The 115,969-nt window shown below is 39.9% G+C and overlaps 7 protein-coding genes across 11 annotated transcripts; 4 read left to right on the top strand and 3 right to left on the bottom strand.

Moving 5' to 3' along the window:
* Positions 1–3,147: 3,147 nt before the first annotated feature.
* Positions 3,148–8,140, bottom strand: LOC128734741 (neuronal membrane glycoprotein M6-a). Of its 2 annotated transcripts, none has more exons than XM_053829075.1 (5): positions 7,885–8,140; positions 6,657–6,969; positions 5,732–5,891; positions 5,353–5,663; positions 3,148–5,292 (listed from the first exon to the last, which is right to left on the bottom strand). In XM_053829075.1, the coding sequence occupies exons 2-5, from the start codon at positions 6,910–6,912 to the stop codon at positions 5,015–5,017; spliced, it is 1,005 nt and encodes a 334-aa protein (XP_053685050.1). In that variant the 5' UTR covers positions 6,913–6,969; positions 7,885–8,140; the 3' UTR covers positions 3,148–5,014. The 2 variants fall into 2 exon arrangements, with proteins under 2 accessions (XP_053685050.1, XP_053685051.1); XM_053829076.1 differs by lacking the exon at positions 7,885–8,140 and adding an exon at positions 7,626–7,860.
* Positions 8,141–14,906: 6,766 nt separating this feature from the next.
* Positions 14,907–16,892, top strand: LOC128734740 (lipoyl synthase, mitochondrial). Its single transcript, XM_053829074.1, has 5 exons — positions 14,907–15,044; positions 15,151–15,492; positions 15,684–16,173; positions 16,296–16,583; positions 16,640–16,892. Exons 1-4 carry the CDS (start codon positions 14,979–14,981, stop codon positions 16,574–16,576), a joined length of 1,179 nt encoding a protein of 392 aa, XP_053685049.1. The 5' UTR covers positions 14,907–14,978; the 3' UTR covers positions 16,577–16,583; positions 16,640–16,892.
* Positions 16,893–18,954: 2,062 nt separating this feature from the next.
* Positions 18,955–23,853, bottom strand: LOC128735163 (uncharacterized). The gene is made up of 2 exons (XM_053829658.1): positions 19,928–23,853; positions 18,955–19,681 (listed from the first exon to the last, which is right to left on the bottom strand). Exons 1-2 carry the CDS (start codon positions 23,851–23,853, stop codon positions 18,955–18,957), a joined length of 4,653 nt encoding a protein of 1,550 aa, XP_053685633.1.
* Positions 23,854–27,066: 3,213 nt separating this feature from the next.
* LOC128737989 (cationic amino acid transporter 4) lies at positions 27,067–30,224 on the top strand. Its single transcript, XM_053832782.1, has 3 exons — positions 27,067–27,208; positions 28,317–29,771; positions 29,830–30,224. Exons 1-3 carry the CDS (start codon positions 27,067–27,069, stop codon positions 30,222–30,224), a joined length of 1,992 nt encoding a protein of 663 aa, XP_053688757.1.
* A 12,928-nt stretch (positions 30,225–43,152) lies between these two features.
* On the top strand, positions 43,153–44,435 carry LOC128737339 (ORM1-like protein). Its single transcript, XM_053831957.1, has 3 exons — positions 43,153–43,412; positions 43,477–43,628; positions 43,692–44,435. The coding sequence occupies exons 1-3, from the start codon at positions 43,242–43,244 to the stop codon at positions 43,825–43,827; spliced, it is 459 nt and encodes a 152-aa protein (XP_053687932.1). The 5' UTR covers positions 43,153–43,241; the 3' UTR covers positions 43,828–44,435.
* A 5,236-nt stretch (positions 44,436–49,671) lies between these two features.
* LOC128738646 (transcriptional activator protein Pur-beta) lies at positions 49,672–70,698 on the top strand. Of its 4 annotated transcripts, none has more exons than XM_053833946.1 (5): positions 49,674–49,879; positions 49,948–49,998; positions 56,462–56,723; positions 57,217–57,538; positions 61,493–70,698. In XM_053833946.1, the coding sequence occupies exon 5, from the start codon at positions 61,695–61,697 to the stop codon at positions 62,517–62,519; it is 825 nt and encodes a 274-aa protein (XP_053689921.1). In that variant the 5' UTR covers positions 49,674–49,879; positions 49,948–49,998; positions 56,462–56,723; positions 57,217–57,538; positions 61,493–61,694; the 3' UTR covers positions 62,520–70,698. The 4 variants fall into 4 exon arrangements, with proteins under 4 accessions (XP_053689923.1, XP_053689921.1, XP_053689922.1 ...); XM_053833947.1 differs by having other exon boundaries at positions 49,948–50,026; XM_053833948.1 differs by lacking the exon at positions 49,948–49,998 and having other exon boundaries at positions 49,672–49,773.
* A 16,834-nt stretch (positions 70,699–87,532) lies between these two features.
* Positions 87,533–114,389, bottom strand: LOC128738876 (cationic amino acid transporter 2-like). Its single transcript, XM_053834333.1, has 8 exons — positions 113,803–114,389; positions 113,627–113,733; positions 92,179–92,552; positions 91,836–92,120; positions 91,043–91,769; positions 90,778–90,968; positions 90,440–90,715; positions 87,533–90,305 (listed from the first exon to the last, which is right to left on the bottom strand). Exons 3-8 carry the CDS (start codon positions 92,420–92,422, stop codon positions 88,519–88,521), a joined length of 3,510 nt encoding a protein of 1,169 aa, XP_053690308.1. The 5' UTR covers positions 92,423–92,552; positions 113,627–113,733; positions 113,803–114,389; the 3' UTR covers positions 87,533–88,518.
* Positions 114,390–115,969: the final 1,580 nt, after the last annotated feature.

Here is a 115,969-nt window from a genome sequence, read left to right as displayed (position 1 = left end):
GTACATCGGGGCAAGTGGGACCTAAAAAATGCATAGTTTGGGTTTATTCCACTGTGTTTTCTATACCATAGCAAAGAAGCAATCAAAAACAATATGTGTACGAAGGGTTCATTCAAAAATAGCGTAACAAAATCAGATCGCAACGGGCAACGTTATAATTTATATAAAACACAGATCGTGAGCAATTACGCAGTAAAGCATTATTGTAATGAAATGTAGTTGAATATGTCGTTGTATCCAATTCTTGCGAGACGTAATTTAGGATTAATCATTGTTTAATAGCTCGAAAATACGATTATGATCTGTTTGTTCTACCATGCCCAATTCGGTAGAGCTACTCATAAGAGATAGTTACGTTTTACCAACCACAACACATTATTGTTTCAATTCCAGTTGCAGATTTGCTTAATTATATCAAATTTGACTTTCCAAATTCAATTAACATCGTTTAGGTGTAACCAAAATGTGACCAAACTGTTTGTTCCCTCACAAGCTGTGCATGTGGGCTTCTTTTTTGGGGCCCCTTAGTTTAGTCTTTTTCGGTTTTATTATAAAGCTTTACTTTTATAAATATTATGTAATTGAACTGAAAATGTTCGATAGTTCATCTAAAAAATGTATTAAGACAGGAAGTTTTGCGCTGAAACACTTTATTTTTAATAGGTCCCACTTGCCCCGGGTGCTTTAAAGTGCCGACCTTATTTCGACCCATTTTTTTAAATGCCGTTTGTCAAATTAAACAACTAGTTTTCGGGTGTAATTTGTTAATACACTCATTATGTTTACCTACTGTCAGAAAAACATGTACTTTTACGTAAAGCCTGTGGCCAAAATATCATTTATAAAAAGGTACGTCAAACTTACAACGCAAATTGAAAATAACGCTCAAATTGAAAGTCCAATTTTGATGTTTGGAATGCCTGTTATAAATAATATATAATTTCAATACATGCGTTTGAGTTGCATCTTTCATTTCTAGAAAGGTTCGGTTGGTGAAAATGAGGTTGAGGAGAGTTATGAGCTCCGTTCCCACTTACCCCGTATTCCCACTTGCCCCGGGGTATCTTATAGCGATTATAGCAAAAAGAAATGCACTCTGCGCAGAAATGACTTCCCTTATAAATACACCTGGCTATCTTCAAGAACCCCATAGGCACCAGTGCTAGTTTGGAATCTAGACCAGTTTGAAGCTAAGTTGCGAATATAGAGTTCACTCAACGAACTGGCACCGAGCAGCCCAAAACCGCATACTATGGAGCAAAGAACCACCCTGGCTGTTACAGATTGGAAAACTCACATTTGGATCTCCAATTCGGAGTTTCGTCGTTTATATCACGATCACCATTGGTGATTCACCAGCCTCAAGTTTACAGCCTAATCGCCCTGGCCTTTATTATCCGATGAATATTCTTTCACCATATCTGAATGAAATTGGGGTTGCCATCAAGGGTATGAAATGCAATACAGTTCCAGGGATAGACTGTATTTCAACCGATATGCTCAAAGGGCTCAAAGCTGACCGATCATTGCCAGTCCAGATCAAGCAGCTTTTCAGCAGTACATGGAGTATATATGAATAGGAGACCTAACTGAATGCAATAACTGGCGTGGCATCACGTTGCTCTGTATTATTCTCAAAGTATTCTTTAAGGTGATCAATCCTCAACCGGATCCAGAAGAAGATCGTCGCTACTCTCCGACGGCAGCAAGCTGGATTCCGTGCTGGTCGTTGATGTGTAGACCATATCACAATGCCAACGCATTATATTGGAACAGATCAATGAATTTCATGACTCTCCTGCAGCTGCTGTTCGTTAACTTCGACAAGGGGTTCGACGGACTCAACTACGAAAATAGCTCGAGCGCATCTAGTCCATCTCCTCAAGACGTTCTCGTGTATGGTTTTGCACAATGGCGTCTTGTTCGACCCTATAAGGGTTACTGCTGGAGTGAGACAGGCCTGCATGCCTTTTCATCATAATGGATGAGATAATAGTTGGAGCAATTGACAGTAGACCAAATCGAGAATTGCCTTGGAAATCTCTAACGATCGAGCAGCTAAATGAGCTCAACCTAAAGCAAAGCCTGGGTGCTGATTCCGTTATCGAAATTTGACCTTCTGTTTTTATACGACAGACTTTGCAACCAGCTGTTAGAATACAGGACAGTGCGGGGTCAGTGCTACGATCCTATTGACTGTAATAGCCTCTCCCTGACCTCAACCTAGCCGGCGTATTCCGTTTTTAGTCTGGCGTAGATTGCCGTCCCAAGGTTTCTAGTAATGATGTCGAGGTGTTCTGCGAAGGCTTGGAGTAGGCTACTCTTGCTGAAGATCGTTCCTCTCGTCTCGATGCCCGCTCGCCGAACTCGCCGGAACACACCTTCAATAGCGATATTGAATAACATACAGGACAATCCATCTCTTTGCCGCAACCCTCTGCACGAATCGAAGAGCACCGAGAGTATCCCCGAAACGTGCACGTAGCACATAACTCGCTTCAGAGTAGCTTTGATCAGCCGCGTCAGTTTGTCCGGAAACCCGTTCTAGTGCATTATCTGCCATAGCTGCTCTCGTTTAACTGTATCGTATGCTACGCTGAAATCCACGAAAATATGATGCATGGGCACGTTGTACTCTCGACATTTCTGGACGATTTGTCAGAGAGTAAACATTTGATCCGTAGTAGCACGGGCCCCCATAAAGCCCACCTGATACTGCCCTATGATTTCTTTTGCTATTGGGGATAGACGACGTAACAAAATCTGGGAGAGCACCTTGTAGGCGGCGTTGAGCAACGTGATGCCTCAGCGGAGACAACGCAAAAAATGCTGGTAAATATTTATTAATCGGTGCCTACGATATACCATCCGTGCCTGATGGCCTGACTGAATATCCAATGAGGAACTCCATCATAGATCTCATCATCATGGCGACGCAGCTTAGCCAACGACATCCGAACCGTAGACGAGAACCTGTTCTGGCGAGAGGTAAAAGCCATGGCGGGATAACCGTCGGCAGTGGAGATCCCTGATTTCAGCAATTTGTTCTGCCGGAACGGCGGACATGGACCAATAAGTAAGTAATGATATTCTTTCTAACTGAACAAAAATCAATTCCATTAATTTGAACAAAAAAGTTCAATTCCTGAATTGTTTATTTCGTTTTTCGTAAGATTTCGATATAAAAACTAAATGCTATCCCCTAGAATACGAACATCGCGTTGGGAACATTTTACAACAAATTATTGTTTTTTGTGTCTTCTTCTTAACACCTACTCCTATACCGAAGGTGTTCGGTTCAACAGAGTGAGAGTGAAATGCAAAAATATGAATGATAATAAAACGTGATGTAAATAAACTTCTAAAGTATGGAACAAATTGTGAAGATGTAAATGAGGCGGTACAGTGATAGAACTTGTAGTTCCGAATGTTTACCACATTGGCATTTGCGAGATAGAGAAAGCATTACTATATCTAAGAATACGTTGGAATAGAATCATTACAAACGGAGTTAGGTGATAGATTTGTTATTAAGATTATAAAGCAGCTTCTTACTAGGTATGGAATATAACAAATACTGATTAAATACTTGAATTTACGAAAGGTAGTTATGATCGTAGTGAAATGTTGTTGAAAATGATTACGGTAATGCGATTATAGACAATTAGGTTAATGATTGTTTGAATAATTATGTGTGCTGCATTGGATTGTACATCTTTCTAAATTTATATATTTTTTTGAGGTTACAATAAGCATTCATATTGGTGTTCCTATCAAAACTGTAAATATACATTCAATCTCCTTAGTACGGTCTATGAACCATCCCTTTTTAATGAGCTTGGTTGATTCACATCTACATCGATTTTTATGAATGGGTAAAAAATTTCGCCTTGCTACGGATGAAGACTGTCTTGGAAACCTTACTGGGATTTATCCGTATTAGAGCCAATTCTTTATTTTTCCGGCATGTCCGCGGGAATCTTAATTTATAACGGTTGTCGGTCTAAGCAATGTTCGGGCGCTATCTTCCTTGCTACTTTTCACTACTGAACATGAACATCTGTTCGGCAATTTCTACGATATCACACGGTGTTGTTTAGGTTGGTCAACTTATCAGTTTCATCTTCTATGCTATTTTGTGTATGGGAAAGGAGCACTTATATTTTGGATTCCGGATATGTTTAATTGTTCAACTGTTTGGGAATTTTGTTTAATGATGACTTTATGCTAAAATCATTCTACAGATCATTCATGTATGTGTAATAACGATCAACAATAGTTATTTTAATTAATCAAAGAGACCCGACTTTAATCGGTTATTCACTTATGTAGCTATCTAAAGCAAAAACATATTTGCATAAAAAATGTATGGTTTATAATTTTGACTACAAGGTTGAATAGTACCTATGTAGTGCCATAGCATGTGACAATAGAAAACCAACTTTGACATTAATGCCAACTAACGTTCAGTATGTCTTTGTTTTATATGTTCTTTTCTCTTCTCGGCTTTTGTTAATCTGTTTGTAGATGCAATAAACTGCCGTTAAATGTGTAAATGGTTGCACAAAAAGATTATTGCTAGATTGTCAGCCTTGTTTCTTCTCTTATGGAATTAGCGATTCTTTGTGCTTTCATGTTGTGTCGTTTTCGATTGTTCGTTTCTGTTGATTTTTGGGCAATAATCGCCTACAAAAGTACCTACTAACTGGATCCAGGAGCACTCACATTGAGCAATTAAAAAGAATGGAATGATAACGAGAACGTTAAAAAAATGGACGGACAAATTCATGCTAGCTACTTGGTCAATAACTAGAACTTGAAATTTTAACTGAAATGAATGGGACTTATTGGAAAACTTACTCTCTACATCAGAAAGAAAACTCAGCCTAGAAGAAAATACCGCAATCTCACTAAGCTGTGTAACTAAGAGAACTTAAACGTAAGCTGCTCGTAAAGCACCGTAAGCTGTCGATCATCAGGTGCTGTGCTCAATATAAATCTCCTGGACGGTATCCTAGAACCGATCCTTCGACGCAGCCGTGAACTCCATTTCGGTTAAGTTTTGTATCTCCTGCAGCTCTTGGAACTTTTCATGGTCCCGAATGTGGGCGTAGTTGGCAGCCAGGCACATTAAATAGTGAACCAAGCTCAGGATGATTAACAAGCAGCTCACCGTTGCCAGAATAAACATAATTTCACACTTCTCTACACCGTCCTTGCAAAAGGCCTTCACTTTGCTTTGTTCACAAATATTCATGTCCTCTTGTTTCACACCCGCCGGAAACATGAAGTCTGCAATAGAAATTAATTTTTAGAAATAGATTCTCTTTCGGTGCATTGGTAAATACTTACAAAACTGAGTCAAATCAATACAGTTTCGGTGGGATTGGACATTCGGATTTTCGCACATTTTCCAGAATACCGTAAACATGAAGGTAACTATGCCCAGAAAACAAAAGATCACAATCCAAATAATCTTCAGCAAGTATGTAATGCCCATAAATACAGCACAGGTGATACGGCCGCCAACTCGTGAGCCCCACGCTCGGTAAACCTTATATCGGGTGGCTCCAGTGGCGAGGAAACCCACAAATAGAATCATTAGCCCGAGTGCGGCCATCGAAGCGCCAATTATGACGAAGACCAACTGGACTGCCTCAATCCTATTATTATATGGTAGAACAGTAAATTAAATGATGACTTCTAGAATTGTAACCACTAAACAACTTACCACACCAATCGAAGATGGAAAACCTGATCGAGCATGATAATCGCCAGCGATGTGCCGCGATACATGGTGCCGCAGAAGATACCCACGCCGATAAGGCACATGACCGTCGCTATCAACGTAGCGTACGGAACACGGGTCATACATGATCGGCAGCAGTCCCCTGAAAGGATGATGGTAACAATATAAGAAACTTGCTTCGGAAACTGAACAGAAAAAGATAAGCAAATGGTAATATGCGGACAAGTTATTAATGACATGTAGGTACAGTGAATTTAATGCTTTTGTTTGAAGAAAATAGGAATCGTAGATTTAAATTTCACGACTTCTATTTATTATTTCTGCCATTAGTAGTAGAAACTGAGAGTTGTAAATTAAAAACAGGTATTTTGAACTTAGATCGAAGCAGTCCTATTAGAAAACAATGCCATGGTCAAGTATTAGTAACTTGTGAACCCTTTATTCAAAGTTCTATAGTGAATATCCTCTGAATTAGCTACAAAATTTTTACAAAATTGTGTCCGCTGATTTTAATGTGCCAAACAAAATTGAGAGCAATAAACACAACAAAAAATTATATGTGGCATACGATAGATTTGGCTGGCACTGCTAAAGCACGTGAAATTTTGTATTTTAAAACTAAAGCATAAGTTCTACTGCGCTGTACTTCCATTTGGAAGTTGAACCGAAAAATATATGACGTAGGTATGAATTTCGAACGATGATTTAGCATGAAAAAACGCAAAGATGAACCACTTTTGAACAGGGTGAGCAATCGTATAGCATATAGTTCACAGGAAGAGAATGTGTTTTTATCGATTGAAAACATATAGAATGTGATGCTACCAAATTAATGACTAATGTGCTCGACGATTCACATTTACACACGTAGGATAGCTAGTTGTGCATCAAACAGTGGGTATCAAACCTTTAGACCGCCGGTCGTGTATCGTATTATCGGAGTACCGATCTACTGATAAGTTGGACCGATAAGCGAGGCTCCGCCGACTAAGGCTTCTCTGCTGTGGCTGCGGATATGGTCCGGACTCGCGGTTTCCCTGTCCATTTTGCGCATTATTTAAAGTATTATAAGCTCTGGTTAGTGTTCCATCGTCGTCAAAGTTTGTTTCCAGCAGAAAGTCGTCCCGAATCTGTTGCGAGGGTACACGATTCCTAGATCCCATTGTAGTATTGTAGTAGTATTTGTTGCTGCTAGTACCGGACGTTGCAGCCTGTTGCTTCTGCGATAAATATTCACTTACTGTTCGTACTGAACTCAAGTTTTTGTTGTGTTAGGTATCCAGATTCAAGTCGAATAGAGCACACAAAGCCACGTTGCACACGACGATGAGACAACATTAACAGTAGTCGTTATAAATAATCCAGCAAAACACACGACACATAGAAAACATGAATTCGTAGAAAACCCGTTTACGAGAAAGCGTATCAATGAACGCTCATGTAGTATAGAGCATAGATTTAACCTAGATTAGGCAGTTCAAAGGCACAATATGTAATAGTATTTATTATGCTTTAATTGCTATACAACAACCAAAACTTTCTTTTGCTTATTATTGCTTCAGTATTCGATAGAGGTCATTCCAATTTATAAAAAATATCGAATTCACCACTGAACAAACGATGGTGTTTTCCATAGTATCACTTCTCACATTTATTGCAGCGAGCTTGAAGGGACTGCGGTCAAGCAAAATATAACACACATTACACACAAATAAACGACCAACACATGAATATAAAAACAAATACTATTTCAATGCTTTTGCTGGAAGCGTAGTCCACTCAGTCAACAATTAATTAATCTGGTTTCATTTTTGAACCCGTTTAGATGAAGAGTCTGCGACAATGTGACTATCTGCATCTCAGTTAATTTACTCACACTCTTGATTCGCTTTACTTGATTACAACTTTCAACTTTAGCTTCATTACAGGTTTAAGGCTTATACGGGCTTTTAACTGTGCTGGTATGTGTCCATTCATGAAGAGTTTAGTATTCTTTCCACTTAGCTTTAGACAATTACCACTGGCCCCACCTTATTCAATAGAACGTTCGATTATAACTAACGCAAACGGAACTTTTCTTCCACTGATATGTTATCAGTATCTTTTATCGCAATTTTTTTTCAACTTATACGTACCCATATTGTTGTCACGGTTTAGAAATCGGTTTTATCGCCAGCAGTGCCTTGTTTCACGCCGTCGAATTTGCAGTCTGCGCCAGACTTCCTGAGGAAACCCTTCGCACTGTAATCTTCAATTCGTAATTGCAGGAAAACCGGAATTTAGAACCAATTATTTTCTTTACGACAGCGCAAAACACAACTAAAATTAAAAAATGATGCACTTTTTCGCTGTAAATGCTTCTGAAATTAGCATTAAAATCAACGTTTTCCACTATAAACAAACGACATTTACCAAACTCCGACATAAACTTTCTTGCATATTTCAGCAAAAAAAAAGTCTGACAATTACCCTGACGCAAGTGTATTGGTTTTAGTACACCAGGAGGAGGATTTCGATACACAGCCAGTAGGTGTCATTCACAAAGCACGTCCGGTATTTTTCGGCGTTTAAGAACCCTCTCCCCCGCCCCACATCGGCTAAACCCCTCCACCCCCACTAGGGCGGACGTCCAGTACAAAATATGTCGACTAACATTTGAAAGGGGCGGATAAGCCAACTGTCAAACAGAACGAGTGAGAGTTCATTTTCCTATGCTGCTCCAGCAAAAAATAACTCTCACTCGTTCTGTTTGACAGTTGGCTTATCCGCCCCTTTCAAATGTTGGTCGACATATATCCAGCTTTTTACGAACCATAATGGCGGACGTGTTCGTAATATTTAAACAGTATTTTTGACATTTCCTTAATACATCGCACGTTTTTTTCCGCACGTTCACGGTAAAATTAAAGGCATGTACGGAAAGCAAACGTGTGATGTATTAGGGAAATGTCAGAAATGCTGTTCAAATATTACGAACACGTCCACCATTATGGCTTGTAAAAAGCTGGATTGTGTATCCAGCTGTGAACTATTTCGCGAAATTTTTAACTTTTTAGCAAAAATTTGACAGTTTGATGGTTATTTCTCCTCGAGTTGTTAAAACCTGTTCAGAATGCGAACCATTTCATATTTGATAGATTGATACTTGTTTTACTCAATGAGAGCATATATAAGTTGAGGACACGGGTGAGGATGAAGATATGTTTCTGTAACAGCGCATTGATTTATTTAGTCTAGGTTGGAATTGGGTATTTTAATTTTCCCAAAAAAGTGGATTTTTCTATCTCATTTGATAGCCCGTCGTTTCCTGAATCTAGCAGTTCTTTTTATATTTCAATTAAGTCAATATTCGATTAAAAAATTAATAAAAATCAAAACTAGAATGATTTGCTGTTTGACAGATATCAACCAAGCCGATTGATTGACTTGATGTCAGAAGTTCTCTCCCTCTCTTCTATCTCTCTGATAGAGCTCTTTATTTTAACCGAGCTTTTAAAGCTCTCATATGAAACCTGTATCGTTCGATGACCATAGTGTATCTATTCACTGTGTTGTCTAAGACGAGCTAAAAAGAAAAGTGGTTTACTTGTAAGCTATCGTCTTATTCCAAAATTTTTTTTCAAATATAAAAAAAATGTTTTTTCATTACTTCCATTAGTCAAATTCGGAAAAGTCTTCATGTAGCGATTGAATGGCATCATATCGTGTCAGAATATGCGGAAATGTATATACCACTAAAATACCCAATTGGATGAATTTTTGTTGTTCATTTGCTCCTATACGACAGATAAAATTTATCTCATTTAATTTAGGGTTGAATAAAAAATTTTGTTATCCAGCTTTTTACGCGCTATAATGGCGGACGCTATAAATTGTGTTCTTGATATGCGAACAATCTTTTTGACAACTTTGCTTCCATCAAAACTGGGCACTCTTCTCCTGTACGGCAGTGTTGCTCTTTCATTCGTTTATGCAAAAGAAAGAGAGCAATGTTTTGTTTACATTTCTCACATTTTTGCTTCATTGGCGTAAACGAAAGAAAGACCACGGTAGTGCTGCAAGAGAAGAGCGCCAGATTTGATGGATGCAGAGTTGTCAAAAAGATTGTTCGCATATTACGAACACAATTTACAGTGTCCGCCATTATAGCGCATAAAAAGCTAAATATGTTAAATATCCATACATTGGTGAAAAAAAATTAAAGAAAAAATTAGTGAAACACATCCAGCTCTTTCCACGCCTGTAGCATATCTCATTGGCTATCCGAACCATCGAACTGTCAAACATAACCATGCTTCATCAGAGCAGGACAAGAAATATTTATTAGAAAGGTATTATCGACTCGACCCTGCATTAGTATTGGTGTCCATTGTGACGTATGAAAGTTCAAGGTTCCTGATACCGTGGACCCCCGTTCGTTTGACCGTTTTTAATCAGTAGAATCAATATATATAGAATGCCAGTGTCGCTGTTTTTCTACAGGACTCATTGTGGTAAACATGATGCAAACAATCTGTATCAAGTAGCATCGGGAACTTCATTGTCAAAGTTGCTCATTGTTATTTATCTGTTCTTTATCTGTGCGCTGGTTGGTGCTGTCATCAGTGCGCTCTCCGCTGTGTTTTTATGGCAATGAAATGGTTTTAAACGTTCTTTTTCTTTTCGTCCGGATGAATAGAATCCCAAAACTGCGCCCTTTTGCACCGGTTTTTTCAGAAATTTGAAGCAAGCGAAGATTCCAATCACATAACTTGGCAGCCATAGTTGAAATTTTAAACTGGTTGTCAAAGTTTGACAATGAGATTCCCCTTTTGATGAATCTCAGGCACACACACATTTGCATATATAATGTAAATACATTATATGAACATGTATGATGTTTACCACGCGCACTGCAGCGACACTGGCATTCTATATATATTGATTATACTTTTTAATCTGAACACTTTTTAATTTGAACCCCGTTGGTTTGCACTACGTGCAAATTAAAGATGGTTCAAATGTCATTCTCAATATGACATCATTAGCTTATGCAGACAATGCACATAAACACGATTTGTTTGTACTGATCTAGGTGTTCAATCTGTTTCACAATGCGTTTTCCCAACGATTATGGTAGAAATCTGATCGGAGAATGAAATATTCGCTGCTTGCAACTGCCAACTGAATCAAACCACCAAAACAATAACAAAGAACAGGTCAGCCAGTTCACACAAGCTCCAGCATAATTCGGGTTACCAGTTGTTCAAATTAAAATCTAACCCCGTTAGTTTGCATGAGGAATCGTTCAAACGAACGGGGGTCCACTGTATACACAAACTCTTATGCGGTAGTTCAACGTTAACTCGGTAGATAGCATTGCTGTTACTGTCTCTCGACTTTTCGCAGAGTTGCCAGTCTTATTGATGGAATGTTTTTGATTAAAGGATATAGAGCTTGCTAATTTGCGGTTGTGTTGGTGGTTTGTTTTCCCCCAGTTTGAAAAACGACATGGAAAAACCAACAGCAGCAGCAACAAATCGCGTGTACGTATACGCGGCCTAGTGTGCGTACGGAAGCTGTCAGCAATCTCAATAAATAGCTTTTGTTTTCTGAATTTTTTACCCAAAATTTGAGTTTGTACACTTTAAGGGCATTTTGAAAAGCTTCAACCTAGCTTTAGCTAAATCCGACCTATTTACGGGTTGAATCATTTAATCAAATCAATATAATAGCGAATTCATAAATTAACCTGCCGAGATTGCATTTCGGTTAAACTGACAGCATTCAGTTTGAAGCGCAGGTTAAAACTGTCTAGCATTACGGTTTACGGGTCGATCTGTCAAACTGCCCGTATCGTTCATAAATTTCGGGTTCGAGTTAGCACGAACCCAGGTTAATTTATGAATTCGCTATAAGCTTCAACTTTTGTCGGGAGGGGTGCGCTGTTGCTTGTCATAGGGCTTTCTGACTGACAGCTCAAGCACCCACACTAGTGCCTTATTTTGGGGCAGAGCTGATGCCTGTTTGCCTCATTTTCAAGCACCAACACACACATAAATCGAAAGGTCTATTTGTATGGGCGCGAGAAAGAGATGCCAGTCTTTTTGATGGAATTTTTTTCCTTTGAGTCAAGCTTCCGATGTCAGCCTCCTGATTGTTTCACGTCGTTTTTTATGGGTGTGTACTAAATCTTCTGACAGTAGTTCAGTTATCATCAAAACTCAAGGGCTGCGCACAATTAATACTTTATGGTAGCGTTGGAGTTTACGGCTGGTTATCCGTTTGATCCGTTTTGTACTAAATTTAAAAACGGACGCAAAACGGAAAGTGAACACACAATCAATCCGTTCGATGACACCAGAAAAGCAGCATTGCCATATCAGCAGATTTCGCTTAGATTTATCAAAGTTTATTAATGAATTATTCCTACAGGTCAAACATGAAACCCTTTAAATGTATATACTATATTATACTAACCTCGTAATTGCCCTGTACGCTAATAACTTGCTGTGAAGTCTGTCGGTAAACAAGGGTCCAGTCTCAAAGGAATTTATATCCAAGGCTTTGCTTTGTTTATCGATTGATACCATCTAAATTCTAGATGTTTTCCTCAAAAACGAAGTGAGTTTTTGTTATTTAACTTGATAACTTTATCTCTATACCTCTACCTTTAGTCAAACAGCGTGCATCGAATTATTTATTTCTGACTGCCTGATTGCTCGATCTTACTCGGGGCCCCTTTGTCTCTCAGTTACTTGTACATCTGTAATTGTAACCACTGACGAACTGACAGGACACATAGAAGAAAATTCTTTAAAAACCATCGTCCTACACATTTTGCTTGCACACTAGCACCCTCTGTTATGCATGCTGCGAAGTAGCTTGCATTTGCAGGGTTTTATGCTGTAGGGTTTTTACATTTGTATGGTTTTATACTGAAAACTCGAAGCAACACTCGCGCGCCGCGGTGTGGCCATGTTGCTAAACATGCTTTTTTGAAAAATGAGTGATTTTTGATTGGTCGAAGGAATTAACGCGAGTGTCTCGTCTGTTTGTCTGTGATGTAACGAAAATTGTCATAATGCAAGAAACAAAACGCTTTTCTTGTCTACTTCCTTTGTCAGTTTCCTTCATGTTGTCCCCCAGCCACTTCCCAGTAAACCATTTGGTTTGTATATCTCGATTGCAACTGAGATATACGAAATCATATCTGAACGAAAAAGTTATATTTCACGCCATATAAGAACATATGTACCAAAGTGGAGGCGATATACGTGCGAAAGCTTTGACAATTATTTGTAATTCTTCTTTGCGTAGTTTTTATAACACGCAACTAAATACTCCTGAATATATGATTAAGATATAATCAAATATTGCAATCGTCTATACTGCTTTATAATTCACAGTCATGAATTGTATATGAAGGCACGCACGACTGCAAAACAACTTATTATTCACTTCGATTTGACATACTCTAATTATTATACAATTCCAATGTGAAATTGACATGAAAACGATTTATTATGAACTTTCTATTACGATTTTGTGTTATCTGGGTTGTAAATCTGTCTTCTTCTCGGAAATCCGTAAAAATCGACAAATAGTCTTTTTTATGTTTTTGAACCTTCCCCTTGTTAATGGCCACCGTATTCCATCTTTCAGAAATCCAGCCACTTGCCATAACTGCTTTCTCCCCCTGTTAGGGATCCCCCTTATTGCAAACCCCCAGTGCTGGTTCCCTTCTGTCAAGAAACATATGTGCCAAGTTTGATTAAGAACCGTCCAGGCGTTTCGGAGTTAGGGCTTCCCCCCTTGTTAAGACCCCCTCTCTTGTCAACCCCTTCAGTTTTGATTCACTTATGTCAAGGAACATGTGTGCCAAGTTTGATGAAGAACCGTCCAAGCATTTCGGAGCTAGGGGCTCCCCCTGTTATGAACCCCCCCCCCCTTTTGTCAACTCCTTCAATTCTGACTCCCTTTTGTCAAGGAACATGTGTGCCAAGTTTGAGGAAGAGCCGTCCTGGCGCTTCGGAGTTTGGGCCTTCCCCCTGTTATGAACCCCTCTCCCTTTCGTCAATCCCTTCGGTTATGATTTTCTTAGGTCAACGAATATGTGTGCCAAGTTTGATGAAGAACCATCCAGGCGTTTTGGAGTTAGGGCCTCTCCCTGTTAAGAACTCCTCCCCCTCTCTTGTCGACCACTTCAGTTTTGATTCCCTTATGTCAAGGTATATGTGTGCCAAGTTTGATGAAGTACCGTCCAGGCGTTTTGAAGTTATGGGCTCCCCTTTGTTATGACCTCCCCCCCTCTTTTGTCAATCCCTTCAGTTCTGCTTCTCTCATGTCAACGAACAATGGTTGCCAAGTATGATGATGAACCATCCAGGTGTTTCGGAGTTAGGGCCTCCCCCTGTTAAGAACCCCCCTCTCTTGTCATCCCCTTCAGTTCTGATTCCCTTATGTCAAGGTATATGTGTGCCGAATTTGGTGGGGAACGGTCAAGGCATTCTGGAGTTATGGTGGAACATACAAACATACAAACAAATATACAGTATTCTCATGCTCAATTTTATATATGTAGATAAAAACAGTTTTATCCAACAACCACCGTGATATATTTAGATAAATCTATCATTTTGTATTATTTTGATAAAAAACATGATTTTCATCATTTAGTTTTTTTCGTTTCGTTAATCACCACGAACAGCAAAAGAAACGGCAGCACTTTTGCCGCAATGTTACACGCAATATTTGAGACGTTTCAAATCTTGCGGGTGACTTTGCGGTAAATGTTGCGTTAGTACAGTTTAGTACTCAGCCGCAAAGTCAATCCGGATACATTGTGGGTTGTTCCATATGATTCCATGCATTTAAAGTAGCTGTCAAAATGCCGCTAACGCAAACGTACGTATTCTGCGCCGGCCTTCAGCGGGGTGCTATCCGTATCTTAACGAACGGTGTTTGACAGTCCACTTAACGAAGGGCGCTATTTCAAAAAATGCAAGAAATAGCGCCCGTCTGACAGGTAGATTTGCTGCCAACCTTTGTCGAGATATGCTGAGATGTTGGCAACAAAAACATGGCACCCATCGCAAGCCCCTGTCAAAACTGTCAAAACATGAATGTTTTGCAATTTCTATTGTTGGCCTGATTCGCCTGATTCTGATATCTGATTGTGATTGATCTTGCATTGCATTGCGTTGCATTGCAGGTTCGGCAGCTTATTACTTTGTTTAATTTGTGCAGAATGTCACAAATAACTACAAACATGTTGAAGAATACATTTCAAACTAGCAAATTTGGCAGTCTAAAGGTAATTTAGTGTTAAAGTGTATTGTTTGTTTAGCAGCTTATGTTCATAAAAACCTGCTTTCCAATATGATTACGAAACAGTTAGTAGATACGTACTCTTCTCTTAGGTTCAAGTCCAGTGCAAACATACGGCTGTTACGCCGTTGCAAAACATCCGCGAGCGGCTGGAGAGTGGTCCAAGTTTTCAAGACTTTGTTCAAAACCCAACCTACAATCGGGATGACTGGAGTGAATATGAGGGAAAATTAAAACGCGAAAAAGGCGAAAATGAGCGGCTTAGGTTGCCACCCTGGCTGAAGACGAAAATACCGATGGGAAAGAACTACAGCCGCATTAAGGAGCAGCTGCGGGAATTGAAGTTGGCCACGGTGTGTGAGGAAGCTAAGTGTCCCAACATTGGCGAATGCTGGGGAGGTGGAGAGCATGGTACGCAAACGGCAACCATAATGGTAAGTGAGATTTTGTTGCTATTTGAAACGAGATAAGGGGACGCAGTTTCACTTTTATTTTCGTTTGGGTTATCAGCATGGGTGGATTCCATAGCATACGTATCTGTTTAGTCTATAGCAGTATGGTTGAATGAATCGTCGAACTACAGTTTAGAACAAACCAGAATTAACAAATATTTTTAATCTTTCAGCTTATGGGCGATACTTGTACTCGAGGTTGTCGGTTTTGCAGCGTGAAAACAGCACGTGCTCCGCCTCCGTTAGATCCAGCTGAACCGTTGAATACCGCATCTGCAATCGCTTCTTGGGGCTTGGACTATATAGTGCTTACTTCTGTTGACCGTGATGACCTAGCGGACGGAGGATCCAATCACATTGCTGCAACAATTAGAGAGATCAAAAAGCAGAATCCTCGCATTTTTGTTGAGTGCCTCGCGCCGGATTTCCGAGGTGACAAGAATTGCGTCGAAACGGTAGCCCTTTCCGGTTTGGATGTGTACGCCCATAATATCGAGACGGTGGAAGCTTTGACACCATTTGTCAGAGATCGCCGAGCTCAGTATAGGCAAAGCTTAAAATGTCTGGAAAGTGTAAAGGACATAAACCATAATTTAATAACAAAAACTTCGATAATGCTTGGACTTGGCGAAACAGATGAACAAATTGAACAGACTTTGAAAGGTAGGCCTTAATAGATAAACTTTTTAGTGTGAGTCACTACATTATTATAAAAACAGTATTTTTTAGTTGTTGGCAAATTTTTTGAATGAATTTTTAACGTATTTTTTTAAATTTTTTGAAAGACCTTCGTACGGTGGGTGTAGATTGCCTCACACTCGGTCAATATATGCAGCCCACCCAGCGGCATCTGAAAGTCATTGAATACGTCACGCCGGAGAAATTTAAACACTGGGAAACACGCGGCAACGAGCTAGGTTTCCTGTACACCGCCAGTGGTCCACTGGTGCGCAGTTCGTACAAAGCAGGAGAATTCTTCATCACCAGTATATTGAGAAATCGTGCGCAAAAGACAAACATAAGTAAAGAACAAGCTAATCGAACTAAGGAAGAGGATTCGCAATAAAATGAATGTGAGTTATACGTTAGATGATACCAAAGATATATTAATAATGAATTCTATATTCAGAAACGAATTGTTCTTCATTGGTGCAAGCAAAGCTATAGATATTTAGAATAAATTATACTAAAGAAGACAGTGTTTGCAATTAATATTGTCTGCTTACTGTTGAATACGTGTGATCGCAGTTTCGTCAGAAATTTCTAAAACGTAGCTGGATACGGAATCGCACCCATTCAAGGTTTGTTAACTGCAGAACTAAAAATTTTATTAGTGTTGTAATCGGAATGTACAGGATTATGAACTGGAATTAATAAATCAATTGACACTAATATCTGATGTTTGACTTAGTATTAATTTTGAATAAATTTAGTTTCGTTTAGTTCGGTTTTTGTTTATTTAGTTGATTTTGGTTATTCGTAAATTATCTTACTACGCATCGAAGTCGTGCTATTGAAAATTTGTTTTTTTTTGTTGAATCTATTCAGAATAATCTAAAAATACTTCCACATTTTGTGTACTTTGTGGCCAACAATCTATACCGCAATTTTGGGAAAACAGATACATCGATATAATTTAACTGGCACGATTTTCTCAAATCTTGTGTATGATGTTTTTGTTGCAGATGCAACAAGGAAACAGTTTTCCGTAAATTTAATCCGTATATTTAGCTTTACGCGATTAAAAATTTCCTGCAATAATGCCTTAGTTACACTTTGTATAATTTGAAATTAATATTAGCTTACGTTTGTGGGTTTCCTTTCGCTTACAGGATTTCTTTTCGTTTTCGTAGATGCTGAACTTATGTTCGTGGATGCTTAAGGTTAGATACATATAAATGCGATAGTTAGAATCCACTTTTCAATAGTTTGAATGTAATTACTTACAAGTAAAAGAACTAATTCGGCAGGCTTTTATCTTTTCGCGAGTAGACACTTCCTCACTCTAACCTATAGATTTTAATTCTTAGATTTAAATTTAACGTAATTTCTAGTTTAGTCTTTCAATAAACTTACTTTACTTTAAGCACTGTAAATATGTTTTAACTTCTAGTGTATAAGGCCTTTTTAATTTAAGAACGACCTTTTAAATATAATCTATAATCAGATAAACACGATTTTATTAACTTCTGACCAACTCGTAGGAACTTTACGCAATCTTCTCCTTGATGACTCGACGTTTTTTCCTGGCGATTTGTTTTCTTCCGTAACAAACTGACACTGACAGATGGACCGTCTCTGCCAGCATGGTGAAGCGCCGCGTTCTCAACGTAATTTATGCGTAGGTACGGCGTTGCACGGAGGGCGTGCGCAACAGTCCCCCCCAGTAGTTGGACCCTGGTCCGGCTCACTCCCATTCGTACCTACGTCCAACACGGCAAGCTTAGTTGCGGGTCTCTCATACAATCCCGTAGCAGTCTGGACTACCGCTGAGCGCACTTGTCCATCGACAGATGTCTTCACCGACACCACCCGACCTTTGGGCCAGCAATTCTTCGGTAAACTCGGATCGACGATGATGACGATTTCTCCTACGGCAATCGGGCGCACTGGGTAGAACCATTTGGTTCGACGGGTAAGCGTGGGTAGGTATTCCGTTATCCACCGCTTCCAAAACAAGTTGGCAAGAGCCTGTGATGCCTGCCACGAGCGCTGCAATGCCAATGGGCACTCGTTGTACTGAACTAGCGGTTTTGATCCATCTGAAGAGCCTAACAAAATATCGTTTGGGGTAAGCGCGGGTGAAGAACAATCATCCACGGGCACATGTGTTAACGGACGACTGTTAATGATGTTTTCTACCTCAATCAGGTAGCTTCTCAGCATTTCTTCCGTAGGCACCCGCTGCGGTTTGACTTTGGCTAGAATTTTCTTCACGGATTGGATTAGCCGCTCCCAACAGCCACCCATATGCGGCGCTGCGGGAGGGTTGAAGCGCCAAGATGTTCTTGGCGTGGTAAATTCTTTCATGAGTTTATCCTGGTCAAGTGTCACTACCGCTTCTTTCAACTCCTTGTCAGCGCCCACAAAGTTTGTCCCTCTATCACTTACAATTTCTATTGGCGTGCCCCGTCGAGCAAAGCAATTACGCAGGGCAAAAATACACGAACTAGTATTTAACGAAGCGGCCAGCTCAAGATGTATCGCTCTTGTCGTAAGACATGTTATAATTACGCCCCAACGTTTCTCGTGATGACGACCAACGACAACAAGCATGGGTCCAAAAAAATCAACGCCCACATACGAAAACGGACGTATAAATGCCGCTAACCTGTACTTCGGTAGAGAAGCCATCACCGGTGGAACCGGAGCGACACGTTGCAATTTACAGACCTGACATTCTCGACGAACTCGATCGTAAACTCTGCGAACTCGTGGGATATGCTAGTCCTTGCGAACTTCGTTCACGCCGGTCTCGTGACATTGATGATGAAAGCGCAGATGAACGTCGCGTACGACAAGTATCGTGACAGGATGATCTCGGGGGAGTACTATAGGGTACTTGTTGTTTTCGTGTAGGAAGTCGCATTCGCTTAAACGACTATTGATCCGCAATACACCTTGGACATCGATGAATGGACTGAGCTTGAACAGACTGTTCTTCTTATGGAGACGACGAACGCCTGCTGCGAGGATTGCTAGCTCTTCCGCATAGACTTCCTCCTGGGCTCGCTTGATCTGGAACAACTCAGCCTCGAGTAGCTCCTGCCTAGAGAGTGGTCCGATGAACGGGTGTTGACCGTGTTTCCTCAGGCGGATGTTATTTACAAAACGTAGAACGAAAGCCGTGGCGCGTCGCAAACGGTACCATGAGGAGAAGTTCTGCGGCAACAGAATGGTTCGAATTGTCCCTTCGGTATGGTGTAACATACTCGGGCGAATTTCTTCGACGGTTTCAGTAACATTCAGCAGTGACTCTGGCCATTCTTCCTTTGACTTCCACAGGAACGGAGGTCCTTGGAACCATCGACTCGTTGACGAAAGATCCGGCTTGTTCTTCCATTTAGTACCATCGTCGGCCACGTTCACCTTCGAGCTTAACCATCTCCATTCCGTAACCTCCGTCGCTTCCAATATTTCTCCCACCCGGAAGGCTACGAACTGAGAGAACCTACGGTGGTCTGAATGAAGCCAACACATAACGTTCCGCGCGTCTGTCCAGAAATATCGACGATTCACTGTGATTGAATGACCTGCCGCAATGCTTTTAGCCAAACGCGTACCAATAACAGCTGCTTCTAACTCCAGGCGAGGAATAGAGACGAATTTAAGAGGGGCTATACGAGTCTTGCTCCCAATTAGCGCGCAATGAACGAGTCCGTTATACTCGAAACGGAAATAGGAAACAGCCGCGTACCCTAGCTCACTAGCATCTACGAATGTATGTAGCTCAATGTTTGTTTCAGCAATGCTCAACTCTGGTCGACAATAGCACCGAGGAATTTCCACTGACTCAAGCTCAGGCAGAATATGCAGCCATGTATGCCATTTATCCAACTCTCGCTCTTCGACCTTTTCATCCCATCCAGTTTTTGTTCTCCACACCTCCTGGATAAGTACCTTCAGATACATTAAATAATGAGCTATAAGACCTAACGGATCGTAGATAGCCATTAACGTTCGAAGTATATCACGCTTGGTTGGATGCTTCCCGCCGGAGAGTAGATCCTTGTTCCGGTCTGTGCAAAGCTTGTATCGAAAGACGTCTTCCGTAGTGCTCCACCATATACCAAGAACTTTGGCCATAGCCAAATCGGAGTTCATGTCCATCGACTTTTCGTGTTTCGGATTTTCGTCCAGACTCTTCAGCACAACTGACGAGTTCGACACCCAATTCCTCATATAGAATCCACCCTGCTGGTGAATGTAGCGGACTTCGTTAGCCAATGTTATTGCCTCCTCTTCCGTATCTACGCTAGTCAACATATCGTCGACGTAGTGTCTATGATGGATAGCGTCGACGGCGGTAGGATACTCCTTCGCAAACCGGCTGGCGTTTTCGTTCAAGACGAAGATGGCTGTACTGGGTGAACACGTTGCCCCAAATGTCACCACCTGCATCACGTAGTCACACGGTTCCATTGTTTCTTCGTTAGCACACCACACGATCCGTTGGCTGTCTTCATCTTTGGGCTTCATCCGTATCTGATGAAACATCTCCGCTACGTCACCCCCCAGACCAACTAACCGTTCCCGAAATTTGTACAATACTGGTAGCAGATCGTTCAGTTGATCGGGGCCTTTCATCAATACCGAGTTAAGCGAGACACCACCGAAAGAAGCAGCTGCATCGAAGACGATCCTAACCTTGCCTGGTTTGTTGGGATTAAATACCGGGAATATCGGCAAATACCAGGTTCGGTCCCCAGTTTTCCGTGTTTCTTCGGGAGTAAGCTTCCGAATATATCCTTTGTGCTCGTAGTCCGCCATCTTCGAACGTACTATTTTGGATAATTCGGGGTCGCGTTCTAACCTTTTAGTTAAGCAGTGATGACGCCTCAGTGCCATGGACCGGTTGTTAGGCAAGCGCATATCGTCATATTTCCAGAGCAGCCCCACCTGATATCTACCGTTGAGGAACATTGTCGTACTACGCAGTTTTATCAATGCTTGTTCAGCCTCCTTGGATAACAGCTGGTTTTGTCGAGCGCCGATCCCTAAACTATCGAGCGTGAAGTATTGCTTGACTGTCTCATGCAAGAGCTCCTCCGGATCTCCATAGTGGAAGCAGATGTGATAGCTGCACGATGCTGCATGGGTGCTCTCCGGTGCGCACGTCCCGTAAATCGTCCATCCCAAGCGTGTCTTCACTGCAACTGGTTCGTTCTGCCTTCCTTCGCGGCTGTCAAGAGCGTGGACCAGATGCACGTTGTTCATACCAATTAACAGCTTAGGCTGTACGTCACCATAGGAATGTATTGGCAAACCATTGAGGTAGCCATATTTGTCTGCAAGCTTGCGCATGGACAAAGATTGCAATGGGAGCTTGAGTTCTTTGACCGTGTAGACATCAGTCAAGCTATTCTTAGGGCATCCATGATATGTGCCGGAGATGTCAAGGGAAACACGTGTGGCATCTTTTTCGTATCGGCAAGTATCAGCCGTCCAGCGAAGACATAGCGGGTGCTTTTCACCTCGCAAGTTTAACTCCTTCGCCAAGTCTTCCTCCATCAGGGTCAGGGATGATCCGCTGTCTAAAAACGCGTAAGTGTTTACCTTGGCCCCGTTGCTATACAGCGTAACCGGGACGTATTGGAACAGCACGGGTTTGCTGCCCCCACGATGAGTGTTGCAAGGTTTGGCTTCTCGGGAACTGTCGGCGATGGTGTGTTGCAGAGTTCCAGTTTGCTGTTTCGGCCCTTGCGAAGACGTTTCAAACTTGTCCTTGGCATCGTTGTGCATGAGCCGATGATGTTTATATTGACAGCCGTTTTGTCCGCAAAGTTTTCCGGACTGGCACGGACCGCGATGATTACTAAGGCAACTGCGGCATAGCTTGTATTTCCGGAGTATATCCCAGCGATCTGAAAGGCCGGACGAGAGAAACTTCTTGCACTTTTCGACTGCGACACAATCTCTATGGCAAATAAAGCAACTACTAACTTCATGATGCTCAAACGCCTGCTCTGTTTCAGCGTGGGCATTCAGGAAACCATCATCTTTCCGCCCACGACGAGACTTACTATCGTAAGAGCAGGAGAAGTCTGGCAGTGTAACGGCACTCGCTGCTTCCGCCAGCTTGTATAACCAACCGCTAAAGTCTGACACGGTTACGGATCGAAGAGACTGTCGATGGGTCGCCCAGTTCAGACGGACCATTGGAGGAAGTCGCTTAGTTAAATCGTGCAGGAGAGTAAGGTTGCATAAGTGCTCCTCCAACTCACAGGCTTTAATAGTAGCCACCATGTTACGCACAGCCAAGGCAAAGTCAACCAGAGAACCAAGGTGTTCCTCCCTTGGTGAAGGGAGAGCATTTATCTTTTGTAGTAGCGAATGCACAATAATTTCTGGGCGACCAAAGAGCATCTTAAGAGTGGAGAGAACCTGTTCTAGATTGGTTGGATGCAACAGTTGACATTTAACCGCTTCCAACGCTCTTCCTCGCAAACACTTCTGCAGGCGAGCTAGGTTTTCTTCAGGTGAATATCCACAAAGATTTGTGGAATTCTCATACGTAGCAAAAAACAATGGCCACTCTTCTGGGTCGCCACTGAAGATTGGCAACTCTTTGGCAATTGCCTGTCGCGCGGCGATCTGGCTACTGTTTAGTAACGTGGTCCCTCCAAAGGTGGGAGGAACGTCATAGGACTCATACGGATAATGTTCTTGAGCCATATGACGAGGGCGGCCAGCAAGCGGGGCGAACGCGGAGGTATGTGGATGCTGATGGCGATTTGGCAAGGATGATGACGGAATATGCTCAAACTGCTGGGACCGACAGGGAGCAAACGATGTGGCGCAAGCTCGCTGCCCAGTTGAAGGTGGGTAACGTGTCGGAATACATGACCGATGGTTTGTCAGAACTGGATCAAACGCTGAAGAATTACAATGGTTTCTGAGCGACTGTGGAACGTTAGCAGGAACACGAATTTGTTGTTCCCTCGTACCTACGACGGGGCCTGACACGTTTCTATTTTGATAACTAGCATGCGGAGCAAATAACGGAGGATTAAAACGGTGATCATTCATTGGTGACGAATGAAAAACAGGAGGATCCCTAACGCTATTACTTTCTCGTATATTAGCACTGCTATTGCATTGACTTGCATGGTTATTGTTCTCTGATGACTCGAACAAGAGCTGATATTTACGCCGTAAAAACTTACGCTCGATGGCTGCTTCCTCTTCCAGCATCTGGATACGTAGTTGAACGGGGAGCTTGCTTACTAAGTCGGGGTCCACATCAACCTCTTGAGAAACTGCATTAGGTTGCGTAACGGGTGGCCGTGGAGAGCGCAGTTGCGGTGCGGATACCGGCATCATGGGGGTGGGCGAAGGTAAACGTTGGACCGGTCGGAGGGGCTCCGAGTGAGGTACTAGCTCACCTGTAGGAGTTATCGGATGTGGCGATGGTGGCGCAGGAACTTTAGCGGCGACGCATTCCGGGCAGCTCCAATCATAATTGGCCACATCTTCATTCACACCGACGCATTCGAAGTGATACCACCGTTCACAATCGTCGCAACAAACCATTTCGTCACAGTCAGGAAGTTGGCAGAGCGGGCAGGATTGTTGCAGGGTAACGTCTGCGACAGCATCTTGGCTACGGGTCTTTCGTGGCATCTCCGATTGAATGCAAACGAAATTTTTAAACTGTTGCAGATGCAACAAGGAAACAGTTTTCCGTAAATTTAATCCGTATATTTAGCTTTACGCGATTAAAAATTTCCTGCAATAATGCCTTAGTTACACTTTGTATAATTTGAAATTAATATTAGCTTACGTTTGTGGGTTTCCTTTCGCTTACAGGATTTCTTTTCGTTTTCGTAGATGCTGAACTTATGTTCGTGGATGCTTAAGGTTAGATACATATAAATGCGATAGTTAGAATCCACTTTTCAATAGTTTGAATGTAATTACTTACAAGTAAAAGAACTAATTCGGCAGGCTTTTATCTTTTCGCGAGTAGACACTTCCTCACTCTAACCTATAGGTTTTAATTCTTAGATTTAAATTTAACGTAATTTCTAGTTTAGTCTTTCAATAAACTTACTTTACTTTAAGCACTGTAAATATGTTTTAACTTCTAGTGTATAAGGCCTTTTTAATTTAAGAACGACCTTTTAAATATAATCTATAATCAGATAAACACGATTTTATTAACTTCTGACCAACTCGTAGGAACTTTACGCAATCTTCTCCTTGATGACTCGACGTTTTTTCCTGGCGATTTGTTTTCTTCCGTAACAAACTGACACTGACAGATGGACCGTCTCTGCCAGCATGGTGAAGCGCCGCGTTCTCAACGTAATTTATGCGTAGGTACGGCGTTGCACGGAGGGCGTGCGCAACAGTTTTTTTTCGAAAAGTTAAAGATCAATATTTTTTCATTCGATGCTTAAGGTGCCTCTTCTGAGCTGGGGTAGTCGCAAAAATTATTTTTGCCTTGGGACCTTTCTATAAAAATTCACAACGTTTGAACCGCTGATCTGATTCTAATGGCTTAAGTTCCGAATGAAAGGTATTTTTACTCAACAAGAAGCAGAGACACAAACATATTTCGGACGATAACATGAATTTCATAAGAGCTAGAATCAGTTGAAATCTCCATTCGACTCGCTACGCAGTGAGAACCATCAAGAAGGCGTAACGATAGAACGAGCTCACGAAGGAATTAAGTGGTATTTTAATCCACCGAACGCTATACATTTCGGAGGACTATGGGAAGTAGCAGTTGAAAAAATCATTAGGGATGAAAAAATCATACTTTTAAATACAAAGTAATACTCTTTTAAACACGAAGTGAATAAAACCTGAAAAATAAAACAGGCTACCACAAACTGGCTGCTGCGAAATGTTGTACCCCGTCCTCAACCAGACGTCATCTACCACTAAGCCGGTTAGTTTCAGCTTGACCAAAGCTGCGCTATTTAATAGCCAGCTTGAGACCAGGCGGGTAAAGGCATTCGAGCAGACTGCAGTAGCCGCCAAGGAAAAGATTCGAATGTTTGAAGAATACAATGAGGCGATATCAGAGGCAAACATCTTGAAAATAATCACAGTCCTTAGAGGAATTAAACGCGGCATCCCTCAAACTGCTGGATTTGGAAAAAGGGCAGCTCCTGGCAAAAATGCAAGCAGAATAACGAGAGAATATAGGAAATGCTGAAGATGAAGAAATAAAATTACTCTTCGAAGATAATGATGAAATGTCGCAACATATATCGTAGGATAGGAACATTGACCCAAAGTCCCAAACTATTTATGGTTTCGGGAGAACTATATTTGAGGGAGCGCTGTGAGAGTGAGAGATGCAGTCAAACGCATTATAAGGTCTGTGAGTTTGAAAAAATATATCAGTTTGTTTATCGTTGGGGAATTTTTGGAATAGGCATGCATAACCTAGGACATAAAAATTCACATTCATTCCAAGTCGAACAAATGAACGGGGAAGATTTAGTTTGTTGTGTGCTAAGTGATATCGCTGATATAAGCAGAATAAGTGAACGAAGGTTATAGCACAGACAAACAGACGAGACACTCGCGATAATTCCATCGTCCAATCAAAAACCACTCATTTTTCAAAAAAGCATGTTTCGCAGCATGGCCACACCGCGGCGCGTAAGTGTTGCTTTGAGTTTTCAGTATAAAACCATCCAAATGCACAAAACCCTACAGCATAAAACCCTGAAAATGCAAGCTACTCCGCAACATGCATAACAGAGGGTGCTAGTGTACAAGCAAACTGTGCAGGACGATGGTTTTTAAAGGATTTTCTTCTAAGTGTCATGTCAGTTCGTCAGTGGTTATGGTCAAGTCGATTGAGGCTCGACCAAGTAGCCCAAGGAACAAAACGGCAGCACCTAAACAAGCAGGTGTGGAATAAGAGTTGTGTGGTAGCATTCGGGGCTGAATAAGCGAATTTGCTGAATTGTCTGTTGTTTAAACGTTATATCCTATATTTTTTCTAGCTTCTAATCAACATCTATACGTTGTTATATAAGTGCGGAATAAGAGTCAAACAAACGTTATGCAAGCGTATCGGCTCGACCAAGTAGATGTCTTGACAGAAAACAATTTCGTAAAAGTGTAAAACTTCATTTTTCAAATTAGGCATTCGGCTAGCAGTTTTCTATCCTATAACAGTATCCTATAACACAAGTAGTGTATTATGTTATCGAAAAACCATAATTAATCAATCTAAGAACTCACGTGCAGTACTTATAGTTTTTCGGCAAAACGTCAAATCGGCCAAAGCGCACAATTTGGACCCTATTTTATTCGGTCATAAGTTATTCGTCCAAATGTCACATAACTCTACCATGAAGTGTAAAGCTATCGCTTGCGAACGCACCCTTTGTTGCTGTTTTGCCACCGAACAGTTTTCATTCATTATTGCAGCAAGCGCGGGTGGCGCGTAAGTCCACCGCCATGCTTGATGCGCATGATCGCAGCATGCTGTCGTCAGGAATTGATTTCCCAGAGACAAGATAAAATCGAACAAGTTGTTTCCTTGGCTAGACGTCTTCGACAAAAGCACAAGTTCGTATCTACTGTTATCAGCTGTGCAGGCGGTGACCGACATTCTGTGAAAACTTGAAAAATTAATTTTCCACCGTCAGGTAACGGGCGTTTCTCGGTTTTAGAGCTTCATTCGTATGGTTAAAGTTTTACTTGTACGGAAAAGTATAATTTTTAGCTCGGAAACGCGTAATTTTGTGTTTTTCGCAACAAATCTAAATTTTTGATAACATCTTATCATTTTTTCATGCTACCATATGGACACGGTTTTGTGCTGATTTAAAATTTTAGCAAAGCTTACCACTGTATCCTGCGATGCCCAGCGCTAGGCGGATGATCCTGGGCCACGTAATGTCCGGTTTATGTAGCAAAATGAACCGGACTAAGCAGCTGCCTGCAGATTTAATGGAAACGCCTCTGAATCGATGCCTGAATACGTTCGACATTACCTTGCTAGGTAAGTTGGAGTACCTGATGATTCAGCGCTGGGAAAAGGTGAAGTGAAAAATGTCGGAAAAGAATTTACGCATTAATTGATTTGAGGTGCGAATGTGCTCACGTCGGTACCATGGTAATAGTAGGTACATATTGCGTGGGTTCTCTTTTCCTATGCAAAATTCGAAAAATCAATTAACTGTGATGTTCAGGTGGGTGTGAAAAAAATGTTCGCATTGTTGTTATACAATTGCGTGTCTGGGTGGGACGTGTTTTTTGTGTCGAATTAGATGGTTATTCAGCGAATCTATCCGGAAAGCGGATTTGAGTTAACAACATTTCAGACATTCTCAAATTGGCATGAAACAATATCTCAAAAAGAAAAAAACTCGAGTACAATTTTTATCTGCATCGGTTTAATGTGGGAAAATGTCGGGCGCTATAGCCCCTCATAGAAATAAGCGTTAGTTCCGCCAATGAAAAAAAAAACTTAACACTAGACAATGTCGCGAAGCTAAACTTTATATTTGTAAATGTAAACAAACTGCCGGTGTATTTGCTTATGTTTATAATAATTTTTCATTAAAGTTAAGTGACCTGTAAACTTTCGTATTTGAACGAAAAGTGTTGCGCACTATTTTGGCGGAGTACAAACGCAAAGCGGAAAGTGACGTAGACGTATGAGAACCACGAGTTGCTGGCACTACTTGAAGAGATTCCCATCGTATAACTGGCGACAGTTGGGAGATTACGGTAGGCCAGCCCCGTCACAAGGATGCCGGAACCCTACCGGCCCCAGGAGTAAAGAGGCGCAACATGCTAGATGGATAGATGGTTGAAGCAGAATTGCGTGTGTCAAGACACTCAACGAATTGGTGACGAGTAGCCCAGAACTGAGAACAGTGGAGTGGAGGAATTTTGGATATGGCAAGAGCCACCTCGGCTCTCTGCTGGTATGCGAAGTAAGAAGTACCGGCTAATAATTGGGTCAATTAGTATAACCAACTTTTGAGCTAACTATTTCCCTAGGCTGATAACTATTTCCGTTTACCAACACGAGAGGTTTTCAGAATCAGTACCCTAAATGCTCTTAATTGAAAAATATTGCAACCTTTTTTTTCTGTTCACAGGCATCGGTCATATGGTCGGTGCTGGCGTATATGTGCTAACGGGAACGGTGGCTCACGAGATGGCAGGACCGGGGATAGTGCTTTCGTTCATCCTAGCCGGGATAGTATCGCTGTTGGCTGCCCTCTGTTATGCCGAGTTCGGGACCAGAGTGCCGAAAGCTGGTTCAGCGTACGTCTATACGTACGTTTCGATCGGGGAGTTTTGGGCTTTTGTCATCGGATGGAATATCATACTGGAGCACATGTTGGGAGCAGCGTCTGTAGCACGTGCCTGGAGCGGATACGTTGATTCAATGTTGGGTAACATTGTAGCCAATACAACGATGGAGATTACCGGAGAGATGCACGAGCAACTGCTGGCAAAGTATCCGGACTTCTTGGCGTTCGCTGTTTGTTTGAGTTACGCCATCGCACTGGCCACTGGAGTGAAAGCTACCGCAATGATTAACAGTATATTAACAACAGTTAATGTGGCAGTCATGTTGTTGGTGATTGTACTTGGCTTTTGGTACGCAACTCCAACGAATTGGTCCTTGCCAGATCAGGGATTTCTTCCGTACGGGTTTGGTGGCGTGTTGGCAGGGGCTGCTACATGTTTCTATGCCTTTGTGGGCTTCGATAGTATTGCCACTTCGGGAGAAGAAGCCAAGAATCCAAGCGTCTCCATACCCTTGGCCACAATTCTGTCGCTATGTGTTGTCACCATTGGGTATGTGCTGGTAAGTGCTGCATTGACATTAATGATACCGTACAACGAGATCAATCCGGCTGCAGCGCTTCCGGATGCTTTCGGAATTCGTGGAATCTCTTGGGCTAAGTACGCGATTTCTACTGGTGCTATATGTGGAATGACAACTACACTGCTGGGATCGCTTTTTGCGCTACCGAGATGCCTCTATGCAATGGCCAGTGATGGATTGCTGTTTTCCTGTTTCGGAAAGGTTAATACTAAAACCCAGGTGCCACTTCTAAACTTGGCAGTTTCTGGAGTTTGCTCGGCTCTTTTGGCACTGTTGTTTGATTTGGAGAAACTTGTGGAGTTCATGTCCATTGGGACCCTTCTAGCATACACAATCGTCAGTGCTAGCGTAATTGTGCTACGATACCGACCAATATCCGTTGAAGAGACCGTACATTTAGCTCCAGATACACCTGGAACTGACGAAGAGGAGGGAGCTTCATCGTCATCCCATTCTAGTGCTGTAGATCCATCGTCACCGACTAGTGAAATGATTGAAATAGCCCTGGCGGGTAGGCTGCGTCCTCAGTTCCGTTGGTTGGAACCTCTTTTAGGTCGCTGTGAGCCAGGAGTCGCTTGCTCCGGCGCCGTATTACTATTTTGTGTTCTCAGTGCAGCAGTTTGCTTCCAACTACAGGCATCGTGGGATGAACTGTACAACGGAACCTGGTGGGCCCTGGCCTTGTATGGTTTTCTCCTATTCTGTTTAGTAGCATGTGAGTATTATCATTCATTTTACGATTCGTAATTTATTTAAGGATTAATTTATTTAAGGTATCGTGGTTATTAGTGCTCATCATCAGAACACCCGAGGACTTCAGTTCAAAGTTCCCCTGGTACCATATATTCCAGCGCTAAGCATACTCTGCAACATCGAACTAATGGTACACTTGAGCTTCCTCACGTGGCTTCGCTTTTTCATATGGCTGTCGATTGGAATGTTGGTTTACTTTTTGTACGGTATTCACAACAGCAAGGAGGGTGAACTGGGAACGTCCTACTCGATGCTGATGTCGACGCAGGAAGCGATTCGCGGTTGGGGCGCTACTCATTCTGCTAGTTTATCTGGAGGCGCAAGGGTAACGGTGACCAAGATCGTCAAAGGCAGGGTAAGTCGAAAGAGCGTCGACAAGCAAGCTATAATCGATGACGATGACGATGATTCCTAAGCTACGAGTAGTGTAGTGAAAGCAATCGATAGTGAAATCCTGTGCTTACGCTTAACAATGGCACAATTCGTCTTTATACTAGTATTATTTAGTATTTTATTAGGATATATAGAAGCGAAAGCGCACTTTCATCTTATAGATAATATATTTTTGGCACAATGTTTTGAAACTTCTTAGCTCTGAATTTTAAATAAATGTTACTGTTATGTAAACTATTTTAAAATCATATTAGTATATTACAGATTACCTTTAATATTCTTCTTATATAATTTTTGAATATATTATTTCACACTGTTTCCATAATATGTGGTGTGTAGGCTCAGCCTGTGAAGTCCAGTATTATATTTATTATAATATACATTTTATTTTTATTTATACGGCAATCGGCAAATATATTTTCGTTCTTGAAAAAAGCGGTATAGTTAAAACAAAAATATGTTTGTATTCAAGTTTCTTTGGTTTCATTTTCAAAACATTACAGTATCCTTAAAATTTTATACTGCAACGCTGAATGATTTTTTAAAATAATATAAATTAGCGGTAGTTTAAACTTCGTCAAAAAATAAATTATATTTTGCTGAAAGAAAGTTGTACTATCTGCGCTTCAGATCAGTGGAAATGTATCAAAGATAAATAGGTAGTTCCATCCATTTAAAAAAATCAAACCAGATTTTGTGTAAAGGAAAAATTAAAATAAAAAAAAGTATACTTTCCATCAACATTGTCAAACAAAAACCATGTAATTTGACGACATTGATCATATTATTTTTTCAGAATGTTTTACTAAAACTGCGGAGTTTTTACTACATTTTAAGAATCTTTTAGACTCTCCCGTCTCATGTAGTTTCCCAATGGGATCAAATCCGCACAAAGAGTAGTTGGTTTTATCAACGAAATTTTCCGCCGACTGCTGGTTCATTTCGGGCCACAGCAATAAGTGTTTTAATATTCGTTATTATGAGATAAAATGACCCTAAAGCAAATATAGTTCGCTAGTGATTTACAACGTTTTATAGACTTTACCACAACAAACATTTTTGTTTAAGAGTAGCTTACTCGGATATTATACTTTTGCAAAGCTTCATCGTGATTCTAACATTCCATTGGGTTGCTTCTCATCCTGACAAGTTCTGTCTTATCAAATGGTATAATTAGGAGGTTAGTAAATGACTTCCTTATCATACAAATTATCAACTTCTTTTAGATACAATTGCTACTTACAACACAATACAATAATCGATAGGGCACTATAGTATTTTAAGAAAAATAAAAGGGCATACTCACAAAATATTAAAAAAAACAATAACTGTAGTTAGTAGCTTTCTATGGGTATGTTATCTGTCAGAGTCTGAATTCTATAGAGCAAATATATATATATATATATATTTAACGGATAGAGAGTACGATATTTATATTCCTATTATAACAATATACACAGTCATTGACACTGATGGATTCACTATGTAATAACATGATGATCGTCTAAGGCAAATAAATACCGTACACACAAAAAGTAATGTTAAACTCTACATTAACACAAGCTTGGTACAATAGAAGTAGTGAATAAACTAATCATGCCGTGATTACATTATTATATGCCATACATGAATGAAGACGTGGATGAACTTTAAGCAACACATTTACAGAATGGGACATCTACCAAGGGTAAACAGTATCAATTAGTAGAGTTTATAGAGGCAGTTGAAAAAGTGGAAGTCATTGCTGAATACTATCATCTGCACGACATGATGTGACTAAACCAATGATTCAGTGTAAATAAATATGAATAAAAGTCCTTTCCGTAAAAACTATATTCATTCACCCGATAAAACATTTATGTTCAAAACAAGAAAGTGTAAGCTGTGCTTTCACCTATCCCGGGCTATCCGTTTTGCCAAAGGGGTTAGGGTCTGTGGTCTCATTCATCAGTTTTTTTATTTTTAAATGTTTAATTGTTTGCTACGATTGGATTAGTTATGGTGGTTATTACTATTATCACAGACAAACAGACGAGACACTCGAGTTAATTCCATCGTCCAATAAAAAACCACTCATTTTTCAAAAAATCATGTTTCGCAACATGGCCACACCGCGGCGCGCGGGTGTTGCTTCGAGTTTTTAGTATGAAACCATTCAAATGTATAAACCCTACAGCATAAAACCCTGCAAATGCAAACTACTCCGCAACATGCATAACAGAGGGTGCTAGTGTGCAAGCAAATTGTGTAGGACGATGGTTTTTAAAGCATTTTCTTCTATGTGTCTTGTCAGTTCGTCAGTGCTATTATTATAAAGTTTTTTTTTTGTTACGTCTGCTCCAGCTGTATTTAATTGTGGTGATTCAGGAACCTCCTCGTTTTATTACAGGTTCCAAGAACCATCGATTATTGGATATTGTCCAAATTTCTATTATAGACTACAGGGCACTACTAGTGGCTGAGATGACCACCGGAACTATACGTACGCCCTCAAGGTGCCACATCTACTTTAACTCCTCAGCCAAGTCGTGGTACTTCGTTATTTTGGCCGAGATTTGTTATTATTTTATTATAATTATTATTATAGTATTATATTATTATTATTATTACTATCTATAATTATTATTTACTAGTTGACCCGGCAAACTTTATACTGCCACCAGTTGAATTAAATGACGTAAATTGTAAATTTTGGATGTACTCAAAGTATAGGCACAGAGAACAGACATCCATTCAGGAACAAATTTTCGGGAATTCTTGGATAAAATTTCAAATTAAAATCACCTAATATGCTAGCGTCACCACCACTACCCAAGCAACCAAAAGTTCGAATATTACTTGACACGCGAACTCGAAAGTTCATAATTAGTTCAGATTCAGTTCCGTGGAACTTTCACGCTGATTAGTAGTGTATATCAAGTATATGTGGAACTAAATGCTTTAAGAAGTGCTGCGAGTACTTCATACACACTTAATTTTGATTTTTGCTCTCGGTAAAATTTCATGCCGAATTCAACGGTAAAAATTATTTTTAACGATATCTCGTTAAAAAATAACATTTTACATCATCTCGGCAATTTGGTTTCACGTACTTCAGTAATTATTTTCGAAATGCCGATAATCGTTAAAAAAATGTGACGAATATTCCGGTTTTCATCATTTTACCGGAATCAGCAATAACAAATACCATTTCTCGGTGAAACCGCAACTTGCTTTGCCATAAATCGGTAAATGCACGGGAGCTTTTTTTGTTGCAGTTTTTTGGCGGCAAGCGGCAACACGACAGCGAGAAATGTCAAACATTTTTTCGTTCGTCACTTCGTCAGCCAGCACAGCCAGCGTATTTCAATATTTTTGTTTCGCATTTCGCTAGCGATTTCGTTTTCGTTGTGTGAAAGTGCTTTTAATGATAAACCTGTATTCTGAATCGTTACAACTGTTTCAAAAATATCGTCTTCATTTTAAGAAAAAAATAGTAAGTAGAAAAAAATTGTTTTATAGAAAAGTTATTTCAAATTTGGTTATTTGTTGATAGGCGGCAAAAAAACAACTATCAAGGTGTTCCCAAGGGCAGCGCCTCTATCAAGTCGTGGAAATTCTGGCAACAAATTGCCAAGCAATACTCAATACAGTTCACGTCTACTGTCGAGCTTGTCCATTACCGTGCGAATCCGATCTTTGCTGTCTGCGGGTGGCCGCTCACAATATGGATGTCTTAACACCGCCCGAAATTATAATCTATACCTATAAAAAAGGATTTCTGTCTGTCTGTCCTGTGTTCCTTATAGAATCAAAAACTACTGAACCAATCGGCGTGAAAATTTGCATGTAGAGGTTTTTGGGGTCAGGAAAGGTTTTAGTGATGGTTAGAGACCCCTCCCCCCACTAAAAGGGGGGGCTCCCATACAAATGAAACACAAATTTCTGCATAACTCGAGAACTAATCAAGCAAATAGAACCAAATTTGACATGTGGGTGTTTTCGGTGACAAGAATTTATTCTAGGGTAATTTGAGACCCCTCCCCTCTTTATAAGGGGAATTATAACTCCTCTCCCCTTTAAGAGGGGGGTTTCCATACAAATTTCCTCATAACTCGAGAACTAATCAAGCAAATGGAACCAAATTTGGCATGTGAAGGTTTTCGAGGGCAAGAAAATTTTCTATGTTGAATTAGGACCCCTCCTCACTTTAAGAGGGGGGGCTCCTGTACAAATGAAATACCAATTTCCTCATAACTCGAGAACTAATCAAGCAAATGGAACCAAATTTGGCATGTGTGTGTTTTTGGAGACAAAATTTTTTTCTATGATGAATTGGGACCCCTATCCACTTTAAAAGGGGGGGGGGGGGCTCCTATACAAACGAAATACAAATTTCCTTATAACTCGAGAGCTAATCCAGCAAATGGAACCAAATTTGGCATGTAGGTGTTTTTGGAGGCAAGAATTTTTTCTACGATGAATAAGAACCTCTCCCCACTTTAGGAGGGGGGCTCCTATACAAATGAAATACATATTTCCTCATAACTCGAGAAATAATCAAGCAAATAGAACCAAATTTGGCATGTGGGTGTTTTCGGTGACAAGAATTTATTCTATGGTAAATTGAGACCCCTCCCTCTTTATAAGGGGAATTGTAGCTCCTCTCCCCTTTAAGAGGGGGGGCTTCCATACAAATTTCCTCATAACTCGAGAACTAATCAAGCCAATGGAACCAAATTTGGCATGTGAAGGTTTTCGAGGGCAAGAAAATTTTTTACGGTGAATTAGGACCCCTCCCCACTCTAAGAGGGGGGGCTCCTGTACAAATGAAATACAAATTTCCTCCTAACTCGAGAACTAATCAAGCAAATAGAACAACATTTGGCATGTGGGTGTTTTTTTTGGTGACAAGAATTTATTCTATGGTGAATTGAGACCCCTCCCCTCTTTATAAGAGGAATTATAACTCCTCTCCCCTTTAAGAGGGGGGGCTTCTATACAAATTTCCTCATAACTCGAGAACTAATCAAGCAAATGGAACCAAATTTGGCATGTGAAGGTTTTCGAGAGCAAGAAAATTTTCTATGGTGAATTAGGACCCCTCCCCACTTTAAGAGGAGGGGCTCCTGTACAAATGAAATACAAATTTCCTCATAACTCGAGAACTAATCAAGCGAATTGAACCAAATTTGGCATGTATGTGTTTTTGGAGACAATTTTTTTTTCAATGATGAATTGGGACCCCTCCCCACTTTAGGAGGGGGGGTCCTATACAAACGAAATACAAATTTCCTCATAACTCGAGAACTAATCCAGCAAATGGAACCAAATTTGGCGTGTAGGTGTTTTTGGAGACAAGAATTTTTTCTGTGATTAATTAGGACCTCTTCCCACATTAGGAGGGGGGGCTCCAATACAAATGAATTACAAATTTCCCCATAACTCGAGAACTAATCAAGCAAATAGAACCAAATTCGGCATGTGGAGGTTTTTGGAGGCAAAAATATTTTCTACGGTGAATTAGGATCCTTCCACACTTCAAGAGGGGGGGCTTCTACACAAATGAAATACAAATTTCCTCATAATTCGAGAACTAATCAAGCAAATTGAACCATATTTGGCATGTGGGTGTTTTTGGAGGCAACCATTTTTCCCATGATGAATTAGGACTTCTTACCTTTTTAGGAGGGGGGGGGGCTCCCATTCAAACGAAATACAAATTTGCTCATAACTTTAGAACTAATCAAGCAAATGGAACCAAATTTGGCATGTGAGAGTTTTAGATGGTAGAATTTTTTTTCTGTGGTGTATTACGACCCCTTTCCCTTTTAAGAGGGTGAGCTCCCATACAAATGAAATACAAATTTCCTTATAATTTGAGTACTAATCTAGCAAATGGAACCAAATTTAGCATGTAGGAGATTTTTGAGTCTTGAATTTATTTTATGATAGTTAGAGACCTCTCACCCCTGTGGTAGGGGGATATGGACTCTCATACAAATAAAACAGAAATTTTTGCGAAACTCAAAAACTAATCCAACTCGAGAAATTCGAGACTCTTCCATAAAACATTAATCAATAACAAGACCACAAAAACTATCTATAGTAACACTAGATCATTCAGGACGAGCCGGTCGCGAGTGTTGCCGGTGACCCGCCGTCGGAGGCGCCGCCCACTGGGGGGCTTGCAAAACTCGAGATAGTGACAAAGATCACCCGAGATTCATGATTTATGTACAACACAGGTTAATTTGTGGCAATACGAAGTTTGTCGGGTCAGCTAGTCAACTATAAGATTTCAAACCCAAAGGAAACCTAATACCTATTCCGGCACGCATTCGAATCGGGTGCACCGCAGCACAAACTGTGCTCGACGGTGGCTCAACCGTTGATTGAAGCGCTGATCCGTATGAAGAATGGGCTGTTCTTTACCTATGGAGTAACAGGCAATGGGAAAACGTATACCATGACCGGGGATGTTCAGTACCGCGGCATAATGCCGCGCTGTTTCGATACCCTATTTCGTACCATCTTGGATTACCGGGCGAAGAAGTTCGTTTTCAAACCGGACCGGTTGAACGCGTTCGACATCCTGCCGGAAACGGATGCCATGCACTCCGGATGAATCGAATGAAGCGAAAGGACACCGATCCGAAGCTGGCGTCGAAGGCATCGGCGGAACCGTCCGAGGTTAGCGGCTGAGCGATAATATTTACTCCGTTATTATTACATGTGTTGAGGTTTATAACAGTTGCGTGTACCATCTGCTCGAGGAAACGACATTTCAGAAGTGAGGCTTTGGAATCAAATCCTTCTTTATAGGTATAGATTTTGTTCTGATGAAAACATATATCGCTCAGACTCACTCCGAAGACAGTCATATCAAAATAGTTTTTCATCCGTAAAATAAATAAACAGTGGGAATGAAAGCAAAGTTTTGTTTTTTCCCTGTATGGTAATTTTTGGTATTTTCGAAAAAGTAGTTTTAGTTTTTTCCGAATATCGGCAGTAAATAATACTGATCATTCAGCAAAATTAACTGACAAAATCGGCAAACTTAATTTAAAAATACAGCGGATCTCGGTTAAAAGCTACCGAGTGTGTCGGCATGTTTTACCAGATCTCGTCAAAAAACTACCGAGCGCGTAGGTAAAATTTGCCAGATCCTCTTTAAAAAACTGCCGAATGAGTCAGTATATTTTGCCGAAGTTCTCAGTATATTTTGACAGTTCGATATCATTTGCGCTTACCGAGTGATCAGTAAACGTAACTTTTGCCGAGAAGGTTACCGAGAGCTCAGCTGTCCAATTCTCGGCATTTTTTTTGCCGATTTCGGCGAAAAAAATTAAGTGTGTAGATACTTCAAAGCTATTAGGATGCTACATGAAGTTCTGAAGTAACTTTAGTTGCTAACAAGTTCTGCGTGTTGCTTTTTTGTTTATATTTCTGGTGATCAAACCAGCAGAACCTGAAACTATTGGAGATTAATTTTTATTTCACTTGAATAAATTTAATCCTCGCACATTTCTAATTACACATATAAATTAGAATGTAATGCTCTTCATTATTGTGTTGTGTCGTGTAGCATATGCTGTCGGTATCTCACTACTATAATTAATTGCCTGGTTCCAAACTTTATGTTCTATAATTAACTCGCGCTGTACAAAGCTGCTGCAAGTTCTAAAACGAACTTTTACTTAACAACTCATTGGCAAAATTCACATCGCTTGTATACGGCAAAGGTGACGCAGTGGATCGGGATAGGTTTACAACGCGGAACACCCGGGTTCAGACCCAACAGCAGGCAAATGCAACGAATATAGAAGTTAGGTAGAAGTATAAAAATAGAACATAGAAGTGCTGCTAAATTTGTTTTTTCTTAGTTTTTGACAGTTTATTTCGAAGCTGCTTAGCGTTCTATGCAGTGAACCCAAGACAGCTTGAAAGTTCGGTTAATTACTTAAAAGTGACGCTGCTTAGCAAGTTATAGATTGATATACATAAAGCTGTTTAACCCTTGTTAGACACCATTATTCGAACTCTTGGTTACTTGGGTATAGTTTCCCAACTAAATGATTCTTTTGATTTGCACACTGATAACCTTTGGCTCCTCTGGCGCTAGCATATATGGACTATAAGCGTTATGCTAGCGCCAGAAGCTAGCTGTTGTGAGTTTAGTGTAGAATTTTATGCGCCGTTAGCGACATCATCACTATAGTTTCCCAACTAATTTGACATAAGTTATCCAAGTGGGGACCTTTCGCTTGGATGTCTGTTCTCTGTGGTATAGGTTAGTGTAGGTTAAGTTTTGTATACGTTTTTTAAGAAGTTTATCTTTTGAGGGAATAGATTTTCATAGAACGTCTGTTTCTTACAACTGTGCTAAACCATTAGTTAGAAATGACAATCTTTCCGAAATCATAAAATTTATTCTAAATAAACGTTAAAAACATGTGGAAAATCTTGATTTTTCAATTCCCAGAACCCAACAGTTATGCTGGGTGTCAATATATTTTTTTGTAAAAGTATACACAATGTATTGAAACAATTTTTTTTTTGAAGCTGAGATGGACGAAAAAGGGTGATGGGGGGTGGCGGGAGGGGGGTTCTGATACGCTTAAAAATACCGGACGTCTTTTATTTGTTTATTTGTTTATTTGTCTTCATGATTCATCTGACACTTAAAGTCTTAATGAATATACTGGTATAATATAGTAACTCATATCATGGAAGATCTAGAAATCTTATTTTTAAAACAGTAACTGGGTTCGTTAAAAATATACAATTCTTCCACCAACGAGAAGGCGCGAATGCATGCCGTGACTGGTTCATTATATCCGAAAGATGATCTATGGAAATTAGGCAAAAGTAGTGTATCGTTACGTAGCGTCCTTTGCGGGGCTCGCAAATTCAAAGCGGAAAGCAGCCAGGGGGAGTCGATTTCACTATTTAGAAGCTTTCCAATCAGTATTGCTTGTTGAATGGTTCGTCGTCGTTGTAATGTATCTAATCCCAGAAGTCGACATCGGTCAGGGTACGGAGGAAGGTCAGATGGGTTGCGCCATGGTAAATGCTTTAAAGCTAACCGGATGAAACGTTTCTGGATGCGCTCGATTCGAATACTCCAAGATGCTTGATGTGGACACCAAACTACAGCAGCGGTTTCCAAAAGAGGGCGTACAAGCGCACAATATAGCGCCTTTAGGCAGTGCGGATCAGTAAAATCTTTTGCAATTTTCGAGATAAAACCCAACTGGCGGCTCGCTTTAGAGATGACAGCTGAGCGGTGTGAGTCAAATGAAAGTTTCGTGTCTAGCAGGATGCCCAGATCGTTTATCTGATTTACTCTCGAGAGTGTGACACCATCAATTTGGTATGCAAACGTGATAGGCGTTAAGATGCGATGAAAAGTGATCACTACACATTTGTCGGTGCTAAGCGATAACTTATTTTTTCTACACCAACCGGCGAATACATTAAGCAATGATTGAAGATGCTCACAATCTTCTATGGCCTGCACAGCGGAGTAAAGTTTCAGATCATCTGCATAAATGAGCTTGCAGTCATGATCGAGCAACAGGGCGGCGTCATTGAAGAACAGAATGAAAAGCAATGGACCCAGGTTGCTTCCTTGTGGAATTCCAGATATGTTGGAAAATGGTCTCGATGTACAGGAATCAATTTTAACTTGCAATGCTCTATCAGAGAGGTACGATTTCAGCCATAAAACAAGTTCCTCAGAAGCGCCCAGTCGAGAGAGTTTACAAAGCAGTATTCGATGATCAATTTTGTCAAAAGCAGCTTTTAAGTCGGTATATATCACATCCATCTGGGCTTTCAATTCCAGGTTCGTAATACACGTAGAAATAAATTGCATCAAATTAGTTGTCACTGAACGGCCGGGCATAAAACCATGCTGGTCAAAGCAGATATAATTTTTTAATCGCTCTAAAAGAGCACCACTCACAATGATCTCAAACAGCTTCGATGCAGCGGAGAGACTTGTTATACCACGATAGTTTTTCACGTTTCTACGGTCACCGGATTTGAAAACTGGAAACATATAAGAGTGCTTCCACACGAAAGGAAATTGTCCTTCCAGGAACGAGCGATTGAAAATACAGCATAGAGGATCCGCAAGTACTGCTATACAACGAGATAAAACCACTGCAGGAACTCCATCTGGGCCAGGCGAAAATGTACATTTCAATTTCTTTGCAGCTGCCACAACAATTTCTTTTGTAACTACAAAAGTACGTACATCGACTAAATCGATTGGGACATCGGAGGCAGCATACTCGGCTTCCTGTTGGGTAGAACAGGCGGGATTGAAGACAGAAGCGAAATGTTTAGCAAATAGGTCACAGGCGGCTGCAGTTGACGTGGCAGTCACTTCGTCAAGAAAAACATTTGATGGTACCGACGAAGTTTTCCGTTTGGAATTTACAAAGCTCCAAAAACTCTTTGGGTTCCTCCGAAGACTTGATTGAATGCGTAATACATACGACTTATACAATGCAGCATTAACCCGACGGTAAACATTGCTAGCTTGTCGAAAACTGCGTTTGTGTTCAGCTGTTCGACTGCGACGAAGTCTACGTTGGCAAGCGTTACACGCACGTTTTAGTGCACGAGACCGTGGGGTGCTCCAAGCAGGTGAGGCAGCCATGCGGTTCCTTGGCACATTTGTCATAAGCCACGAGCGAATTTCATTGCAAAACGTTTCAGCCATACCATCGACGTCACATGAAGCAAAAAGAATTTCCCAATTCACTATTGATAGGTGCTCAAGTAAAGCAGTAAAATTGATCTTGCGGTAATTTGGCATTCGCTCAACATTCGAATTAACTGTTTCAGTACAATCAGCAACGGCAGGAAGTAAAATCTCTAACGGTGGGTGATGACAATCGATTGGCAGCAGCGGGACGGAGCATTCGGTAACATCCACCTTTTGTTCAAACGAACAGAAAACCAGATCAAGTGTACGGTTGAGATGGTTGCGTATGAGGCTTGCTTGTCCTATATTCAAAAAATCCATGCCGTCCAATAAAGTACAACTTGACGGTGGGAGCTGGTTTGCATTACAACAGTAAATCCCGTCAAGGTCACTGGCCCACTGAATATGTGGCTGATTATAGTCACCGCAAACAAGTATAGTGTCTTCTGATGAGAATTTCGCTCTCAACTCATCGATAGAAGCTATGTGGCCGTTTAATGTGCCGATGTCACCGCTCCTGTCGGGTGGAATATACACTGCACATATCAGCAGCCTTTTACCGTTTATGACAGAAGAAACGCAAATCTGCTCCAAATTTAGTCCGTTGTTTATACATACTGCATTACTGGTATGGTGTCGAGCAACAGCAACAAGCACACCACCAAAACGAGATTTGCAGCTGTTTTGCAAGCTGCGATCGCACCTGAACACATTATAAGCAGTGCCAAAAAGCTGGATGTCGTTGATACTATCGTTCAAGCCAGTTTCGGTCAGGATGATGACGTCGTATGTACTGTCGCTGGCAGCCAGGAAAAAGTCGTCAATCTTAGTGCGAAGACCGCGGACATTCTGGTAGAAGATCCAAATTCCACCGATATCGTAAGAGCTCCGCTGCAACGTGCCACAGTTGGGTATTGAGTCGTTGTTAATATTATAAAAATACTCGCCTTTGGCGGGAACCTGAGGGTTCCCACCGTCCGAATCAGATCGCATTAAAATATAATTATCAGTATTATGTTGTTTCGAGCAGGTAGCACCATTGTCATAGATCCAATTTACTAGTTTTTTGGCTTATATATGAATTCCCTGAATTTTACTCCAACCGGCCAGCTAGCTGCATCTAAAGATTTTTCCTTTAATGCTGGATCCAACCCAATTTTGAAAGAGACAAAAGTCATATTCGAGACGTCTATTCCTTTTGGCACCAGACGAACGATTTCTGCAGGTTCAGTCGTTTCTAAACACCGTTCTATTATCTTTTGCACATCGTCATTCGTTATCAGTGGTTGAAATCCGGATAAATAAAGCCAAAACTTAGGAGACGGTGCAGCAGCGGTGATGAAATTAACAGAAAGATCACTAAGGTCGATCGATTTCGTACCACGATCGCTAGTGGGGAGCAGTATTTGCTCTTGCTCGTTGCGGCGACGTTTAGCTCCAATTTTAGGCCATTGAGGAGTTTTTGGTTCACGTACCACTGGAAGGCAATCAGTACTGCTCACAAAATCGACTTTCTTATTCAATGCCTCTACCAAACCAGAAAGCTGATGCATTTGAGCCGCCAAGCCGTCCGAGCTTGGAGATGGCAAAGGGCAATTTTTCTGCATGTCAGCAATATACGTACGGATACTTCTGCCGTTCAATTCAGTACGGCACTCGGTACAAATAAACAAAGCTTTTCCCTGAGCAAAAATATCTTTGCACGGGCGTTGATTGAAACCGCAGCATTGTTGACTAATGTGATAAAATGTTCCTCAGAAGCCGCAACAGACTGGCTCCAAATCGTGGATATCCATTTTACATTCACCGCATACTTTATTGTTATCCATATTTGCCTCAATTTTCGTTCTTCACTGGCTTGGAGAATTAACAATATGGGTGCTGAGTGTTTCGTAGCTATGCACTAAACTTTGTGATAGAAAGTAAGCGAGTATATCACAGCTGATGAAACTAATTTGTATTCCAGCAAGCGCAGATGGTCCGGAGAATAAAATCACACAACTAATAGAACGTAAAGTAAGGTTTTACACCAAAAATAATCAAAAATATGATACAAAACTCAAAGCGCAAACGTAAACGTAAACACGACAGTGATGCCGAATGACTTTTGTGAACGACGCCTTGGTTTTCATAGCTGACACGGCTGACACTGACAAAATTGCAGATAATTTTCGAAAAAACTGGCACCTCTGGTCTGGTACTAATCATTCAATTCAAAACAAAAATACGTCAACTCAACCAGAACATTTTCATACTGCTGCATTCATCAGACATAAAATATTTCCGTGATTTTAGTGATTTTCTCTCGTTTCTGCATTTTATTTGTTGAAAAAAAAAGCAATGATTGCCGGTGGTCACGGTGATCCCAACCCAAATAGCTCGTGGATGGATTCCCGAGGTCTGTGGCTGGCTTACGTTCTTGGTATTATTATTTTTCATATAGTGATCCTGGCAGTGCCGTTTATTGACATTCCCTTTGCTTGGACAATCACAAACATCACCCATAATTTGGTAAGTACATACTCATTAGTTGTTTAGTTAATATTTCATCCTTAATAAAGTGACCATCTTCCAGGCCCATCTATATTTCTTACATTCGATAAAAGGTGCCCCGTGGATGAGTATAGATACCGGAGATTCCCGCAAATATACACACTGGGAGCAAATTAATCATGGAGAACAGTTCACGACGACGAGAAAGTTTCTAACTGCAGCTCCTATAATACTGTAATAGATAATTTTTGTTCTTTTAATTTTATATCGCTAACGAAACCTTACTTGTTACTTTAGGTTTTTGCTAACATGCCTATACACACGGAATGATATCGATCACTTTATTGCGAACATAATTTCGCTCATCGTGGTTCTAATACCAAAGCTACCACAGTTTCATGGAGTTCGACTGTTTGGAATTAACAAGTACTGAATCAACACCTGACTGTTTACTACCTTGCATGTTTACCGTTTAGACAGCAGCTTTTGCTGCTTAGAATGTACGCAGAACGCTGCTATGATATGCATCGTACGGGAATCGTGATTTTGGTTAAAATATCGATTGTTTTAAAATATATTTTGATAGCTTAAAGCAATTTGTGAAATGGAACATACACTGGGAATGTTGGTACTGAAACTTATTGCATTCTAATTAAAAAAATCTCAAAAGATGATCAACAGCATCATAACAAACTTTCGGAGGTGGAACTCTATTGCCTATACGTGTTGAAAGTCACGTAATTCACTGGTAAAATCATAAAATAGCTCAGAATCTAAAAATTACTCATTGGTTTTGTACTTTTAACGAAAAATAAACATAATTATGTAGATTAACCTATAGATGAACTGAAAATTAATCTCGGTGATTTAGTCACAAAATACCCACATCGATATATTGGAAATATGTGAAAAATTCCATTGATAATTATCATAATTCATTCGGAAATAAATTAACTATGGATAAATAAATTGTTTACAGTGATAGTTTAATGATTAATAAACATTGTTAATTTTCCTTGAATAAGTCAAAGGCAACTTTGGAATAACATTTATATTCAACGCTAATATTGGTTTTTCTTTATTTGACCTGAAACATGCGATGACCGGCTGTAACATTATTAAAACTAGTTTTTTTTTGTATGCTTAGATCATAAATAGTTTAGCTTTCATAATAGCTTTCATAATACTATATTGTAAAAAGTATGATTATATTAAAGATCTTGAAAAGCTATATAAAATCGTTATAAATTGTGTCTACGTAAATATCAATAATTACAAATATTTTGTTACTATACCCTACATGTTTTTTTTTCAAGTTCTTTGTTTCCGCTGCTGCGTACTGCCGCTAGCGTGGAAGGGGCGTCTTTTCTTGTGTAACATAAATAACAGCACACTTTTTACCGTACGCACGGCTAACAGGATAAGGATACGCGCGTGAGTGGCAGCGTATGCTTTGTTAGCGCGATTGGTGAGTGAATCCATCCCAATGTTTCGGTGGGGGATGAGAATACGCCGTACACCAACGGCCGTGTCTTGGGTGCCACTCTCCAAAAATAGAGCATATACATAGTGACGACTGTGTCCACGCATACAGCATACTGGCATTGAGACGGGGCTATTAGGTCAATGACCCTGTGTTGCTTTTTAGTACGCACAATCGACTATTCTATTGACACATCATATGATTCGTGTATGATGTTCATGTTATAGATACAATTTTGCTTATCATAGGCCTGGAATAATTTGTTATCAAATTTCAGCGACATTTACATTAAGCTTCCAATGTCACAGTCGAATACAAAAAATCGCTGTACCTAATGGTGATGTTTAACGAATTATGTTCTTGTACGTTGTAAAAAGTAAAAATGGGACTAATTCCCAATTGTACCGTGTTGATCGATTTCGATGTGACCCATTTACTCTTGTAAATAAGTCTGTCAAATCAAAATTTACGAGGTAACGAAAAGTTGCTATTATGTTACATAGATGTAACACAGTAATATACGACGGGCATTTTTGTTCGTTATTTTGCGCACCGATATTTTGATTATTAATTGAAACATCAAATAACAACTACTTGTACACATGTTTTATTGTTAATTGCAAGGAAAATTGTACCATCCAAAGTGCGATATCGCTGATAAAAGTGCTATTTTACATTAAATCGTTTCGGTATCTTCGGCGCACTTATTGCTTGGAAGATAACGAAAAAGTGCGCCGAAGATACCGAAACGATTTAAGCTAAAATAGCACTTTTATGAGCGATATCGCACTTTGGATGGTACAATTTTCCTTGCAATTGACAATACTATGTGTTAATTAGCATAACAATTTGGGAGAATTTCGAAATTATGAGTGAAATGTGGGATGCACAGAATTAAGAACCCTGCGCAGCATTTGGCGCGCTTACGATAATGCAATGTAATAATTAAATCACGTTCGGGTAACGTGAAATATAACAAAGTAGGGAATAGAGACACTGTAAATAAATATAATAACTGCAATAATGACAGTGTTGAACAGTTGATGATGTAACTATTGGCACCGCTTGCATTTTTTGAATAAGGATCCCTTACCGCATGAGGTGGTCCTACGTCAAAAACGAAAAAGTTCCTATACTAGCGCCTCCGCGCGGCCATATTCGGTAATGCCTTATCCTTAAGAATGAGTAGCTGAGCTAGGAGGTGGGATGCTGCGTGGTACCCGGCTGTTTAATCTTACAACTGTAGTTTTGAACAGATGGTTGATCCCCTCGGCCTTGTTGACAGGTAAGCCTCAATTATTGTTTCAATTAAGGTACCCCGGAGCAGGTGGGACCTAAAAAATGCATAGTTATTGTTTATTACACTGTGTTATCTATACCTATGATTATTTCAAAATTCTTTCAGCACAGAAATTCTTCAGTGGTATCAATTCGAACCAGGCTTGTTATTTCCTCACTCATTGTGCAAAAAGTGCAACTTTTTTTGTTCAACACAATGAGCAGAACTGTTGTCAGAAATGAGAAATAAATCCACACAATGAGAAACAGACTAAACATAATGAGAAAAACTGACGCGCAGAAAAACTTCTTAATGCGCTCTTTAAATGAGCAACTTTCGGTTTTGCTCCCGGTCCTCTCGGTAGCTACAGCAGTAAACGTGAAAACAAAACAACCGGTGCGCGTACAGCAACTATAGACTCAGAGGCGTCAAGACAATCAAAAGTCGTTAAATTTTGAATCTTAGTGGAGAATTACCTTTAATGGGACTTTCCTGTAGGTGCGCGTCAAGAAGCAAGTGCATGGGAATTCCAATGTTGTCATTTCTAAATAACATAACGCCCTGTTGCCGTTGTGACATGCCTAACCATATGATGGAGTTGCGTTCACGGGCAGCCAAACTCAACTGAATATACTAAATGTAAAGCCCCAAACACAATGCATACGGATTTTACTACGTTGCGGCAATTTGACAGTTTTTCCATGGGTTTTCTGTCAAATTTCCGCAACGTAGTAAAATCCGTATGCATTGTGTTTGGGGCTTAAGAATCATGATTCAACTGCATTAATGGATTAATATTTTGCTGATGGCAATTGGCAATGACCGCTACTTACAATCGTCATTTTTTTCTCAACGCACTACCCATGTTAAAACTACCCGTGGTTGTCATATGTCAGTGCATCGCATCAACGTATTCTGTTGCTCCTCAATGAGTAGCACAGTGTGCGGTTGCTCATACAACTGCGTTCAGCAAGAAAGAGAAAAGGTAAAATGAAAAGGAGCAGAATAAATCGCGTTGAAGACTGAGCACAGTTTGAATTTTTCTCTTCTCTTTTTTTCTTCTGAGGAGGAACCATCCCTGCTTCGAAGGTTTAATTACGAAAAAGGCATATCAATTTACATGAAATGAATTTGAAGGAGAATTTTCAAAACTATGGCGGTAGGTCCTACTTGCCCCATTTACCGGGGCAAGTGGGACCTATATTCAAATTTGATTAAAAAGCATAAAATAACAGAAAATTGTGTAAGTTAATATACAGTAATGTTAAAGCATTGCAAGAAGCAATCAAAGACAATATTTGTACGAATGGTTCATCCATCGGGACACTTTATAATTTATATAAAACACAGATCGTGATCAATTACGCTGTAATGCATTATTGTAATGTAATGTAGTTAAATATGTCGCTGTATCCAATTCTAGCGAGACGTAATTTAGGATTAACCATTGTTTAATAGCTCGAAAATACGATTATGATCTGTTCGTTCTACCATGCCCAATTCGGTAGAGATAAGAGATAAGAGATAGTTACGCTATAATAACCACAACACTTTATTGTTTCAATTCCAGTGGCAGATTTGCTTAATTATATCAAATTTGCCTTTCCAGATTCAATTAACATCGTTTAGGTGTTACCAAAATGTGACCAAACTGTTTGTTTCCTCATAAACTGTGCTAATGGACTTCTTTTTTAGGTCCCCTTGGTTCAGTCCTTTTCGGTTTTATTTTAAAGCTTATATTATGTAATTGAACTGAAAATTATTTTAAAGCCTAGTATCGACCTGAAAAGAAATGGGCAAAAAGATAGGCCAAGAAATGCTGAAGAAAAGATTTTCCGTTTGCGATTTCTTTACCAGTATGCACCTCACAAGAAATATTGTTTTACTTTCAGATGGCGCAGTTTTACATGCCAGTGAATTGAAACGTCACTTTTCCGTACGGAATAATATCCGGCGCAAATATTACCACAAGAAAAAATGACAGATAATTGCTTGCCTTGCAGTTGTCAAAATTTCTTCGGTAAATACCAGGATTTTTTCTTGAGCTATTTTCTTTTCAGCTGGATACTAGGCTTAAAGCTTAACTGATATAAATATTATGTAATTGAACTGAAAATGTTCGGTACTACATCTAAAAATTGTTTAACACAGGAAGTTCTGTGCCCCGGGTACTTTGAAGTGCCGACCTTATTTCGACCCATTTTTTTAATGCTGTTTGTTAAATTAAACAACTAGTTTTCGAGTGTAACTTGTTAATACGCTCATTATGTTTATCTACGACCAGAAAAACATGTACTTTTGCGAAAGCTTGTGGCCAAAATATCATTTATAGAAAGGTGTGTCAAACTTACGACGCAAATTGAAAATAACGCTTAAATTTAAAGTCCAATTTTGGTGTTTGGAATGCCAGTTATAAATAATCTATAATTTTAATGAATGCGTTTGAGTTGTATCTTTCATTTCTAGAAAGGTTCGGTTGAAGAAAATGAGATTGAAGAGAGTTATGAGCTTCGTTCCCACTTACCCCGTATTCCCACTTGCCCCAGGGTACCTTAGTTTTGTTCGAGCTCAACATTCGCGCGCGATTTGTTATTGCTGTTGAAAAATTTGCTCGTTTATTGTTTTCCTCCGGTAATAAAACATACGGCCCAGTAGAAAACGATACATCTTTTATAGCTTTTCACGCTGGGGTAGCAATCGCAATAGTGGAAACATTGGCCAAACATTTTTAAAATAATTAATTATTACATGGGAGGAAACTAATGCTCAAAGGAGATTCTTATAATCCTGGAATGCGCACAAGTGTTTCTGCTTCTGGGTCCATTCAACTACATTTAAAGTTTCTGCAACAGCTTTAGTATGAAATTCATTTGATAATCAAATTTTGATCTACTGTAAGTCTACCCAAATACATTGGAAGGACCTTAAACTGATGAAGGCTTAGCCTTCTAGTTGAATATTGTCAATTGCAAGGAAAATTGTACCATCCAAAGTGCGATATCGCTCATAAAAGTGCTATTTTAGCTTAAATCGTTTCGGTCTCTTCGGCGCACTTATTGCTTGGAAGATAACGAAAAAGTGCGCCGAAGATACCGAAACGATTTAAGCTAAAATAGCACTTTTATGAGCGATATCGCACTTTGGATGGTACAATTTTCCTTGCAATTGACAATAATAAAACAAATTCATGCTTTGTTTTTCACAAGGTTAGTCAATTTTAACTCACCTTGGTTTTTCGTAAATTTCTTCAGCAATGTTGCGAGTAACTATAATGGAGCATAGTTGCTGGATGTGGTGGACTGAAGTTTCCGGTTTAGTTCGACAGTTGCCAGCATAACGGTGTGACACTGTAAATTTGATGACAGCTATCGCTGCTTGAATATATGCGTGTGCTGTACCGACTTTATTGAGCGCCATATCAACATTATCGTATTTTGGACAAAAGACACTCAGTTTTTGCCACTGCCGCCTGCTGGTTGCTGCTCGCTGCTCACTCTCGTCGATGGTGTCAAGTTCGGAAGAAGGTTGAAGCTTGGTGTTCGTTCGTTTTTGACTGAATCGTAGCAGTGGAAAAAGCTGCGTTGTGCTCCCATAGTGGTTAAAATTTACAATTTCTTGTGAGTACGGTTTTGGAAGTCGTTGAAATGTTGTGAGTAGAAGTGAAGTATGTGATTTACGGCATAGACAATTGGTGGAATATTGGAATGTGTGGTTTGAAAGCTGGTAAGTGTCAAGCTGTGAAAGTTATGAAATTGGATGAAAAAAGTTTTTTTTCGCTTTCTGGCTCTCAGTTGGCTGATTGGTTGCTTAGTGGATGTAGTCTACAGTGTCAACTGGATGAGGTGAGGTGTCAGGCAGGAAAGGAAACAGGTGATGAAGAACGTACGGTGTTTGTAGTATTCGAGAGGCGAGAGTGTGCGAGAGATCGGAGATTGAGTGCTTGTCGTTTTTGTAGTTGTGGAAGACGATTCATAAAGTTCAAAAGTTGCCAGTTTTTAGAAGTAAGACCAGTTTTTTAAATTATGATCATTGCTCTTTGTAACCTTTCGTCACTTAATCTTTTGATAATAATTTAAGCATACTCTAGAGTCACTTCAGTTTTATATGAGGGGATATCTCGTTTTTTTGGATAATGTTTGAAAATCGCGTTTTTACAGGAGCGCCGTTTTATTATGACGACTATGTTTAGTGCAACACTGGAATACCTATGTGTATGATCGTTTTTTATCCACTTCCCGTGGTCGGATCATTACAAAATTATCAAAAAGAAAAGACTGAAATGTACACATAGTATTTCACTGTTATAAAACTTCGAAAAACCATATTGAAACAGTGAAAAGTGTTGTAAAGTTTACATTGAAGTTGCCGTAAATGTTGCTTTTTTCACAATAATTTTTAATGTAAACTGCCGATTTTACAGCAAATAAGAAGGCGATTAAGCGCTGTTAATTTATTGACAGGTTTTTTTTAAAGTGGTTTTAATTTTTTAAAGTGGTAAGAGGGTCATTCACCACGTAGACTTCTTGTCTTCCCACCAAACATAAATAAACAAAAACAGTGAGCTTTGTGGGTATATCGATAAAATTTTACATTGCTTCTCGTAGAAGTTAATTAATTAAAATTAATTCTAATTAAATTCTGCAAATAAAATCGTAAACATAAAATAGGACAAAATAAAACGAGATGAAACCGATGAAATGAAAGATATAGTCATAATGAATTCGGTCAGACTTCACCGACGTTTTCGACGGGTTCGGATATCCATAAAAAATACTCGAGTACGAATCGAATTCATTATTCACATTTTCATACCTGACCAGATATGCCAACAATTTTCAGAACTTCAGGATGCAAAATCAGGATAATTCAAGATTTTTGTTTCAATTTTTTTAGGAAAGCAATATGTACAAATTTTCATGCTAAAAATTCTCTCACATTGCTGCTTATGCATTAACTGTCTACCACAGTCGCAATTAACCGAAATTTGGAATGGAAAACGGACGGCCTTAACCTTTCGTTATTCGCGCCAGGGGGGATCTATACCTGTCAAATTCCTTACATGTGTGCGTTACCGCAGATGGTGTTTGGTCCATGACGTTTGTACTGTCATGGACCAAACGGTTTATGATTGATTTCGAGCCAGGGGACTCGCAACTCTATTTTTGTCTGCTACAGTTGACAGAAACTCAAACCCAAACACGCAGCGCAATTGTCGTTTGTATTGTTTTGATCCCGATAATGCATTTATCTGCTTTTTAGCGTAAATAAAAAACTAAGAAACTTTTCGGAAGCTACATATACAGGCAAGAGCAGCAAATGGATAAGAAAAAAAATAGCAAGAGTGGCATTGAAAATTATGGTTACCTGCCTTCCCCTTCACATGTGAGTTTCACAATTCCTTACCGATAGATCCCCTCTGATTCGCGCCAACTTCGATTTATAGGCAAGGTAAAACGAAACGAAATTCACTCAAGTACTAACGCCAGTTGGCAAAACTTATGAAACTTTGTCTACTGATTGAAAGATCTTGGTTTGCAGATCAACCTGGCTGAAAACAGTGATTTTCTTTATTGCCAGAGTCGCGAGATATACCGAGTTAAAGTTAACGTTCCACAGGTGTTAAACAAAATACAACAGCGCGAGTAATCGTGGATTAAGATGGTATTGACGTTTCTGGTTTCATCTTCGCAAGGTTCAATTTCGGCAGCTAAACGAATGTGGCCACAAAATAAAGAGTCATATAAAATAGCAAGCTGGAGAGTAGAGAAATGAGGGTTGAGTTTCTACAGGTTTGTACCCAGGTAACCAATAAGCATTAGTAAAGCAGTAAATCAATCGTTTATTAGTATCCCTGCCGTTTTATACTGCAGGTTGCTGTTTATCAGCCTTTTGACTGCATAACTGTAGTAAATTGGCATTCACAATAAGCATTGTCAGCACTATAAAAGGGCTAGCAGTAAAGTAGCCGCATATTTTGCCAAAATAGCATTTAGGTAGCATTTAAGGCAATTTAACTGCTTATTGGCTTGCATTTAAATTGCATGGCATGCAGAAAAATCAGGATTTTTTTTCTTCAAAATAAGGATAAAGGAGCGACTTGAGGATATCAGGAAATACATAAAAAAATCTGGATAATCCTGAAAAATCAGGAACATTGGCATTTTTGTACCTGACTATTTAGTGATTGTCATCGTGTCTGGTTAGGGGAAGATGGTATAACGTGCCCCCTTATGAATAAATAGATATATTTCTATTGCAATTGCAACTATTTATACCAGATGGTATTGTAGAATAAAAATGCTAGGAATTTAATAACGCCGTCTAAATTTTGGGTTTCTCATCTGCGTTAGGTATTATATATTATCTGCAGCTTAATACACTGAAGTTTTTGGAGCGTCTTAGTAGAATACAAAACCTGGAAATTAAATAAAAAAACAGACAGTGAGGAAGCCTGCAAATCGTAGGCAAAATACGTATCTGTCAAGAATAAAATATACATAGTAGAATTAAATTGGATAAGTTTTCTTTTTATTTAATTTCCAGCATAATACATCCTATGCGATGTTTTGGATATGTATGTATTGATACGCCTACTCTATTTTAAAGTAAGCAAAAAAATTTCAGTTTTCAAAAAAAATCTAAAAATCTGTTCAGCTATACGGTTTGTAGTAGGTATATGCCGCAATCAATTCATCGAATATTAATTCACGGTGTAGAAATACACTGAAGTCGCTTTTTACGCGGTTTTTTACGCGACTATTTTTATGCGGTTTTCGGAATTTACGCGGCTTTCGGAATTTATGCGGTTTTTGGAATTTACGCGGTTTTTTTGCGCGGGTTTCGGAATTTATGCGGTTTTTTACGCGGTTTTTTTACGCGATTTTTTTACGCGATTTTCGGAATTTACGCGGATGTGCTCAAAACGTCTATTTTTTCGCGTAGTGTTGAAATCCACAAAGCGAACGCGGTTTTCGGAATTTACGCGGGATGTATCCTTCGCGTAAAAAGCGACTTGACTGTAATGGATCCAGCTGTTCTATACGATTCGACCGTCTTTCAGAAGAACCTCATAATTGTCGAAATAAGGATCTAAAACGTTTTAAAGAAGTGTTCAAGGTATGTCGACAGTAATGAACGAAATTTAAGAGGATCAACACTAAAAGAATCAACGGAATTATTTTCTTCATTACTTTTCCCTACCGTCCCTCCATCAATTGTAGAACCACCGTTTGAAAAAAATATTAAGAATCCCAGGAGGAAATTTCTAAACAGCGAAAGAGGCTTAAACGAAGTCTTATGAAATCATTACAAACATATTCGAATAGAAAACCTTAATAAAATAGACTAAAACCAGCAAATATATATGTAATTCATAATTGAAATAACCAAAATGATTGGTGGAAAATCCAGTGCGCCCGAGCAGACCCAGCCGTGGTTTTTGGTACATTTCTACTCCATTCTGTGCCGGTTTAAGCCGTGCTAATCATACCTGCCAGTAGGCGTAAAAATTACTTGTAAAAATGGTGAAATTTTTGCTTGAAATCTATATGACGTAAATAAAGCAACACGATATTTATATCTTCTAGAAAGCTATATCTAGAAAGTTAGCTAATGTTTTGTATATAAAAAGGTTATTAAAATGATTTTAAGGGTTCACGACAAAAAAACTAATTATATTTCGGAAACCATATGATGTAGAAGCTTAATATCTTCAGCAAAATTTAATGAAATTTATGAAATAGTTCTACAATTTTGGTGAACACATGAACCTGCCATCTGGTTCCCATAAAACGTTAATTTTTCAAAAGTGATATTCCATTAATATCTAATTGTATGAAAAAATCAAAAGATGCAAAATAGTATTTTAAGAAACTTTTCCGAATACAACTAAGCTCAAAAACATCAGGAAAGACGAGAAAAGACGTTTCCAGCACCTTGCACAATTTGATAGAGGTTTCCGCAGAAAAGGTTAACTCGCTAAATAAATTTCCACCAAACAGTGCTCAGTGAAGTGCGTAATCGGTCATAAAAGTGCTATTTTACATTAAACCGTTTCGGTATCTTCGGCGCACTTTTTCGTTACATTCCAAGCAATAAGTGCACCGAAGGGACCGAAGCGATTTGAGCTAGAATAGCACTTATGAACGATAGCGCCCTCATTGGTTGGACAATTTTAATTTGAAATATTTTGCAATTGCAAAACCTGCCGCGAAAGAGTTTTCGGCGTTGTAGTACTTATCCCCGAATTAGTATTTTGCAAAACAATTCGCCGCGACATGGTCTTCGCGAAATGTTATAGGTACAACCTTATTAAAAATACCGAAGAAAATACGGAAACATGACATTTGTGAATATAGATGGCAAATAGTTTTGGGTGCTATTTGCTTCGAGTCACTGTTGTATGTTTGTAGAAAGATAATTTCTGCAGAAATTGAAAAGGTTTTCTTGAGTTTCAGCTTAGTTTACTAAGGAAGTAGATACGGCAGTCTTTGACTGCCTCATACAAGAGTATGCCATCCGCATTATCTACTGATGGCAGGCAGATCAATTTATCTTTGTATTACTTCATTTTAAACAAGTGTTAGTGACAGATGATATAATCAAACGTGTGCCTATGAGAACGCTTTAGGAACACTATGACAGATTAGTAACCCTGGATAAGTTTTCTTTTTTATTTAATTCCAGGCAATAATCTGCTAAATCAGCAGTTTAAAAAGTTAACCGATACATGTTTCACAATAACAACGCGTTTTATCAACAGTGATGGTGTTTGTTTTGACGGTTTTGACAAATTTAGGCGGGCGTGAGGTTTAGGGGAAACCTGCGGATGCGGGTTTAGAAGTGTTCACAAGATGCTTCAGTCGTCGTCGTCTCAACTTCTCTCCTTTATTATACTTTGCAACAATGATGATCTTGGTGTACGTCAACTGTGAAATCATGGGTAGTTAAGATTGTTCCTATTTTGTTTGATGTTTGGAAGAGATAAAAATATATTATTCAACAACCTGCTATTATAGTCTTGATCTTAATTCAAGGCTAGCTGGCACGCAGTTTCTTGTAGCTTGTACCTAGATTTAAATTGCGCGCTTTTGAAGCTTAATGCATAAAGAAAGATATTTAAACTAAACCACGTGATAGCATCACAATTGCTTTGGCGAATATGTGCATTTGGAAACAATTTAACAAAATTAAGAACAAAACAATTGCTGTCCTGCTACCTAACAGAAATCAAAAATTGCTTTTATTACCAACCCTTCCATCCAGTATATCCTTGTCACAACACAATACACTCTTTACTACTCTTTTAATGAAATGGCAAACGTGCGCATACATAGAGAATCATATAACAACCGCACATTGCAGCTGTAGCGCACTTCCTACACTGATATTAAATTGGACTAGGTTTAGCCTTCGTAAAGAATCTTCAACTTGTTGTACAAGGAAGTTTTTCTGACGTACTTCCCTTACACAGACATCAAATTGGTCTAGGTTTAATCGTGGTCATAAAAAACTTTGTTAGGATGAGGGGATTTTGTTATTTTTTCAGGCGCACTTCTCTAACACAGACACAAACATTTATTCATTGTGTTCTGAATACTGATAGATGGAAAAATCTCAGAAATAAATGTTTCGTGCTTGAAGTATATGCATCATATGAAATGATACGAACATGTAAAATTAACAAGCCTGATACATAATTTACATGGATGGCAACACTTGGTATGTATCTTAATGTTTATACACATAGCCTGTATAGTAAAGAGTGATTGTAGCGGTCATACATTCCGCCCGACTCTTTTGTATGTGTGTTTGTGAACAACAGATACGGTTTTGGGAGATCTCGAGTTTTAAAAGAAATACACTAAAGTCGCTTTTTATGCGGCTATTTTTGCGAATTTTAAAATTTTTGCAGTTTTTTGCACGATTTTCAAAATTTGCGTGGTGTTGATATGTAAAACACATGATTTGCAGTTTTTTTAAAATAAATTTCAAAATCTGCAATTCCATTCCGCGAATTTACGAAAGTTTATGAGAATCTTATTGCGTGAATTTCGAATATTTGATTTGCATGCTACGATCCCTTCGCGTAAAAGGTGACTTTAGTGTATTAGCATCAGCAGCAGCCACAGCCATTCGCAGCCAGTATATGTATGTACTTCTATCGTGAGTGCTTAAGTGAGTATGAATTGGAGAAAGAGTGATTTTTGAGTGTACGCGACTGAAGGAATGAGGCAGGAATAAAGAAAATGTTGGAAAAATGATTGAACTTTGCCAACTTCTGAAAAAATCTTTTCTCGTTTCCAGACGTTCCGATCAAGAATATTTTGTGCATCGATAGAAGCTCGGTAGTGACCCACTGGATGGAATCCCATTGAATTAGATTGTACGAAAATCACGAAACGGTTTCTGTGGAACTTGAAACCAGACAACTCGTTGTTTTTTCGCCTATTGGGTGAAAAAATTACATGGCACATCAGGAAGGTGAATCGATTTGGATGTGCAGCTGCTGGAACCCGGAGGATTATTTTTCGGCCACTTGAGAACAGCGTTACAGTGAATACCAAGAGTGAGCAAAATGGGTTTAGTTTATTAATAAAACATGAATCAAGCTGGAACAGTGTATTAGATTGTCATGAAAAAGTAATCTGATAGAAAGGAACAGTGCAATGTGTAGAATCTTGATACAGACTCAAAGAAGCGTAGTTTTAGTGGATGTGATAGCCTTACTCAATTATTGCTAGTTTTTACAATTTTCATTTGCTAAAATCAAGTTTTCTGTTTATTTTTTTCTATTCCTTCTTGACGACTGGATCATCGTGTCATCGTATGCTATATGCTTATGACTGTTGTTGGTGTCTTGATGAAAAATTTGCCATTTTAAATTGTATATCTACGTGGTGTACATATATAAATTATCGAAAATTTGCATTTCTCGTGATCGTGTACACATTACTACGGTTAACTTACACTAAACGAAACAATAACGTTAACTGTGAAATACCATACGCCAATCTCGCATACACAAATTGCCTGTTACTGTGTAATAAAAACACTGGCAGAAAGACACTTTGACCTGTAGTAGAGGTGCAGGTGATTGATTTAAAAAAAAATCCAAAAAATAGAAAGAATTCCAATTGATCCAAATCGCGAAAACAGCAGTAGAATGGTTCGCGAATGACCGGACGAAAGGAAAAGCAATAAAGTAAGCCGAAAGACGCAGCGTGGAGTAATGAGGAGACATTGAGCGGTGGAGCTATCGATTTTCCTCATGATCCAGCAAAGAGGCCGACGGAAAGAGAGAGTGTGAAATAACAGCTGAGACGAGGACGAAAAAGGAGCAAAAGCAGTGTTCAATCTGCTTGATGGTGCCAACAACGTGTGGTGAGTAGAAAATTAATGATATAAGATGTGCGGCATGTTTTTGATCAACTGCAACATTAGGGCTAAAGTTGTGCAACAAAGTTAAGGCTATAGGAGTATACGGGCCCTTTGGTTTTGCATTGAAAAATGCTAGTGTGGCAATTTGGACAGAAGAAGGTTGAAAATTCACGCACTCACGCACGCGAGTGAAACATCTGTTCGAATTATTGTGAGCGAGAGAAATTACCACACCAGCAAGAGCGACCGAGTCACAGCAGGTTAACGACAGCGTTGCCAGGTAAATGCACCGAAAAGTAATCCGAATCTTCACTGGGCATGGTATAGCAGCCAGTTGATTAGTTAAGAAAAGTTTAGAGAAGTACTACTCATGCAAATTAACGGAGTGTTATCATTGGTTGAAAATGTCATTAGACCTATGTGATTCTGCTTGAATGTGTGGTGGAAAATGTTATTCGGAAGTTTGACCTGAAAAAGTGTAATTATGAGTGGTGCATTTCGTTCGTATCTCAAAACATACAAAATCGATGCAAAGTTCAACGATTTAGTTACGTCTTTTGTAAGGTTAATAACGGTCAATCATGCTTGGGTTGAAGGGTGAGAGAGCAAATAGACCTAGACGGGTACATATTTCGAATTTATATAAGTTGAACCTGATTAGAAAAGCAGTGGTATTTTTAAAGACAGTTTACTATTTTCAATCCACCAAAATTTATTATTTATAGCGCCGTTGTACAAAGAGCCTTTCACAATAGAAATTCGGGTCAGTGTCATAAGAAAGAACGACATGTTTTGTACGTTGATAAAATTGACGCTTTATACCTTATGAGAGGAAGAATTGTGAAATTTCAACTTCACTTACATCATAATGGCTGAACTAAAGCTTATCCCTAAATTTCGCTTTAACATCTTTAAAAATAATACGTTTTTCAATCCCAAAAGACTGATATTGTTTACGTAAGACTAGCCCTTTGTTTACTATGTCGGAGGGTACACATTTTGCTTCCCGGTCCAGACGAAAGTTTTGTACGTCAACAGTTTCGTTTATTTCTTCCAGGAAACAATTGACAGTATCCTCGTCCCCAACACAAGTCGAGAAAAACCTGAACCTTTATGAATTTGATGTCTTGAAGGTAAAACATCCTGTAAAAGTACTTGCTAATTCGTTTTGAGCAGTTGTATCTATATCCTGCTGAAAATTATTTAAAACTGAAGTTTTATACGTCCTACAGAGTAGGGACCAAATTATACTTATTTTTTCGCATTTTAAATCGGCAGGCTGAGAAATTACACGCAATCGCTAATGGGGAGTGACGAACGAGTCCGGCTCCTCACTTATTATTTTAACGCTTGCTGTGAAACCATCAAGGATGCCACGATCAACACACAGTTTTGATGAAAGCATGATTCGTTCCAACTCATTTTGCTGAATAGTACTGAATAGTGCATCGCCTAAAATCTATGAATAGGTAGTGGGTCTCTAAGTTGCCTGCAAGTGAATTCTAGAAAGTTACCGAAGGCCTGTTGCAAGGTGAGCATTTTTTAATTGAAATTTTCCTGTAACGGCTTCAGTCTATGAAATGGATGCACCAGGGATTTTTGAATGTACGTTTGAGGAAAGTTCTACCCCTATAATTACTGCATTGGGTTTGATGGACTTTTTTGTAGATAGGGAATCTTCCTACTAGTCAGTCTATACTTTTAGTATGAACTTATGGATAGCCGTACAGTACAGTTGTACGTTCCCAACTTTCAAAAGTATAACGAAGGTGCCATCCTTTCCCAGTTACTTTGCTGTTTCACTTCGCCCAAAGAACCCATACCTTGTCCATCATTCTCAATCATTATCCTGTTTCTGTTGACTATCTTACTCACCATTCAACAGCATATCGCAATGTCAACTTTCGCTCTCTCGGCAATCAAGTTACCCTTTTCACTGCACCTAAAAGAATTTGACACTGTTCGGTTCTAATTCCGTTGATCATTTTAGAGAAGCTTCTCGAATATTTTCTGCCAAAGCAATTGGCCACTCACTGGATGTGGCTGCAACGGTAGGATAGTACCCAATATTTCCCCCGGCAGCCCCCCCGCAGAAACCACCCCTATTTAGGTGCATGCATTTTCCTACGTTCACTGACTGGTAGGCGTTGTTCCTTAGTTGAGTCCGAACAAGGACAGTATATACCCGATATTTGAGCAGGTCGAAGGCCGCATATATTTTTTTATGACATTGGACTTCTTGCGAGCTAACTGCTCATAGCTGACGAAACACCGCATTTCAACCATCCACTCTGGATCAATTACAGCCAGCTAAGAAGTGCAGAAGAGTAGCATGCACCTGTTTTGATTTTAACGTCGTTCGGCGTTCTCACAATATATGTGATGCGCGTACCCTTACAACTTTAGCGTCTTTCTGAACACTGGGTCCGCTGAAGATTTGCGTCTACCTCGAACTCGCCCGCGTCGAATGCAACACTATTGCGTATGCTAGTTCTATGGCGCTCGGTTTTTCCTGCTAGCTAACAGATATTTAGTTTTTGATGTATTCGCTACCAATCCAACCTACTTTGCTTTACGTTTCAGGTTGGCAAACTGGTCAGCAACCGGTTGTAATGTACCTCCGCCTTATCGAAGTCCCTTGCGTGTTTCCATCGTGAATCAGTCTTATCAGCTTCCCGGAAAAGCCATTTTCGTCTATTATTTTCCAGAGTTCTCGCGATCGACATTATCATAAAAATGCAAAGCAAAGTATAGCACATTCCGTTTTCAAAAATCAATAAAAACGAGGTACGTAGTGATTTGACATTCGTGACATTTTTGAAGAATCTGACGCAACACAAAGATTTGATAACTTTTCATAAATCTTCGCAAGCGGCGATTAAGGGTAAAAGAGGACCTAAGAAAGCACTTTATGGGAAGCTTTAAGAATACTACTCGCTCGATAGTTCTTACATCCACCATCATATATCACAACTCCATCATCCGCCGTACTGGTGTCCCCCTGCTGTCTTGGTATTCTCACTCTGCGCTATTCAGGTGCTCATTGTAGTGCTGCTTTCATCTTTCAATCACGTTCATTTTTCTCGTCTATCATCGTCCGGCTGCTTTGACGTACTCGAGAGGGCCTTCTGTTAGTAGAGCTGTCTCAAGGTTTTGCGCGTATTCAGTAGCGCTAGCGAGTGGAATTCCGGTAGCTTGAGCCGTTCCAGATTGTAGCATGGCTGGCGAGGGTATTGAATATTGGTAACAACGTTAAGGCTTTGGTATACTGTAAACATCAATAGGTAGTGGCCAGAACAGACGTTTGCGCCCCGATTAGTTCTAACGTTGATGATAGCCGATAAGGGCCTGCCATTAACAAAAAGGTTCTGCGATTCGGTCTGTTTTAGTGATCTCTTGCTATACTTATCTCGTGTGTTTTGCAGCTGGTTTGATAGATAGTGCTCCCATTCCTATATGAGTGTATCATAGACCTATTCCAGCGTTTCGACTTTCGTGGTCCCTTATGAACTCTCAATAAGTCTTAAGGATCACGGGTACTTCTCAGAAAATTGAGAAACCTACAGACTTCGACCTCATATTTTGGGTAGTTCAACCCGATCTCGCGCTTCTGCGTATCTCCTAGCAAAATGTGTACCGAGATCGTGTGTACTGTTTACTGCAGCTGGTCTGATAGATGGTGAACCCATTCTTATGTGAAAGTACCGTAGAGCTCTTCTACCGTTTCTTCTTCAGCGAGGACCCTTGCGAACCCTCAATAAATTGAAAAGAAAGGACGTACTTCCCGGAAAACTGAGAAACGGAAAACTGGCCATCAAGCAACCCCATGACCAACCAAAGTGCGTTTGATCTCAAACTTAAACAAATAATTTTGTTAAAACTTTTAAGCCTGATGTGTCTTTGCTGCAATTATATTTTCATTATACCAAAATCCAACTGTTTCTCATTCACTTTCAGATCAACCGGTTGACTAACAACTCTGTTGTTGTGCATCGTAACGACTCCGACTCGGTAGGATAGTCCGGCGGGAGTGCATACGGGCAGCGGTAGCACTCTTGGTAACCCTAGAATAAGAACATTTTTTTTGGCACCCGGTTATAAAGCGGCTTAGAAAATAAATTTTAATCTGACGCTCGGTTGGTTCGGCGGTGCTTCTGAAATGTCCGACGCCGGCAGTGGACACGACGGAGCCCAAAAGGACTACTCGCAAAAGATGGACGGCGGCGGTGGCGGTGACTTCGACTCTGGACAGCAAAGCCAACAAACCGAACAGGAGCTGGCCACTAAAATGTTGCAGATCCAGTCAAAAAGATTCTATCTGGACGTGAAACAGAACCGTCGTGGTCGTTTTATAAAAGTCGCAGAAATCGGTGCGGATGGCAGGCGCAGTCAAATTTTTCTAGCCTTGTCTACTGCGGCCGAATTCCGAGATCATCTCTCGACGTTCAGTGATTACTACGCGTCACTTGGACCACCGAACCCTGACAATGTGCCCGAAGATGGGAAACTTAAGTCAGAGATGATGATCAAGGACAACCGGCGGTACTACCTTGATTTGAAGGAGAACGTGCGGGGCCGGTTTCTGCGCGTTTCGCAGACCATAACCCGCGGAGGTCCACGATCGCAGATCGCCATCCCAGCGCAAGGGATGATCGAGTTTCGCGATGCGCTAACCGATCTGCTCGAGGAGTTCGGCACCAATGATGGTGGTTTCAAGGGCGAACTGCCGGAGGGACGCCACATGCGTGTCGATAACAAAAACTTCTACTTCGACATCGGACAAAACAGTCGGGGCATATACATGCGGGTGTCGGAGGTGAAAAGCAACTTCCGAACCGCGATCACTGTTCCGGAAAAGTGCTGGTCACGGTTCCGTGACATTCTCAGCGACTACTGCGAAAAGATGAAGAAAACGTCCGAGTCAACCACATCGTCGATCACTGCCGATAACACATTGCAGAAGCAAACATCAAATAACATGTAAATTAGTAACGAGAGAGACAGAATTTATATCCTTATTGGCTACGTTTCCGCTTGTTCTGATTGTCTGTTTCCAGTTTTTATTATCTAAACCATACGACGAATTTCCAGTTTAGTTGATTATGTTTTTCGTTGTTTTCTCATTTGTGTTTCCTTCAGAAAGATTGGATAATATGCTAAATTATAAAGAAAAAGAAAGAAGAGTATAAATATATTATACATATAGAGTTGTAGAAAGAGAAAGAGAAGATCAGATTTAATCTGAATATAAAACACAGTTATAAGATTTAAATAAGAAAGGAAATCTTACAAATTAAATTTAAAACGGTCAAACAGAGAAAAAAACAGTACACGCAGCCAACTTTAGAGCAGCTCTTAAAACGAAACAATCGGTTCAGTACCCAATCGATCCTTTCGTGGATAAGACCGTGTGTAGAAAGATGTTACTTTTCCAATGTACTTTATAAATTGTAAATTTGACTACTAACCTTCTATTTCGATAGAGACATAACAATTATTAGCAAGTTAAAATATATTCTTATTTAGTTGACAAAAAACAAACAAAAAAAGATTTTTCTCGTGATTCTAATGCATTTGGGTGATTGTTCGAGGTTAGCATAATTTTCGTACTCTCTTAATCCGTTAATTCTCTAATATTTGCGTTCAGTTAAACTTTAAACTTTGCGTTATGGGGCTAAGGTCGTTCTTCTAAGTGAGTCGTTGACTAGTGAAGGCAATTTTCTACACATGCAGTAAGCGGAATTTCGGTTATTCGAGCCACGAAAGGAATGATTTCGCCAAACATCATAATACAGCAGACAATTAGCGGGAATAAGTTGATATGAATGCAGCAAAATTCTCAGCTGGAAATGGCTGAAAATGTTGAAATCAGAACAAAGCAAAAACAATTCCCAAAACAAAGTGATTTAAATTCAGTGAACTAGAAACACTCAGTATGTAACAGAATGATGATTACAATTAAAACAAAATCCAATACAACAGCTGACAGAGGGAAGCATGCGAAGTAGAATTGGTTTAATTTCTGTTTGTTCTGCTACCGTACACTTCCGCAGGATAAGAATGGCGGATATGCTTACAAAAAAATAACAAAATCCTGTAAAACATTTCCCTCTTTGAGCCAAGATTAAAAATTATCCTCTTGCATTAGCGAAAATGGCAACAGGCAAACACAAACACACATACGGAGCAGATAGGTAACAAAATACGCGGAATAGTGTAAAAGAAGGCGTAATGATGAAATCAATATATATTACTGTTAAATGTTACATTAAAGCAGACTTCAGAGAGGGAAAGTGAAATGGAACGACCATGTGAAAAAAATAGTATTTAATTTCCAATTAAATCCAGATGCATCAGAATATTGATTAGCAGCAAACTGAACTTGATTTACCCTATTTATAGTTTTTTTTAGTACGACGATAAAAATAAAAACAATTGCGTTTCGAGGATCATGCTTGGCATTGATTAAGAGAGCAGGAAAACAAACTATAATAGTCTGGTCATCCGACCGGGGGATGAGCCTCCTAGAGGTGCCCTAATCAAATGGCGTGCTCGGATCGGGACCAACAGCTGTGATCTATTATGAAATGAAATCAAGAAAAATTCATAAGCGAAAAAATAATGTATTAAGAAAGAGGGAGAGAGAGAGAGCGTGCGCGATCCGAGTAGAACCAAGCTCGGTTTGCATACGCGCGTCGGGCGATCGAATCTTCTATTAGACTACAATTTATAGACCCTGAACGTTTCAGTTATTTGTTTAGTTTTTATTTGTTGTTCGGAAACGCCGTGATCGGTTTGGTCACATTTTTTTTGGAAACTTTTCACAACTCGCTGGGTGAGGGGGTGGTTGTGTCGCAGATGTGTGCCGCCGGTTGCGTTTGTTCCCCGTTGTTTATTGTTACGATTTGTTCGGTTAACAAACCATGTTACATCAGTTCTAGCAAGGTGAGCCGCAGTTGTTCTCAAAATTCCTGTTATGTACTAGCTTAACTTCTCCTGAACGTTTCATCGAAAATCTGTATTGAGAAAATTTGAAAGCTCTTTTTTGTTTTGATTCCTCACTGTTGAATTCGATTTCGATTAGTCTCAGGTGCGAATACTTAAAACATCGAACTGTTGTGTATTGTGCTGAATAGTCGATGAGTTATATAGTGTGTATTCAGTTGATAGATTTTTAATTGAAAAGAAAATATTTTGGTTAAATTTCGTCAAATTAATTGCTATGATTTTTCATAATCGATGCTGCCTGCCCAGTGACAAATGATATCGAAGCTCATTAGTTTAGAAGTTATGAAAGTAAATATTACAACTCAGATTAACTATTAGTATTCTTACACACATGCGGAGCATTTTTAGAATAGTGCCATGACACAATCGTTTTTTGTTCTAAAGTTTGAACACGAACAAATTCGGACGTAATTGTTTCGGCTGTTACTGGGTTTTATGTATGTTTAAGACCACGAACTTTTCCTCGAACGTTGCCTAATTGTTTGCCTACCAAAATCCATTATCACTTGGAATCCTCGTTGCTTGCGCTACAACCTTTCTTCTTCGTTGGGAACTACGGTAACGCCATTGTCATTGTACCATTGTTTGGTGGAATTTGTCAGCTGGCGAGAAAAGGCTATTAATCTCAAGCTGCTCCAGAAATGGCAGTAACCTCATCTAAAGGCACTCCTGCGCGATTTGCGCGCTTGTTTTGATGACATCAAATTTTAACCGTATGAAATGGGTTTTCACGCGTTTAACAGAGAAACCGTCTGTTTTCAGTATTTCTGCATTCTCCCAATCGTTTTCATTCTGTCAATTTCCGATTGCTAAAAATATGCGTTTTTTCGAAATAATTAAATAAGCTTGTGTCCAAATTTCCATTCAACACTATAGAAATCAGTAGTTGCCGAAGGCACATTGTAGAACACTCTTGACGGCTGAAACACTGTTTCTTAGCACCAAATGTTACGTTACGAGCCGGGGTGGATCTTACTGTCACCCTTATTCTGCGAGTCACATGACTCAATACGACAATTGTCACTTGGGTGACTCGCCACGGCGAGTCGAGTCACCTAAGTGACACTCGTGTCACCTAGGTAAGAAACCCTTGTCACCTAAGTGACAAGGCGAGTCACCTAGGTGACAATTGTCACCTGATTCGCGGTGACTGCAACATAGTCACGTCACTCGCCTCGCAGAATAAGGGTATGTATCAAGAATTTCTCTCCACTTTATTTTGTCCTGGGCTACTACTCGTCGCCAATTCGTTGAACGTCTCGACACACGCAAGTCGGTTTCAACCTGGTCGAGCCATCTAGCACGTTGGTTCGCTATATTCCTGGTGCCGATGGGGTACTTGATGAGCACAGATTTCACTGCCCAGTCGTCCGGCATTCTTGCGACGTGGCCAGTCCATCGCAGTCTCCCAACTTTTGCCAGGCGTACGATGGGAATCTCTTTATGTAGTGCCTGCAGCTCGTGGTTCATACACCTGCGCCACTTTCCGCTTAGGTAGGTAAAGTAATAGCCTCAAGTTCGTAGAGGACTACCGGTCTGACTGGCGCTTTGTTCATCGTCAGTTTTACGCGCCGGCGTATGCCTCCGCTGTCCCAAGATTGCTAGCAATCTAGTCGTCTGCGAAGACTAGGAGTTGGCGAACCTCATTCTTCTTTTTTCAATGCCCGCTCGCCGGATCACATCTCCAATAATAATGGTGAATAATATACATACTCTGCACGATTCGAAGGGACTCGAGCGGGCCTGCTTCCGAAACACGCACGTAGTACATAACTCGCTCCAGCGTAGCTCTGATCAGTCGCGTCAGTTTGTTGCGGGAAACCGTACTCGTGCATCGCCTGCCATAGCTATTTGCTCACGACTGTATCGTATGCTGCCCTGAAATCCATGAAAATATGATGCCTGACTAACAGACGTAACACTTCGAACAAATTTTCTAACAAAACATTTCAATGACATCCCTAAAACATGGAAAAAACACTAGCATCACCTGGTATAGTCGCAGAGTAGGTTGCTATAAATTTAGCAATGCTATAAATTTACTTGTATACTATCTGACAACAGCGCCAGCGCAGGCGAGCGGCGTTCTCGCGCAGTGACTGTTGTTTGAGTCTTAAGTGAAAATCTGAAATGATCGTTTTTATTGACGATGGAATCAGGCTTCAGTGATACGTCTGTTAGTCCATGCTTGTACTCTCGATATTTCTGGAGAATTTGTCGGAGAGTAAAAATTTGATTCGTAGTAGCACGGGCCCCCACAAGGTCCGCCTGATACTGCCCTGCGAATTCTCTTCTATTGGCGATAGACGACGTAACCAAATCTAAGAAAGCTTGTAGGCGGGGTTGACCTGCTTAATGCTGCGGTTATTACAGCAATCGATCCGATCGATTTTTATAAATGTGACAAATCATACCTTCAGGTACTTTCTTCTTCTTTCAAATCTTTGAAATTATCCAGTAAAGTGCCGTTGCTAGTGTTTACTATCTCTAAGCATAGGGGTGAGCATTCTTAAGTTTTCCTTTTCTATATTTACACTCTTCATCACTCTACTGATAACAAACGCCTACTGCAGTAGGCTATACATTTTTAACGCAATACATTGAAATTTTTCATTCAAAATAAGTAGTTGGCAACACGTTTCGTGTGTTTGGATTTTTTCGTGTTCAACCTTTACAATTGCAACTACCATTGGCAGCATCGTTCCTATATAGTGATATGGCAGCACAAAAAACGGATATTACACCACTTTCTTTCTTAGGTCGTTGGCAAGCATCACACTTGATGTGATTCCTGAATTCGCGTCACGAGTATGTGAATTTTTGGCGGAAATTTTTAAATGGTTTTTGAAAATACGAAAATTGAATTATTTCATTGCGTTGGTTTTGGCAGTTTGAATAGTTTTAATTTTATTAAAATCTCTGTAGCCTCCTAAACATGAAGATATCAATCTTACGATAGCATAGGTGCTCTGTACTATGCAATGACCACACTGTTATTCCCCTACCATCTCTTACATAGTAGAGAATATCTTTTTAAATGTGATAATGTGACAAGTACTAGAAATACAGCGTAACGAAGTCGCGCCTACTTAGTTTGGGCTGCGTTGTTTGAAGTATAATGCAATAGACGATACATAGTGAAACACATGTGAACAGCAGAGCAAAGAGTCTTTAGTAAGAAGAAACTCCGCCTAGCGGATCTGTAGGCATACACTAACGGAGGCTGCTAAATAACGTCGGATTAAATCCACCTGGCTGGAGGGGGCGCCTTGATAAGAGAAGCAAAATAATATCTATAGTAAAACGAAGACAAACCGAAAGCATGATTGTCGTGTAAGACTTGTTTTGCGAATATTGGCACACCTCTCTTTCAAAACAATCAGTCCATACAACTAGGATTCTGTTCGTTGAATTTCACTTTATAGAACGAAGGAACAAACACTTCAACGGAAGAGCAATGAACAGCTGAGTGATGTTTTACAGCCCGATAGAGGATGATGCTTTCAGCAAAAAAGCGAGATTCTTAGAAGCACCAAACTCAAACAGGTGAAGCAAATAAGATAAGGTCGTATTAATTGGAAAACACTACGAGGAAATTTGTTTTTGTTTTGGGACTCACGGTATGAAGTATTTTATGAATCTGGAACCTGAAGAAAACAATAACAGAGAAAAAAAACGCTGCAAGAAAATTGGTGGTTCTTTTTTAAAATAAACGACAAACAAAAATCGCAAAATCAGATTATTATCTATTATTATTAAAAATGAATTATTATCACTGCTACCATTACAACAGCAACAACAAAACTATATTATGAATATTGTGAAGAATTTTAACTTATGTTGTCTTTTCTCAAGTCTATTATAGCGATAAAGAAAATAATAAATATAGTAATGAACAAAAAAACGACAGATAGGAGGACAAATAATAAAAAAAACTGAAAAAATACAAAAAATATGAAAGAGAAACATATAGTAGGTATATAATAATGATAGAAATGTTCCCGAAAATCGAAATGATGTTCAGTTAAGTCTCAAAACAGAAAACTATAAAACGTTTGTGTTATAAAATAAAGAAAATGCTGCGAATCTATCGCCTGGCGATGTGTTATTTTTCACTCCTAAAAAACGTAAAACCAATGGCGTTCAAAACGCTCGATTTTAAACGACAGGACTCTAGCAATTGATTTTTAAATGTTTTTGTTACTCAATTTAACTTTGTACAATGAAGTGATTGAATGTTTTTATTTTGTTTTCTATCATTCCTTCTAGGTCACCCTGTGTTGTGATCGAAAGAGTTTATACGATAGCAGCTGGTAAAAAAAAGTATATATTTTCGCATCCGCAAGTCGCAACCATAGAATATATAGTTATAAATAATAGGCATGCAGTTTTAACACACTCAAAACGGAGAGTGTCTCGATAAGTCTTGTGTTTCTCTTTCACGTTTTCTACAGGGTGATCGGTTTCCACTCTGTTTCAGTTTTCGTAGTAGCGCTATACGTAATAAGGAAAAAAACATAGAAAAGCAACAAATAAAAAACGAAAGTTATTCACCATTCAAAAGAATAAAAAACGACAAATATATAGATGAGAAGTTTATCGAAGAGAAACAAAAAAAAAGAATAAACCATAAACTAGTTTTCCTTATAACCACCTCCATCGCCGCCATCAGTCGCAATCACCACGCAAAATACGATAGCTAATCGGAAGACGGAAGACTTCTGTGCGCGAAGTGTTCTATGACTAGTGATTCCGCGTTCATAAAAGTTTCGTTTTTCTATTAAGTACTTTTTTACCTTGTTAAGATAACTTATTAATGGTTTGCTATTGGTTGAAAAACTCTCTTAAGTGCGTCGCGTTTTCTCCTGGCTAGCCCGGAGTGACCTTCTTAATCACGGGCGAATTTTACAACTTTCAATGAATTCATCATAAAAATGGCCCTACAACCATTGTGGAACTGCATCGGGAAACCACAATCTTCTGTTGATATTTTTTAGTTATATTGTTAAACTCCCGTAGTACGTATTTTATTTACGCCCTTTTGTTTATAGGTATTCAAATTGGAAAAATGAAAGCTATGACACTACCTTTATCGACGATACAAAAAAAAAGAAAAATATAATGAAGCATATTTTTAGGTGAGATGAAGTTTTTCAGTTTGATTTTTTATATAGGAATCTAAATTATTTAATCCGTTTATAAGCGCTTTTCCTGAGAATAAATAATAAAAACAAAAACTAGATGAGAAATCATTAAGATTAAAATGAGTAAATTACAAAAAAAAAACAAAAAAGAGGAAAGAATGTAAACCATAAAAACGTTGCTGCTAACACACACAACACACAAAAAAAGGATAACGCTGTAGAGTTCGCGAATCAAATGATCAATCTAGATAAAAACGGTTTTATTCTTTGATTAAGGTACTGGCGCGACGAGCATAGGCCGAAAACAAATGAGTAAGAACAACTAGAACACGTGCGCTGTAGTGATGGGTGGGTTTTAGAATACGGGAATTAGAGGGAACTGTAAATTGTGGTAAGCAACACGGAGAAATAAATACTAAAAACAAGGCGAAGATACGATATGTGTAGGCTGAAATTATTGGCGATCTAGATTACCCTGGTAAATGGTTAAAAAAAACCAACAAAAATTCTGATACGTCCAATTCACTTTCGTCACATGTCTTCACGGAAATTTTTTCTCCAAAAGTCGAAAATATAAGCAACACGTTTTACCGAATAGACAATGAATTAAACATTACCACATTTTAAACCTAATTGTTAAAATGGTGCATAGTTACACTGCCCACGTTCGCCTGTCAGCCAGTCGGGTGCTGCCTAAGTCAAGTGCAAACGGTGGCACTCGCGAGAGTCTCCCAAACGGAAAGAAATCAGTATAGTAAATACCATGATACACTACTGGGGCGAAATAGCAAATCAATCGTAAAATGTGGTAATGGGCAGAAAGGTACAAACCCGGAAGCTGCGAAGAAAAATAAGCGAAAGGAGTAAAAGCAAAACAAAAAAACATGCACTAGTGTTGTAATGGATTAAGGAATAAACAAGTCGACAGCTTAAATAAAAGGTGTTTTGATTATTTGATTCAGGTGTTAAAATGTTAGTAGGAAATATACTAATAAATGTGATTACAAACAACAAAACCAAGATTGCGGAACCCTTTTCCTTTGGATTGATAGAATTCTTCGAAACTTGTGGATAATTTTGTTTGAATAGTTGCTTAGGGGACATGATCAATGAACAGCAGGCAATAACGGTAGTATAGCGGGCGATGAAACTGGCCACAGAAAAAGAAAACGCATTTCTTCTTATAACAAAATAGAACAAATATGATGGAGACGGCTGTTATTGAAGAGCAAAACGGGGAAAGGGCCTATGTCCAAAGTGTAAACAAAATGTGTTCGTTCGAGAGCTCGTTTCTTACACTAGCCCAGATAATAATATCTCTCACAAGGGTTGATTACGTTTTGGACATAGATTGTACCTAGCATTTAATTTTCCTATCAAGGAAAATATAGTGATTTTATTCGAATACGTTGAAAAATAGGAAATTTTAGGAGTTATGAAAATTATCTATTCACCTATTTGTATTTAGTGTGTGCAAATACAAAGAATGTACAATTGATTAATTCCAAATATCTGAGACCCGCAGTATTTTGTACATGTGGTGTTGTAGATTTCAATGCGAGCAGTTTGCAATTTAAGGCGAGGAACCTTTTTTTACCTTCATTCGTTCCTATTGGAACTCTCCTGCTCTTGGGACAGGATCGTAATGCATTAAGCATGATTGCGGCAATACGTTTTTCCACTATCTCTAATATGTATTTAAGACCTATTTGGTTTTAAATTTATAAAAATTGACTGTAGTATAACTATATAACTATATAATCTTCCAAAAGTTCTCGTCTGCTGGTGAAAGTTTATAATGTCAATAGACCATTGTAGCAGTATTTTAAATGATGTGAAAGCTTCAAAACTACTGACTTAGACCTCAAGGATGTTGGGCACCTCATCCTTCAATGTCAAGAGCCAATGTTTGAAGTTGACGAATTTGACACCCCCTTACTGAAGCTGCTATACGAGTTAATGAAACAACTAGCCTACTATAATGTGGTAAGCAATTTGGGAGCTATGGATATCAAATCCGTTAGGGAACTACAGTCTTCTAGCAATTGAACCTCTACCTCAACGTATTGCCAACCAGGATGCGAACAGCTAGCGGAAAGGAGGATCCAATCCCGGTTGGTAAACGGCTGGATAAGGCGTAAAACAAATCCCATAGTTGTTCTCAGTCTCTTATCCAGCAAATCCTTTCCCTACCCCGTCAAGGTACCAGCCGAGATACGAGCAACCTTAGTGAAGATCGGGTAACCAACCGCAGTGGAAACTAACTACGTATGCTGACAGGGAAGGGGGAATCATCGTCCTCGTGTCAGTCTGGGATGCTAAACAGTACTGCCACGATGGTCGTCCGGCGACACACAGGGAATTGGTGCAGGCATTACAAGTCGGTTTTGTAGACGGGCAATAGACATCGAACCAAATCTTTGTGCTGCGACAAATCTTCCAAAAGCGTCGCGAATACCAAATCCACCTATTAATAGACTTCAAGACCGCCTACGATACTACCGACCGCAAAGAGCTATGGAAAATTATGGACGAAAACGGCTTTCCCTGGAAGCTGACAAGACTGAATAAGGTCATGATGGATGGTGTTTGGTGTTGTGTGAGGATTTCGGCCACGTTATCAAGCCCGTTTGCAACCTGCAGGAGACTTCGACAAGGCGATGGTATTTCCTGTCTCCTGTTCATCATTGCACTGGAAGGTGTTATGAAACGTGCGGGTTTTAATATGCAGGGCACGATCTTCAACAAATCTAGTCAATTTCTCTGTTTCGCTGACGACGTGGACATTGTCGGAAGGACGTTCCAGGTGGTTGCTGAGCAGTATACCAAACTGAAACATGAAGCAGTAAAGACACATTCCAGCGTTACGGGACACTATTCCTACTATGCAGATCGGTTCCTGTTTCATTAAATCCCTGGCATACTAGTGAAAAATGAAGTACACTTTTAACAATTATTTTACAAGGTATTTGCCAAAAAATTGGTGAAAAAGGAGGCGGTTCACAGGGTCCTTTATACACATATAATGGGCGGGACATGTTGTGAGAATGCCGGACAACAATCCCGCAAAAATGGGTTTCGCCTCGAATCCGTTTGGTACCCGACGCAGAAGTACGTAGCGTGCTCGATGGTTAGACCAAGTGGAGCATGACCTGGAAAGTGTGAGATTGTTGAGACGCAGAGTCATGGACCAAGTGAGCTGGTGGAACAGTATATCCTAGTAGGTCAAAACCTGAGGGACAGCGAGCCAGCATAAGTTAGTAGGTTCCAACCCCGAGGGCATGCTGGTCGCGTGCTAACAGGTTAGCTATAGCCGCTTGAACATCTTAGGACTGAGCCAACTATCGGAGAACGCAGACGTCATGCAAGCAAGTCTTGTTCTATTCTTCTGGCATACGTAGTGAAAATGCTGCTGGGCAGTTAGGAGTTGAACTCCTGGTTCATGTGGTACCTGGATGCTGCGTGATAAATGATGCTAACTGATGAACGAATGAATAAGCGTCAGGTGGATCTCGTCATCCATCATGACCATAACGTCGCGCTTCGTCGGAAAGATGTGTTTCACCAGCATATTCTGGACGCCTTTTGCTCAGACAAGGCCACCCTGTTCCCAATCTTCCTGTTTAGCTTCTGCCGCCCTTTACGGTCGCGCGGCATCGTCGGGCGGCCAGAACTAGGCTTCCGATGGACGCTCTTGTCTTTCTCCAGAAGTGACACGATGTTATAAATGCCGGATTGGCCGCAGACAAGAGGTGCGTCACGATGTCCAACTTCTTCACTCCGGGAGGGAGCTGACAGTACGAACAAAGTATCGAGTGTAGATGCTTGACTGTTTTCGTCATGGTTATAAATCAACTGACAACACTGTCAAATTTTTGCCAACCAATAGCAATTCCGACCGTCACCTTGTTCTCACTGAAAAATACTTGCGCGTTGCATTCGTCTAGCGACGGAAAGAGAAAGCTGGATGTTTTTACGACGTCCGTGGGCTGAAGGTGAAAAAGTCTTTGTCTAGCCTTGCAGCTGGTACTGGCTAAGACCGCTGTCCGTCAAAGCTACGCCGAATTGGAGAGGTTTGTTAAACAATCTTGTAGTCATGGACAAAAGAGCCATGAATAATTCTTAATCCAAACAACGAGCAAATGCCAATAATGATATACGTATGTTGTACGACGTTTCTTGCATGCTAAGTGCTAAGATGAATTCCAAGTTGCCCCTAAAGGTCAGAATTGGACCGAATTTCTGATGCGCCATCAACGCATAAACTTTAAACTGCATTCAAGAGCATGAAATTGCATCAAGACCAGGGAATCAGTATGAGGCGTTCCTGTGCAAGGCGTTGCATAACGGCATCTTGTCTATGGGTTTCTGCTAGTGTGAGACAGGGCTGCATATTATCATCGCTACTCTTTCACATCGTTATGGATGAGATACAAGTTGGAGCTATTTTAATTTATTAATATTGGTCTTCGAAGGTATCGTACAGACAATAAACTAAATGGAGGATTGCACTCCATGCACTGCAGCAATATTCGAACGTTTGCGGTGTGGCCATGTTGAGAAGTACGCTGTTTTTAAAAATGATGCGTTTTTACATGGAAGTTGGAATTAATGCGAGTATTTCGTCTGTTAGTCTGTGCTTTCAATATCTTATAGAAGCTATCCAGCTTTCCCCGAGCGATAATGGGGGATATTGAGCACAAGTGGGCACAATCTTTTGACATTCATTGGAGGAGCGTCGAGTTCGCCCTGGCGGAGTTACTATGGATACATTCATGATTGTTTGTTGTTCGAATGTCAAAATGTAAACATTGTTCAATTTTGCAGATCAGCTAAAGAGGAACATGATTGAACGGACAACAAGTTTTATGGATTGTGGCTTTGCAGTTTTCGCAAATTTCAGGGCGGATGTCCAAATACGCAACGGAAAGTTTCTTATCAAGTCGAGACGCTGTTCGAGAGCAAACTTGACAACGGCTCGACCAACATGAAGTAAATGTTTGCGTTAATGTGTAATGTTTCGAATGTTTAATTCGCACGATTGTGAAAAAGTATTCTGAGCCAGTGCCTTCAACAAATTATGGCTGCAAACCACTATAAAAGTTTGAATCCGTTTAGTTATGTTCCATTTCAGCTGATCTGCAAAATTAAACAATGTTTACATTTTTACACTCGAACAACAAACAATCATGAATGTATCCATAGTAACTCCGTCAGGGCGAACTCGACGCTCCTCCAATGCATGTCAAAAGATTGTGCCCTCTTGTGCTCAATATCCGCCATTATCGCTCGTGGAAAGCTGGATTGCTTTCAATATCTCTCAATATCAATATCAATATCAATATCGCCGATTGGTGGTATGAAAACCAGGGATGGAAATAATCGTTTTAGCGATCAAGAACATCAGTGATCAGATTCAGATTCATTGACAAATACATTGTCGCGATCTGTATAGATTATGACGAACCTTATATTAGATCATAATAATTGCTTGATCGCGTTTAGAAATATAACAGAAACAACATGCGTAACGTTTTTTTCTTGCAGCTAAGTAAAATGTAACACTGACCGATTGCTGAGAATTGATAAGAGAACAAAATCTTGTGATAAAAGCTAAAAAATCACTGGTTATAACTCACAGATTTGGTCAATATCACTGATTTTCCATCCTACACGGATCAGGAAGGCCAGGGGTGCCTTTGACACATTCCAGCGTTACGGGACACAATTAGCACCCATTGTTACCCTATGAATCGCCTCCTGTTTCACCAATTGTTGGCAAATACCTTGTGAAATAGTTGTTTAAAGAATACTTCATTTTACACTAAAATGCCAGGGATTTGATAAAACAGGAACCGATCTGCATAGTAGGGATAGTGTCCTGTAACGCTGGAATGTGTTCTTTGCAGGTCTGAGAAATATCTGGCGCTCGAACTTGATCCCACTGCATTCAAAAATCTGAATTTTAAACTCAAACGATAGTCCGTATTACTGTACACCTGCTAAAGCTGCAAGTCCTTATTAATCGTGGCAGCGATGTATTATTCGTGACTGATAACTGGATATCCAATGATGAATTCCATCGATGACGATGTCAAGGGTCGATAGCAATAGAAATGCGCCAATGTAGATGCAAGGGGACTAAAGGGCGACCCACATCAAATTGCACCACGGAAGAAACGCTGAATAAAATTACCTAATTGACCGATCGTTTTCAAACTTTCACACAATAAAATATAACCCATTAAATTAGGTAATGTTTATTTGAGCGTCTTAGTAGAATATCATAATATCATTTTTATCATAACCCATTAGTAAGCTTTTGGCATATTTGTTTTATTCAACTTCAATATCATAACCGTTAACTCAAAAAGTTTTGTACAACCTAGCTGCAGCTTCATCTGTACGGAACTCCACTTTTTCTTCATGCCTTCCTCAGACTTGACCTCTTTGGGATGCTTCCGTAGTGCCGGCTTCATAATAGCCTAGTATTTTTCGATGGGCCTTAGTTCCGGTGCGTTGGAGGCGTTCATGTCCTTGGGTACGAAGGTGACTCCGTAGTGACTTCGTACCACTCCAACACATCCTTTGAATGTTGGCACGAAGGTAGATCCGGCTAGAAGATCGTTGGGCCCTCGTGTTGCTTTGACAGAAGAAGCAGATGCTTCTGTTGACATTCCTTGAGGTAGATGTGCCCGTTTACAGTCCCGGTAGTCACGAACGGCGCACTCCCTTTGCCACATGATGTATTTCTTGGCTAACTATGCAAGTTTCTGCATCCTTACTTCCACTGAAACATTAAACTTGTACTGGGCGGTGAAGTTCAGTAGCCCCGGAAGCTGCCGGAAGTCCGCCTTGACGTAAGTCTCATCATTCAGGATGAGAGAGAGGAGGGTTCTCCAGGAGCTTGCGCAAAATAAATTCGCGACGTTGCTTTTCGGGTGACGCAATTTTTTCCAATTTTTGAAAAATTGACCGCGTTAAAAATAGAGTGTAAACAATACACTCTAAACCACTTCTACTCAAATTTTCAGGAGCAAATACACAATGGGTAATTTTCTATAGCGTTTCTTCCGTGCAATTTGATGTGGGACACCATTTATACATACTTTGAGAAGACAAGTAAAGCAATTGAGGTCTCCAAAGATGCACTTGATTGGCATGGCCACAAAGTTTTCAATATAAAACCATACAAATGCCTAAATCTTCTTACAAATATAAATATAAGTTACTCCGCAACATGCATAGCAGATGGTGTTCTGTCATCTAGTTGCTCCATCGTTAGAGAACTCTAGTGCAATCCTCGAATTAGTTTATTTTCAATAGCGCCAACTAGTATCTCATCCACAACGATGTGAAACAGTAGCGATGGCGAGTAGCGTCTTGGCGACAGGTGAAAGCAGGGTTGTTTTGCTCTTTGCACTTCACTTTTAGTTATATTTACTTATTTGGCACCGCCAAGCTGAATTTGTAAAAGTGATGTATTGGGCACTTATAGAGCCTATTACATCTAGGTAGAATACTTTTGAATTAAGTATTGTTCTATCATTTGTATTAACGGCGCACTCAATGTCAATGTCAATATCAATGCTACACAAAGAGCACTTTTGTAGATAATAATTAGCTCTAACGGGTGGTAACTTAAATTTAGGAATTTTTTCGCGACCCCTATACTCAACAACAAACGAGGTCAGAGAGGAATGAGAGTATGTATGTGTTAGCTCTCTCTTTTCTCTTTTTGTCAATATTTTTTGTATTGGTTATGTTTGCATAGTTTTGCTTAAGAAGGTTTCGAAACAAGAAGCATGTCGAGAGCGCGTTGTACGCTTCTACGAACTGCCACGGAAATCTCGGCAAAAAGTATACGGTACAACATTTAAAAAGCGAATATGTTGCGGCCTCGACTGTATACCATATCCTAAAGCAAAGCAAAGCCTAGGTGCTACATTCCGTTATCGAAACTTGACCTTCTGTTTTTTATACGACAGACTTCGCAGCCAGCTGTTAGAGTGCTGGACAATTGTTGGGCCAGTTGCTACGATCCTATTGACTCTAACAGCCTCTCCCAGTCGAGATTCGAACATTCGTTTTCTTTCTCGTGCCTTCAACAACAAGCCCCCTGCTTTGGCTATCAATTAAGATGTGCACCAGACGAATGTTTGAAGAAAATTTTGATCCCGTTTCTACATGCAGATGGACAATACGTGTTTTGGCCGGAAAGAGCATCATCGCATTCCTAAAATTAAAAAAGAAGAAAACTTATCCAATTTAATTCTACTATGTATATTTTTTTCACGACAGATACGTATTTTGCCTACGACTTGCAGGCTTCCTCAGTGTCTGTTTTCGAACGCTCCAAAAACTTCAGTCAATCAGCGCATTACCAAAAAAATACAGTCGTTCCTGAATATTCGATTTCATTTGTAGCCAACAATCTGTCTCAGTGCGTTAAATCGAAGATTTCTTCGGGACTTTGAGTTCCTTGATGCACAAAAATAACTGGAGAGCCACGAATTGCAAACAGTTGATTGGTAGAATCAAGAGATGCATTCGCAAAGTTTACATGACGGCCGTACAACGCTTCTTTTCCGATATCAAACGGAAGCTTCACCAAGCGCCCGATTACGGATCGTTTTCAAATGTACGCTAATTTTTTTCCAACAATGGATAATGTATTGTTAATTTCGGTAAATCAGACCTTCTTCATGTACCTTTGTCTTTTTTTGACAGCTTGAGAAAAAAATTCCAAAATTTTAGTTGTCACCCGTTACGATCATTACGCCTGCATAAAAGCATTTCAATGCAATTTTTCTCAAAATAAATAAAAAAATCCTGTTTTTGATTTAATAGACTAATTTTTAGATTGAAATATATAACATATTTCATCAAAATATAGTATAACTCATTTTCAGTTTGAAGGGGAATCAGTTCAGAATGTTCTAATGGGTGTTTAAAACATCAAGAAGATATTCCACAATAATACTAAAGGCTTACTTGCCTTGATTTCCGTAATGCAATTCTCTTGGTTAATTTAAGCTAAACAACTTAAATAAGTATTTAATAAAAAAAGCATTAACTATAGTATTTCATATATGAAATTTCATTACAGAAGAAGCAAATGAGTAGAAATCATATTTCTTTATGCTTGAAATCCGTGGTCTTACAAAAGTTTACTTATGGCGACCAGACTGTTATCAAAGCATTCATAAATTGACCGCAAATTTATTCCGGTTATCTCGAAAGCATTCATCTTGAAATAGTTTTAAACCATCTAACATTGCGGTTTACGGATCATAACAATGATCACAGAAATCCTTTCACTACCAAATACCTACCTTATTCAGAACCAGAGAATATATGTTTACTTCAGCGCCTATGAGCGCCCGTTTTTTCCTTCCTATACCCTTTATATAAACACGGAAAATAAGAGAATATCACACGCATGCGAAAAGCTGTTTTAGTTTCATGTTTTTTAAACGGCCTGAATATCATTTTGATGATATGTGATTCTCCGTTCCGGCCGATCCCCAATTGAACACTAATTTGCAGTTATTTCGCCGTTTTTCTTTACAACAGTTGCGTCCGGTGAAAAAAAAAGATGTTTTTCATTTTACGATTCTCTGTCCGGCGTGCCGCACGGCACGCAAGCAAGATAGTGCACGTGGTTGAATACTGCACACCTTTAGTAGTACACCTACCTTTGGCGGGTGCTTTTATATTTCATAAGTATGGTGATCAATATCTTTCATGCTTTGCTACTTTCGCTTTCGTCGAAATAAATTAAAACAAATAAATTTGTGGCTCTATCTGCGATTTATTTACTTTTATTTCTTCTATTTTGCGCTTTGTTTGGGTTATATAGTTGTGTCTCCTCTCGTGGTTTTGGTGCTCCGTATTATGATTTTTGTCGAACTTTGTTCCTCCTATGTTATGTTGTGCTCCCATTAATTATTCATCAGTTGCGCTATCATTTAACACTATAGATCTCATCTAAGCATATTAATGTACCTACCACTAATTATTTGCGAGCAACACATAATCTCTCAGCAGGTATGGCAAACTTTTGATCAATATTTCTGTTACATTTCTTGCATGTTATTTTTGCTACAAACAAGTACTATTCCGCATGTCTCTGAATATAAATAAACGCGTTTAAGTTCTAAAATGTATATTGAATCGACTAAAATTTTTCTGACTATCACTGTCTCGTGCGAAACCGTGTGTATTATATTTAACAATCTAGGTTTACTTACTACAACTTGAAAAATATCACTTTCACTCATTAGGTTAATCTTTATAATATTCCGACCACAGATTTCGACACCGCACGGATGACTGAGCAGGACATGATTGATTTTTTTTTCATCAGTTCCATTGTCAAATTACGAAGATTTCGCCGAACCGTGGCCGCCGATTGACGTGCGGCTTTGTGTTGTCCTTGAACCTGCACGCTTAACGCATATATTTGATCTTGGTCCACCCATTCTGGAGAGCGTACACCTCCCGGTGGCTGTTACGATAACCATAGAAGGCGTACAGTGCGAGACCTGTCAAATTTTCGATTAGACGGTTGATTGTTTATTATTGCAATAGCAAGAGGGGGAGGGGATGATCGAATAGGTGGGTGCTTTCGAATTTGTAGGGCCACCAATCATTTTTCCAGCAGTTTAACATGCCTTTACTGTTGGGTATGGACGATACTAGTTTCACCGGCAGCCAAAGTGCTGTTAGAGTATGTGGCATGATCATGCACGTCGAATGTTCATTGTTTTTGTAGGTTAGCAAGTTAATGAGGATCGTTCGAATATCTTCGTGGCTTGGGGCTATAGGTTTTGATTAGATCGAGCTTACATTATCGTCATGCAACGTTTAGTCATGCAATCAGCTAGATGTGTTAAAACAAGGTACTTAGCCGTTAAAACATTCTACTAAAGCTGACTTCGAATTAAGTCAGATCGTATTACCTACTTATTGGATTTCGTTTTGAAAGTGTCCAATTGGGATCGTATGTTTTGTGGAATTTATTTTTCCATGAAAGCACACTCAAAAAATAAAGCTCAAGTTTTGATTTTCAAAACTGGAAACGCAAACGTGAAAATTTTTTGTGTAAAACTTTTTCTAGATAATATTTTTTCTGGACGACTAAGAAAATTTACTTACATTTTTAAGAATGTTTACTCAAGGCTGCTTGGTTCAGGAGATATAAAAAATATCTGATTTAAATAAATATTTAGGAAGCACAATAAAAAACGCGCTATCGTAGATTTTTTCACTAAACAAAGTAAATTAGCAAATAAGAAAAAATACGTTTAAACTATTCTGAGAATTGGAACATTTCCGATTATTTTTAAAGAGTTTTCCACCGTTGTGGAAAATTTTGTGAAAAAGATTAACCAACTCATATTTTCTCAAATTGCTGGGAACATTTTATTGCATTTTCATGAAAAAAAGTTTGACGCTTGGTTCACGAGTTCTAAACATTTGAAGCAAGCGATGTCCGAGAAAATCAGAAAGTTTCCCTTGGAGTGAAGTTGTTGTTTTTATTAATAAGTCGATATACTATGCTCGTATGCAAAATTTCGTGCAATCCTGAGAACTCTCGCTCCAAACCTATATGATCACTTTGAAAAACTTCTGCCTCTGCCATTAAATCCCACCCCTACTTTTCCGAGGCGCCGAGTGGGGTACGAAACCTTGGTTATAGCACGCTGACAGGAAAAGAGGGCTGTCCGCCTCGAACGGTTCGATTTTCTTAGCTTGTTTTTCAGGTTATGGGCAGCTCAAACTGCGTCTGTCTCGGAGCGAACGGTTGAGTACAAAATGCGCTTTCCGCTCACTACACCTGAGGTGAGGTGGTAGCCCCACCATATTATACTTCTATCTAGCTTCATGGCAACGACCTCTAGCATGAAAACGCGGGGACACAAATTGGAACATATCACGTCTTGCCCAGCAGGACAAGCTGACTCAATTGGCTAAAAATATTGAGACTGAGTGAGGCCGAACTTTGGCGAGCACAAGACATTAGCTGGAAATAGTATAGGAGAAATAAATGAGAGCGGAGAGCTTTCCCACGATAACCGAGCAGAAAACTAAATAGACCCCATCTGCATTTATCGAAATTAGAGAAAGACTCTGCTTGAGTTATGTAATAGCAGCGCGTACATTCAATGACGGGAAGTAAAAGCCGTTGCGATGTTGGGAAGTAAAAGTGCCGTACGGGAAATTCAAAGATGAAAAGGACCATGAAGAACAATTGAATCGTTTGTTTGAGAAACCCCACAAACGCCATTTTTACAAAAATTGACTTTTTAACAGTTTTCGAATCTTTGAGGATATCTACACCTTCCCTCAAAATTCCAGACAAAGTTAGTTCCACGAACCCTTTTTAATTGGGGTTGTAAATATCCGTTTGTTTGAGAAACCCCAAATATCCATGTTTCCGATAATCACCTAGAGCGGCGCTGCGATAGGTACAAAATTATCAATCAATATTTACGTGCAATGTTGCAAGCAGTATTCGCAACACAATTCAATAGTATAAAAATGTCTTCGGAATCGAAAAATTACGACATGGACACAGCCAAAAAGAAGAAACATAGTGTTCGGCGGACTACAGAATGCAAGGCGAAAGTTATTAAAAGTAAAAGAACGGCGTATAAAATCGAAAAGAAAAGGATGTTTTAGCTGAAAAAGTGAGAGCTAATTGCAAATGTAGATAAGCTTGGATTAGTGAGTCAACAAGATAAACGTAAATAAACCATTCCTGTAATCTAGATACAATTAAAACTGTAGCAATCTCGTTCCGGAAATCGACAGGCTAAACTATCCATACGTTTCTCACAAAAGCAGTAACCCACCATTTATTATACAATGTTAATAATAGCACAATATATAAATAAAAGGTTTAATCTTTTATTTATCTTTTTTGTTAACTCGTTGCTTTTCCTAATGTGAGTAATTCGTCGAGCACTCACGAGTAACTGTAAAATCAATAGTTTATCCGTTTGAAATATTTAAGGTGTTGTTCACGTATTTCCATTTCTGTTTGGTGTAACGTAATTCGAGAACAGACCCTCATTCTCAGATTCTGCTCCATAATTATAGTACGGTTGTTATTCAAGATTTAAAATATTTATTTTCTGATTATAATATCCTTAATTACTACTAGCAAAGTATAAGGGAATCTATTCGATGTGAATTCCTGTTACTCTGGTCCATTTATGCAATTCAAAATCGCCGTTATTCCATTTACCTTTTATTTTTTAATAAGTAAATGCAAACTATGATAAAAATTTCGATTAAAAAAGTACAAAACTTTTTCTAAAACTTGTATTATTCTACTTCAAAAATTTTAATAAATAATAATTAGCGCCCCTCCCATCTTCTTCTTCTTAGCGGTACGTACTAAATTAACATCCCCAGTGATATATGGTAGTAAATTACTTACTATGAACATGGATAGATCACAAGTTTGAATAAAAACGACCTAAAACTACTTAAGTATACCGTCAATTTCTCGTTTGTTTGAGAAACCCCAAATATCCATCAACTTTAAAGTTTTGTAATTTTAGCTAGAATCATTATTTTGATAAAAAGATAAGTCTACATAATGTATTTTAGATACTATCATAGAACCTCATACCAAAATATATAAGGATTGGTTCAAAATTTTGAGAAAATCAGTTTTTTGTTGTTTTCCAACAATAGTGTCGAGTGGACTTGTGGGGTTTCTCAAACAAACGATTCAATTGATCGGCATAAGGAACGTTTTCGTAACAATGGCTTGGCAGAGTGCGCCTTGCGCAAGGGAATGGATTTCTAATGAAAACTAATGGGAGATTGATGAGCGTAGAAATGAGCGGACATGAGCCAGAGTGATTAAAACCATAGCCCAGCAACGATTAGCCAAGTTGGAGTCTTGTATACGGGACAAGAAAGCCTGGATCTTATTAACACATTGTTAACACGAGCTATAGAACTTTCTTTTTCTGGTGTTTGTCGATTTCGAAAAAGTATTCGACCGTCTAAACTAAACCATGAAAACACGTACTTATGCGTAAAGCAGTCATAAGCTAGTCCAACTAGCTAGGCGGCTCAGTCTTAGAGCTATTGATAGACAACCGAATCAAGGGTGTTGCTCTCCCAACGACAATCTGACATGCAAAGCAAACTTGATGATTTTCCGGCAGTTTCGATATCTTAGGTAAGTCTTATAAGCAACGTCGCACAAAGCAATTCGAGGGGAGTAAACACTAACAATCCCTCAGTAGGAGGTTTTCCAACATCTTGGCAGTTAGGCAACATCAAACGGTGGTACCAAGATTGATATTGACACACGGATCAGGAAGGCCAGGGGTTATCTTGTCGATCTTTGGTATGTTTGGTGCTCAAATCAGATCACCTTACCTTCACAAGCACGAATTTTCAATTCAAACGTGTCATCCGTTCTGAGACAACACGAAACTGCAAATCTTCGTTGGTGATCTGACCTCAGACGCATCATTTGAGCTCAGTGACCTCACAATTAAATCGAAATTCGAAACTCCATCGTTGATATCACCAGCGCTCAATAGCAACGGAAATTCGAAAGAGTTGATGGAGATAGAACGGACATACCTTGAGATTTTTTCTTTTTACTTACTCGTGTATGACTCTATACGCGGTCGTGACGTGAACTATTTTGAAGAGGGAAGAAGTGTCTGATGCAAAGAATGATTAATTGGTTTGAAATGGTAGGTGGAGCTCGCACCCATGCTCTTTCGGTTGGTACGCAAATGTTTTACTCACTAAACTACTGCCGCCTGTTATATTAGGTAGTCTGATGCCTAGTTTTGTTTTATTCTCCCAATTCTATACGCTCCTCATACTCCTACCAAACGAAAGAGCATGGGTGCGAGCCCAACCTGCCATTGCACAACTTAATATATTTTTGGTCTATATCGAAATTTTCCATCAGTTCTTCCAATTAATCATACTTCGCTTCAGATACTTCCTGAATGTTCATAATAGTTTATGTCATGACCACGTATACAGTCATAAGTAAGTAAAAAAAACCGATGGTAGTTTTAATCACGAGACTTACTAGAGCGATTGTCGGCAACGCACTGCTTGTTTTTATCGCACTGACCGAGTAGATAGCAGTCTACTTTCTCGGCGGTAGAAACGAAGAGCAGTCATACAAAAATAATATCGTCGCATAGGAGTATACGGTGCGTATACGGGAATGATAGAATTGGGAGAATAAACAAAACTTGGCATTAGACTAGCTAATATAACGGGCGGTAGTAGTTTGTTGAGTGAAACATTCAGGTACATACCAACCAAAAGAGCGTGGGTGCGAGCCCACCTGCCATTGCACAACCCAATATATTTTTGGTCTATTTCGAAATTTTCCAGTTCTTCCAATTAATCAGACACTTCTTCCCTTTCCAAAATATCTTGAGGAGATTAGCCTAGATAATCTGCAGGAAGGCACTCGACTAGAATCAAAGGCTTTTAGCGGTGTACCATGGAGACGTTTTCTCCCAGATCGTCCATATTCTGATCGATGGTTGGTCATTTTGGATGTTATCTTCGGGAATTAAATGCTGACGTTGTCCGCAACGTGCTGACGCGTTGATGAGACGTGATGGGGGCAACGCGTGGAAGATTGTCTGAAGACCCAAACACAACGCAGCGTTTGTTTGTCATCACATTTTGCTTCGCTCTACTGTTTTGTGCCTTGAATCTTTCAAAACCAACCTTTTTGTTTGCTTTCTGGACACAATGTACGCATTGAAAAAATGGTTTGTTTTTAGCAATTTTTCAGGCGATTACCGTGTCATCTGGAGGTGAATCCACCCATGCATCGCCAACTTGGCAGGCTTCATTTTGCTCATCTTCAGCATACAGAGACAGAGCAATCTGCTTTTCACAACGACCAAGAGCGTTCGTTTTCTATTCATCCGAATGATGCCTGAATACCATTTTCTCTTATAACCACTCATCTTGCGCAGAGGGGGCACAACTACAAGCAGAGCTAACCTTTTCTTCGCACACTGCAGACAAAATGTTATTTGCTCCGTATCCCAAAGAGTTAATGGGACAGGCAATTATATGGACTGAAACGATTTGCTCCGTGACCTTGAGAGCAGGTATTCGGCAGTGCTCCGGCAGAAAAAGAAAGATGATACAAAACTGACGCTCACTCGGGGGCAGAGCAAAGGAGAAAAGCAGTGCAAAAGCAAAATCTTGTCGCTTGTCGGAGAAGGTAACATCCGATAGCGAGTGAGCAGTTCGATTCGTCTTCTGCGCTTTGCCAGTAAAACACCGGGAATTGAAAAAAAAATCAGTGCACGGCAGAAGCCTGTCGCCAACCCTATTGTGTACAGAAAAAAATTGGCAGCTGTTGCGAAAACAGTTCAGCAATGATAGTCCAGAATTCAGATCAATATATTGTTCGTACTGCGAAGTTCAATGCGGCGCGAAGAAATTGGACATCACGAGGCACTTCAAAAACTTTTTTCATCACGAGGCACTTCGTTTGCGCCGGATAGAGCCGATCCGGCATTTACAACATCCTCATTCTTCTGGAGAAAGACGGGAGCGTCGAACGGAAACCTGGTTCCGATTGCTGGACGGTGCCACCAAGGAGATAAGCGATGAAATGTATTTCCCATACAGGCTTGCCAATAGGTTATCCCGAATATCTGGCAAACAGAAATCAAAGTGTCTGGTGGTTAATTTTACCGATGAGGAGGCGTTTTCTGGGAAACGTCTGGCAAGTTTTGTTCTCCGTGGATGTAAAATTGTATCCAATATTAAAAGTGATGACATTTTTGCAAGACGGACAACCCAAAGAATCTGGCATATTGCCAAATATCTGGAAGATTTCAAGCTTTATCTGTTTGTCTGGCGTGCAATAAAAAAAAAATCGGCAAAACCTAGATTTATCTGGCATAATAGCAACCGTGCTCCCACACCAAGTTACCAAAGAATGTCTTTCTGTGGCTGACAATCACTCAGTAAGGAAAATGCATACCGCGGTGCTTGCGGTGAATGGGGAGATGTACAACACGAAATGCCTGTCGAAAGTTGCCGCCTGCACCAAGAAGTATCTCGTGAGAATTTGGTCTTTCGGCCGTGCCTGACCTCGGCCCACTATGCCAAGATCGCTGGAGGACATGAACCTAGTGAAGATAAATGTTGTACTAAAGAACACTAAAGCCCCCCTTCCCCCAACATGCCCCAGCTGCGACCGACAGAATTTTTTTAGGTGAACCCAAACGGAGAAGCGACTGATCTCAAAAACCTTTCTTTTCATCAGCCACGGCTAAGGCTCCGGCTAAGCGTCGCAAGACCACCCGGTTGGGTGTCAAAGTATTTTTATAAAAGTCCTAATAAACGTAGAATTTAAAGAAAAGTTGTTCCATTTATTTATCTTTTTGTAGATTTTTTCGTTGGCATTCGAAATTAGGGTAGTTGATCCAATAGTTGTAGTAGTACCAATAGTTGCGCTACTATTCATTATTAATGCATATTTTCGTCGCCGTAGCATTTTAGATAAAACAATTACATTCATTATATAAAACAGGTTTTTAGAAGTATTGCTAGTTAGACTACACCAAATCTAAATCTAAAGCATTATTTGCTAAAATGCCAATTTTACAAAATCTAACGCGCAGTTGGAGCGCACAACTATAGGCGCTCATCTTTAGTTTTGCTACGATGTTTTTTCACTTAGCAACCTAGCAATGTATATGGAATAACACAATTAAAGGAACATCAAACTTAATTAAGGAAACATTAGCGCAACTGTTGGTACAATATAATTGAATCGGAAAATTCATTTTTTCTTTATAAAGCTTCTCGTACAACGAAAGCAATTGTCTTGCCTTGTGACAAATACCTTGTATTTGATAAATTTATATCCCACAAGCATTAATTGAAGCATATACCTCAATAAACAAGCAAAATGAAGTTATATTGTGCTTAGTGGCGCAACTAATGGATCATCTACCCTAGTCTGTTTTTTATTAGGTGATTAAGTATGGGTGTTATGAACGTCAACAAGCTCTATGAACTGTTACAATGCAAATTTTGAGGAGATTATAACTAATGTTCAAAATAGAGTGCATGCAACGTTGGTTAAATTTCAAATCAATCATGCTTTCTTATTAATTATGTTTGCTTAGACGAATTATTCAAAACATTTGCCCAATAGAACCAAGGAGTATAACAGCTCCTCCCCCTGAGTCATAATAGTGAAATTAACAGTGTGAACTGAAATAAACTCCGTCGTTTTTCCGACTTGTTAGGCTGGCTCGATTCGTTACCTATTACGTCAATATTATTACCCTGAACCATTTCATCCGAGCACATCAAATTGATAAAATGTATAAGTCGGAAGACATTTCCATTTGAAACTCCATTTCCAAGGAGATGGAATACAATTTGATCTCGTCCCATTTTCAACTATTAATACGTTTGAACAAATGATTTTGAATAACTCATCGACAAAATAGAAAAAGATGGACCATTAAAAGTTAAATGATTCATAATGCTACTGAGACTCCCATATACCACCCGAATGCGGAAACTGAAAGGATTTTCGAATAATTAAACAGAAAATACAGGTACTATTGCACATATTTAAGAACTACCTCCGTTCAATAACTTATTTTGTGATTTGAAACAATGACACCAGACCGTGTGTGTCGTTCGATGATTACGCATCATAATTTATGATTCATAACGCATTCACGCGCGGAAAACCGAATCGTGTGCACATCATCATACGCGTTGCCGTTCATACTCTCGAGCTCTCTGATAGGTACTCACGATGAAACGTTACGCATTCGGTAGGTACTGCTTCGGTGGTATTGTTTTCTTCAGCCCATTCTTGAACTCGGAAAATGACATCCGATGTTCGAGCGAATTGCGAATCACGCTCGGTCGTGTGTCGGGATTGATTGCCTTCAGCACGTCATCGAAGATAAGCTTCTGCTGCTTTTTGGCGGTATCGAACGCTTTCGCCAGCTCCCGGAAGTTACCGGAAGAGGAGTTGTCCTTGGAACTCACGACGTTACCGTTGGTGGCGATCGTTGCGCGATTTCCGGTTGGTTCCTCGTTGGTGGTGGGAGTGGGACTCGATCGAGGCTCTGGAAGTGTAGCAGGCATGGTCTTGGGGCGGATTTTGTTGACCGGGCCTCGCTGCAATATTTGCTCTAGTTTGGATTTGAACACCTCCCGTGGATTGGCCGAGGGGTCCTCTTCACTGGTTTCCGGAGTTTTCCGGTCAATAGGGGGTGGTGTTTTCGGGTTTAGCTTACGGAGTGTCACGTCAGCGTAACCTGAGGTAGTGGAAACGGGTGTAGGAACGATTAGACTAGCTCGGGGAGATTTGTGCTTTCCGATCGTGTTGTATAGAACAGGATCGAATTTGGGTGCTTCAGGAACCACGCCGCTGGTTGGAGAAGGAGAGGCAGTAAAGTTTACGGTCGGTGTAGTTTTTAAAGCGGGGTCTTTTTCCAGCTCACTTTCCGGTTTGATGCTATTGAAAATGGTTTCGTTAAACACCGGAGCAGGCGGCACAACCGTTGTGGGCGTCCGATTTGGACTGTCTGTTTCACTTTCGTTGTTGGGCGAGGTGTCCAGTAGTAGCACGAAGTTAGGTTCACTGCTGCTCTTTTGTAGTTTTATGTTGTTGGCATTTTCATCAACTATAACCGCTCTGGGCCCTTTTCGTTTGTATTGTTTTGGTTGAGGATTTTCGAGCAGTGTGCTTAGCCTAGTCATGAACTGTTTTTGCTGTTGACTATTTAAGCGATTATAGTGCACATCATCTTCGTCGTCGGTTTCCAAATCGCTACTGACATCTTGACCCACGACGAAGGCGGCCCTCGGCCGTAATGATGAAGGCTCTGACGAAACCCTGATCTCCGCTTCCGGCGAATTTTTAATGCTAAGAATTTCTGTTGGATTCACTTCGGCGTGCACTGGGAGTTCCTCTACCTGGTGCTGCATTGAGAGTTCGTCCTCACGATGAATGTCGGCTACCACTGACTGTTCTCGAAAAACTGGACTAGCTAGCGATTCATCATCCAAAGACAGGTACGGAATTGAAAAGTCCATAGTTTTCTCTTCATCATTCAGTATGTCATCCAGCAAAGCAATTGCTTTGTTTGTCTCAACACTGGATCGATCCGAATCTTTTTCGTTAACATCTTCCACAAAGTAGGCTTTTCCGTTCGGTTCAATTTTTTCTGTGACTAGATCTGACAGTTCGGAAACTGCTATTATTTCGTCCATACTGTTTTTGGGCGAAGGCGTTCCGGATTTCGCCTTTGCTTGGATGTTTTCTTCATCTTTTTCGACATTTTCTTTACCGTTGCCAGCCGATGGGATAAGGTTGAACTGTTTCTCCTCAGTTCCGTTGATGGCATCGCTCAAGTTTCGGGAATAGAATCCATTTGATGTCACGGTGTTTTCTTCAGTCTCTACAAAGCCACCATTTTCTATTCCCTCTGAGCGCATTCGGTCTCCCGTTTTACTTTCTCGACAATTGACCTCGTCGTTTGTTTTGCTTTTGTCGCTATTACTGCCACAATAGACACATATCAAATAAATCGGTAGACCTGATTTTCGGATATTGGCGAAAGATACGGGAGTACGGATTAGTCTACATATGAGCATGCATCATGCACTACATCTACATGGTGTAATTAGTTTGGTTAGCGTAGATTTATGATAGGGACGAAGATTGACTTACCAATTCCCATCCAGATCCCGAAGCGGATCCATGTGTAGACATCCAACATCAGCATTAGATAGATGTTGACGAAAATACTGATTGCAGGTAGCAGCGGAACCAGTGGCACTTTGAATGGTGCGTCAGCCGTTTCTCGGGGCTGGATCGACATCAGCAGTAGAACGATTAGAAGTAATCCCAACAGAGTGCCGGCTAGTGTCAAAGCCCATGGTTCCAAGTCGTAAAGTGATTGCTTAGCGTAGTATATAGTGAGCGAAAGTGCAAGCGACACAAGACCTGCAAACAATGTTGGTTAATAATGTTCCAAATCGTTGACTAAAGGGTTAAGCAATACTCACAGTAAAGCGTCACAAGAATACCCACAACGCTAGTGGAAATATGAGAAGGTATCCTAACGCAGGACACATTGAAGAGCTGTTTGATGAATGCCGAACCGGTTAGTCGGCTTCCGGGTTTCAGCAAATTTGATGATTCGTAAGTTTGTTTGCTCGTAGAAGGGATCGAGTTGTCAATTTGTTCTTCCGAAAATCTGAAGAATTTCAACCATGAAGTGAAGATCCTTAGTACACTATGAAAAGTTTATTGATTAACAAATGTCTTTACCTGAGAATGAGTATTGAGATCGCCACAACTGTGTACGCCATAAGTGTACCAATCGAGAGCATATTGACTAGAGCTTTCAGATCGAACAATCCGGCCATTGTACCGGTGAGAAGGGCAGCGCAAAGTGTGCCAAAGACCGGAGTCTTGTGTCGTGGACTGATTTCTCCCAAAGCCCGAAAAATTAGACCATCTTGGGCCATAGCGTAGATGATTCTAGGCTGCGGGAACATGGCCCCGAACAGACTTGCTACCAAGCCGATAATTCCTCCGATAGCCACCGTCCATTTAGCAAAGGTCCACCCAATTTCATTGAATACAAAGGGAAGAGGTGCGTTAACATCCTGTAGATAGTAAGGCCACATAAGTGTTAGAACCGTAGACACTCCGAAGTATGCTAGGAAAATAGTGCACAGCGAAAACAGAATTGCTCTGGGAATAGCTTTACGTGGGTTGCGAACTTCTTCTCCGGTGGTTGCAATGCAGTCGAACCCCACAAATCCGAAGAAGCACGTGGCTGCCCCGCGTAAGGTTCCTTCGAAACCAAATGGAAAGAAACCTCCTTCTCCGACATTGTAGATGGAGGAAACGTTCATCGGATTGATGTTCCAATTGGCGACGTCGGCGTTTATAGCTCCCGCTATCACAACAAACAGTACGATTCCAATGTTAAGAATCGTAAAGAAGTTGTTCACCATTGTTGATTTTTTCAGGCCAAAGGCCAGTGCGACTGTTAGTAATGAGATGAATTAAACTAACAATAAATTAATTTTCAATTATCACAAAAAAAACTTACCTCCCAATAAGATCGCTACGGAGAAACCAAAAAAATCGAAATACCTGGACATAAAGTCCCATTCCATTGGCGCGATCTCGCGAAAGTGCATCTTCATCGTGTCGTTGGCCAACGTGTCAATGTAGAGGCTTAAACCCCGCGACACACTGGCGGATCCAATTATGTACTCCAGCATTAAATTCCATCCGATGATAAAAGCCATAAACTCACCAATGCAAACATAGCTGTAGATGTAAGCCGAACCTGACTTCGGAACGCGTGCGCCAAATTCCGCATAGCAAAGGCCTGTGTTGAAGGATATTTTAATTTCGACTCTTTCATCAGCAGCATTTCCAACACTCACCAGCTAGGAAAGAGGCAATAGCAGCAATCAGGAAGGAAAGCACCACCGACGGGCCGGCTTGATCCTTGGAAACGTGCCCCGCTAGAACGTACACGCCCACACCGAGGGTGGCTCCAACGCCGAGCGCTGTCAAATCAAATGTGTTCAAAATCCGGCCGAGTTTGTCGCTTTCCGAACCGGTCTCGTTTCCGATGGCGAGTGCTTTCCGGCGCGTTAGAATCTTCCAGCACGAAGGCGCTGACATAGTTGGTTCCAGCTGTGGGGTCACAAGCTACCCCTCCCAGGAAGATGTCGGCGCCAGGGATGCGTCAGCTGGTGCGCGGAAGCTTTCCGGTGCACGGGATGGCTATCGGCGATAAGTGGCGAGAGATTTCCTGTGCGAAAGAGGAAAATATTATATTTGCGGTCATAACAATATAGTCATTAAATGAGCTGTTATTCTCCTACACCATCGTTGATAACCGCTATTATAGGAGCAACGATCCGACGGGAGTGCTATCTTTGACGTATGATTTACGCTGTGAATAATGTGTTTGACATATTTGAATATTTTTCACTCCATACGATTGATAACAGGAGGTAGCTATGTATTTTTGTGAAGAGTATTCCTCTATATTCGTTGGTTTTGCCGTGTGACTTCAACTGCGCGTGCTCAGATTAGACAGATTTCACGTGATAGACCAATTTAGAAACATGAAATAATTGAAAAACTCAAGATCCTTTTATAAAACCGATTAAGTACAGTGGCGTTGATACAATCTGGCTGACTGATATCGAGAAATTTTTCGCAGGTTAAGAAGAAAAAAGCGTTTGTTTGTAAACAGCTACTTTGCTTGATTCAACTGCAATCAAAAATGAACGCTATGGATAGCAGCAAGAAAAAACCGTAAATTTTCGTTTTCTAAGATTAAAATCCCAGTGAAATGGATGGCTACACGCAAAAGGCTGACCGCTAGCAATAACTGATGATAAGGTATACGTAGCTATAGCTATGATGTGCGTGAGGAATATAAAGATTTATCGCTGTGCGAAGGAAAAACGCAAGCATCATTTTCCGGTTGGCAGGTCCGAAAGCGACTTAAGGGTGCAGTTAAAAGCACCTGCTTGGTAATAGTCGTTTCGTTGGCCGAATTGTTAGCGTGTCTGTTGAATATCGGCATATATGTGTGATGCTGGCAGCACTCACCAATGGGATTTACAATATTTTTAATGACAGGACAAAACGGTCCATTTGAGGTTACATCACTGCGGACTTCTCGTAGTTTGTAGCGTTTATGCAATACTTTCTATTTACTCGCTTTAGCAGTTTTATGTTTTGTTTATTATATTTAGATGTACTTTGATATATTTCTTTTAGCTGCAAGAAAACAGATATTTGTGTCAATCATCTAGGCTAAATCTCGACTAGAGAAGGCTTAGCCCCCTGGTTCCGCTAATCCAGAAAAGTCATACAAAATGTATGACCATTCCATTCTTTTTCGACCAATCGACTGAAAATGAAATCTAGTTTTGGGATAAAATATGAAAATTTATAAATTTACATGACAGAAAAAGATACAGGCGATTAAAAAAATCAGTTTTTGACATACCCCCAGACAACCCGGAGTATCTCCGGTGTCCGCTGACTATTGCAAATTTTGAAATATTTTTTGGAAAACTAGGAAAATTTTCCCGTCAAATACAATTTGTTTCATCTAAAAATGTTCAATTTTGTAAAAGTTATGGCCGTTTGTATTTCATCAAAATTTTGCCTGTCCCGATCATTTTGTCTAACCCCTGTACATGCTAATAAATCGTATTTGATACGCTTAATTGGCATATCCGTAATATTTTGGAGGCAATATACGTGATTGGGAATAATTATAAGCGTTACGACTATATATGTATTTATTTACGATAATATCCGATTAAGCGCGACTCGCTTCGTAATGCTATACGACTTTGTGCTGAAAATCGTATGTATGTCAGTTATTATCATTATATACGATAGAAAATCAACTTGGGCACACTTTATCAAGCTTTAATTACGATTTCAAATTTGTTAGGAGATATTTACGATAAATTTCGTACATTGATATACGAGTTGGTGCTAGCTGGGTAGCAGGCGAGTGCCGGTGTAGCTCTTGCCGTATTAAGAATTCCTCTCCATTATACTCGGTCCTGGGCTACTCGTCGCCAATTCGTTGCGAGTCTTGACACACGCAAGTCGGCTTCAATCTGGTCGAGCCATCTTGCACGTTGGGCCCATCTATTCCTGGTGCCGGTGGGGTTCTTAAAGAGAATGGATTTCACTGCACAGCACAGTCACAGTGCACAGTGGCCGACCCAACGTAGTCTTTTTTCGATGGTGTACGATGGGAATCTGCCCAAGCAGTGCCAGCAGCTCGTGATTCATACACCTCCGCCACTCTCCGCTTTCCGTTTGGACTCCGCCAAAAATAGTCCGCAACACCTTTCGTTCAAATACGACCAGTACGTATGTCCTGCGTAGGCAAAGTTACTGTCTCAAGTCCGTAGTGGACTACCGGTCTGATTAGCGCTTTGTACATCGTCAGCTTTGTGCGATGGCGCATGCTCCTAGATCGAAGCATCTTGCGGAGGGAGAAGTAGGTTCGATTTCCAGCTTGAATGCGTTGTTGGATCTCCTGCCGTTGGATGTGCCTTGTACGTTCGTGATATAGGAAGAGCCGTGAAGTTAAGCGACGAGTTGCAACAGCGAGCCGGGCTTTCTATGGATTACGTAGCCAACCAAAGTCTTGTAGTTCGTAAATTTGTACAAAACTGGTCCTCTATAGAACATTAATTCTCCCGATAACCCGTTATAGACATGAATCATAGACGCTGAAGGAAGCTGACCGACGAATGTTTGGTGTTTTGGAGCGTAAAATTCTGCGATCAATACTTGGCGGCAAAATAAAAAATGGCGTGTGGCGCAAACGCTTGAACGTGGCCCGAATGCCAATGAAATAATAGTCAAAATTCTTCACCAGAGAACCAACAAAAAGCAATAAACTAAGGAAAAGACCTCGCACCCAGTGAATGTGTGTTGTCAAAGACGATGCACATTTTACTGGTGTTCGAGGGAATCGCAGAACGGCAGCCCTTCTTTTTCCAAATCACAAAAAAGGTGATAAATGCTACTTCACTAAATATCGCGGGAACAGATTAATGGATGGAGCATACCACAATAGATCTAAATGCTGGTCGCAGTGATCTAGTCTCCTATAACAAAAAAAAATCACGGGATCACTTCCATGCGCACCTGTTCAAAACTGTTCGAGATTATCGTTAATGATGCTTTGTACGCTTTTACATCATATTTAGAAGATTTATCCAAATCGTGTAAGTGATACAAAATGTAACAAAAAAACTGACAGCTTCCGGCAAAAACGAAGTTATAGTTAGTACTGCAAGCAGTCACGTAGCCGGAGTTTTCTTTGGGGGGGGGGGGGGGGAGGGGGGGGCCAAGCTATTATACAGTAAACCATTTGTTTAAAAATATATTTAATTTACAAGTTACTGGATTTTCTTTCCAGTTCTTAGTATATTAGTGATACCTTACAGTGATACAGTGATTCATTTAAGCCAGTGATGTCCGCATGTGGCCCTTTGAGATGATTTGTGCGGTCCGCGGACTAATTTGAAAGATGGTGAACTTAGGAGAAAATTTTTTGATGCCATAGGAGTCCCTCAGTTTAATCGTTATGCCTCGCGCATGTTGGAAATCTGGATGCTTTCCGGTTCAAATCTCATGGTGATTCCTAGAAAATTGTTTTTGTTGTCGCCTATTTTACATTTTGTTATGCACTGGAATGGCCAGAGATTATTGCGGCCCGCGGCATTCATGGGCGATCTGATTTGGCCCGCACCATGCCTGTACCTGGGCACCACTGATTTAAGCTTTAAGCATATCTCTTCTAATATGTCATGAAATGAAGCTGTTGAGTCTGGGTCTGAGAGCAAACTTATATAAATTTAAAAAAAAGACAGTTTTGAAAATTATTTACCCTTTACACTATTTTTGGTGGTAGCCATGGCATCGATAACTTGATCAGGATTTACTGGAAAGTCCCAGTTAATCGAAATTATACCCAATCCAGTGAGACGATCATCTTCCATTCTATTCCGCAACGATGTCTTAATGCGCTTAATCGCAGAGTATGATCTTTCGACACGAATAGTTATAACAGGCAAAGTCACCAAAATTTTCAACAAACGGTGCATGGTTGGAAAATAAACCGGATTGCAGTTTTCCAATACTTTTAATACCTCTGCATCTTTGGTCATATCTTTTAAAGAAGCGAATGCCAGAGATGGTATTCAGCCACTACTATCGACAAGGAAGCTGCTTGTTCAAAATAAGTACTCAACTTTTCCAAATCTTCTTCCGGCTTAGTGGTTTTGAACCCAGGTAGTAATGTTTGAAAGGCTTGTAGAGTATCCGAATTTTGCTCAGACCGCTCCGTTAAATTTACAATCATTGAATCCAGAGCTGGGATGAATTCGATCTTGTTGTTTGCCTACCGGTAATTCTCGGAATAGTTAAAATTGTTAAAAACTTTTTGTATAATTTTTTCAACTGATGTACAGATTTTATTAAATGCGATGTCTGCGTGCAATCGTTTGTCTTTCGATATTTCAACAATGTTGCTGACGTTTTTCATAGCAGAGATAAAATCAACTGTCTTTCTTTGCAGTGCAATTGAAGTGATGAAGTGTGAGGCTTAATAAACTTTCGCATACTAGTAGTGCTATAAAAAAATCGGACTTTTCAATAAGCGCAGCAAGTAATATAGACCCCGTTCCTTGCTTTTTTGGCATACCTCCTCCAAGCTTATACAAATTGGCTCAAAGAGCTCAGTAAATGTTAACAGACTGTCATGCCTTTCAATGAAACGCGTTTCACATAGACGTATTAATCGCTGTTTACGCGATTCCAGCATCAACGTACGAATCGTTTGCTGTACCCGGTCAACACTGAATGTAATTTACAATGTTGCTGTTACAATATATGTGGTTCAACAGAGGCGCTGGACAAAAGGAGGCTGCACAAGCCCCCCCCCTTATTAAGCTAGCGACATGGCTTGTGTTATTTTTAGACACAAATTGTGCCTCTTCCTTCGTCTACTGTAGAACCACCGACCGAGAAGTTTAATCTAACTTTGTTTTTACTGGCGGGACGACGACACTATGCAGGCCCTTGCGACTTACAATGTACTGCGTGTGACGGTGTTCGTCTGTCAGCGTGTTAGACGCGATTCTCAGTGCTAGTTGCGCCAGTGGTTGTGATAGTATCTGTAGTGGTGGAAACTCGAAATATTCCGTTATTTCTGCAGATTTCGGTACAAGTTTGATACTTACCAAATGAAGCTGGTAGGTCCAGTTAGTTCGATACTAGTCAAACTGTACCAAAATCAAAATCTGCACAAATAACGGAATATTTCATGTTTTCACCACTGCAGGTACTACCACAACCACTAGAGCAACTAACCTACATGAATTGAAAGGAATTGAACAATAAACTATTTGGAATTATTTAGAAATGTACTTTTTATTTGACGACCATTTAAACAACAAAGATTGGTGACGGATGCCTGAATGTATGTAAAGTCTCGGAAATACTAGGCGAGTTGACTATGCAGCTGCTAGCATCTAGCAAATGAGCTTACAAGCTGATCGTAAACTGCGTGAGTTTATGCTCAGCTCTTAAGTGCACTTGCACGTAGTTAGTCAATTCGCATAGTATTATCGAGGCTTTACATACATTCTGGTCGTAAGTATTATCGAGGTGTTACAGTTAAGTACTTTTTGTGACGTTACAAAAACATTTATATAGTTACATAACATAAATAATGGGATTGCTACATAAGAATGGCAATTATGTGACGTAACAGTACATTGCTTTAATGTTATCGCAATGTTACATAAACATTATCGCAAAGTTACATTGTAATGTAACAATGTTATGTAAAAAAGTGGGAGATTTCAACCATCCTGTTACTCTCAGGTTACGTAACTACAACATCACACCATAACACAGTTACGTAATAATCTGGTTAATGTTATGTAACAATGTTGACCGGGTAGCACATGGTTTGCACAGGGCTGATTTCGGAAAATGTTTACCACTTCGCTGATGGTTCCCAAGCAGTTTCTAATTGCAGGGATACCCAAAGAGCTTGACAAAGCCAAATCAAGCCAATGGCTAGCGCAATGGAAATATTTTGCAGATGGATACTTTTCTCGAATTCGGGTCTGAACACCACTAGTGTTTCCAGACATGGTAGTGGCGCCATCATATCCTTGATCAACGCAATTTTCCATGGTCAGTCTTACCTCTTCGCATTTTGAAGTAGGACTACTTCTTTGATTTATATATTGGGGTGCACTTTAGAAAAACGAAAAGGGAACATGTAACGAAAAGTGGTTATAGTTTGCACGCTTCTAACTCAGTTATCCGTTAATAGATTCTAGAGATATCAGTATCAATCGATTGGAAATTTTTCAAAAAATCCATTACACCACAGTAAATTACATGTTTCCCTAACAGACGTTTAATATTTGATAAAATATGAGTCGAATATTTAATATTTCATTATTTGCATTTTCTTGCCTTCCCACGTCAGTGCTTCCCTAGCACGGATGACAGAAATATATACGATATGAGCTATGGGTTAATCTTCCTTTGGTGGAAACACATCGGCAGGCAGCGACACATTAGACAGCCAGTTTTCGAGTCGATTTTCGAGTGTATTTGAAACATTGTTTTCCTTTGCTTCGGTGCGCGTCATCAGTCGCTCAACGGCTTTCGTTGGAGACACATCGGCAAGCAGCTAGCTTGCGACTCATAACATCATAAACATAAAAGTCTATCTTGATTACAGATCCTGCCAGTAGCGTTTGTGGGATAAACAGTATTCCCACCATTAATCCACACACCAATAACCTATCTGATGAACGAAAGTAGACAATGGACACCACGATACAGAAATTTGAGAATTCGAGATTAACAAACGGACCTTTTCAGGTCCACCATTTAAATTAGCTGAAGAGTTGATATTATGAATTTCTCACATGTAAGAACACAATCTTTTACCTTTCGGTACTCGCGCCAACTCCGATTTATAGGCATGCTAAAACGTAACAGAATTAACTCGAATACTAATGCCACTTGGTGAAAAACTTATGAAACTTTTTCCACCATTTGAAAGATCTTTGTCTGCGGATCAACTTTATTGAAAACAGTAATTTTATTTATTGCTGGATTCCCGAGATATACCGAGATAAAGTCAACGGTTCACAGGCGTTGTACAAAATACAACAGCGCGAGTAAACCTTCCGTTACTGCGCTACTGGGGAATCTATTATATGAAATTCGTACAAAAATCACCGGCTTTGGCATTGGGAGACGAATTGCTCTACATTCGTAGTCCTACTTCAAGTCTGCGCCCGTGCCACTAGGCATGGACCCTTGTACTTTTTTTCAACAGTTCTTTAGTCAAAGACTCCCTGATCATTAATATTGACAAATCCCAAAAAAAAATCAGAGGGGTTGTGTACAAGACACGACCGCATATATAGGTGACGCAGGACTACGTAAGTCTCTTTGTAGTGATAGTGGCCTGTATTCATGCTTGTAATCATTCGATTCTCTATGTATACATGCTATATGCAACATATATACATGCTACATGCGTTGTATGTAACATTTATCAAAGTAGTAACATTGCATACGTTCAATTCTCAAAAAATTGTGCATTTGAAAACAATTTAACAAAATCAAGAACACAAACTATTGCTTTCCTGGGACAACCAACTTGTTATTTTTTCTGGCACACTTCCCTAACACAGACATCAGATTGGACTAGGTTTAAACGCGTTCGTAAGAAATCTGTTGGCACGAGGGGGCTTTGTCACTCTCTCTGGCGTACTTCCCAAGCAAGGACATCAAAATGGTCTAGGTTTAATCGCGGCGTTAAGAAATCTTGTTGAGATGAGGAAACTTGGTCACTTGTTTTGGCTTACTTCCCAAGCACAGATATCAAATTGGTATAGGTTTAGATCATCGTAAAGAATCTTCCAACCAATCACGAAGCGAGAATTCTGGTAAAACATAGGTTCATTATTTTCAATTTTTCAATAGTTCAACATCAAGAATCCATACTTTTCTTCATTTGGGTCAATTCTTAGAAGATTTTTCGATCGATTGGTGTAAGAATATTGAAAATCGATCGGAAAACCGCTGAGCTATTAGCGCTCAAAACCTTTCATTTTTCGTGACGCTCGCATTTTTCGATTTTTTGGAATGACACCCTATCTCAAAACTTGCCGTAAGCCGTAGTCCTACGTCAAAATCTTCTCTTACGATCATTTTGGCTACGTGGTTGACTGCAAGTTGACTAAAATACCGGATATCACATTGGCGATCCTGCCAAATTCACCTTTCGGTTTGTTTGTGAAGTTGCGATGGTGAAGATTGCTGTACAAAAAATAAAATTTGGTTTTGCAGCACGCGCGGAGTGGGGGGGGGGGGGGGGGGGGGTTCCACTGTTTGTTTCAAACCAGCCGAAACTTTGTTATCCGAAAGACATTGGTTTGGTTCAGTTTGTTTGCACATCGAATACTCCCGTTGCTCCATCTGGTAGCAGATGTACAGATGAAGCTTTGAGCAAACAGAGTGCATGTACTATTTGCACTTTTTGTGTTCATGCTGTTTGCTGTTGGGGTTTATGCGTGTTATTGTAAAGAAAGAGGTGAACTAGTCATTGCTTGAAAACCTCTGAAATAGAGTCTAATCTGGGTTGTCAGAAGTCTTTACTACTAGCGTAGCGCAGCCTGATGAAAGTAAAAACTATTAAGAAGAGGTCAAGCAAGAAAACAACCAAAGGCCATGGCCTATCAAGGTTGAGTCAGGAAAAACCAACACGGTAGTTCAAGAACTTATTAACAATTAACAACAATATTATAAAAATCTAAGTATCTCACAATCTCACCAGTCAGTCGCAGTCGAAAGCTTCATGGGAATAGTATTGTCGTGACCCTAATTTATTCGAACTTAAATAAACGTCTGTCGTTCTCAACAATCTTCAACTGAATGACTTATCAATCCCTCTCTCGCTCTATACATTTGCAAGAACCGAATTTTCCCGCGTCTATTTCTTTCGTTCTCTCTTCTTCCTATGTAACCCAAAGGCATTGCACTTCTTCCGTGCCATTTGCTCATCATCCTTTTCGTGTGCTTTTTCGCCACACGAGCTGAGCGAACGATATTTGTTGCGTTGTGAGCAATATGTTAATGCACGCTAAAATGGTTTATTACAAAAGGTGGGATTTTCAGCAAATTTATTATTTGCATTTCGCTTACTCAATGGGATATCGCTAATCATTTGCTATAATCCCTACAATATTCCCCTTCTCTACACTCTTTTCTTTTGTAAATAATATTTAAAATGTTGAAGTTCACGTTTTGAAGCCTAAGAAAAGAATCATATCGAGCATTCGTTTGCAGTGAAGGTAATTTCAGATCTATGTAGCCATAGCCAGTATTATTGTCATTTCTTTCGTTTCATACTTTCTTTTCCATTACACTTTCTTCTCCACCATACTTTCTTTTCTATAATACTAACTAGTTTATCATACTTTCTTTACCATCACACTTGTTCATCATACCTCTTTTTCACCAGTTTTTTCCTATCCAGTTTTTATTCATCATACATTTTTTTATCATACCGAAGGATTTCAAATTTGGCAAAACACGTGTGACGCCTATGTTGCCAAAATTGAGACCGTGTCAAAATAGAGGCACTTTATTTTTAATCTGGAAAAATTGAATATAAATTTGTCAACAATTGATTAAACTTCATTAATCAACGATGATTAATGAACATTTGCAACCATTTTGTTTAAAAAAATACCGGCAAGAGAACTCTGCAGCAAGACGCAATCCTACGCCAATAAAAATATAAGGTTTGCTGATGTGCGACTATATTAGTGGTTTGTGTGCATCGGGAAAAAATTTTCGCTTCGAAAAAAATTTGCAGATACAAACAAATCGTGTATACGTATACGCGGCGAAGTGTGCGTACGGTAAATGTTAGTAATCTCTATTATTGCAGATTACAGTGAAACGACTAAATGCCAGGGGCTTGCGATGGATACCATACTTTTGTCGTCAACATCTCAGCACATGCGGAAAAGAAACAGCAAGTCACTGCATACGTTTCACTCGACAATGTTGGCAGCAAATTTATTTGTCAGGCGGGCGCTTTTTCTGCAATAGCGCCCTTCGTTAAGTCGACTGTCAAACACCGTTCGTCAAGATTGGGATAGCACCCTTCTGCTAAATGCACAGCAACTGCAGGGAAATATACCAAGATCTTGCAGTTAGTATTGCTATCTAAATAGAGCCATTGCAGTAAGTCGTAATAGTTATTATCAGTTGCTTTTCTTTGTCAAGCAATATCAATCAAATTGTTTCTATGCTATTTTCTATTCTAGCAGAATATTTTTAACAAATATTATGTGATAAAACCGAAAAGCATCAAATGTTATGTTTTGCTACATTGATGTAATTTTTCATATCAAAGTTTTCTGAAACTTTGGCATCACCGAATATTAGCGCAGCTGCTCTAACAGCTCTTGGTAAAAAAAATATAATTGCGCCAAATATTCGTAAAGTTAATTTTCTGCTGTTAAATTTTAGTCACTTTGCACTATGACTATATGTTGAATTATTTGCTGTTGTATTTTTCGAAATAACCATAAAATAACTCCGAAACTTATCAATTTGCTCACTTTTCTTCTGCATCTGCTGTTTGGTAATTAGTAATTTGACGGCTCGCAAAAGTTTGACATGAATCAATGACAGCTCGCTGCTGGGATTTTACTTGCATTTGGTTTGCAAGTTGTATTTCGTGTTTTTGATGCCATTTGCAATACCCTATGAAATATTTTACAATTACACTCCACATACGTCATCATTTTTCCGTCATTTCGAACATTTACGCGAAACTGATTCATATTTAAGTGTTTTTGGAAGAGAAACAATTTAAGTTGCCGAGATCGAAATCCCACTGTACTCGTATTTTTTTTTATATTATTTCCTATTCTTAGGCTGAACAAACGGCTCACGAGCTTACGTTCAAATGAATTAACAAGAAAGCGCGTTTAAACCAACGGCTCTTGCAAAAGAACCACGAACCAACTCGAAGGTGACACAAAATTTTGTTTGTTAATCTTAATTTACCGAAATATCAACTAAGCGAACAAACGTGAACCATAAGCCGCTCATTTAAATCGGTTCACTACAGGAAATGAGGGGTTCAAAGCCGTTTTGCCTGCCACTATTTTGTATTCAATTGCATTCTTTTTCCCATCATAGTGTTTTTATCATGCTTTTTCCATGTTTGTTTTATCGTGCTTTCTTTCCATTTTTTTCTCATTATACCATTAAACTTATTTTCCATACTATTTTTGTCATGCTGTTTTCTTACATCATACTTGTTTTTTTTCCATGCTTTTCTTTGCATCATGCTTTTTTTTCTCAGCATACTTGTTTTTTTTCCAACATCTTTTTCAGCATACTTTTTTTTTTGCTCATATTTTTTCCATTCAATCTTTTTTTTTTTATCATACTTGCATATTTTTTTTCACCATACTATTTCATCCAATTTTTTTTTATCATGCTTTTCCTCCCGTATTTTTTTCATCCTTTTTTTCTCATTCTTTTTTTTCGCCATGCTTTGTTTCATTTTTTTTGCATCATCATAATTTTTTTCCACATTTTTTACTATGTATTTTTGCCACGGTACACTCGTTGATCCTATTTTTTCTCATCATATATTTTCCCATCATATTTATTTTGACTTTTTATTTCATCATCATCCAATCCACCCCAATATCTCCTTTTTGCCACCTCAGAAGCGCTTTTCCGAATCAGCGTCCTTTTTTGATCCCGCGTAATTCGAAATTTTCAACAAAGTTGTTTTCAAATTCACCAATTTAAATGGTTCCGCTCCTGTTTCAATTAAAAACAATTAATACATACCTAGGAGCACCACTTTTACCGGCTGCGCCATTTGTCGTGACCCTAATTTATTCGAACTTAAATAAACGTCTGTCGTTCTCAACAATATTCAACTGAATGACTTATCAATCCCTCTCTCGCTCTATACATTTGCAAGAACCGAATTTTCCCGCGTCTATTTCTTTCGTTCTCTCTTCTTCCTATGTAACCCAAAGGCATTGCACTTCTTCCGTGCCATTTGCTCATCATCCTTTTCGTGTGCTTTTTCGCCACACGAGCTGAGCGAACGATATTTGTTGCGTTGTGAGCAATATGTTAATGCACGCTAAAATGGTTTATTACAAAAGGTGGGATTTTCAGGTGGGAGCAAATTTATTATTTGCATTTCGCTTACTCAATGGGATATCGCTAATCATTTGCCATAATCCCTACAAGTATGAGGCCCATTTTATGGATTTTATCTTATCGAAACGGCGCACGGCCTACCTGATCAGCACTTATTATTTTCACTCTTTTGTAAACTAGATTGATTTATGGATCGTTTCAAAAGTTGCGTCGTTTTTTTTCATAACAGTTAATTTGGACAAAAGCTTTAATCAAAGGTTTATTATCAGTTTAAGAAATGAAGCGATGGACGAAAATCTAAACACCCAAAGCAAATTACGTTTGTTTCGTTCCCTCATTCCTATTACAATCGAGGAATTTTCCAGAATGTTGCAAGAAGAACCGTACTTTGAATTACGCCATCTGACCTTGGACCCGCAACGAATGCAACTAAGTGCGTTGCATCAAGTGCAACGTTTCGAGACATTTCTGCCTCCCAGACAGCGCGACGTCCTTGCACTCGAGATGATCTTTTTGCGCTTGTCAGTAGGAGCACGCGGCCAACATACGATCAGCTTATCCCGCGCTTCCAGGCTGTTGTTTATTTTTTTTGTTTGTGTGCGTCCAGGTCCAAATATTATTCGGATTCGCTCATCAATATACACTGCGCGGCCCATGCCGGCACGGTTCGTTGCGCTGAACTGTGGTCAATCATATTTTGCGTACTTTTATAAATTTATGATGCCATAACAAGTAGAAGAGTCGAACGAGCAAACAACAGCTGTAATCGATCCCTTGTTTGCACGGATCGCTATGCGCCGGACGCGTTCGGGCGGAGGGGGATCGTCAGCTGACCGTGGATTATTCCAGTAAGTTTAACCGAACTCGGCCGGACTCGGTATCTTATCAGGGCGCACAGCAGTTTGCCGATGCCGATGCTTTGTCAAGTCCAAGTCCAACCGAAATCCTCCGCACCGCGAGTGAAATGAGGTTGCTACTGTTGCCAGTTTGGGGCCAACTTTGGTCGATCATTGCGTTGTTTGTCTGGCCAATCCGCGCGCAAGTAACAAAGCACAGAGGAATGTCAGGAATTTAATTTACACGCTTCGAAGGACCCCACACATCAAGCCCGGCTGGAGTTATTTAGGTTAGTACTGTTTGGCAGTCGTTTTCGCATGCGATTACTTGAATTGTTTATAGAATGTTATCTGTGTTAGACTAATGAGCGGGACCAAACCGTTTTTATGTTGGGTTTCAGCTGTTGTCAGAAATGCTACTTAAAATTCCTCTACTGTTATCGTTACCTAGAAATTGACACATATATGTAACAGATATAAGAAAATCAACCGAGAAACTACGCAGTAATTACTGCGATATCAGATAATACTAGAAAGTTTATCGTTGCACAGTGTGTTGTCACATCTGTACGGTTAGTAACCGTGCATTGGATTATCTACGCGGCTGGAGCTTACAAGTCAGCGTGTCAATAGGCGTCTCTTAGTGGAGACTACGACCGTACCGACTATCGTCTATGTAGCGGAAAAGTGTGTTTCCACTTTACAGCCAAACAGCTGTTTCGGAGTTGTTGTCCGAGCGCATCACTTCGAGCAACGTGACTGATTTTCGTCATCCATAATCGCCTGAAAATGGCCGGTTCCACCGGGTAAACAGCAGCGCTAGTTATCAGCGTGGTTTATCTAAAACGTTGCATAACTGGACACTTAAACCATCTGTGCTCATTCAATCGCCTTTTTTCGATCTCCTTTCTCCTTTAGTGAATGCCGTAGCGATTTAGCTATTTGTTCACCTGTTGTTGGTCGGTGCTTCCGAGACAGTTTGTTTTGTTATTTGGATAATGGACTAGCGCTCTTTTTTTTCTTTTGCAATTAATATCGTACGCTTGGGTCATCAATTAGTGATTTTTGTTGAAAGAATCCCTTGTTTGGCATATTTTGCAGGATGTTGAATAAGCACAACTCTACATAATGTAGAGTGCTAATTGGAAGAAAATCCCAGGTCTCTTGTAATTGGTTTAAATTAGGAACATATATGTTTTATTAACTTAACCTAGAAGTTTCAATTTTATTGACGCAGTACCTGCTCAACCGTTGTAATTTTGCTTCATATGCGGAAAACATGTTAAAATCAAACCATTAAATGAAAAATAAATCATCAAATTTACATATGTTTTCAAGGGCTTTTGTAACATTCAGAATGTATATTCAAAAATCGCATCATTGCATTGTGTGGAAAAGTAAAATTAGTTTCTTGCATGTAAATACAGAGGCACGCGAATTTCTCGAAACATCAAATCGAAACGATGAGACCGACAGCAACAGTAACTGCACGAGGAGGTTCTTTGCATCACGATGAATACCTGTTGCGGTTTTATTAATAAACACCTCAGACACTATTCACGGTTCAGTGAAGAAAAAAAACTCTACGGCAGCGAACGAACGAACATGTTGCACTTGCCATTGCGTTCGTTCGTTCTTCAATACAATTGAACTGATTTTTTCGAACAGTGACTAGTTCAATGCTGAATGCAGTTCTGAACAACTTGCTAGCGGACTGCATTTTCAAAGTCAATGAAATGTTTTGGCTACACATGTTTTGACAGGCAGAATACGCGCTACTAAGATGCTTGATAACATTGAGTTCAATTGCGGAGAAAGTGATAATTTTAAGAATTTGCTGCTTGTTGAAGACTTGAAATGAAAGATATTCCATTTCTAACGCGTTTAATGCAGGTACCTTATCACGCGAGAGGCATTCTTCAGGCCAAAATGTAGCCAGTTGTATTCCTTCACCTAGTGTTATGGAGGATCTAGACTGCCTTGAGTTGCTGCCAATCTGTTGCTGTGCTCCTAAAAATATTATTCGTTACTTATTCTTGAATAACACAATATCTATCAGGGTGCGACAGGAAACAGAGCGAAAATGTTTAAACTTTAATGTTGGCTTATTTTTTGTAAGTAATGACTTATTTCTGTTGATGGTGTTTATGTTACGACGGTGTTTGTTTACGTTTAACTTCCAGTGCCTGCATCAGACCATTGGAATTGTTTTATTGCAAATTTGTGAAAGTCTACGTCAAAGAAGTGATTACGAGTTTGCTGCTCGCGCAGAAGACAACGGAGGAGTTTGCCAAGGTGGTAGGATGTTATTTGGGCACAGTTTATCGCATCAAAAAATTTCTACAGGATGGTCCTAAGCAGCGGAAGCTCTGAAGTGAAGGTTCACGGTTTGCACCTACCCCAAATGTGATCAAATTGGTTTGTGTAAAGATTGCTTGCAACCCAGTACGTTCCATAAGGAAACTTGCCAAGAAAGCCAAGATTTCTGAAAAATCCATGCGACAAATCCACGGGTGAGTCTATGAGTGACTCGTTCGAAGAGATTGCTTTCTTTGTTGAAGAAAGGAAAAATGATAATCTTGTTCTTCAACGAAAAGCAGATGTATTAATATTTTTTGAAACGATGATTCTACAATTGATGAAGAGACGGTAATGGAAAGTAAATGAAGAAGGATTTTTTGAGAATGGAGGGGAAGAGTGGAAAGGAAGGGGGGGGGGGGGGTAATAGGTAGCTACGCTTAACAAGTTGTCGTTGTACACAAAAACCACGTCCCGAAAAATCTGTCTAAGTGCGCCCAATCGTAGATTTCTTCGGGACTTTGAGTTCCTTGGTGTACAAAAATAACTGGAGAGCCACGAATTGCAAACAGTTGCTTGGTAGAATCAAGAGATGCATTCGCACAGTTGACATGCCGGCCATACAACACTCCTGTTTCGACGTCAAACGATAGCTTCGCCGAACAGCCGATTACGGGCCGTTTTCAAATGTACACTAATATTTTTTCAACAATGAATAATTTTTCTTTAATTTCGGTAAATCAGATCTTCTTTCCAAAATTTCAGTTGTCACCCGTTATTAAGCCGGGAGAAGCCCATGGTCAATTTGTATCAAGACTGATCCGGCGAGAGGGTCATAGGCAACCTATCTTAAGATTGAGCCGGAAAAAGCACATGCTGTATATTAGGGTTGAGTCAGCAAAATGCCATGACCAAAGCGTATTAAAGGTGAACTGGGAAAAAGGAATGAAAAATGGAAAGTCGATGGCCAAAGTATGTTGTGGTTGATTTGGAAAATCATTTGTTGGGTTAAATCGGGAAAACCCCAAGGCCAACACCTAAGGTATAAGGTATAATATCATAACCGCATCGCAGCCGGTTATTAAGGCCCAGACACAACGCGTACGGATATTACTACGTTGCGGCAATCTGACAGTTTTTCCATGGGTTTTCTGTCAAATATCCGCAACGTAGTAAAATCCGCATGCATTGTGTCTGGGCCTTTAGAGTACACGACAATTACGGGGCTAGTGCAACGATCCTACTGACTCTATATAGCAGCACCGCTCTGCCGAGATTCAAATATCCGACAACTGGCTTTTTAAATCAGTATCGTACTTCGAAGCAACTGACCCGAAATAATATGTATTGAATTATTAATTTTACGCATGGGGAGGATGTGGCAAACTGGTATTCATACAATATTAGAGCAATTGCCTACAATATGTAATGTATGTCCGCTAAGCTAAGCACAGAGAAAAAATGTCGGAGTTAGTTTTGGCAGCATCCCGCATAAATGGGATGAGCAGTCAGTCGTAAGATGACTAACTCTATGAACAAGCACTGTGAAAATGTTCCAGTTAACAAATCTCTTCAACGATCAATTCAAAGTGTTCCGATTTGTTTATAGATTCTAGTCACCACGTGACGCGAACATTTCGACAAGACTGACTGACAAGTTGGATCCAGAAGGAGCTCACCTATCTCTCTGACGCCTGAAAATCTGGTGGAGGAATGCTGGTTATATAGAGATCAACATTATGTCAACTAATGTCCCTATAATGTGCAAGAGCCACTAAAAAGACTATTGCTAAAAAGCACTGAAAAAAACTGAGCAGTTGTCATCCAAACCAAAGTTCAGGAAGAATTTATTTCTTTGGTTAAACGAGCTGACTTCTCAAAGAAACGGAAATTCATCAAATTGGATCTTAACTGTTTCCCGGTCCAGTAAAGACTAGACTGTGGCATCGCACATCATAATCATCTTCGCCCAAGTACGACAAGCACAATTGTTCAACTACCAACTCAAGAGATAGAAGTTGTAGCTAACGATGCTTCAGAAGACTAGATGACGTTCAAGCAAACATCACTGTCCATGGCAGCTCCCAACTAGGCCCAGTTTATGTTTCAGGCATTCGTCAGAACCATTCATGATCTTACCATTGAAAGGTCGAAACCATTCAACACGCTGATCCAATCCGTACAACACAAATCCCAGCCCTGGTTTGAAAAGCTCCCTTTTAGATTTTCGGAAATTTTTCGGAAGTTCCCGTGGTCGGTGTACCAAAGTACAAGTGAATCGTACGTTCAGACAGTATGTCCCGTGTATTGTCGGAAGAGGCTAAAGCCTACACAACACTTCCATGCTGCTGGATGAATTAAACCTCCAACGAAGAAATCCCGTTGTTCTTGAGGGTTTGGATGAACTAGGTGTTCCTGTAAATGAAGATGCTCTTCCGATTGCTGCTAAAGCTGGTTCAGAAGACCATTTGCAGATCACAGAGCAACTAATTGTCATTCGTAATGACTGGGTTAAAGTAAATTTGGACGCCCCTCGTGCGTCACTGGTCCCTTGTGGCAGGAACTGGAACCATTTAACAAAACGTTGTTTACATGTTTATGAAGAAAAATTAGTGCAAGTTTCGTCCAAATAATCCACCACGTTGCGGAGCAGTACAGAATGGAACTTGAACAATGTAAAAAAATCTTGCACAAACACCTGCATAATCCAAAGTGGTCTGGATCAAAGTTGGCGAAAGTGCCAAAAATGCCAAAATCAACAGTGTGTAATGTTTTAAAAGGTTATAAGGAGAACTTAGGTGTAGAAAGGTGGCAAATAACTTTTAAGAAAACCGTAACTAGAGATCGAAAGCTGAAGGGGAAGATATTCAGATGCGTTAAGTCCAATCCTGGCATTTCCATCCAGGATATGGCTAGCAAGTATGATGCCAACTATCAAACCGAGCGGAATATCCTCGCTCGAGAAGACTATACTATAGAAGGTCTTACAGCGCCAATAAACATCCGAATCCGCGCTTGAAACAGAATTTGATAGCCAATAAGCGTGATAGGCTACTGTAAGAGGCTTATGTCTGTATCGAAAACCAGGTCTCTGACAAGACGCCATAAGAAGCTTATCGGTAATTAAAAACAGGTCCCTGACAGTAGGTCATGCTTTCGAAGCAATGGGTTGTATTCTCAGTCCCCTCACTGGTCGACTGCTGGACTGCTGGACTGCTCGATTGCTCAACTGGTTGACTAGACTGCTCGACTGGTCGATTAGACTGTTCGATTTGATTGCTCGACTGGACTGCTTAACTGAAGTGCTCGACTGAACTGTTCGATTCGACAGCTCGACTCAACTGCTTGATTGGACAGATCGACTTGACTGCTTGACTGAACAGCTCGATTTAACTGCTCGAGTGGACTTTTTGACTTAACTACTCGATTCGGCTAAACTGCTCGACTTAGCCACTCAACCCGACTGCTCGACTCAATTGCTTGGTTCGACAGCTCAACTTAACTGCTCGACTCTACTACTCGACTTAACTGGCCGATTAAATCGCTCGACTAGGCTGCTTGATTAAACTGCTCGACTGGACTACTCGACTCGACTGCTCAACTGAACTACTCGACTCAACTGCTCGAATGAACTGCTCGAGTCTTGACGCTTGACCCGACTGTTTGACTAAACCATTCGATTCAACTGCTCGACTCGACTACTCGATTCAACTGCCCGACTGGACCACTCGACGTAACTGCTCGACTGGACTTCTCGATTTAACTGCTCGACTTGACTGCTCGACTCGACCACTCGATTCAACTGCACGACTCGACTGCTCGACTCAACTGCTTGATTGAAAAGCTTGATTTAACTGCTTGACTATACTGCTCGATTTGACTGCTCGATTCGACTGTTCGACTCGACTGCTCGACCCAACTGCTTGACTCGATTGCTTGATTCGACTGCTCGACTCGCCTGCTCAACTCGATTGCTTGTCGCGATATTATATGGTCGGTGTTAAATCAGATCGGACCAAGTTGCAAAATTAAAAAAAAATAAGTTAATGATAGCAAGCGATCAAGAATTTTCTTAGCAACATTTTACTCTAATCAGACTACGTAAATGTTGCAAACAGTCGGAAGTTTTTATTCAGTCAAATAAAATCCAATACGACCATACATACTATTTGTTTCAGTTTCCGGCTATTACTTTTATGTACAACATCTTAGAGCTATATTATACAGCATAAGAACTCTAAGAACTAATACAAAGATTGAACATCTTCGCAAACACTGGCCAATGGAATGTATCCGCAGTTTACTGAATGCTGAACAGACATTTATATTTTCCGGATCGTAAGATTCGGGCTCAACCTATCCTATTGTACGAGCAAGTTTTGACGAAATTCGACAGATATATTTTAATAGACGAAACCTGCGTAAAAATGGATTTCAAGGAACTTCCCGGTCCAAAATTTTACATTGCAACAGGGCGTGGCGATGTGCCAGGCAAGCATAAGTTCGTGTTTACTGATAAATTCGCAAAGTAGGCCATGATCTGACAAGAAATATGTAGCTATGTACTGAAGACTGACCCTTTCATCACTTCCGCCTTGATATTTGTTCCTTGATGACATTGAAGGATGCTTGAAGAAACTGATTTAGCCATTCATTCGTAATCATAAGGGTTACGTTATATTCTGGCCTGATTTAGTTAGCTGTAACTACTCTAAAGATATGGTAGAGTGGTATTTTGACCCAATGAAAAATTTTGAGCAATTGTCAAACCACGACTTCGGTAAACGACAGTGCTAAAGAAATGCGGTCTCAGTGGATGAAAAATGCTGATTTAGTCGTATCTTCAACTGTGCAGGGTATGATGAGTTGTATTAAGAAAAAAGTTCGTGATTTTATCAGAAATGCAGTAAAATTCAATTATGTTACACTGTCAACTTAAAGCTTGACCGTCCAGTCCATAATCGTAAGCTTCCATGTTGGCTAAATAATAAATAAAACGGGCCATGTCACAATAGATCAAAATAACGTACGAAGTGGTCAGTAGCCAACAGAAGAGGATGTTATTTCGTCATAGATAACGCGAAATGATTAATGCTTTATCTTCTGTTGGAATAGAACAGTATTTGAAAGTTTATAATTTATATATTCAAGCAAGGAGCTGCAGATAATGGTAGCTACTAGCCAATAGCATGAATTAGTGTACAAACAAATACATTAAGAATACACTAAACGCTATCAGCTGAATCCCGAAACCGAGTCATTATTTCACCTACGCAAAGATCACCGCAAGCTCGAACGAGCGCTTATTATTTTTATATTTTATCTGCTGGAAACAATCAGCAGACGATAGGTACGGGCAAATATGAAAGATGATAAGAGGCAATACAAGGTCCTCCATACATGCACGAACGAACGAACGAACGAGGGCAAGTTAGCGCAATGGTAGTCTCCTCAATTGGGGACCAATTGTTTTATCTCACGAATCATTTCTAGGTATCATTTCTGTCTCGATACGTTGTATTAGTCATTGCCTACGACCCACTTGACATGATATGGATACCCGCCCGCAGTCGCAGTTTGATTGCTTTAATCACTACACTAGATGATTAAAAGAGTTCAATTCACGGTACCGTCGAACGGAATGCAAGGCTCTTATCAAAAACCTTGACCAATAAAATAAGCGAAGCATTTGTTCTAAAGAGCAACGAAGTACAAAATATAAAGGCATCTTGCAAACCGTACGTGTTTGTCAGAGGAACTTGAATTGGGTAAAGTATTGCAGTATTTTTTTTTGTAAAATCAGACGAGTCGTTTCAATATCATTTGTCGATCAGATTCACCCCAACTGTCGGTATTTGAATGACACAGGTCTGAAGCAATTCCATCAGCAATTGTTTTGAGATAACCTAGTATACTATCAGGTGACTAACCAGCTTTTACTTACCTTAAGTTTTTGATCATCCGCACATAATAACTTGTAGTGCAGATTGGACTTGTCGGTTGCTGTGACTCAAAGTAATTCGTCGCCTATTGTGGCCAATGCAGGGGATACTGGTTGACGATTGTCAATTTTCTTTAATCAAACCTCAGTGACGTCAACTGTCAAAAGATTCAAAATACCTTATCGCTTCCACCAGGTAGTTGTCATGTGTAATCACACAATCGGTAGATTGCTCTCGTACTCCGTCGCCTTTCTACTGCATACAACTTACGTACTTAGGTAATAACATTTGACTTTTATCGAAAATTAAACTTTTTGTCGACGCTCGATAATTTTTGTTATATTCATATGCACAATGACACTTTTTCACTCCCAGTATAATTTATAGACACTGCAGTCATCTCCACCTCCGAAGATGATCGAATTTTTGTTAATAAAACCAAAGCACTTAGGTTGAGCAGCTAACTTCACATTTCACCCCGCATCAGACCACCTCCTTGATATGTATGGTAGGTAACAACCACGAAGCACACGCAAAAAACACAACCGAACCGCTCGAATGTCTAACCGCAATTAAAACCTCTAGCCCGATGCACCGATCAAATGTTTCCACCCTATGGCTGGCTGGCAGGATGGTCGAGAACTATCAGCACCAGAGCACTCGTCGTGGTAGTAAAACAACACCCGTCGTCGGTCGGACGGTTGTCGGCAACAACAATACAATCTGATCCGACCGACGAGGCAAACAAAAGAGCCTTGGGCTCTGGGAGCGTCAACACTGTTTGTTCTCTTCTCTCGCGTACCGGCACCGGCGGCAGCGAGCGACAGCGGCTGCGATCGAGAAAAGTCAACAAATCGTTGAGAAAAAAAAAACAATCCGCTGCGATGATGGTCCGCGCCCCTTATCAGTAGCGCTTATTAACCGTGACTACCTTCACATACTCGATCGAAGATGAGCGCGCTGAATCACCGAAAAAACAGCTGCTGATGCTGGCTGGCGCGATCTGTTTGCAGCAATGTATAGCAACGATCAAATCCACCACCACGTGGTATCTGAGATTGCATGCAAGTGCTTTTCTGTGGGTACCCACGAATGGTGAATCACTTGCGTTCAATGCAAGGGTGGAAAAGTCGGTTTCTTCGATACGGTTTCGCCGCGCTTGGAGTTAACTCAGTTTCAGTTAGATTGGCATTGACATCAATACTATTACAGTGGCGATCATGTTAACATGAATCAAATGTTGTTAGGAACGAGGTAGGAAATTAAAATTATAAGTTTCATTTTAAGTTTCAACTATGACTGGACAATTACAGGGATAGTATAACAATTTTACTGACCATATATTACTTTATAAGTCGAGATTCGAACATGCGACGACTAGCTTATTAGACTAGCATCGTATTTTGGAGCTAACTGGGAGGTAATTAATAATCGCTTATTTAGGTAAAATTCTATTGATTTGATACAGTTCTTTATGATCTAATCTAATCTAATCTCACACTAACGCAGTTAATTCTTGAAAGCTTCCTGGAAAACAACGATTATAGTAGGATTTCGAATTTGGCAACAAATACGTGTCGCCTGTGTTTCTAAGATCGAAACCGTGCCAAAATCGAGACCATTTTTTGATATGAATAAATTGAACGTAAGTGCGTTAGAAATTGACTAAATGTTATTAATCAACGACTGCAACATTTATATGTTTACAAAACCCGCCAAGAGCTATACGTGCGGTGCAAGTAAGTTTTTAACGACCTCCGGTAAGACGTAGTCCTACGGCAATAAAAATATTATCGTTCGAAACATTCTATAACCGCAATTATTTTTTTTTTCATGAATACACTGAGGGCATTATGTTTTGGCGACATCCATTTAGTACGTCACGCAAATTTTGACCAAAATCAACTCCTCCCCCCCTCCCCCCATTGTCATATTTGGTCACACATTCATGATCCCCCTGAGAAAGTACGTCACGTCACGTCAATTTCAAGCTATCAATTTAATTCACTTCAATCAATTCATCAAATAACAAAAATGAATTGCAGCAAATAAAAGAAGGAAAATGTTCGAGCTTATAAGTCATCGATTCACGGATTTTGAAGATGATCTCCAATTGCTGCGATTGGAAACGCTTTAGAAGTCGCTGATGTGTCGTCGATTAATGTTTCGCGCATATCCACGTCCTTTACATTTATCCACTCAAATTCGTCTGATCTATAGAAGTATAGTTGAAAGAATCAGGACTTCCTGCTGACGTCTTGCAGCAACACGCCTTAGAAGAACTTTTCTGACGGATTTTGTTATTTTGTGTATTTTTTTGCAATCACTCAACATTACTTTAGATG

Source organism: Sabethes cyaneus, chromosome 2 (genome assembly GCF_943734655.1).
Source record: "Sabethes cyaneus chromosome 2, idSabCyanKW18_F2, whole genome shotgun sequence".
Taxonomy (NCBI): Eukaryota; Metazoa; Arthropoda; class Insecta; order Diptera; family Culicidae; genus Sabethes; species Sabethes cyaneus.
The sequence above is the reverse complement of the archived record's forward strand: the minus strand, read 5'-3'. Positions and strand labels throughout refer to the sequence as shown.

Bases quoted from the DNA above. Each gene is read 5' to 3' on its own strand.
- LOC128737339 (XM_053831957.1), top strand. From the start codon at position 43,242: ATGATTGCCGGTGGTCACGGTGATCCCAACCCAAATAGCTCGTGGATG. The intron at 43,413-43,476 runs GTAAGTACATAC...ACCATCTTCCAG, and splicing joins CAAACATCACCCATAATTTG to GCCCATCTATATTTCTTACA. The intron at 43,629-43,691 runs GTAATAGATAAT...TTGTTACTTTAG, and splicing joins ACTGCAGCTCCTATAATACT to GTTTTTGCTAACATGCCTAT.
- LOC128738876 (XM_053834333.1), bottom strand. From the start codon at position 92,422: ATGTCAGCGCCTTCGTGCTGGAAGATTCTAACGCGCCGGAAAGCACTC. The intron at 92,121-92,178 runs GTGAGTGTTGGA...CCTTCAACACAG, and splicing joins TATTGCCTCTTTCCTAGCTG to GCCTTTGCTATGCGGAATTT. The intron at 90,716-90,777 runs GTGAGTATTGCT...CATTGTTTGCAG, and splicing joins TATTCTTGTGACGCTTTACT to GTCTTGTGTCGCTTGCACTT.
- LOC128735163 (XM_053829658.1), bottom strand. From the start codon at position 23,853: ATGCCACGAAAGACCCGTAGCCAAGATGCTGTCGCAGACGTTACCCTG. The intron at 19,682-19,927 runs GTACGCGGCTGT...AGACCACCGTAG, and splicing joins GTAGATGCTAGTGAGCTAGG to GTTCTCTCAGTTCGTAGCCT.
- LOC128737989 (XM_053832782.1), top strand. From the start codon at position 27,067: ATGCCCAGCGCTAGGCGGATGATCCTGGGCCACGTAATGTCCGGTTTA. The intron at 27,209-28,316 runs GTAAGTTGGAGT...TTCTGTTCACAG, and splicing joins GTTCGACATTACCTTGCTAG to GCATCGGTCATATGGTCGGT. The intron at 29,772-29,829 runs GTGAGTATTATC...AATTTATTTAAG, and splicing joins CCTATTCTGTTTAGTAGCAT to GTATCGTGGTTATTAGTGCT.
- LOC128734740 (XM_053829074.1), top strand. From the start codon at position 14,979: ATGTCACAAATAACTACAAACATGTTGAAGAATACATTTCAAACTAGC. The intron at 15,493-15,683 runs GTAAGTGAGATT...TTAATCTTTCAG, and splicing joins CGCAAACGGCAACCATAATG to CTTATGGGCGATACTTGTAC. The intron at 16,174-16,295 runs GTAGGCCTTAAT...ATTTTTTGAAAG, and splicing joins AATTGAACAGACTTTGAAAG to ACCTTCGTACGGTGGGTGTA.
- LOC128738646 (XM_053833948.1), top strand. From the start codon at position 61,695: ATGTCCGACGCCGGCAGTGGACACGACGGAGCCCAAAAGGACTACTCG.
- LOC128734741 (XM_053829075.1), bottom strand. From the start codon at position 6,912: ATGGGATCTAGGAATCGTGTACCCTCGCAACAGATTCGGGACGACTTT. The intron at 5,664-5,731 runs GTAAGTTGTTTA...ATATAATAATAG, and splicing joins TTCCATCTTCGATTGGTGTG to GATTGAGGCAGTCCAGTTGG. The intron at 5,293-5,352 runs GTAAGTATTTAC...TTTCTATTGCAG, and splicing joins TATTGATTTGACTCAGTTTT to ACTTCATGTTTCCGGCGGGT.